Source organism: Protomyctophum bolini (assembly GCF_963924005.1).
Source record: "Protomyctophum bolini genome assembly, chromosome: 12".
Lineage (NCBI taxonomy): Eukaryota > Metazoa > Chordata > Actinopteri > Myctophiformes > Myctophidae > Protomyctophum > Protomyctophum bolini.
Genome location: NC_137873.1, coordinates 25702619 through 25817566, shown reverse-complemented (window position 1 = coordinate 25817566; position 114948 = coordinate 25702619). Strand labels below are relative to the sequence as shown.

General features: G+C 42.2%; 9 protein-coding genes and 1 pseudogene across 13 annotated transcripts; 6 read left to right on the top strand and 4 right to left on the bottom strand.

The window, feature by feature from the left end:
- Positions 1-468: 468 nt before the first annotated feature.
- Positions 469-9724, bottom strand: odr4 (odr-4 GPCR localization factor homolog). Its single transcript, XM_080778614.1, has 14 exons — positions 9643-9724; positions 9303-9409; positions 8732-8857; positions 7930-8022; positions 7638-7744; positions 7127-7163; positions 6868-7011; positions 6543-6638; positions 6085-6132; positions 5166-5294; positions 4825-4924; positions 4306-4500; positions 1602-1658; positions 469-1047 (listed from the first exon to the last, which is right to left on the bottom strand). The coding sequence occupies exons 2-14, from the start codon at positions 9399-9401 to the stop codon at positions 980-982; spliced, it is 1299 nt and encodes a 432-aa protein (XP_080634740.1). The 5' UTR covers positions 9402-9409; positions 9643-9724; the 3' UTR covers positions 469-979.
- Positions 9725-9797: 73 nt separating this feature from the next.
- On the top strand, positions 9798-45604 carry LOC308326180 (nucleoprotein TPR-like; the record flags this gene model as incomplete). Its single annotated transcript, XM_080778989.1, has 56 exons — positions 9798-10080; positions 11358-11462; positions 11946-12010; positions 12220-12307; positions 13048-13151; positions 13668-13832; positions 14557-14649; positions 15107-15187; positions 15286-15373; positions 15756-15893; positions 16084-16178; positions 16445-16642; positions 16852-16959; positions 17191-17441; positions 17568-17731; positions 18738-18862; positions 18950-19098; positions 19461-19623; positions 19974-20108; positions 20279-20419; positions 20880-21084; positions 21556-21746; positions 22131-22271; positions 22407-22523; positions 23300-23503; positions 23640-23830; positions 24094-24241; positions 24496-24633; positions 24927-25058; positions 26606-26736; positions 27023-27233; positions 28261-28410; positions 29026-29139; positions 29222-29326; positions 29621-29641; positions 29890-30102; positions 30608-30646; positions 30787-30963; positions 32248-32359; positions 32621-32808; positions 33003-33067; positions 33402-33619; positions 33829-34026; positions 34556-34668; positions 35155-35229; positions 35688-35885; positions 36609-36843; positions 37218-37402; positions 37655-37723; positions 37861-37952; positions 38276-38388; positions 43321-43419; positions 44068-44203; positions 44383-44477; positions 44769-44864; positions 45567-45604. Exons 1-56 carry the CDS (start codon positions 9930-9932, stop codon positions 45602-45604), a joined length of 7560 nt encoding a protein of 2519 aa, XP_080635115.1. The 5' UTR covers positions 9798-9929.
- LOC308325342 (NEDD4-binding protein 1-like) lies at positions 38906-41547 on the top strand (annotated as a pseudogene). The gene has a single exon. The product of its transcript is annotated as an NEDD4-binding protein 1-like (transcript).
- prg4a (proteoglycan 4a) lies at positions 45405-50710 on the bottom strand. The gene is made up of 14 exons (XM_080779338.1): positions 50605-50710; positions 50201-50291; positions 49950-50063; positions 49697-49741; positions 49456-49614; positions 49211-49297; positions 48700-48939; positions 48350-48535; positions 47762-47848; positions 47353-47492; positions 47055-47214; positions 46696-46782; positions 46423-46551; positions 45405-46221 (listed from the first exon to the last, which is right to left on the bottom strand). The coding sequence occupies exons 2-14, from the start codon at positions 50277-50279 to the stop codon at positions 46052-46054; spliced, it is 1683 nt and encodes a 560-aa protein (XP_080635464.1). The 5' UTR covers positions 50280-50291; positions 50605-50710; the 3' UTR covers positions 45405-46051.
- Positions 50711-53015: 2305 nt separating this feature from the next.
- dusp12 (dual specificity phosphatase 12) lies at positions 53016-65998 on the top strand. The gene is made up of 9 exons (XM_080779337.1): positions 53016-53187; positions 53688-53951; positions 54320-54433; positions 55144-55262; positions 55624-55711; positions 56253-56344; positions 57379-57458; positions 57942-58966; positions 65893-65998. The coding sequence occupies exons 2-8, from the start codon at positions 53689-53691 to the stop codon at positions 58086-58088; spliced, it is 903 nt and encodes a 300-aa protein (XP_080635463.1). The 5' UTR covers positions 53016-53187; position 53688; the 3' UTR covers positions 58089-58966; positions 65893-65998.
- Positions 60505-63711, bottom strand: LOC308326179 (eukaryotic translation initiation factor 5B-like; the record flags this gene model as incomplete). Its single annotated transcript, XM_080778988.1, has 1 exon — positions 60505-63711. One exon carries the CDS (start codon positions 63709-63711, stop codon positions 60505-60507), a length of 3207 nt encoding a protein of 1068 aa, XP_080635114.1.
- A 6795-nt stretch (positions 65999-72793) lies between the features above and the next one.
- On the bottom strand, positions 72794-85847 carry olfml2bb (olfactomedin-like 2Bb). Its single transcript, XM_080778569.1, has 9 exons — positions 84873-85847; positions 81685-81957; positions 80955-81062; positions 80386-80559; positions 79881-80121; positions 78192-78740; positions 77698-77874; positions 76600-76796; positions 72794-76199 (listed from the first exon to the last, which is right to left on the bottom strand). The coding sequence occupies exons 1-9, from the start codon at positions 85287-85289 to the stop codon at positions 75810-75812; spliced, it is 2526 nt and encodes an 841-aa protein (XP_080634695.1). The 5' UTR covers positions 85290-85847; the 3' UTR covers positions 72794-75809.
- On the top strand, positions 76085-96063 carry LOC308325851 (mitochondrial fission factor homolog A-like). Of its 3 annotated transcripts, none has more exons than XM_080778571.1 (7): positions 76085-76204; positions 88234-88461; positions 89060-89238; positions 89661-89752; positions 90390-90563; positions 91353-91428; positions 92676-96063. In XM_080778571.1, exons 2-7 carry the CDS (start codon positions 88239-88241, stop codon positions 92805-92807), a joined length of 876 nt encoding a protein of 291 aa, XP_080634697.1. In that variant the 5' UTR covers positions 76085-76204; positions 88234-88238; the 3' UTR covers positions 92808-96063. The 3 variants fall into 3 exon arrangements, with proteins under 3 accessions (XP_080634697.1, XP_080634698.1, XP_080634696.1); XM_080778572.1 differs by lacking the exon at positions 76085-76204 and adding an exon at positions 80020-80141; XM_080778570.1 differs by lacking the exon at positions 76085-76204 and adding an exon at positions 87461-87610.
- A 311-nt stretch (positions 96064-96374) lies between these two features.
- LOC308324952 (putative flap endonuclease 1 homolog) lies at positions 96375-103013 on the top strand. Its single transcript, XM_080777303.1, has 11 exons — positions 96375-96495; positions 97423-97495; positions 97879-97981; positions 98206-98260; positions 98402-98463; positions 98571-98707; positions 98892-98952; positions 99078-99209; positions 99909-100054; positions 101769-101913; positions 102246-103013. Exons 1-11 carry the CDS (start codon positions 96414-96416, stop codon positions 102300-102302), a joined length of 1053 nt encoding a protein of 350 aa, XP_080633429.1. The 5' UTR covers positions 96375-96413; the 3' UTR covers positions 102303-103013.
- Positions 103014-103682: 669 nt separating this feature from the next.
- Positions 103683-114594, top strand: agfg1b (ArfGAP with FG repeats 1b). 2 transcript variants are annotated; one of them, XM_080778357.1, is made up of 12 exons: positions 103687-104188; positions 108456-108549; positions 108755-108870; positions 109702-109840; positions 110172-110331; positions 110533-110640; positions 111110-111254; positions 112012-112091; positions 112578-112670; positions 112954-113112; positions 114054-114148; positions 114445-114594. In XM_080778357.1, exons 1-12 carry the CDS (start codon positions 104022-104024, stop codon positions 114496-114498), a joined length of 1410 nt encoding a protein of 469 aa, XP_080634483.1. In that variant the 5' UTR covers positions 103687-104021; the 3' UTR covers positions 114499-114594. The 2 variants fall into 2 exon arrangements, with proteins under 2 accessions (XP_080634484.1, XP_080634483.1); XM_080778358.1 differs by lacking the exon at positions 110533-110640 and having other exon boundaries at positions 103683-104188.
- The last annotated feature ends 354 nt before the right edge of the window (positions 114595-114948 follow it).

Genomic DNA, 114948 nt, shown 5'->3' with positions numbered 1-114948 from the left:
AAACGAGTTCAAATTTAAAAAATATATATTTAGATAGTTGTCTTTTTGAGTGATGCAACCACTCCTATAGACAGCTATGTGTGTCCCACCCTGGCTGTGTCCAAGCATGAAAATAGCATTTTGTTGGTTTTCACAACCAATTGAGTGTCACTGTTGCGGGTCTGGATGTACCGGGGACCCCCACACTGTAACTCTCACTTCTCGGCCGGAACCAGGCCAGCATCCTGGCCGCGTTCCTGTAGTTCTGGAACTTCCGGGGACCCCCACACGGAGTTGCACCACTCACTTCACACGGGTGTGATTTTAGAACGATGAATGATGTGTTTTCCTTTCCTTTCTACCTAAGACAGGTAGGTAGCTATATTGCTCACAGAACCAATAATGGATATAATCAAAAAGGCTGATGTATTCAGAGATTTAAATTGAAAGACATGTTGTTTATTACAAGACAAAAGTATAACTGGAAAGCTTCAATAAGGTCATGGGGCACCGAGCGGCAGTGTCTGTTAGAGCGGTTTAATAAAGGTTTCCTGATTAAATCAAGATCACATCAGGCTGATCTGATCACGGCTCTTCCTGGTGTTGTGCGTCCTTGATCAAGACACTCTCCGTCATCCCAGAGAGCAGGTTGGCATCTTGCATGGCTGCATCTGCCTGACGGTGAATATGAGGCGCAGGACTACGTATAAAGTACTTTGAGGTTGATTTGAAGACTAGAAAAAAAGGGGCCTCATAAATGCAGTTCGATTTACCATAATGGACATTTTATTACAAGTCATGGCAGCTCAAATGAGGTTGGCTCATACTGACAAGTGAATAGTTGGAGAGACATACCCGTATATACAGTACACCGACTACAGTATCCATGTGTAACTCAAACAAGAGACATATGTTCATTAACTTCAACTTAAATTGATCAAAGGAAGCATCGGTTGTGTGTGTGTGTGTGTGTGTGTGTGTGTGTGTGTGTGCGCATGCGTTAGTAGTCCAGGTAGAGCAGGGAGGCAGCTGTGGCAAGCAAGGCGACTGCAGAGGCAACTGCTACGCCTAAAAAAACAGAGCAGTCAATTATAAATTGCACCCGTGTAAACTGTATACTTTTATAGTTACTGTGTGTGTGTGTGTGTGTGTGTGTGTGTGTGTGTGCGCGCTTCCTGGAATGCCACCCCACTCAGCAGCAGCTGCAAGGGTCAATAGGTCATACTCTGTAAACAGCAGGGCCAATATGTCCTACTCAAACATGCATAGGGATATACAGACAAAGGGACACACGAAGCTATTCATTGGAGACTGTGTGCACTGCTCAAAAAGGCACACATGCACACACACAGTATAACTGTATATTATTTGGTGTGTATAGGTGAGAGAGGCATGTATTTCTTGTATGCAGCGAAATGCATGGGAGGGTGTTGAAATTTGTGTTTTTGTGTGTTTGTTAGTTAGCAAGACAACTTGAAATCGAATGGGAAGATTTTCCAAAAATAATTTGGGAAGAACAATAAGTAGGCCACCCTGGAGAAAGGGCAAAGGCCAAAAGGTACAATCAAGAAACATAGAAGAAAATATGTTGGTGTAGGAAGGGTGTATTTTGTATAATTTACCAATGTAGTTGATCTTTTTGGGCACCAGGGATTTCTCAACAATGGGCTCTGGATACACTGTTGAGAGACATTGCACACTCATGTCATACAATATGCAAACCTTATACCAGTGATACTCAACCTCAGGCCCGCGGGCCACATCAGGCCCGCGGGACCATTATGACTGGCCCACCAATGAAAATCTAAAAAAAAGAAGAAAAAAAAAAAATCTGGAAAATGAAATAAAAATAAATAAATCTGAATGAAGTTATCTTTAATTACATTATTATAAGTAATACTATTAGAGTTGTACTATTACTCGAACGAAAATAAAAGCTTGGGGGGGGGGGAGATGCAATGCAAATGAAAGACATATACTGTGTATCCCTATTCCCTGACATAATTTTATAGCTAAACGGACAGAATTCTATTTTATTTGAATGATGAAACCCAGCTGCCATTAATAGTTGGAAATGGAAATGGAAATGGAAATTGCGGAAATGGAAATTGCGGAAATTGGAATTGCGGAAATTGCGGAAATTGCGGAAATGGAAATTGCGAAAATTGCGGAAATTGCGGAAATGCGGAAATGGAAATTGCGGAAATGGTGGAAATGGAAATTGCGGAAATGAAAATTGAGGAAATTGCGGAAATTGCGGAAATGGTAATTGCGGAAATTGCTCTTCACTTATAGCTATCTATTTTCAGGTAGATTGTTTTATTTTACTCAGTCAGCCATATCACTACTAATTTTTTTTCATGAAAAAGGTCATAGCTGGGTAATCTATTTTCAGGCAAATTGTGTTTATTGTATTTTATTTTACTCAGCCATAACAATTTATTTTCTGTTAACCAACTTGCTGGCTGGCTGGCAGGCAGGCAGACAGCTACTCATAGACAGGCAGACAGACAGACAGCTACTCATGGAGAATTGGACAGGCAGGCAGTCAGACAGCTACTCATAGACAGGCAGACAGACAGCTACTCATGGAGAATTGGACAGGCAGGCAGACAGCTACTCATGGACAATTGGACAGGCAGGAAGGCAGACAGCTACTCATAGACAGACAGACAGCTACTCATGGACAATTGGACAGGCAGGAAGGCAGACAGCTACTCATAGACAGACAGACAGCTACTCATAGACAATTGGGCAGGCAGTTAGACAGCTACTCATAGACAGACAGACAGCTACTCATGGACAATTGGACAGGCAGGAAGGCAGACAGCTACTCATAGACAGGCAGACAGACAGCTACTCATGGACAATTAGGCAGGCAGACAGCTACTCATAGACAGGCAGACAGATAGCTACTCATGGACAATTAGGCAGGCAGGCAGACAGCTACTCAGACAGGCAGACAGACAGCTACTCATGGACAATTGGACAGGCAGGCAGGCAGACAGACAGCTACTCATAGACAGGCAGGCAGACAGCTACTCATAGACAGGCAGACAGTAAGACAGCTACTCATTGACAGACAGACAAATAACTACTCATGGACAGACAGACAGACAGGCAGGCAGGCAGGCAGGCAGGCAAAGAGCTACTCATGTTATTTTATTATGTTATTATAACAGCTACTCATGTTATGTGCAATAATTTGTGCAGTTATGGAAACAGCTCTTTGTGTTTATGCAAGAAAATGTAACACATTTATTTATTTACATATTGTGTGCATGCACATTGTACTTTGATACATTTTGCGAAAATAAAGCAATTGAAAGAGAGAAGTTATCAAGTATCATTAATGTCGTAATTTTATCTACTGGCCCCTGGCCCCTTGCCATTTTTGTAATGTGGCCCACAGGTAAATCTATTTGAGTATCCCTGCCTTATACTATACAACAGGGGTGGGCAACTGGCGGCCCGGGGGCCACATGCGGCCCCCGCCTTCACTTAATGTGGCCCTCAGGTTAATATCAGAATACTGATATAGTATTGATTTCAGCTGTTTACAATTCCAAACCCGCTTTAATTACTTCAAGACTAGTATTAAAATGTTAGATCTTTTTGTGTCCAATGTAGTTATGTTAACAGTTCATAAAGTTAACATAACTATAACTAAATGCATTTTAAATTAATTAAAATTTTACTTTTCAGGATTCCCATTCAAAAATAGCAAATTATTCAGGTTTTCAATTCAAATATAGCAAAAATTGCTGATGTACAAGCTCAAAACGCGTCGCATTGCGATGCGTTTTGAGCTTGTACATCAGCAATTTTTTGATACGACAGTAATATGCAATGTGGCCCTCTGGAGTGGGTGAGGAAAAATAGTGGCCCTCTCCATAGTCAAAGTTGCCCAGCCCTGCTATACAACTTGTGCAAATGTGCACCCAATGCACATTATTCACCTTTTATTACCATACCTTGGCTAATTTCCCCACAAGGGATCAATGTTAACCTGACTCCGCCAGATGGCAGGAGCAGTGAGTTCCTCCTCCTGCTCCCATCTGGTCTCTCTCGGGCAGAGCACTGCCATAGCGCAAATGTAAACACAACCTAACAAAACTCAAAATTATTATGGAAATATCAGATTTTTGTCCCGCTGCTTCTGGTTCATCGTTTCTGCTTGAGAGAGATCAGATGCAGACAGGAGGGAACTCAATACTGCCGCAATCTGGCGGAGTCAGGTTACAATAACGTGGATCTAATTGAACTGAAATGATGCTAATGATGTTAATATTTACACCAATGCAGAGTCACACAGCCATTCTCCACCTTCTGTCTCTGTGATGTCCCCTGCTGTTTCCAGTGTGACGTCCAAGTCCTGCTCAGCTGCCTCTATGTCCAGGATTTCTTTTAACCGGTCAGTCACCTCAGCAAGGCCCTCGTCACTGAACTGGTAGTCGCACACACACACAGGTCCTGCCCCGCCGACCGGACAGAATACACGGCGAGGAAAAGCAAAGCGGTCTGAGATAGAAAGAGACAAAGGCAGACAGAGTCAGATGACACGAAAGTATTTGCATGAAATGATTTTTGTTTACACTGTATGATCAAACTCTCTTGTGATGGTAATGAGAGTGCAGACAAGTAGAAATGACCAGGATGAGTTGGGTTTTGTTGAAGTATCCAATTACAGGACTGGCACTGGACCAGTATGCCACTATGACCATAATGTAGTCATTCTTGGTTCTGTTTGAATTAGCGTCCAGCATAAGCCTATGTGTGTGCATGTGCGTGTGAGCACGTACAGTATGTGTGTATCTGTGTAGTGTGTACCAATCTGTTGCCCACCTTTGGAGCTGGCCTTGCTGTCCTCCTCCGCTGTCAACAGTTCTTCCAGAAGCATCTGGGCCCTCACAGCGACGGTGGACACCACATCCCGTTTCAACAGCTGTGTTCAGATAAAACTAATTAGAATGCAAGTATGAAAATCACCCATTTTTGGTCACTAAAGTATGTATTTTCTCTGTTTGACAACAGCAAACCTTTTGTACATTCATACATTTGAAAAACATATTTGGTAAATCTCAAAGTCACAAAACCTGAAGGAGAGCATTTTAACACAGGTCAGACCTTGACTACAGCTGGACTTCCATAGAGGATAAGTTGTTCTGAGGCATTCTAATGTTTACCTTCTCAGCTAGTTTAGCTTTTGGTTTGTTGCTGTGTAGGTAGGCTCTGGCGTGTACCGCTCCTGTCACTGACACACTACCTCCACACTGCTGCACCACAGCTGTAGTCCGCTGCTCATACTGACACGACTGACGACAGAGAGTATGGGAGGAGAGAGAGGAAGAATCAGAAAAACAGAGAAGAGGAAGACAAAGACATACATAGACAGAAGAATAGTATGACAACTATTACAGTATATGAAACGTAGAACAAATTATTTTCAGGAGACAATGGTGAAGAGCTGTGCAGAGATCATTTATTTTCATTGAATGATGCGATGCATTGCTTCATGCATTTGTCGGTGCAGATTTGTAACGTCTCTCTCGATACTGCCAACATCTAAGCATTCCTTTTAACTAGGGAAATAAAACTACATCCACTCTTAAATTCCTACATTTTGTTTTTAATTATTTCAAAACATTTAAAAAAAATCATAACCCCCCCCCCCCACAAATTATCCTTAATTAAAAACAAATTAAATAATTCCTCGAAAGAATTGAATGGTGAAAATAGCAGATCTACAAGCTCACAATGTGTAGAGATGCGAAACATTGTGGATCTGCTATTTTCACTAGCTTGGGTCCTGGGGAGAACTCTCTTGGGAACCAGTGCACTAGCGACTCCTGCTGGTTGGTGGCCAGTTCTGCAGGGAGGGGAACTGATATGATAGTACTTTATTATCAGTTCACATTGAAAATTGTCTTGCAAAAACACAAAGTTCTGGGGAAGATAGCATCCTTCATGCCTCCAGTACCTCACTGTACGGTCAAAAAGAAGCATACATTGGGGGAACTGATAATGACTTAAAAGGGGGGTAACACACTGTGTGTGTGTGTGTGTGTGTGTGTGTGTGTGTGTGTGTGTGTGTGTGTGTCTTACCGGTGTGGTGAGAAGTTGAACTTTTAGTATCTGTTTCACATTCTTCTTCTAAAGAGGAAAGATGGAAAGTGGGTACGTTTATTTTTTTCATAAAGACAACAATAAAGAAAAAGTCTAATATCCTCCCACTGTTTATTACAAGTTAAACATTTTGTTCTATTAACAGTGTGTGCATGAATTACTGTTCATAAAATGCTTTGGCTGTGTTTGTTAAGGTCAGGTTTGCTGCTCTTTCTAAACAATATCTTGAATATGTGGGAGTTGCTACTGTAAATGCAGTCTGCCATTGACAGGTGAGCAGCCTCACTGGAGCAAGATGGGTTTAAAAGTCAACACCCAACACTCAAGGTGCCCATGAGCAAGTCCCAATGGTGTGAATGTTACAGTAGGTAAACAATGTTAATATATCTCCTATCATTCCTGCCTTTAAAAGCCAGGTACTGTAGATCTATTATCACCTGTCCTGCTGTAAGCTCTGTGTCATCTGGGAGCCTCTTTCCATTGATGAGACAAACTCCACTCTCAATCTGCTGTGTCCATGTTTTCAATCCCTCCTGAAACAAAGATCGACCAGAGACGGTTTCATTCGCTTTTACATTGATTGCATATGTAAAGAATATTCTTTACCTCATATTCATAATCATCTGTGTGTGTGTGTGTGTGTGTGTGTGTGTGTTTATATTATTTTAATATCCTCAATATTGTTGCTGTTATCTGGTAAGTGTGTATCTATGTTAGTATGCAGTACTACTATGTTTGTGTACAGTGTACCACTGCCCATACCTTTAGACATTTCTCCACATCTTCTAGGCTCGTTCTGTTCTCTGGCATGGGTACCAGAAGCTCCACTCTGAGAGAACATGACACCATTGGCCAGGAGGCAGACACGCCTGATTGGTACTTCCAGTCAGCAGGCTTGGCTGTGCTCTGTAAGAGCCCGATCACAAAACAGTTTAGTTGCGGTACGATCTACAGTTCAGCTAACATGGCTAAGGATGGCAGCTGCAATACCGAATCAAAGGAAAGTAAACGCTGAACAAACCTTGGGGTCTTTCACATCAAAGGTTCTGCACACAGTTCTGACATAGAGGGTTAAAGAACCTTCACAAAATACTATTAGCATTTATTTATGAATTTATTCACTCACTCATTGTTTATTCACTTCCCCACTGATGTACTAATTTCATTCACTTATTTACACTTCTATCCACCTAGCCATCACCCAACCAAGAACTAAACCGTCTCTATCCACCTAGCCATCACCCAACCAAGAACTAAACCGTCTCTATCCACCTAGCCATCACCCAACCAAGAACTAAACTGTCTCTTTCATCCATGATTCTGTCCTTCGCTCTGACCATTCATCCATCTCTCCATCCCTTCCTCAACTTATGCTCCTCCCTCCTCTGCATTCATTGGTTGTGTTGAGGACATAACATTATCAGAACGATATAAGAAATCGGTGTCAGGCCTAGCGGTCCGGGCACCTGTCTCTCTTCATTAATACTATTCAATAAAGGCAGAGAAAGCCAAAGAAATGTGTCAAAGGATACTTTCTTGTTTTTGAGTTGATGTGTAATGTGATGCGGTCTGTGATGTCATCATCTGCAAGGCTCCACAGATGACCTCTGGAGATCAGGTTCTCTATTCCAAATACCAGCTACACACAGACACAATAAACAGAGGACAGAAATATTGTATGTAGTGGTAATGACATACGGATGTGTGCATATCGTATGCACTCAGACATACTTTAAACTTTAGCTTACATTTAGGTAAACTTTTAGTCTATGTGTACCTGTCACATTTCAGCAGTGTTTGTGTTTGTGTGTGTGTGAAGCTGACCTGTCTCAGAGTGTTCAGTGTGTCCTTGGCATCAACATCAGTAATCATGAAGATTCCCAGTACAGACAGGCCTCCAGGCAGCATCCTGGACACCTGGAAACACACAGAAGAAATACTACTGTCATCATAACACACAATAACAACATAACAGCAGCACCTACTGTACAAGTTAATACACTTGGTCTCCCTGCTCTTCTATCGAGTACCTTTCTCTCCTGAGCAGATCAGTGGTACAATCATTAGCTAATAGCTATTGCACACAACCCCCGGGTTCAAATCCAGGGTAGAACAGGAAAGCTACATAGTGCAGCTTCAATTGAAAAAAGTTACACAGTATTTACTTGAACCCATTTAGACCTCTAAATCTATTTGTTTATTCAAAAACGTTTAAAGAAATCATGTAGCAATATACATACAGTAGCAACTAGCAACATCTCTTTCCAGGTTTTTAAAGTTATAATCGGTTAAAATATCCTTTCTGACATCTAGAAAACAGCAGCAGCTCATTGATCCAAATTAACAGCCAGGAGCTCCAAAAATACTTTGGTCGCTCGCAACTGTGTTTCTCATCATCATCATCATAACATTTATTTCAAAGAAAGTTGAGGGGCAGGTCCTGATTTTCAATGTAGCAAAGATACAAATGTAATCCTGTTCTATGACTGTAGAGTAATTGTTACATAACTTGATTGAAATAATATACATTTTATTCTCTTTGATGCAAATTTCCAAGGTAAACACTGTCATATAGTTATTTACATCACAGGTTACCTGTGATGTGACAAGATGATTTGGAGGTTACCTGTCGGGCGTGCTCAGTGGTCCACTCCAGGTCTTGTTTGCTCAATAAGCTCCCAGCCACTGGAGTAGAACCTTCCCTCTGGGGGGTCTGTGTTGCCATGACAACAAAATCTCTCTGTGCAGAACTCTAAAAAGAGGGCAGATCATGCACATTAATCTTACATGGTACAGTGTCCAGAAACCAGCCACTCTGAATCCCCCCCATTCAATGGAAATGAATTACATCCAAAATCCATTCTATGGGGTATCCCCAAACCCCATTTAATTGTATTAAAGACCAGGGTTATACAAATAGACCGGGTGCTGCTGAGAAAGAATCCTGCCAGAGCCTGGGTGTGGTGTGTCCCCATGAGTTTAATCAAGGTAAAGAATGAAGATAAAATATTCTGGATAGTGGACTGGCCATGCATACATTGCATGTGACAGAAAAGTGACACCCAACACAATTGTAGACACACAACACAAGCAAGTGTGTTGTGTTCCAGGTGTCCAATATGTCACTCTGTTATAATTATATGTAAGATATTGTGAATGTGAACAAAGAACAGCAACACGAATCATGACAATCTTACCTGGCCAATGAGCAGACCTACCACCCCCGTTGCTCCTGATGCACAGAGGCCTGACAGATAATTTTCTACTCCATCTTCTACTATATAACCACGACCCATGTTGAATACTAGAGAGAGAGAGAAAGAGAGATTACAGTGTACTGTACGTGCAGGTGACATACCAGTCCAGTGATGGTTAACACAGCATGAATGAATGTATGCTCCATTTTATTACAGTAAGTTAACTTTGTTAACGCCATTTGGGTCATATTTACATCACCCTCTCGTCTATCTACACAACTGACAACACATACAAGCTAAAAAAAGCTACATGCATCATAAATGATCAGTGTTTACATACCTGAATAGTGAGTATAGAGTGAAACCACAGCTCCCACATGAGCCCACTCCGGCTCTCTTGTAATGTTGACAGCTGTCGCGACTACACGTCAGCAGAGCCGGATCACTGCAACTACCACAATGCTTTGCAGAGCAGCAGACTGCAAAAGTGTTTCCGTCGCATACCAATGATGTGATAACGTGGTTCAGGTTCATCTTTACACTGCTAACAGATTCTCATCCAGTGTTACTAAAGATTAAACCCTTTCCATTAGCTTTTTTGGGGGGCGATTTGGAGGTTTTGGAGCCATGTCGGCCGTTCTGCTCCAGGCTCTGGAGCGGGCGGAGTTGAATAAGCTCCCGAAAGGCGTCCAGAACAAGCTGGAGAAGTTTATAACCGAGTTGCAGAGCACGAACGACGCGCTCAAGACGGAACATGAGCGCTTCAAAGCGGACCTTGGTGAGTGATGATAACCCGGCCGGCGGTGAAACTGTCATCCGAGATAACAGAACTCCTGGGTCTCAAACAAGACACTTCATAAACGGTCCACGGACTATAGTATACAGGCGTGACGTGACAGTGTTTGTCCATTGTTAGGGTCTTCAAATCACCCCGGGTATTGTTGCTAACTAGTTAGCGAGCCCGCTTTCCAGTTCATGTTGAAACAATCAACATACAAGATCGATATACAGCCAATGAGTGTGAAGGGATGCTGAATGCACATTATGATTCGTGGCAGCATTCATCATATGATTTTAGCAGGTGACATTTGTTTAGAATTGTGATGAAAGCTAACCTCACCTGTTAACTATCTGTCTTAAAGTTGTGTGTTGCTGTGTTCCCAGTGGCTGGAGAATGGCTTGACACTACAAGTTACCCCCCCACCATAGGCCCTGGCACTATATTCTTATAATGTCCAGGCTACCATAGGATATGCCCATGTGTCTACCATAAGCCTAGAAAGCCATGATCTGGCTCGGGGTATTTCCCCCAGTGTCTAGCATAGGCTGCTAATACTGCTATGCCATGGCACACAATCTTTCTCCAATGGCCTGGCATTATCCCTCCAAATGTCCAGTATGGACGTGCTTCCCCTTCTTTGTATTCATTGACTGGCTGATATATCTTGGCAGATCCAATGTCCACTCCTGTCTACCATAGGTTATGCTCTGACAGTAGTAACATGTCACTTAAAGTAACGTGACACTTAAAGTGGCAGTCATCACACAACTGTGGTCCACACACATTGTCCATGACGTCCTCTGCTACTACCAGTAAGACACCTGAGGGCGAGAAGCGACCTAAGGTCACGTGCACTGCACATCCACCTGGGTGACAGCAGACTGCTGGGCGAGTGGGCGAGTGCTGGTGCTTTGGAAAGGGGGGTCAGATCAACATATTCGCCTGGGTGACAGCAGACTGCTGAGCGAGCTCTGGCCCTTTAGCATGGGGGGTCAGATCAGCATATGGAATGAATTCTGTACTGGCCATATATGGAGCAAGTCTTGAGTGTACAGGGTTTGATGAGGTAAAAACAACATATGGAATGTCAGAACAGGTCAGCTCCTATGGAGATCTATTATTGGTTTGAAAATATGTTATTTACTATAGAATTTGTAAGATATGCCTGAATAATCATGAGACATACTATTTTTTTGATGAGGTGATGTTTGTTTTTCTGAAGGGATGGAGACATAATGTTGACCTGTATCTTTTGATGTTGTTTACCCCTACAGAGCAGCAGTATTTTGATGTGGAGAAAAGACTGACGGAGAGTCAGGAGCAGACCTTGACCATCAGTAGAGACCTACAGAAGGTCAAAGAAGAGAATAAGAGACTTGGTGAGTATACTCTACAGAGAATGTTTCAGTCCCATGGAAACAACAAAGCCACTCTTCATTGTAACCTGTGGTCATTTGTATCCAGTACAGCTGCACAATATTGACAGAATTATATGTGCAAACGTATAATGGTCATTTTGGTCAGTACTCGGTATTGGGTTAAGAAAGTCAAATATTCAGCACAGCATCATAATTCTGCAAAACCCCCTAAAACATTTGTTTTTTATTATTTAATGCAATTAGGATCCTCATGTGAAATGTGTGTTTTATTCAGTATTATATTTCAATATTTCTGTGAGCTATCTTGTAGCCATTTCTGTTTCTGTCTGAAGTCATCTTTAATGACTCAGGCTTCAGTCATTTGGTATTAGACTTCCACAGCGCTCAGTCAAGTAGCTCTGTTCTTGGAGCAAAAATAACTTTGTCCTCTGGTGGATCACTACTAAATAAAGCTTTTGTTCTTATACTACTGTCGCTTTGAAGATGAGGAACTGAGCACTCTGAAGGGAATAGAGGGAGAGAGCTCTGATGACAAACCAGTACAGCAGGTGGGCACGCACGCACACACACACACACACACACACACACACACACACACACACACACACACACACACACACACACACACGCAATCATTTGAACTTGCATTCAACTTTAACATTATTCAATATTCATATACTGTAACACATGTCAAATCTGGACATTATTTAAACCTTTGTGTTTATATTTGTGTGTTTTTTATGTGTTTATGTATCAGACCAAAGCCAAGTATGAAATTGAGGCAGAGAGGAGGGAGCTGGCCAGACTCCTGGAGAAGAGAAACCAGGAAGTGGAAAACTATATTGGTGAGACTTCCACAACTATACTCGCACACAGTACAAACAAGGCCTATGATGGTCAAATTTTTCTGCCGTTTTCTGTTGGAGTATAACTACCACAACATTAGATACTGCTAAAATAAATGGATATTTAAAGGACCATACTGGCACTATTGCATGTTTCTCCCATCAATCTGCATAGTGCATACATACTGAATTGAAAGAAACCAATGGATTCTTGGAATGTCAAGAAAACTGGAAATTCTCAGCCTTAAAGGTAGAGTAAGTGATTTCACTCAAAAAACCTTAGGTTTCGTTTTTGGCTGTGGGACCTAAGCCTTCGTCCAATCAGGATAGAGAGTCAAAAACGAAACCTAAGGTTGTTTGACCCCCAGGGGTTATCTGGGGACAGGGAGGAACTCCTTATATGGTCAGCACACTCTATAGTAGAGAGGATTATCACAACAAAACTAAAAATAAGTGATATTTGAATTAAGTGAAATCACTTACTCTACCTTTAAAGTATACCGCATATAACTTCTAGACAGTTGACTAAACATGTTTAAAAAAATGTTCCTTTAATCTTCCTTCCTTCCTATTGCCTAAAATACTAGAATACCTCTTTTAGAAGTCTGTTTTGCACCCCCTCTCATTTATAGAATTTATTGCAGCCTACAGGGACTACAACACATTGATGAATTGGCATAACAACTAAATTGGTAGGGCAGAAAAAAGTGTCTTCTGAACTGATTTGTTTGTGTTTGCAGAGGATGTGAAGCGTCTGAATGACAAGCTGTCGGAGACCAGCAAAGCCAAGATCGATCTGCAGTTAAAACTGGATGAGATACAATCATCTGAAGTGTCCATACAGGTACACACTGGATATAATTAGACTACCATGCTTACTTGTTTTAAAGATGGCTTTTCCCATACGGCAATTAGACTGGGTTACTGACTGTCAACAGTGATTGATTGTTAAATTATCAGTCTTTTATTAATGAGATGTCCAGCAATTGATAATCCAAAATACCGTAGTACATTATAACGGGTCACAAAGCAAGGGCAAATCAAATGGGTTCAGATCTGAGCCAAGTCTCCTGAGGAGGCACGTCTGACGCCTGTCCTGGACGGGGTATCCGGACGTAAAAACAAATCCATTGAAACGGGTCACAAAGTCACTCTTTTCGCACATAATAAACTAAAGCAAACAAAGTGGATTCTGATAATGTAACATTAGGAAAATCACAGATTTGTTCTTAACCCAATGCCCATTGAGGCTGATTTCTTCTAAATCCACAGTTTTGTGTTAGTTTGTGTGATATAAGTGTGACTTTTAGACCTGTATTACTGTGCAATGTAAGTGAGGAGACTATTTTGTGTATTCTAGCACCGGGAGAAGCGCATGGAGCAGGAGAAGGAGTTACTCAAGAAACAAAATGAGTGGCTTAACGCTGAGCTGAAGACCAAAACAGAGGAACTTCTCAACACCAACAGAGAGAAGGGCAAAGAGCTCCTGGACATTCGCTGCAGTCTGGACAACACAAAGGAACAGGTAATACACACACGTGCTAAAAACTACTTTTTTATTTTGCTTTAAAGGTACAGTAAGTTATTTACTGTACTTGTTGTCTGATTGCTAAATCTGATAGCAATCATTGCTATAGAGCAGTGGTTCTCAAACTTGGAGGACCTCCATAACTAATATTAATCAATATCTGAGTCGTATGCAAATTTGGGCGACTTTGCTCTGAAGTGTGAACTTAGCTTTTCTGAGAGTGCAGTACACTTAACTAAGTAATTTTTTTTTTTAATACTGTTTTTATTAGGCTTTTTTTGTATGACAATTTCAGATTAGACAATGATAATAAGTAATTCAGTTAAATAAAAAATGAAAAAAAACAGGCAATGTAAATGTTCCACATACAGTATAATAAAAAAAGACATAAGTGTGATAAACATGAAAAAACTAAAAACATTTAAACAATGACAAGTGTGAACAGACAAACAAAACAGACAACAGGACAGACACTCTTGCTCTCAAACTTCCAACATGTTGTAAATTAAGTAAGTTACAGACATTCTTTTTTTTTAATAATAAAAAATAAAATAAAGAAAAAACACTCAGTTCCTTTTCCTTCAGTTCCTTTTCTTTCTTTCCAATTTTCTATTGTGCTATCTATTGTGTAGGAGGGGTTAACTAAGTAACTTAACATAATTCATATTGATAACTGTCTTCTGTAGAGCAGGTGACATTTTTCTCTCTTTCTCTCATCCAGGTGACCCGACTGGAGAGCCAGTTGACTTCTCTGAAGGAGACCAGTGACAGCCACCATAAGAGAGCTGAAGATCTAAATAATAAACTAAAACAGGTAACACACACTAGGGTACTATGGTTCATTCGTATTTCTTGAACAGCAGCGACACAAGTACATTTTTTATTTTCACTTCCACTTTTTTTGGGCCACATGGGTCTGCTTCTGGCTCCTGCTGGAATTCTGATCATTAACACCCGCTCCGGCAATGGACAGACACACAGTACGCTGGGCCTGCTGCTGATCAGTATTAATACATAGGTGTTTATTTACCTAAAAAAGATTATTTAAGACTGTAAATGATTCTGTCAATAACTCACAACGACATTTTGTTGCACCGCCTGTTCATGCCTGCAGCAAACCAAAAACCACCCGCTCACGCAAGATTCGCATTGGGATCCGTGGTATCCCAATACCAATGCAGGGTTCTGCCCACATGCAGTATCTAGTTTGTGCACACATCTTGTAACTACCGTAGATGGTCTACATTCATTCTTTCTGTCCCGGTCTCCAGGCTAAAGACCAACAGAGTGCTATGGAGGAGAAATATCGCAATGAACTCAACTCTCACATCAAGTTGTCCTCACTCTACAAAGTAAGGAAGACTGCAAGATGGCTGCATTAAATAAACACCAATTGTATTCCTGCTCCAGTATGTATAATGCAATGATGTGACGTGTGTTGCTCATGTAGGGTTCAGCGTCGGAATCTGAGAAAAGGAACCAGGAACTGAGCAGGGCAGTAGAAGAGCTCACCAAGCTGGTCAAAGACAATGGAGAGAGTAAGGGAGAAAGGGAAAGCCTCATTAATCAAAGATTGAAGAGCATAGTAGAGACACTCATCTGTACTAGAACTAAATTGTATTTCATTTAACCTTTCCATAATATTTATAATACTATATTATAGTATACTAATGTCTGGATAATTTGTCATGGCAGGCAAATTCCTTGTGTGGCTAATAAAAATGTTTTTTTCTTCTACTTAGGAACTGTTCTTTACATTTGTTGTATGTGGCAGAATATGTTAAACAACTACTGGTACTAAATTGGAAGTAAAGTCAAATATTAGATAAATATTAACTGCATAAATTGGACATGATGACATTGTTAGTTGATGATGATATCTATACTGTGGCATATGTGATTGATGTCCCTTGCTTATAGCCACTACGGTTCTGGAGAAGAAGGTGTTGGAAGAGGAGGGGCTTAAGGCTCGGATGGAGGCGGAGCTTAAAGAGAAGTTGAAGAAGTTGGAGAAGGAGGTGGAGAACGCCACACTGAGGGCCACTGCCAAACGCTGCTGTAAGAAATAAGAATACATATGCAGCTATTCCACCTGTCCCAAGTACAGACGAATGCACTGATATAACGACTAAAGCTGAGGAGTTATGTTTTATTGGCATAACTGTTAATATGTGTGCGTGCATTGCACTTGTACTTGCATTATGTGTCTGAAAAGATGCATGTGTGATTGTGTGTGTATGTACTATAGGTGTGCCCTCTCTGAGCGAGGAGCAGTTAGACTCCATGTGTCCCTCTGCAGCTGCCATAGCTGAGATTGTCAAGCCTGGTATGAAGTTCTTTGAGGTGAGCGTGCAGTAGTTTAAGTCCAATTTATACATCACCGTACGACAAATAACAGTGAAGATAATAGGCTCTGTGATAACTGTAGTCCTGGGTTTTCAGAAAGTTGCATCCATTTCCTGTTCTGGTTCATTTTTCCATAGCCTTGTTTATGTCACCTTCTGGAAACTAGGATGTTATGCACATTGCACAGAGACGATTAACTAACTGGTCTTCATGTCCTTCCCCTGTCTCCCTTCGCCATTTCTAATTTCCCAATATGACTCCAGTTGTATAACGCCTACGCAGAGTGTCAAACTCTGCTTCAGCTAGAGAAGCAGGAGACTCGGCGTGTCAGCAGGGTGCTGGATGAGATCGTCCAGGAAGTGGAGTCTAAGGCCCCTGTTCTTAAGAGGCAGAGAGTGGAGTATGAGAGCCTGCAGAAATCCATGGCTTCTCTGTGCCACAAACTGGAGCAGGCACGAATGGTGAGGAGAGGCAGAATGTTGTTTTTTTTTTTTGTGTGTCACACACATATCTATCGTCTTTCGTGCCAAAGTCCTGTTTATGGAGAAAAATAATAATTATTTAAATAAAAAACAAACAGACCATACAATTTGTATACCGGTACTTTGAAATGAGATTAGCATTATTGCTAATGGACACTCAGCATTCCATGTTATTTCTTTGACATTAGGAGATCCACAGTTTGCAGAAGGAGGGAGAGGAGGCCAAACAGCGCTGCTCTGCTCTGGAGCGAGACAAACTCAGGGTAGAGAGACAGCTGGAGGACACATCGACACAGGTACACACAGATCAAAATTATGACAAGATGGGATGAGACTTGTCTTTTGACAAAATAATTAATTCGACGTGGAGGTTAAACCCCTCGAGAAGACTGCTGACTTCAGACTTTATCGCGGCTGAGTGCCGACATTATTCTCTGCACTTTTTCAATAGATTTTGTTTTCAACCCAAACCTCTGATCCTTTGAGTTAATTTGACACCGCCTCATCCCTCCTTCATCTCCATCCAGGTGTGCACTCTCTTGGTGGAGTTGGAGGAGGCGAGGGGCAGACAGGTGACCCGGGAGGATGGTAGTTCTGCTGCCATCAGCAGCTCCTCTGAGGTCACAAGGCTGCAAAACACCCCCGATGCCACCAGCCTACAACAGGTGTCCTTCCGCAGTGTGGAGGAGCTACAGAGACAGAACCAGAGCCTGCTGGGAAGGCTGAGGGAGCTGGAGGAAGAGACGGAGAGGCAGAAGGGACAAGTAATATCAAAACGGTAGGGACTAGAAATGGTGGCACTGTCATTTATACTCTTATGCTACTAATACTTGTTCCGCTATATTGTATTGCATTTAAATGTGTCTCTCTCCTTGCCTGTCTGTTTCTCTATCTGTGTGTCCAGTGTTTCAGAGCTGGAGGGGACGGTGAATAATCTTCAGAAGGAAGTGGAGCAGCTCAAGGAGCAGAGGAACCAGCAGAAACAGCTGGCCGACTCCAACGGCAGACAGAGAGACATGTACAGGATCCTGTTGTCCCAGAGCACTGGCTTCAGCCTGCCTCCTCAAGGTACAATGACAGACCTGCCAACCTCTATGTATGTTGCATAGCAGGTACACATTTTGACATCAAGTACAATGTGTGAACCCTTAATCAAAGTACGCTGAAAACTGGTTATGCTCTAATACTTATACTGTCTGGCAACAAAGTCAAAACAAACAAACTGTCTCTCTCTCTCTCTCTCTCTCTCTCTCTCTCTCTCTCTCTCTCTCGTGCAGTAGGACTGCATGTTATTGATAGGCTACCGGTGAAAATATTGATTATTATTATTGAATTAATCTGTATAAAAAATGAACATAATTTTGTTATTGTTAAAGGTATCAATCACAATATTTCTATTACTCAGAAGTGTATAAGAAAATCATATTAGAGCGAGATTAAAACCTTGACTAATGAACTATAACTTTAAAGACGTAGTGAAATTAAAACTGTTTTTCACACTTTTAGACGATATCCGTGGTCATCATATGGGCATACAATTGATGCCAAAGCAATGGGAACAACGTCGATAAAAATCAAATTTGAATTAATTCCTTTGAATAAAAACGTGATGTGTGATGACCTGTCGAGTTCTGCATGAATAAAAAATTATCTTAATTTCATTCACCTGGTTGTTTCCATTGCTGCGTGTTCGTCCAAACACAGCTACCCCCTTTTTAATCTCATTCAAGATGACATCCAGACAGTGTATTATTCATTTTAATCAGCACGCTTAATCAGCACGCTAAATGTATCTGAAAGATTAGAAATAAGCCCCCCCCCCCCCCCCCTTCTATCGATTACTCACCCCGTGCAGGCTTGAATGTAGGGAGAATTGTTTGTTTTTGTCGCGTTCCTAAGCCAATAAGTTGTTGACCTGAGGGAGACTCAAAGAATCTCCATTGAATTCATGGGGTGGGCAAAAGGTTTTACTTGATTAAAGGTATTATGGGTGGTTGTGGTGTGCTGTCTCTGGTCTTCCTTTCACTGGGTGTTACAGTACATAACATATCTCCTGTCTGTGTCTCCTCTCCAGGTCCAGATCCCTTGTCTCAGACACCTCCATCTAAACCCTCTGTTCCAGCTACTCGCTCTATGCCTCAGAGAGCAGCCGCTGCAGAGTCGGCTCAGACTGCTCAGGCTAAAGCTGCTCTGAAACAGGTAGATGTACACACATTGTTGTCTTGGCGGTCTACATTCTTTTTTTTTAATCCTAAAGTTCACTGTCTTTTTCCGTGTGCGTTCCAGCTGACCGATGCCTTCACTCTGTATAAGAAGGAGAAGGGGGAGAATGACAAAATGATCAATGAAACCAATGACAGACTGCAGAAACAACTGACAGAGCTACGCTCCAACAAGGCCAAGTTATCCTCTCAGCTAGACTTTAACAACAAGAGGTAGGTATGAGGACTAACTGATGGCTTACTTACTGGTGCCTGCAGGTCTTGAAAGAGTCTTATATGTTTTAAATTTGGATATCTTAATTTCCTTAAATTGTCCCAGTGCGACTAGATGTGATCTACCGGTATTTTGTTCCACACCACCATTTCACAACTAACAGGAGTGAGACTCATAGTAGGCTAAATAAAGACGTCAAATATTTGGTGCTACATTTTTTGTCGTTTTTTCTTCTCAAAAGTGTGGTCTCCACTCGAACGTACGATCCCCCCTTCTGTGCCCGTAACATGAGAACAGTTTTGATTTCTCCCCTGTGAATACGGTTCCTGCGGTAAATGTTATCTTTGCATGTTTGTCCCAGGTACGAGATGCTCCAAGAGACCGTCGCAGCATCCCGCAGAGAGATCACTGCACTGCAGGACAGGAACCAAAAGATGGCTGCCACTGCCCAGCGACACGAACACATCATTCACACCATCAGCCAAGACCTGCGACAGGCCAATGAAAAACTGGCAGTAGAAGAGGTACAGTGTGGCAGGACGAAGGCAGAGTTGGATGGAGGGGTTGATAGAATTATATATAGTGTATAGATTGATCAAGTGGCACTTTTTTATAATTTTTATTTTGCTACTAGTAATGTGACATTCTGGTAGCTGTTTACACCTATCAAATATATAATAATACATTTATAAATATCATGGACATGGTTTCCCTTGGTAATGGTTGCAAACCATTACAACGTTTGGAATGTACAGGGCATGACAGTGGTGTTGCCTAACACTGCTCTACCACTTACCGTGAACATGTAATCATACCATCCCCAATTTGAATCTTAAGAGGACCTACATTACTTTCTGTCTTCCTGTTTCTCTAGGTGCGAGTAGAGAACCTGTCTAAAGAGAGAGACATGTTGAGGCAGGCAGAGAGTCGTCTCAGCCGTGAAAAGGAAGCCATGATGGCTGAACAACGGAACCAGAACCTATTGCTCACTAACCTCAAAACAATACAGGTATTGTATGGATAATACAATGGATGGATGGTCATAGTCTTTTGAATGGTGCCGTAAAGCCTGATTAGTCCCGCCCTCCTAATATTTTTTTTGTTTATGAAATTGTCAGTATATTTTGTCATAGTTTTTATTTAGTGTTCGTCAGTGAAAAGGGTCTTCTCTCTGTTAAGCTGACTATGGAGCGTACCGAGACGGAATCACGGCAGAGGCTGAACAGTCAGATAGAGAGAGTGGAGGCAGAGCTGACCACCATGAAGACCAAACTGGACCAGGAAGTAGAGCAGAGACATGCTCTCGGACGCAGCATGGATGTGTGTATATGTGCAATGATAATTTTATTTGAACCCATAATTATTTCATTATCCCTTCAAAAAAGATTACCTCGTATTTTAACAGCAAAAGATCAAACTCTTGATAGTGGAGAGTTTTCACTCTTTGCCTACAGTGCGTGAAAACTCCTAATGATATGGTGTCTCCACTACCACTTTCGTACCAGAACACTGAACCTCATTGCTGTAAATGTGCAGCATTTTAATCAAGGCTGATGGGAGGATGGACTGATCTCATAATCACATGTTTTGCTTAAAATACCTTGTATTTGCAACATAAATGAGCAAAAACAATCTTGTAAGAATACTAAATAGCTGTTATTAAAGGTAAATTAAGAAACTACTGAACTTTTAGTAATTTATCACAGGACGACCAGGGATAACATTTCTTTAATCTCTTGTTTTCTCGTCCTTCTATTCATCCTCCCATCCTTCCCTTCAGGCCCAACTATTAGAAGCTAAAAAACAGTTGGAGACCCAGAATACCTTGCAGCAGAAGACAAGGGAACTGTTACGTTCCTCTGAACAGCAGGTGACGACACTGAGAGCTCAGATGAACTCCTCTCCCTCTGAACCTGCTAACACCACAACGCCAACCCCTGCTGGCCTGGCCACTAGGGCCTCTGCAGGCAGAGCGCCACTCAGAGGTAAGCCGTGGAACTGCATATGATGGATATATCTTTGCCAGGTGCTTGAAAAGCGCCTGGACATACATTTACTAACGACCGCACTGACAACCGTAGTCGTAGTGACGAGTCTGACGACTGTAGTGGACACTGTTTCATGATTGGCTGCCTCTAGGCTGCCTCTAAGCCAATGGGAGACTTACCCATAAAACCAATAGTCTGAAGCGTGAAGCTGTATTGGCTCCTGTTGTGTAACAGGTTTGTATGAGAACGCAAGTGAGAAGTGGAACGCAAGTGGCAACAGAAGCTAATGTTATGAGCTAACTGAGAGCTTGCTGCACCTGGCAGTTACAGTATGACTTACATCTGCACTTCCTGCTTGTTAATTAGATTAATGCTAGTTGTGGTATTCAGACTGTTGTCTACCTGTTATCCACATAATATTTTTCATATACAGCTGTGGGTAATCCTTTTGTGTCTTCTATCCTATAGCCCCAGCTCCTCCCACCTCATTGCAGCACAGTCAACTGGAGCGAGAGCTGGTGGAGGTGAGAGGCCGTCTGCGTGCTACTGAGGAGAAAAGCAGTGAGCTGGCGGAGCAACTAAAGAATGCCACAGCAACCGTAGATCGCTACAAAGCAGTGGTACTGTCACTGGAAGACAGCCTGAAGAAAGAGAAACAGGTGAAACTCTCTCCCCTCTACTCTTCACACACAAATCTTTGTCGACTCTTCTCTGCTACTTTTTTCTACACTCTCATAGACTAGCTTAGATAATATAAAGTGAGCATGAGATTCTAAGAAAAGCCTATATCTACATTAACACATACGATGATCCTACAATATTTAACCACTGATCTGACCTGTTTAATTTGTTTTACGTCAAATAGTGAAATAATAGCCCATCCACAAGCATGTGAGCTTGAATGTAGATCTGTTATCTTTGTCAAATGTTCACCTGTTTTTATATGGTTAAAAAGACACCTATTTTCGCTCGCACGCACGTGCACACACACACACACACACACACACACACTCATTTTGACGGTGTCCTCTTGGGTTCTATAGCTGCGCACCCCTGTGGAGATGAGGTTAAAAGAGTCTGGCGAGATGATAAAGATTCTGGAGAAGAGGCTCCTAGAGGCGGAGAAGGAGAAACAACGACAGCTGGACGATAGGAGGAAGGCTGTGAACGCCGTAGAGAAACAAGTATGTCTGTTAGGAGAAAGCAGGCAGTTGACAGACCTCAACCGTAATGGACCTGTGGAATTCATTCGGAGATACAATTGGTTGCAGTCCAGACACTGAAGTATTTTTTGTTTGAATTGTTTGTCATGTCTTTAGGTCTGCGAGCTGCAGCGCAGTCTGAAGGCCAGCCAGGTGGAACAGCAGGAGGCGCTAGAGAGATCTGTTGCTGCTGTTACACAGGAACAGAATGCCACACAAGACAGCCTGCTGCAGGTTTATACAGAAACTACACACACACAGGAACAAATATTTTTAATTACATAATTTAGTTTATTTAGCTGCAATGTTTTTTTTTATGCTTGCAGTTTTTTATTAGACCCTCTATTAATTATAGTATTTATAGTCTTGTTTTTATTTGTCAGTGTCTCTTATCGGAGCATATTCTAGTTATTACTTCAGCTTTCACGTCTGTCACCATTGTTAATTTAACAACCTGTGAGCGCACAGGATGGAGTTCTCATCAAAACAGATCGCATCGCTCCACAGGATGGGAGCGTCTGTTGCGCAGACACTCACGTTAACTCTTGATCTAAATCATTCCGTCCAATTCTAAGAAATAATTGTGTTAGACGGCCCACCGCGGTCCTATCGCTAGTCGCGTTGGAATAAAGCAAGCCACGAGAGGTCTCAGTTTACCAGGTATTTTACAATGGCTGGGGGCGTAGGCAGACCCAAGTATTGGGACTACCCAAGTATTGGGATTTGGGACTACCCGTTTTAGAATTAATAGCTGATCTACAAGCCCACATGTCACAGCGTGAGCTTGTAGATTTGCTGTTTTCAGAGTGCAAAATAAAATAACTCTCCAGTAGTCCCTCCCTAACATTTTGTCTAGTTTTTATTTGTTGACGAAATTTTGTCGTAGTTTTAGTCATCATAGCTTATTTTGTTATTTCGTTTTCGTTAGTGAAAAAAGGTAGCCGGATTATTTTATTTTTTTTGTGAACAGAATTAACGCCGTCTGTCACCCCCTCCCCCCCCCACCTTAGAAAAGGTTTGCTGCAGAGGCCCAGTCCAAGTACGAGCGTGAGTTGATGCTTCATGCAGCAGATGTGGAGGCCCTGCAGGCGCTGAAGAAACGGAATCAACAAGATTCGTCCGGAAGGAGGGAGCTGGAGGAGGGAATAAAAAAGACCACCTCCCTCCTGCAGGAGAAGACATCCACCTTGAACACACTGGAGAAACAGTCGAAGGTAGGAGGACCACAGGTGAACATGCTAAAGACACAGCTGAAGGTAGAAGGAGAACAGAGGCCAATGCTGGAGAGATAGAATAGAAGAGAGGCAGTTCCAATTGCTGATGACCCTGTCCTAACTACCCCTGTCCTAGGATGAGCTGGCCAATCAGAAGCGTAGCTATGAGGAGTTGGTGAAGCAGAACACCCTGCTGCACCAACAGATGGATGACATGGCATCCAAGAGTAAACAACATCAGCTGCAACAACAGCAACAACAGCAGCAGCTCAACCTGTCTTTCAGTGAGGAGGGAAAGACGACGGAGCAGATCCTTGAAATACTCAGGTAATGTGCTGCTAGATCCTTTTTCTGCTTTCTTTGGACTGTTAATGAAAATGACGGTTGTGAGGAGGGTACCTGTAAAACAGGTCTTTAGTGGCAGTCAAACCCATGGCGTTGGCGTTGAGGTTATGCAGTTAATGTAGTACCTCCAAGGTGCTAATTAGATGGGGTTAAGTAAGTAGTTTGTATTCTTGACATAAGAGATGGATATAAATTTATTTAATCAGAGAATAACACTCTGTGTTCACGTGCGTTTGTTTTTGTAGGTTTGTGCGTCGTGAGAAGGAGATCGCTCTGGCGCGGGGCGAGGTGTTGGAAGGAGAAGCTCTGCGCTACGGACAGAGAGTTGAACACCAGGACAGGGAACTAAAAGAACTACAGGATACACTTAATGCTGAGAGAGAGAAGATGCAGGTAGGAGTGATGGATGAATGGAGGGGAAAGAATGACAAACTGAGAGGAGGGAATGATGGACGGACCAGAGGGAACAATGGACACATTGAAATATTGAACTAATAGCCACACCAACTTTATTAAGAATATTAAAATGCAACAACGCCTGAAGAGTTGCGAGTCAAAAATCCCAGAGGATATAAAAATCAATAATAAGAAGCCACGCACCAGTTCAACCTGCCTCCCTCACTTCTCTCTCTCTTTCTGTCTATAAGGCTACGGCAAAGACCCTGTCCCGTCAGGAAGACCAGCTGAAGAGAATGGAGAACATCGGTGCTCTTCAGCAGAACAACAGAATGCTGAAGATGGATAGAGAGAGGCTGGAACACGAAGTGCACCAATGTCAGGCTAAAGTAAGCCCCAACTTTAACTAGCAGTTAATGCATAAATTAAAATGAAAAACTAAACTAAACAATACATGAATATAGTGTTTTTAAAGTAAATACTTGATGCCACAAATTACCTGTGGGCTCTGTTGGCCAATACATAGTACATAGTACATAGTATTAGTGGTACCCTACATTTGAAGGTAGTGGTTCATATCGGTACTGTATAACGGGTTGGGTCACTTATCTGTCCAACCTGATGTCTCAGATTTCCTGAGTTAGCTCTGTAGCTGACCGAATCTTTGTCTGTGTTTGGCCAGCTGACTAAACTCCAGTCGGACATCAGCCCACTGCAACGCTCTCTGAATGTAATGACGGAGAAGAACGGCTCTCTGCAGGCTGACAACAGACTCCTGGAGGAGGAACTCAAACGATGGAAGACCAGGGCTCAGGTGTGTGTGTGTGTGTGTGTGTGTGTCTGTGTGTCTGTGTCTGTGTTCGCGAGCCCCAGCAGGTCAGTATCTCGAAAGACTGAGTGTGTGTGTGACACAGGCCAGCACTTTGGTCCTCAACTCGCCAGAATGAAATGGTCGAAATAAAATCGTTTTTTTTTTTTTATGTGATTTTCTTTTTTTTCTTCATATTAACACAGTTTGAATGTTGAAGAAGGTTTTTATTCCAACAGATTGTTCATTTGGGCAAATTAAACGTACACATGTCAAAGTAGGCTTGTTTTTTAACAATGTTTTGGGGCCAGGGAAGCGCAGAGATTTGCATGTTGTTTTTGATTGGTCCTGGGATCTCTTTGTCCTGAGGTTTCACGCTCTTGTCACCGCCCATTAGCGTGCTTGTTTGTTTATAAACACAGAATTATTCTACATGGCTATAGTATGGAGGAGCTTTTGGATTATACTTTACAGGAAAATAAACAAAACCACGTAGCTACTCTTCCCAGCCTGGAGAATAGACTTCCACCATCACACAACAACAGGCTAAAAGCTAGCTAGCCTAGTTAGCTAGCTGTCTGTGTGTCGTGTGTTAACAGAGGGACATTGTCTTAACTGCTGAGATCACTCGTCTTTTCTTTAAATCATAACTCGCTCATTTTTTGCTAATTAAAAAAAATTCAAAATACTATATAAACTACGAAATTCAGGCTTTCATTTGGTATATAAATCTTTTTTGTAGGCCGTCTCTACGAAACGGTATCAAGTGAAAAGGAAATGTCGGGAAATCGTTTTGTGTAAAAGATCGTCAAATATATGGCCGTTAGTACTGTTAATTCAACATCCGGTGAGGGGAGGATACGGATCGTGTTATGTATTGTGTATGGAAATCAGCGCATACAGTGCGTGGGCTTTAGACCGGATGTAAGCCTTGCACACTAAATAGAAACCAGGCATGTGAACGGATGTTTATTAAAAATAGCAAATCTACAAGCGCACAACATCATAGCCTGATGCGTCGGTTTTATTTATTTAAAATACTGGGTCAATTGTCTGACTTTGATTGCTTAAAGTAGACCTGCATAAAATGGTGTAGCCTACTGCAGCTATTTACAACCAGGTAGTGTATAAGTGAAATTGAACACTTAAATTAGTATTTAATATTTGAATACTTATACTTAGTATTTAATACTTAGTACCTTCAAAAGGGTTTATTGGGGCACCTTACAAATTGCATTGTTTGTTGTACTGGCTTTGGCTTAAACATGTCAGTGTTTCTATATTGCACTGTTGACAGCTAAAACGTTCTAAGGTGGTCATTGTGGGTGGAGTTAAGTACCTATTGTCACACCCACTTCTATCCAGCTCTAAGGTGTTAAAAATGTTGTGAATATTGAAAGGGACTTTTCTCAGCTTTGGGTGAAAGGCCCCAATCATTTTAAAATGGTTATATCTCCTTCAATTATTGTCCAATTAATAATCTGTAATCTGTAAAAATCGAGTTGAGGCTCTTTTTGCTGGCACCTGTCACACCTGTGTTCATATCCCTGCAGCAACTGGTGAGTCAACAGAAGGACAGTGATGTTGAAGAGAAACAGAAACTCACCAATGAGAAAGAAGCGCAGCAGAGACGCATCACACAGCTAGCTGAAGAATCTGCCAAGCTAAAGACTGAACTGGCCAGGTAATATATTCGGAAATAATATATTTTCCTGCCCACCCAGAGGTTTGAAACCACCTGACTTGGCCGGGCACTCAATCAAAGTGGCCATATTTGAGGTTGGGAAGAGGGTGGGTGATGTATGATATAGCATAAGCGCACATTGGCACAAGTTAACGCTGGTGCTCTGCAGCTGTCAAACTGCACACCTATAGTGACTTTCTGTCCACAGCTACAGATTGCACAGGGAAGGGTGAGAGGCTGTTAATAAAATGACTTCATGATTAATTGGTTCTGGTCTGTTTTTAAGGTCACATGCCAGCAGCAACTCCACTCAGTCTCAGCTGCAGGGTCTCAGGGAGACCCAGGCCAAGCTGACCTCAGAGAGAGACAACATGAAGAAAGAGCAGGAGACTATGACCAACGATGTCCAGGAGAAGAACAAGACCATCGCACAGGTCAAGAAAATCGCACGGCGCTACAAGACCCAGTTTGAGGAGTTGAAAGTTCAGCACGACAAGGTGGGCATGAGTGATGGTGCATGCGTGTGTGTTCATTAAATATAGAGACACTGGAAGGAGAAGCCTAGGATTGACATGGCAAACCAGACAGTTATAGATGGAAAAGCAAAGATGGGTCATAAACGCTCTGTTAGAATTGACACTGGAGCAGCTCAGAGAGTTAAAGCCTTTTTTCTCATTAATACCTGGAACACATCTGTGTCACCTTAGCTTTTAACACATTATTTTATACGTTGGCTATGTAAAAATAGCAGATGGCACAAGCTCAGTGCAGCGCTACGAGCTTGTAGATCTGCTCCATCCATTCATCTTCAACCACTTATCCGTAGTCGGGTTGCGGGGGCAACAGCTCCACCAGAGAGCTCCAGACTTCCCTCTCCAGAGCAACATTAGTAACTTCCTTCTGTGGAATCCCGAGGTGTTCCAAGGCCAGTGTGGCGATGTTTCCTCCCAGGGGGACGTGCATCGAGGACCTCCCTAGGGAGACGCTTAAGAGTTGCCCGAACCACCTAAGCTGGCTCCTTTCCAAGTGAAGAAGCAGCGAGTCGAGTCTCTCTCACATGACTGAACTTCTCACTGGAGATTCCAGCCACCCGTCTTGAGAAAACTCATTTTGGCCCGTTGTATTCACGACCTTATTCTTTCGGTCATGACCCACACTTCATGACCATAGGTGAAAGTAGGAATGAAGATTGCTCTGTAGACGGAGAGCTTTGCCTTCTGGCTCAGCTCTCTTCTCGTCACATCAGTGCAGTACAGCGACTGCAATACCGCCCTTGCTGCTCCGATTCTCCGGCTGATCTCCTTCTCCGTCCTCCATGTGAAAATGAAAGCCATCATTCTCACGATTTTATATATATATATATATATATATTTTTTTTTTATCTTGTTTAAAAAGACCTGCCTAGTGATGATGTCACTGGTGGACGGGTTTCTGAGCTGCCCACAGCCCTCCTGGTGGTATTGCTTATTATTATTAGATTATGGTCCAATTGTGATGAGCTGTGCATGTCTGACTGTGTTGTAGTTGGTCGAGGAAACGGCAGCCAAGTCAGGAAGTGAGGCGGCTCCGAGCCCGGAGGTGCAGCAGGAGTTGATACAGGTCAAGGAGGAGCTCAGCAAAGCCAAAGAGGAGCTCGCCAAGAATAAGGAGGAGGTGCAGAAAAAGCAAGAGGAGGTAACTAGCCATTTCAAAATGTTCTATACAAAAAAAGTATTTTTTTATTATTAGAAGTAGTGTGTTCTTTAACACCCTGTACGCCCGGGGTTATTTAATCCATGAAATCAGAGCGCGCAGAGATTTATAGCAGTGGAGCACATTTAGCGACGGACCGGATGCTATCCCGGATGTAGCTGAAGTAGCTTGCTGTAGTTGTACCCAAAACACACTCGATGCGATCGACAACAACGGGAGGTATGATTTATTCTAACGCGACTAGCGCCGATACCGCGATGGGCCGTCTAACCCATAATCTTTTCCTAGAATTGGGACGGAATGATTTAGATCACGAGTTATTCACGTTTTAAGATTTTCAGTCTCATCTGCTAAAATGGGGGGGGGACATTTTTGATGACGTCCCACCGAAAAATAACATTGAATGTTGCGCAACAGACGCTTCCAGCCTGTGGAGCGATGCGATCGGTTGTGATATCAATAATCTCCGTCCTTTTTATCAACCTCCGTCCTGAGCACTGGGCGTTACTAATTGATTGAAAGGAGAACTCCGTCCTTTGGTGTTTTGATTGCACCCTTAATTCATTCTCTCCTACTGTAACTCCTGCTTCCCTCCAGGCCCAGAAGTCCAAGCAGGAATTGGAGGAGGCGCAGAAGGAGAGCCAGCAGTCAAAGCAGCAGCTCCAGGAGGTCCAAACCCAGCAGGCACAGAACCAGAGCCAGCTGACACAGGTACTCACCTGATTGATTTGGCTGTCCTACTACCTATTACCTAGAGTACCTACTGCTTTAACATGGTGTCTTTACTCTGTAGGTCCAGTCCCAGCTGACTCAAACACAGACTCAACTCCAGCAGAATCAGAACCAACTGACCCAGAGTCAGAAAGAACTTCAGCAGGCCAAGACCCAAACGCTGCAGGTAAAAAAAAAACTGACTGTAAATTCAATATAGCATGCTGTAATCTCGCCACTTACAGAACCGTGTGATATTTTTGAGCCTTGCCTATCCACTCCAATGAACATGTATGTCTGTATGTATGTATGTCCGTATGTAAATGGCTGAGGATCCTCGTTTTCGAGGCTGCCATTATGATGATGTCTGAGTACAGACAGCTGCAATACCGCTGGGGGACCTACCTTCAACTGGCTGTGTTGAGCTTCACACTGAACTTTTATTTTTCATTATTAATATATTATATTCTTTCCTCCTTAGACCCAGAAGTCGAAAATTCCAGTAAGTCAATGACTGTGCTTGAAAGGCACCGCTCACTTCACATTATGGTGTGATTTTTCTCGCACTCTGTGGTCAGAAGGTGTCTGGGTTGTTGGGTCTGTCTGTACCAAAGCTATGGTTTCATCGCTGTAATCCTTGTAATAGTGTTGAGCTGCTCTTGTCTGAGCAAGAATGCATGAAACAATAAAACCTGAGTTGTGTATTTATTACAACCAAGGCTAATCTGTTTTATTCTCTATATGTATCAGTTGCAGAACCAGTTGAAATCGTCCCAGTCTCAAGCCCAGGCCCGTCAGAACCAGATCCAGCAAGTCCAAAGGGAACTCCAGCAGGCTAAGGAAGCCCTTCAGCAGAACCTAGGCAAACAAAAAGATCTACAGCAGAGCCAAGCATCCAGTCAACAGAATCACAACCAGGAAGTCACCACTCTTAAGACCTCACTCAGCCAATCAGAGAGCAAGGTAAGGGCTGTCTCTTCTATTCTTTTTTTGTTTGTTTTTATTTCAGTTTGGACAACTTCACAGAATTATAAACATACATATTTCTTACAATTGCTTTTATTTTTTACACAACCTCAGCTGTTTCACACTTTCATAGAATATATATATATATTATACACTCGTACACACAAACAACTTCACATAAAATACTACAATTATTCACAATAAAACAAGGAAATAAAATACAAGTAGAGACAAAAACAACAGGGCTTCAACAACAATGGGAAGTGAACAATACTGAATACAGATATGACTGGAGACAGAGGCAAGCATATAAATGCACCAGAAGGTCTGGGAAAAAGTGTATTTGGTGAATTGTTACTCAAGATTCAGATACCTACTAGCTCATTAGTAAAGGCTCTGCTCTGTGTTTTTGACAATGCTTTTTGTCCTTTTCCAGTGCACTTCATGTTTTAACATTCTAAATACAAGTATGAAGATAATAACATAATTTCTCTTCTCATAGGTGACTGAGCTGCAGGGAGAACTTGACAAGCTCCAGAAGGTAAGGAAACCCATGCAAATCTAGTGTTTTATTGTCTCATATTGAAGCCTCAATGTTGAAAATCAGCGATGGACAATCTTTCCTCAATGCTCCGCTCTGTAATTAAACATCTCTCTCGTCCTCATCCCTCCCTGTGTTAGACTGTAGGCGACCGTGAAGCAGACATCAGTCGTCTGCAGGAGCAGTTGACCCAAACTAACCAGGCCGTTGAAGGCCAGTCTGCTCAGGGCTCCCAGCCAGTCCCAGCCAATGATGCTAATACTGCTAGTGATGCTAACAAGGCACTACAGGAGGAGCTGGCTAAACTCAAACAGGAGGTATTGTACATCTTTATTTTGGGATATTGTGAAATGATGGGGCATATTACCAGTAGGGGTAATTGTGTGATTAACAGATTATATATATAAAATATATATGGGGCGTTAGGGGGTGCGTCGGCTCGGTCAACGACAAAGTCCTCCACATCCCCAAAAATAATCATTCGTTCCATACTCAGCCTATATTCAAAGTGGTATATATTCGGTGAAATGTTTATTGTCATCCCGTGTATCTATAGTGTTGCGTCCACATGCAGCGTGTTGTGAGCTTACTATTTTGATTATTTTTGGTGCGCACTCACCATGAATCCAAGCAGAGGTCCTCACAAGTATAGGTAAAACACCGCCACCACAGTCCTCAGCGCAATGGCCTGTATCGCAAAAAGTTGAGATCTAACTTGCGGCATACTCAGCCAGTCCTCAACCGATTGTTAAAATTCCAAATGGTCCATACTCCATGAAATTTATATTTTCAATTTTTCATGGGTGTATACGTCATAGAGTCAGAGAAAGGAGAGAGATGGTAGGGTAATCACTAAGCCCTGTTAGCCATGCAGCCTATATTTCATGAGCTGTGGTGGCTTGTTAGGCCTGCACTCTCTCAATTAGGGATTTTCCCAGTGGTTAATTTCACTGATGTGTACAACCTTTATTCAAATAGTTGCAAATGTATTCACAAAAAAACTGAGCACATGTATTTTTGATCTATAAGGCCAAACCTCATTTGAAAGAATATATTAATTAATAATATTAGAATTTTACACAGCTGTGCTACCAGTCTGTCAGACAAAAGACCTGCTATGTATGTTTATCATACCTTTTAATTTTGCACTAAAAACATGCTCGACAGGAACTGTAACCAAATAATGTCCCCGTGCAAAAAAGAATAACGGCCTACTGCAAATAGCAGGCTAGTTCCTTATAAACAACACGGGGTCCAAATCGATTTTGCATATTAACAGCCCGGGCTACCATTTGGAAAAATACAGTATACAAACATCGGCATCGGTGACTATCGGCTAGATTGTTTTTTTTAACATCGTTATCGGCCAAGAATGTCCACATCGGTGCACCCTTAATTACCAGTATCTTAACACACGCCGAAATAAATCTATTTAGGAAGAGTGGTTTTGACTTTAGCCCTATTTGCACATGAATACTCGTCTCAACTCGACTGTTCTCTCACTTTACTTCAGTTTCATTGAGGCAAGTGAGATGTTCATTTAGACTAGAGCTACCACCAGTCAGTGTCCAGAGAGTTCTAACATGGTTGTTGTCACGTAGCTGTCAGAGCGTACCACCAGAGAGGAGCAGCTCAGACAGCAGATGGCTGAGAAAGAAGAAAAGACCAAGAAGATTTTAGTGGTAGCCAAAACTAAAATCGGCAATCTGAACAGTGAGTTTTCTCTTTCTCTCTCTCTCTCTCTCTCTCTCTCTCACTCACTCACTCACTCACTCTCACACACACACGCACATACACACACACACACGTCCAAAATCAACCATATACACTTGACACACACATTACGCACAAAGACCAAAATTCACCATCTGAAGAATTTTACAATAGTTAAAAACCCACAGTGTTAAGGCCAACAAATATTAGTTACTGTTAGTAATCGTATTCCCCTTTAAGAACATTGATGGTTTCTTCCAGGTCTCAAGGAGCAGCAGTCTAAAGAGATCGAGGAGTTGAAACAGACCAGGGAGGAGCAGGATGTGCGATTAAGTGCCCTGAAGTCCCAGTATGAAGGACGATTCCTCCGACAGGACAGAGAGCTTAGGGAACTGAGGGAGACGCAAGCTGAACCGCGAGAGGAAACCCAGGAACAGAGCACATCTAAGGTAGCAGCACTGTGCAGTACGCAGTCCATGTCACTGTGATTCAACCAATAAGAAACCCTGCTTACTAAGTGTACTTCATAATTTCCCATAAATGCTGTAATTTCAGTCAATATGCCATAATATACTCATCATGCCTTCAAAGTGTTTATAAGGGGGTGTGTGTGGTCTGTCTGTGTGTGTCTGTGCGCTCGCAGGATCAATCCAGACCTGGCGACCAGAGACAGATGTCTCTGAAAAGCCCCGCTCAAGACAGAGGAAGGTATAAGATACGGCAAATTCCGTCTTTTAAAGTGAACACGTATGCTGGGAACTGGGGTTTATGCTAACAGCTAGCGGTAGAGATAGAGTTAAACGTGTGACAAAGTTGAGCCTTGAGGATGGTCCACATCTAAAAATAAAACGACAATGATGTGAGCATTCTCTGAACAGTAACGTTCGCCACTGTCATTGTTGTTGCAGTGTCTTGTTAATTCTTCCATCCACTTGTTCTGCCATCTACTTTTTTTACACAATATAAAAAGGATTTAAAAACAATATAATAACTTTAATAAATAATAATAACACTTTAATTGTGGACTTTCTGTCTTGCTTAGCTCCAGTCTGTCAGACCCTCCAACGGCCAACATCCGCCCCACCACTAGCACACCATCTCCCAGCAACAAACCAAACCCCTCTGCTGGCAGCAAGCCAAGCCCTTCCCCTGGCAACAAAGCCACACCCCGTGCCAGCATCCGGCCCATGTGTCCGACTGTGTCCGTGCCGACACCCACTGCTACTGTCATGCCAACCACACAGACTGACAGTCAGGAGGGTAAGAGATGGACGGAGAGAGAGAGGGGGGAGATGAAAAAAACAATATATATATATATATATATTATATATACATATATATATATAAAGCATATGTAAACATCTGTTAGAATGTCTGTCTTTATACAAGACAAGAGCCCAGACTAGAACCTGTGTATTTGTTGTGAATATAATAATATAATATAATGTGAATATAATGTGTGTATGCAGCTTTGATCAGTGCCAGTGGAACCGTGCACTCCACCAGTCCCAGCCTCGGAGCCACACCCACCTCATTGGCTCAGCCAACAAGTTCCCAAGCCACAGCCTTTGTCCAACCCACCCAGCAGCAAGCAACCAATCAGGAAGCAGCAGGGTCCAGTATGGAGGCAGAGCAGCCTTCCACATCCTCTGTTCTGATTGGAACAGGTGAGTTCAGTGGAAGGGGCCCGAGACAACCTATTTAGGCCCGTATGGTACTATACTATATACTAGGTAAATGCCAAGTTTCAGAATATCGAGAAGATATGATATTTAGGCATATAAAAACAATAACAGTATGTTAGGTCAGAAACAAGAAGCACAATGCCTTAATCCAATTTGGGTGACATGTTTTTGATCTATTCTACATGATCACAAGCATGTTCCGAGAATGAGGCCGAATAACACAACTTGTTATCCTAGTTCCTTTGTTGCACATGCCTTCTTAGCACTCAAATTTCTCGGCCACGGCCTGTCTCATCCCTCGACCGTGCATGACGGTGTCTGCTAAATCATGCCTAAAGTTGTTTCAAGGAATGTTGTGAAGTGAACATCCTCTTCCAAGACGCCAAACATTCTATAGATTAGCTGACCAGTTCAATTAGTGATAAGTCTGTGGAGCCTACGTGGAGTCCACTGAAACCTGTGTGAACTCTCCACCTGGCTGAAGCTGAAATGTAAAAGTGTGTGTCAACAGGACCAAAGCGAGGTAGAGAGGATGACGAGGGCGGAGCAGAGAGTTCTCAGACGGTCTTAGACAGGCCTCCTAACACCAAGAAATTACGGCTGCGACAAACAAGAACACTACAGGTACACACACACACACACACACACACACACACACACACACAAAGTAGGTGTGTACAGTATGTAGACTATGTACTGTATATGGAAGCTGTATCTGAGTTGTGAACATGTGCATATATGTCTGTATTTCTGGTTACTGTTATCATTCTTGTATTCTTTATTCAACTGCTATGCATTTGCAGGTATAATGTTCTTTCTTTGTGAATTTATTATTGATTTGGTTTGATAATGTGTGTGAATTCCCTTTTGTGTGAATAATGACTGGAAATTAAATCATCCATTCTTTGACCACCATATTCCCCACCCTCAAGTATGACAGGGGCGTGAAATGACCCCAGTGTGAATATGGTCCGTTAATGCACAACCAGGATAAATGTCCTGCATCACTACACATACACAGACTTCGGACGCACACTTTCACCACGAAAATAGAATAATTTAGAAAAGTTACGGTTGGTGTTTGAATTTGGATGCGTGCATGTGTCCCAGGAAGAGGAGGATGAGGGGATGGAAGGAGACCTGGATGAGGAGAGGGACAGACCGGATTCAGCAGACAATAGCCAGGTGAGTGTATCCCTGTAGGGCAGCGGTTTTCAACCAGGGATCCGGGTACCACCAGTGTGTCCTTGAGGGGGTTCCAGGTGGACCCTTATAGATCTTTATCACTTGAGAGTGTAAAATGAAACCATTTGGTTTAATTTGATGCTCTCAAGACTCAAGAGTTTACTTATTGTTACACAGCTGTAGGTAATTTTTTTAATTTATTTTATTTTTTGTCCCACGATTTTGCAACCCATTTTTTTCACCCAGTGTCAATTATCTAATGTAATCCTGGGCGCTACACTTCCTCTGCCAACCTGGGGGGTGGGGGGTCTGAGAGGCTAAATCTCGTCAAAGGTTGGTCGAATATTGGAGCTTGAAATGAAAAGGGTTGAAAAGCACTCCAGTAGAGGGAATCCCTAAGGCCGTCCTCATGGTCCCACATGCTCCACTTCACCCCCACAATGGTCATTTGTGTCTAGGAGCTGCCGGAGGAGGCTTTCCCAGTGCTGCTTGCTGAGGATGAGGACGACGACGAAGGGGGCGTGTCCCAGTCTGTCCCCACTGATCCAATGACGCCGCAGGAACGTGATGTCATCGTGATTGACACAGACAGCGAGAGCCGAGAGAGCAAAGGGGAAGAGGAGAGAGAGGACGATGGAGAGGAAGATGAGGAAGAGGTTGTTATCTACTCTGTATTGTTATGTTGTACTGTTCCTCTCTTTTCTTCTGTTCTACTATAATGTCTCTTCTGTTGGTTCTACTGTCTTCTTCACTGTATTGTCATTTCTTCTATTATGTATGTACGTCTATTATGTTCTGCTGTCTTCTCCTTTCTTCTGTTCTGCTGTATTGTCTTTTCTTCTATTCTGTTCTACTATTTTCTCTCTCATTCTGTTCGATTATCTTTCCATCTGTCTTTTCTTGGCCTGTCCGGGAAATGTTGGAAATGCATGCCACACCCAGTTTTGCAATACCCTTTGCACCTGCCTGTTTGTCTGTCCTTTTTATGACATAGTTCCGTGTCAGGCATGGAATCCAGGCCAGTCTGACGCTAGTCTGTCATCAAATCGATGGCAATAGAAAACTACATTATGGGGATTTGCTTAATGTTTTATCGTTTGTATCGCTCATCCGTGCTCATCCGGCTGATGTCCCACTTGGTGCACTACACCCTCGGGTCCCATATCGGTCAGATCTGCAGTTCTGGACAATTGCCAGAGATTTTGCTCATTTATAGTAGGATTCTGTACTCTTTTAGAACCAGTCAAAGATGTATTACCACTTAAGCTCACCGCATATACTTTCTGTTCAGTTTATATTAATGTCCCAGTTTTATTTTTCATGCTCTATGTCTCTGTTCACTGGAATTTAATATCCCGGGCCTGTCATCTGTGCCTCAGTACAAAGAAGAGGATGATGAAGACGAGGATGATGATGATAACGAGTGTGGTGACGGCGGGATGGAGGAAGGTGAGGAGAGCAACGAGGGCAGCGACGAGGGAGGAGAGGAGGACCACGAAGATGGCGAGTCGTCGGAACCCGCTAACGACGAGGACAGCCATGGCGGAGCGTCCTCCGACTCCACCCACAGACCATCTGACTCCGTCTACAGACTCCCTGACTCTGCCCACAGTGGTGAGGAGCATGTGTGGTATTATATGTGTCACGGAGGTCTGAGTGTCTTCAGGGTTTTATTTCTGTACCTTTTGTACAAGTGTGATTTTTGAGGGTCTTTCTTTTGAAATGATGACTTTTTAAACTTCTTCTTTTCTTTTAACAAACAGATGGCAGCCAAGTCTATAGACTTTTAATGTTTGTTTATAGCAGTTAAACAAACATTACCATGTGCCCCTCAATTTTTAAGGGGTTCTATGAACAGCTTTTGTCCCCACACGCCGCAAGATTTGCCATTGACAATGAACAGAGAAATTAGGTCAAAATTTTGCTAAATATGCCGTAAATTGGTTTTATTTTAGAAGTTCATTCTGTTCTGTCGGACTTCCTTTCAGGCGAGGGAAGCAGTTGCACTACTTCAGAATCGGACCCCCTGCGAGACCTGCCCCATCTCCCCCCCACTCCCTCCTCCTCCCTCACCCCTCGTCTCCCCCATTCCCCCCGTCGACCGCCCCACCCCCTCCCCCCGAGGCTCTACATCCAGCCCTCTGCTCCGGAGTTGGGACCCCCACACACACAGGTACACACACACACACACACAACCAATTTCAAACAGAGGCTTCAGGCTGGCATTTGTCTACCAACCAATTCATTTTATTGCTAGATCATGTACTGTATTCCTCATAGCCTAGGCTTTAAGAGAGTCACACAAGCGGGTCGATTGACAATCACATTCCAACTGCAAAAAGTTTGGACGTGTCTCACAGTAGTGTCAAATGATGAATTAAAACCACTCACTGACGGGGTTTAAATTGTCTGTCCGTCCATCCAGAGACAGTCAAATCTGCGGCGTCCATCTGTAGGAAGAGGACCACAACTAACTCCTGGAATTGGTAGCATGGTGAGAGTCGGCTACATGTATTCATGTATTTGTAGTCAACATTGTTTTACAAACCTTGTCTATAGCGGTTGTTGGGATTTCACGTTGTGTGTGTGTGTGTGTGTGTGTGTGTGTGTGTGTGTGTGTGTGTGTTACAGCAACATTTCTTTGATGATGATGACCGAATGGTTCCCAGTACTCCCACTCTAGTGGTCCCACACCGAACTGATGGCTTCGCCGAGGCTATACAGTAAGATACAGTATATACAGTATTATACACTTTATAAAATCACACTCATGTGTCTCAGTCTTTTGCTGCCACATGGCGTCATGGAGGGCATGAATAACACAAAAAAGTCCATAGACTTGGCTGCCACAAGACAAGGGGGCAAATACTGGAGTGACCCGATAGAGAGACGGAGACAGACACTCGTGCTTAGACAAAGGCACACAATCAAATGCTGAAGCACCTTTCAAAATCAACCACATGGACAATAATTGTAATCTGTAAAACTTGTCAGCTTTGCTACAATCTTAAAGTCAGACTATCTAATTTGTCTCTCATCTCCTCAGTTCTCCTCAGGTACCAGGTCTGTCTACCAGGTTCCGGTTTGGACCCCCTGAAGACCTGCTGCCTCAGACCCACGCCTCTCACTCTGACCTCGGACAACTGGCCTCACAAGGCGGTACTGTACTGTCTAGACACAATAAAACATACACAACACCTGCAGTAATACACAGTAAACGCATTAAAAGACATACAGTAATAAAGCATAATAAAAATTACACCCGTGTGAAGTGAGGGGCGCTCTTATCATCGTACATCATCATGACATAAAATAGAGACTATGCCTATTTGCTCAGACGCTATGACGTAAAATTGTCCATTCATTGTCAATGAATGGACAAAAATCACACCCGTGTGAAGTGAGGGGCGCTCTTATCATCTTACAACATCAATTACAACATGTTTGTTTAAGCAACGGATGCTAATGTTTGTTTAAGTCCTTACAACAAACATTAGATTTATCTTTGTCTATGGCGTTTTCTTAAACAACCATCGTTGAAAATCAAACATTAAAGCCATATATAGGAGCACCCCTCAAAAATAGACACTAAGCCGATTTGCTCAGACACTATGACATAAATTCTCCATTCATTGTCAATGGGAATTTTGTGTAGGATGGACATCTAATAACTGAATATAAAAAAAAGTGGGGGAGTCCAGGATCTCCTTTTAGGGATGTAAAACCAATGACTAACATCACGTCATCGCTTACGTGATGACGTGATGTTATATACGTTAAAAGTATAGTTTGTGGGTTTATTAAACCAGATCCAAGTCCGATGTACCAGATGGTAAAATGAAGAAAGGAAAAGGTACTGACAACGCCGAATGTTAATCGGTAATAGAACGCTATTGTCAACAGCGAATGGGAAAACAAAATGTCATCGTTGGACTACTTCGAACAGCCGACCAGCAGACTCCCTTCATCCTGCTACAAGCAACAAGAGACCCCTACTGTGGATGAGTTCACGGTGCTGGAAGATAATCAAAATGAGCTCAAATCCGCCAAGGCCGAAGTAGAACAGATTTTCAAGGTAGCTTTAACGATTAATGACAACACGGATTATTGCCAGCAAGATTATTGGACGCACGGAGGCGAGACATCGCGAACGATATGGCTACAGCTTAAAGGAAACAGAGATGATGTTTCAAAGGCAAAGGAGTATGTGATAGGCCTGTGTAAGCCAGAGCTACAGGTGGAGGAACACTACCCGTTGGGCATGCACTGCATCTTTGCTGGTGCTCGTGGCTTCTTCCTGGACAGACTCCTGCGAGACACCGGTGCCAAAGTTCTGGTGCCTGAACCGGGCCGCCTGCAACTCCTGGGCCAGGCTGAACCTGTAGTGATGGCCCGGAGCAGAGTCCAGCAGTTTGTTGCACTCTTTCGTGAGAATAGGTGTCTGCCCAGCGACAGTCAAACGGTAGTGAAGCGAGCATTCAAATCCTTTGTGGAGGAAAGAGATGACAAATACACCATGGAACTCTTACTGCTGCCCAGTGCCCTAAAGGAAGAGTTACTAGCTTTGCCACAGAGCCCCACTACCACACACACGCACACACTGACCCAGACACCATGTTTGCATACCCAGGCCGGATTGCTTCCTGAGCTTGTGAGGACTGACTGGGATTGCTCGCAGAGCAGCACCACCATAATGGGGCTCTCTAACTGGATTCTAGACACCAGCTGTGAGAATGCATCTGGTAGTGCTGCTGGAGCTGGGTGTGGAGCAGGTCACGAGACAGGCATAGGCCACAATACGGTCCTCCTGAACGGGACTTGTCCCTCGCACAAGCGGCACTCATCTAAGAGTGAAACTCGGGACACAAAAAGACAGTACTCCCTGGAGCAGATGGATGACTCACTGGAGAGACTGGAGGAGCAAGAGAGGAAGGAGAGAGAAAGTAGGGGGACCATTAGCAGCTGCAGGTCTAATGCCCCCTGCAGTTCAACATCCCTCTCCTGGTCGAGAGGAAACACAGACGTTGGTGTGATCACACTGGACTCGAGCGAGGGTGCTTCTGATGACAGCGAGGCAAGCCTAGAAACCAACCAATACAATTTCTTAGTTGCAATGGGCTACGAACAGGAGGTGGTGGAGCATGTCATAATGGCATCTGGGCCAACAGAAGACCTCTCCCTCGTACTGGATAGAATCCAAGGAGAAACCAAGCACTGGCAACAAGAAATGGAGACAGAAAGTCCAGAAGCCAACTTGAACGAAAAGGTCATGTTCTTCCAAATGATGGGCTACCGACAGGAAGTGGTAGAGCAAGTCTTAAGGGAAACTGGTCAAACAGAAGACGCCTCCCTCATACTGGATAAAATTGTTCAGAAAATGAAGCGCTGTGATTCCAGTGAGCCCCCGGCACCCCCAATAACGGGTCTAGCCCGTTTCTATCAGTCACTACTCAAGACGCCATACACACTGACCCTACCAAACAAGCCAGGATGTCCAGACCTCAGACACATCATCATAGATGGCAGCAATGTGGCCATGGCTCACGGCCTTCATAAGTTCTTCTCCTGTCGAGGTATTGCTCTGGCAGTGGAGGCATTTTGGAGACGTGGCCACAGAGAGATCACGGTCTTTGTTCCTCAATGGCGGCAAAAAAGAGATCGACTCACTATAGAGAGAAACATTTTGAACCAGTTAGAAAACCTGAGACTGCTCAACTTCACTCCCTCCAGAGAGGTCTGTGGTCAGAGGATATCGTCACACGATGACCGGTACTTGCTCCACCTGGCAGAAAGAACAGGCGGGGTGATTGTAACCAACGACCACTTAAGGGACTTGCTCAACACGTCGGTTGCCTGGCGAAGAATCATCCAAGAGAGACTACTCCCATTTACATTTGTGGAGGACCATTTTATGATCCCTGACGACCCACTGGGTCAACATGGCCCTTCCCTAGAAGTCTACCTACGCAAAGATGGCGGACAAAACTCCACCACCCCTCCCCCTTTGAGGCACAGAGTCTTCCAGCCGTCCTTCCAGCAGCAACATTACCAACAGCATTACCAACAACAACATTACCAACAGCCGGTTAGACCAGCCGATTATTTCCAAACTCCCCACTCGGCCTCACGATCGCTGATAGTCCCACATTGCACCCACCCCGGTTCTCACCCTCACCCGCCCCACCACCCCAGTGTTCGACAGGAGAGACGTCGGAGTTGAAGTACGACATCTTCCCCCATAAATGACACATTGACCGCATCCTGTGCATGGACTGTAGTGTGGTGATGAGAGGAATTGAGCGCGCGCACACACACACACACACAGGAGGAGAGATGAGGGGCTCACTGAACAAACGAAGCATAAGATCCATAGATTTATGGTCATTTACTTTACTTTCTCTACCAGCCTGAAAGCGCATTGGGCTCCCAGAGGATGGCACAGAACATTTTTTTTTAAGTTTAAGACTTCTTCTTTTAAGCTGCTGTTAGCATAAGATATAACATTATTTGTTTGGAAGATTTCACTATTTTTTTTTTTCATTTCTGCCTTTCCCTTTCATTTCTACACATCAGTTTACACTGATGTGTAGTCGAATGACAGACCAGGGCTGATCTTGCTCTTGCGTTGGTTGGTTAGTTACCTGGAATTCAGCCTGATTCGCTACGTTTGTCTTTTTCTCGCCGCCACTGAGTCTGGCCAGGCTCCTATTTGACTCGTATTGCCATTATGTATGCATTAGACGGCACTGGTACTGCCACCACAGACCAATCAGAAGCCGCGGGTCGTTTTCTCCCGTTTGGGAACGGAGATGGTAGGCTTTCCAGACTGAAGCGAAGTGAGTAAAACACGAATGTAGCAAGCAGTCCTTAATCCTTTATTCGTTTATTTGGTCGGGACAGTGTATATTGATGAACATTACATTAAAAATGCAGTGTAAATATACCAGATTTAGAAAAACTTTCTAATTTCCATCTGCAGTCCCCAGACATCAAACATCAAACAATGCATACAGCATACAAATACCTAGTACATTTCAAACGCAATAAGACTAGTAAGAATAAGAAATAAGAAAAGAGCAGCAGGGCCTCAGAATGTCTAACTGTCCATCACAGCAGAAAAGATTAGTAGATTAGATTTTTGTTTAGCACAATATAAAAACAATACAAAATAATACGCCAAATATAAAAATGAAAGTGCCAGGAGGCTTGGCTTATACGAGGCCTCGACCTGTGTATAACATAATAAAAACATTTAGAACTAAACTAGATGCATATCATTTACAAATAACATGATTGCAGTATAATAATTAAAAAAAAGTCTACAACATGATTGAAATACTATCTACGACATGATTATTGGATTGCCTCTGGGCAGAAATGGCACCCTGAGTGAAAGGCTTAATAAGTCTGTGCTAGAGTTGGATCCGAGGGTGACAATGAATGCCCTCGCATGGTGATATTCTGTTCATCACCATACCCATACCCATAGACTTATTTATTCATAAGGAAAATGGGAATATAACATTTGAACAGGGCTTATTGCTTAATTAAATCAACATTAGTACTGTAAACATGATTTTCTTAATTACTGACTAGTGTAATTAGAACTTCAATCCACAAAGTGTCAGTCCTCATCACACCTGTTCTATTCACTGGCTATAGTTGTTGGAGGTTCTATCAAAAGCTGTTGTGAGGCTAAAGAATAACTTTCACAATATCTAACATCTAACTGAATTCCACTGGAGTCCTGTCCCCCCCCCCCCACCCACCCACCCACCACACGTGTTGCATCGCATTACACTGCCTTAACGTCAGTGCTTTCTGATCTGCGTTTTTGCTTTGTGCCTGGATAAAGTCCTGACTTTAGTACTTGTTTGACATAGTGACTTACTGTATGCAGAGGGATCACTTGCTCTACCCCTTATCCCCACCTTGACACTTAAGCAGCAAACATTGGTCAGCTGTAGGGAAAACACGGCTTTAGGTTGAGTGAATGGTCGGCCTCTGAATCGGCTATGGAGAATATACCGCAGCTGACGTGTGTGTGTGTGTGTGTGTGTGTGTATGTGTGTGTGTGTGTGTGTGTCTCAGGTCTAGGTATGTATGAGTCTCCTCTGTTTCTTGCTGCTCATGATGAGGATGGAGGAGGAAGGAGTGTCCCAACCACACCTCTACAGGTTGCTGCACCAGGTACAACACACAATGCATTAACCACATACCCTATCGCTCTACAAAACCTGTGTTGATTGAGTGTTACTAGAGGGGTAAATGTGTAGATAATTTAAATGTGCATAGTGTGTATATCATGATTGTTTAGTATCAGTATGAAATAAGTGCACTTTGGGTGCATTCATTCACACAACTAGATCTCCATCTGTGTGCTCTGTCCACTCCCATTCTGAGTGCTTTCCTGTCGGTGGAAATTCTGAGTATAATAATAATCTTTATTTATAGAGCACCTTTCAGACGCAAGTGCAGTTCAAAGTGCTTTACATACAAATAAAAAGGGTTAAAACAGAGGTTGACTTTTTAACCTACTTAAAACCTTGAAAGTAACGATTAGTTCAAATTGAAAATTACATTTAAAATACAGTTAAGCCAGTCTGAGAGCTGGGACATAATCGTGCAGGCAATCTGACCGATTGGAAGGCACCAGTCCCTTCTTGACAGTATCACAGTCTCAGTCATTTTACGAACGTACCCTTAGTAAATGTTCCAGGATTGCACAAATTACCAATTGGACATGATGTTGTTGCTTTAATCCTGATCGAGATCGATCACAAAAGACCCTTGTGTCAACACGTTTTGCCAGAGTTGCGGTCTTTCTCTCTCTGTCAGTGACGGTCTTCACAGAGTCTCTACCTACAGACAGCAGTGACAACATGGCTTCCCAGTCTGTTCCCATGGTGACTGCCTCCAGCGGGATGGCAGGCTCCACGGACGATGGAGATGAGGTGTTCATGGAGCGGGAGGGGTGAGGTTCCTTTAGAGTCTAAAGTTTACCGACCATTCAGGGTCGTAATGAATGTGACGTGTGAGATTTAGAGTAAATTATTGGCTTTCTGTGCATCTTACGATTTGGATAAGACATCAGTTGGTCTCTTAACATGTTATGTTATGTTAATGTTTTGTGTGTGCGTGCCCGTACTCTAGTCTTGGTGCGGAGGCCTCTCTAGACAGCCAGCCAGACATGGAGTCGACTGGACAGAGTGATGACACTGGACTTCCATCTACCAGTCAGGAACCTGGTAATGTCTATTGTCTAACAATCTACTGTATTGTGCCATAAGCAAACATTTCTTCTAGAAGCATCATATTAACATCTGTAGCTTTACAACTAGATGTCTGTCCGTCCGTCTATCCGTCCCCCATTCTGATCTGGAGTAATATACGATGAGCTTTGCTTCACTGCCCACACATGGAAATGATGGTTTAAGCTTCACAATGACAGGTCTGAAAACGGATAACCGAGCATTCCCTTTCATATTCCTCTCACACCTGCCATATCTTCTCTCTATCTTTGTCTTTTTTGTCTACAGACACCAGTAGCATGGCTCAGCGTCGCCCCATGTCAGCTAGAGGGGGAGGTCCCAGAATGGGAAGAGGGGAGGGCCGGACCACGCTCATCCGCAGAGGTTTGGCTCTTAAATGTCCCTCCTGCAAGAAAACTATTTAGAATTTTAACGCATTAAGACCTTTTAAAAAATGTTCAAAAAAAGCAGATGTACAAACAAGCTTGCATGTCTGCTATTTTTGAATAGCCGCAAGTATCTAAAATGACACGGATGCTTTCCCGGTTATAATGTGTTAAAATGTCATAATGACGTTGTCTTGTTTTCATAGTTTCAAAGTACCTTCACCCAATTCAGATTATAAATGTAGTGTGTGACAAACTAGTGGTGAGCTATTTAAAGGCTAACAAGCTAACTGTTATGTTCACAAGAGGGGACACTGTAATGGGCCAGATCCTAATCCAACTCCCACATTATGTACACTTTTCTTTTGTGTTTTCAAATTGGGAGACGATGTTTATGGCCCCGTCCCTATATTGATATCCCAGTGTGGCACGATTTTAAAGCTTTGGCTTTGCCTTCAAGAACAACATCCTTGTATATCATCCTTGGACACACGTTTATGTTAAACCATCCGCTACTTATAGAACAGGCTGGAGGCAGTTGTATTGTGATAATAATGTTTATTAGCTTAAAGCAGAAAGCAGCAGGTAAAACAACAAAACGGTACACATTACATCAATATTGGGATAATATTTGAATTATTTTCACAAAATGTAATTGTGAGATGGAAATCATAATTAAACTTTCTCTCTCTTCTCGCAGGAAGAGGAGGAACCATGGGCAGAGGAGGCCACTCTTAGTCATGATTTCATCAGCACCAGCAGTGCTTTGACAATGTCTCGTTTGTAATCTTGCTTCCAAGATATTTAGCTTATTGATTTTTTTTTTCTTTCTTTTGTAATAGGTATATGGAGCTTTCAGTTGTTCTGTCATTTTTAATGTTTATTGATTGTAGTCCTCGTAGTTTTGAAATATCAAGCAAATGTTAATTTTGGTCTGTGTTATGCTATGCTAAGAATTTTGATTAGATAATAAAGTTGAAATAACAAGAAGCGTTGGTGATTTATTGTGTTGCTCACACACAGGCAGTGCAGGTGCCAAAAAAAAATCCACACAGAATGGATAGAAGGGTCATTTCCATCTGTCAATCAAAAAAAAGATCTTGATCAGCCAGTGTGATGGTGGCCTCTATGATGCATCAAGAAGTGTCCTTTCAATCCATTCCAGTTCTACTGGATGTGGATGTTTTAGAGGCACTGAAGCCAGGCTTGGATGGAGTTTTTTGGATAGGGTTTCTTGGGTTCAATCTGGCCTGGTTTCTTGGATTGGGACTGAGGGCCGCTGCCCTGGACCGCAAAGCTTTCAGGTTTCACCAGAGCTGGTAGGTCACCAGAAATCTTGATGCTGAAGAACAGATCTGGAGAAAGATAATGAAAAGTTTAGAATATTTTAAATCTTTGTATGAAATGGATAAAATTCCTTCTAAAATCATATTTTTAAACTCCTACTTTTGTTTTTGTTTTTGTTCTTGTGTATTGTTAATTAACTGCAGTCTTCCGAAAGCTTCATGCTTTACATTTTCTTATTGTGTTGTGAGAATGTCATGAGAGGCCCTTACTCCCTGAGAAGACGTAGGGGTCATACGAGCCACTCTTCTGAGGGTTGGGGAAGGAGAGAGCAGCGGTGATCGGCAGAGGGAATCCTTTCACAGAGATATGAAGGTTGATGTCTCCACTTAGATGCGCTCCTGGAGGTCAACCAATAATGAACACTTAAGTATAAATGAATAAGCTGGACATGGTATTTTGATTATTTCTATATTTAGCCACACAAGTCTGAAATGTGGGTCAGTAAATTACAGTAGATGGCTTCATCTGCTGATGTTACTCACCGGCCTTCTTGGAAGGTGATTTGGGGGATTTATTACTGCATGAAGGAGTGCTCTCCGAGGGGAAAACAAACGTCTGCATGTTGTCTCCTATACGAAAGAGAGGGAGGAGATGAGAACATTCAAACCTTTATTTATTCTCGAAAGACATTGAGGTCACCATTTGCAGTGTCGTTGAGATACACATAATAAAATGAACTGATTCATGCAAGATATATTTATTTCTCGTAGGGAGAGTGAATTCCATGTCATTTACTTTCTGCATTGCATTGACAATTTCTACAGTTTATATTTTGATTGATTTATTGCTTGGTTATTATCTACATCCAAACCCTGGCTGCCAGTTTGCTAATCTTTCTTACCTTTCTTGAAGAAGTAGATGGTCTCAGGTTTTCTTTTTGTTTCTGGTTGACTCAATGCTGCACTTATGGGTCCTTTCAGTCCAGAGAATCCAGAAGACAGAGACTTGGGGAAACCCGGCTCCACCTTCATGTTACTGTCCAGACGCCAGTACTGATCTCCCTGGAGTGGTGGGGTGTGCAGGTAAGGAGTGAAAAGACAAGGAACGTGAAACGTTTGTGTGTCATCAGGATGTTACAGTGTAGGTGCCAGAGGGGGGGTGAGGTGTAGATCAGCAGCAGGTGGTAGCAAGCATTGTACCTTGAAAATGTAGGTCTTTCCCTGGCAGTCACAGCGTGTGAAGAGGGCATCAATCGGAGACGGGATGCCCAGAGTTTCTGTTATGTTTTGGGGTGGTCCAACTGAGCGGCTCTGTGGGTCAACTGACCAGAACGACTTACCTGGAATGGACACAGGAACAGCAACATACGCCATGAACTCTCATCTAATGTAATGGTAGTTTGACTTTTATTGGATGTTTTGAGGGGCGCTAGCCCCTCCTATATACAGGTTTAATGTTTGTTTTTAGTTCAATGTTTGTTTTAAAAATGCCATTGACAATGAAGGGAAAATTAACGTCATCTTGTCCCCAACACAAACATGAGTTAGACTTTAATATATTAGCGCCCCTCACTTCACACAGGTGTGATTTTTTTGAATTTCAAATTACCTTTGAATACCAGGATAGTCCCGTTGCTGAGAGCTGTTAGTCCATCAATGGGAGAATCACTGCATAGGTCGCTACTAAGGGGCAACCCTAGAAACGTGCACACACGCAAGCAAGCACACACACACACACACACACGCATACACACAAACTGAGCTATGCACAGACTTCAGAGTTATGCCTTTACTCAAAAGAGCACATTCTGTGTGTTTCATTTGAAACTCTATTTTCTAAATTAAACTTAAAGTAAGTGGTGGTTTTGATTGAAGCCCATAACTTGAGTTGATTAAACCTGTTTAGATAGTCCCCATAAAGGGATTAAACATGTTTAGATAGTCCCATAAAGGGATGTGGGACTGAAGGCAAATTTATACTTTATACGACTGGTACGACATAAGTTATGCATTTTTATTACATATAGATACTGTATGTCATCTTTGCCATGCTACTAAGTAGGCTCACACCCAGACCCCGTTTAACTGTCAAGAATATATCCATTTACCTTATCTGGAATTGGATGAATTGAAAGATAAGATACATAGTACAGTACATGCATGCACATTAACAGATACACAGATTGTTCTTTCCAACCTGCTGCTGGTCCCTGTGGACTGCCTGCTGGTCCCTGTGGACTGCCTGCTGGTCCCTGTGGACTGCCTGCTGGTCCCTGTGGACTGCCTGCTGGTCCCTGTGGCCTGCCTGCCCCCAATAAGGCTTCCAATGCCTGGGCTACGTCCTGCAGAGTACTAGGTATGGAGCCTGAAGGTGCATTAAAGCCTGGAAGCAAGAAAACAAAATGTAAAGCATGTGATTAAAGAACTGTATTTATTAAAATAAAGACATTGAAAATAAATACTGTATATACAAATGTTGAAAGTGAAACTTTACAAACTCAAATATATTGAACTGAAAAATGAAGACGAATGGAATGTCTCTCTCACCTGTTATTCTCACATAAAGACCTGGCGCTTCTCCTTGTGACCAGATCTGTTGGACTCCAGCATCTACCGGACCAGAGAGGCCGACAGGACCACTGCTGCCCAGGGATGGAGCAGCACGTTTAGGGACAGAGGAACTCAGGCCTGTGGAGCCCGAATCCATTCTAGAAGAGGGTGGTAGAATCAATGGCAACAAGCTGGACTCTAAAAGCTCTGCTATTTTAGAGGTGATGCCATTGATGACTGCATGGAGAAGGCAGGAGCAAAGAGGAGAGGGAGAAAGAAAGTCACCGGTTAGTGCATCGTTCCATTTCAGGCAACAAAATGATCTATTCAATTTAAAGTCATACTGTGTAACATTCATTTTAATAGTTTTTTTGGTGACGCCTCTGGTAGCTCGTCTGGGTCAGACACTCGGGAATAAAAAATAGTGTTTAAAGTTGTCAAACACATTCACGTGTAATTGTTATTGTGAAAAATATGACTTTATTAAATGAATAAAATAAAACCTAACCATCTGAAGCGGCAGCATTGGTTGATGACCCCTGACCTCTGGGATCAGCAGGGAATTGTGGGCAGGATCCTCGTGCAAGTTTGGCCTCTGACAAAGTCAAAGACGCAATGATACATGTTACCACAGCAAGACTATACGTACATTCAACAATAATTGGCAACATATTGACCAACTGATCTATTCATTGTTTGTTCATCGATTGTGATTATTTAACCATAGCCTCTGCTCAGTTAACTCTTTCCAACCTGGTGCTGGTCCCTGTTGGCTGCCTGCTGGTTCCTGTGGGCTGTCTGCTGGTCCCTGTGGGCTGTCTGCTGGTCCCTGTGGGCTGTCTGCTGGTCCCTGTGGGCTGTCTGCTGGTCCCTCACCGGTCACCTGGTCGTAGGACGGACCAGAGTTTCTATCTGAGGACATCAAATTACATGCAGTCAAACACATTTCGAGATTTGGTATGCAAAACCAAAAAGGTTCTATATGGAATTTTACCTGCAACCCATTCCTCACTGGCACTGTCTGACTTCTTCCTCTGAGCTGTGTGAGGGGCATGGTTGTATGGAATAGATGAAGAAAGTCATAGATGAGAGAGAAGAAGAAAAAGGTTCTGCTATTCATTGTGATGTCGGCAGCCAATGCTTCTGGCTGATAAAAACAAACAGGCAGACTCCCTCGTATGTGTAAGACTAAATATATTTTAAATACACTACAAATAGTGTTATATTGTTGTTAGAAAGGTCTGTACCACAGTGTATCTGGTAGTCTTTGCAGCAGGTTTTGTAGCGGGTACAGCTCGGGTCACACTCACAAAGTCGACCACGCCTGAATGACTCTTTGCAGCGCCCCATGCAGGACTGACCTGGAGATTATACCCACCCAGACACAGTGTTATAGTCAGTTAGTTTTTGAGTACCTTGCAACTTTAAGAAAAGGTTAGAATACAAACGGTTACAAATATATGCATAATAATAATAAGTGTATCTGCATTCTGTTAACCTGGTGCAGTGGCTGCAGCAAAGGTCACAGCCAGGCCGACCAACAGGAACAAGGACCACATCTTCATCTCCAGCATCATCTTAATCAAATACTTCAGATGACAATGCAAGAGATTTGAAGAGAGGAAACAAAATTGAGTCGATATACACACAGAAAAATGTCACAGAAGAGAGAGGGAACCAGAGAGACATGAGATGCAGGATGGGAAGCAGAGGAATGGAAGTATAATGAGACTATTGATCATTATATGTACACCGATCTAGCCTATGATGGTGCCTTACTCTTCCCAAATATAATGTTTACAAATATATTTAAATTAAATTAAAAAGAGATGCAGGTTGCTAAAAGAGAATCGGTGAGATACAGTAGCCAGAACATGTACATTGTACAACCATAGTTATTACCTTCTCTGTAAGTTGTTGCTGCTTCTTCGTCTCTTGTCTGTCAGCCTGTTGAGCTTTTATACCCTTCAACTGGACACTACACACACGCACGCACGCACACACTTCACATCACCAGACCAATTACATTTTGAATTGCTACACAGACTGGAAACAAACTCCTACACACTGGAAATGTCTTCAAACCAGAGGTGACACACGACTGCCTTTAACTGCCTTAATTACCATACTTTATTTGCCACAAAAAAGAAAAAAACATTCCTTTACGTGAGGCCTCGTTAAGCCTCACCTAAATTAAAAGAGTGTGAACTGTGTTTGTAGTCAAGCTATTAAGTTGCATACATGCATATCTGTACAGCATCACTGGTCCAACCTGAGATGAGATGTCAATGTTTTATTATATTGGTCTGTGTCCACTGGGCTTTATATTTCTATGAATTTTAATAGAAAGGGTCATCTTTCACAAGGACAGGTGCATAGGAAAAACATGACATGAAAGGAGGGAGAATACCTCATGGATTGGTCACCACTTGGATTCCAGATGCACCGAAAATAGCAGATCTATATGCTCGCAACACATCACGCTGAGACGTGTTGTGAGCTGTAAATCTGCTATTTTCAGTCAAGCATATTCAAGTAGTCAAACTAGCAATAGAATAGGCCTACATGTTCAGAATCATCTTCCCTGAAACATGAATAGGTACTCTGCACATAGCCTATCTATCCTGCTGTGTGAGTATCTCAACCACCACCACCTGTTGGCACAGACAGGCTGTTGGACTCTGATGTGATCCGGTGATGATAGTCAGACACTATGAGACAATGTCTGTTAGCTCTCAGCCTGTTAACACTCCTACAGGCCAGCTGCTGCTGCTTAATCCTTGACCCAACATCAGGACTGCACAGTCTGTTCAAACCAACCAAACACCACAACACTATACACTCCCACTGTGTTCACATAACGTTACCCCAGTTGCAAACTGATACTGCTCTGACACATGCCACACCAACACAGTCTGGTCTGGCCTGTGCGTGTGTGCGTGTGTGTGTGAGTGCGATGTTAATTAAAAGTGTCCTGTCTGAGAAAGGGAGATGAAATTAAAAACAATGAATTGTGAGTCATACAGAAAAACAGGCTAACATGTTTGTTCAGCCACTAGCTGATCTACATGCAGTTCTTAATGAGCTCAGGAGGAGGAGTGTGGTCACTCACTGTCTGGTAATTGTATCTGACGTCATAAAACCGGTTGTAAATCTTTATTAGCGCCACACAGTGTCACAATGTAGTTCCCTGTGTACAGACTGTGGGATGAACGTTCTCGGCAGGCATTTCACCACACTGCACAGCGCCGCACACCGCCACATGCACGCGCACGCACTGCACACACACACACACACACACACACACACACACACACACACACACACACACACACACACACACACACACACACACACACACACACACACACACACACACACACACACTCACACACACACACAATTCAATTCAATTCAAAAGGGCTTTATTGGCATGAGAAAACATACGTTTACATTGCCAAAGCAGAAAGAACAATACAACGATACAGCAATACAATCAGAACAAAAATGATGTACTTTGAAGGTCAGAATCTTCAATAGATCAACTTCTGTGTACCAAGATCACTTGATGCAGGTATAGTGCAGGAATATACGCAGTGATCTAGTCTTTAGGGTGGTTGTGTTCCACACACACACACACACACACACACACACACACACACACACACACACACACACACACAATTCAAAGCAAGGGCTTTAATTGGCATGAGAAAATATACGTTTACATTGCCAAAGCAAAAGTCACAATACAGAAACACACACACACACACACACACACACACACGAACACCAGCTTGAATTCATTCAAAGAATTGTCTTGCTTTGTGTCTGCATTTTTTATATTTGTGTGTTTTTAGTCTAGTTATATATTAGCTCTGGTCCATATATAGCTCTAATCTAATCCCGTTGCATTTAGTGCATCTAAATAATTTAGACGCACTAAATGCAGCAACGGTATTAGAGCTATGGATCAGAGCTACACTGTTTTTAGAACGTTCAGTTCAACACTGGCAGACTGACAGATGATAAAGTCGTTTGTTGGCCTCTGGCGGCGATTACGAGAATTACAATTCGAATCTGATAATTCACAAACATTATCACTCATAAACCAATTATAATATACACTTTATATGAAGGAGTGCGTATCTAAATGTATTGTTATGTCATAGTCAACTAGCTTATTCGAGCATATTGTCTTTTTGTTACATTTAATTTTTATTACAATGTGTTTGCCTTCCCGGAACAAAGAATTTCAGAATGTGTTGTTAACGGACGAATATGACTCGCGAACCAAACAGCTTTTGGATTCACACATGACACTTTTCTATTCTATTTGTAGCCCATTACTATTCTGCTGTATTGCGGTGTTGTTTAATTACACTATCTACGTTTAATGAATCAAAATTGATCTAAATAAATATACGTGGGAAAGTACAAGCTGGACGTGTTAGCAGAAGTTCAGAACTAAAACTAAACTAAAAGGTATGTAATTAGCCGCATTAGCTGCATTGTACCTGTGAGTCTAGATCTGATCCATATCCTTCTACTGCTTCGCATTAGAGCTATGGACCAGAGCTACTGTGAGTCTAATTTTATAATTTTACTTAGTAGCATGTTGTGTAGCTAAGATAGCTTTTAGTCTAGAGCTCAGTCACTTTATGAAGAGTGTGTGTGTGTGTGTGTGTGTTTGCGCCCGCGTGTGTGTGTAATTATTACTGTATATTCGGACACAATGGGTAAAAACGAATTATATGAATTGTATTTGTTAGTTTCTACTGTCAAATAAGTAGTTGTAGGTGAAATATATTTTTTGCAGTTGTCACTGTCAAGTTATTTTCAAAATCAGGAGGGGGGCAGTGATGGTTTTATAGGCTTGTCCTTGACATTACTTTCTATTTGTACTCTTCCTCTTTTCACTTATGTATTACTCTCTCTATTTTTCCCTGTAATGTAAAATGTATTTTATTTGTCTCTCTCTCTAGCATGCTGCTGGTAGACCCTGGACTTTTCATCGGCACTGCGGCAGACCTCAATGACAAACCGGGATTGGAAGATGCGGCTGTCACTCACATCCTCTCGGTAGACTCTGAAGATCCCACCTGCCTGCTTCCTGCCGATGGGGGTTTTCGCAGGAAGTGGATCAACGTTTTGGACGAAGCGACTTCCGACCTGTTGAGCTACATGGATGACAGCTTCCTGTTCATCCATGAAGCCGTGGAAGGAGGAGGGGCTGCACTTGTTCACTGGTAGGGGTCACGGGTCAAACGTAGACCTTCACAGTTTGAGCTGATTTAGTCTTGTTAAAACTAAGGTACATTGTTGGCGTGGAATTGTCAATCATTGGGTGGAAATTGTTTTCTCACAATGTGTCTGTTCAGGAGTATAATAGAGACATCACAGAGAGGAAACACTGCGCGAAAGACATGGTGGCCGAAAGTATGTGGTATTACACTATGGGCCATGGCACTATGCATGGCACTATGGGCCTGAACGCTATGCTCTATACGTGAACGCACGCAATGCTATGAATGGCCCAGCACAGTCACGGTTTGTGTGTGTGTGTGTGTGTGTGTGTGTGTGTGTGTCTGTGTCTGTGTCTGTGTCTGTGTCTCAGTCAGGCAGGTCGTAGTCGTAGTGCCACCATAGTAACAGCGTACCTGATGAAGAAACATCAACTGAGTTTCGCTGAAGCTTACCAAAGACTACAGAATACCAAGCAAGATGTACAGTAAGAACCCTTGTCGCCTGTCTCACTGTTTCTATGTACAGTACATAAATGCATGCTCTCTATAGATTCCAGTAATCTAATTATGTATGTCACTCTGTCTATGTCCACGTTTTTGACCAAATATAGATGACTGATGTCATTGTTGACTGACATCATAGACTGGCCTCCTATATTCTGATAAATGTTGTCCTACACAAACATTAAATGTCTTTGACAATGAATGGCCAATTTTGAGTGTTCGTGTAAACACAAACATTGTGTAACACAAACATTGAAGATGAAGGTAAGGACGCAAATTCTGATTTGCCGGAATGAGATGATGTATGATGATGAACGATTATAAGAGCGCCCTTCACTTCACACAGGTGTGATTTTATTTAATTTTATTTATCTGATATGTTTTTGTATTGTGTAATCCTACACTATGTGTATGTGATGGGCTTGTGGAATTCTCATGTATGTGTATTGTGCAGTTTGGTCAATGGGTATGTTGGGATTTGAGAAACAGTTCAGACAGTGTCTCTGTGTTAATCTTTTCAGTGAGATTGACTGAAGCTTCATTTACTTGTGTGCTGGTGTCGTGCACGAAAAATAGCATAATGTGTTGCTGCACATTGTTAGGTTGTAGACCGGCACTTTGTGGTTTGTGGCACCAGCATGGAAGATGCAACTAAGCATGACTCAGGCTAGACTGATTTGATGTGTTCCAGGGTGAATCGAGGGTTCGAGGAGCAGCTTTGTCTGTATGAGGCCATGCAGTGTCAAGTAGATGCTTCCAGTCCTTTATACAAACAATACAGACTTACCAAGATCACAGAAAAATACCCTGGTAATGAACACATTCTCACACATTGAGGGCAACAATGAATGGCAGGCGAAATGTATCACATACCCATATGAAAGAGTGTGTGTGTGTGTGTGTGTGTGTGTGTGTGTGTGTGTGTGTGTGTGTGTGTGTGTGTGTGTGTGTGTGTGTGTGTGTGTGTGTGTGTGTGTGTGTGTGTGTGTGTGTGTGTGTGTGTGTGTGTGTGTGTGTGTGTGTGTGTGTGTGTGTGTGTGTGTGTGTGTGTGTGTGTGTGTGTGTGTGTGTGTGTGTGTGTGTGTGTGTGTGTGTGTGTGTGTGTGTGTGTGTGTGTGTGTGTGTGTGTGTGTGTGTGTGTGTGTGTGTGTGTGTGCGTGCGTGCGCGCAGAACTCCAGCAGGTCCCCAGGGAGGTGTTTGCTGCTGACCCTGCCCTCTCCAGCTCTTCTGAAGTTTCCTATAGGTGCAGAAAGTGCAGGTGAGAGATAGAAACGATGAATTTGGAGAAATATCCTGGCATGACACTCAGTCACACTGTGCTGTGTCAGCTGATGGCTATCCTATCACTCTCTTACACACTGAGCTTTCTATGCTGACGTGTATGCTACTGTTGCTGCTACAGCTGTCTGGAAAACCTCCTCCACCCCACTTGCCTTGGTTCTGCTCCCAGAATGGTGTAATGCTACAGGGAGCACGTCCAAGCCTAGAACTGTACCAAAGTGAAACTGTATTGCAGATCTACAAGCTTTATCGGCTTACCTTTTGCTACTTTTGTGTGACACTGAAAAGTGGGGCATTAGTTTAGGAAACTACATAAAAGTTTAAATATGGAGGTTTCTGCCCATTAGCAACAACATGCAATAATGATTAACTTTTGAGTTATTCATGACAAAAATCGTAGTAAAGGACAAGACGAAAGGACAGATAATTCATAGATGCACAAAGAAACTAGGATCTAAATTTAATATCACTAACCTGTTACGAGTATGCATGTGTTTTATGTGTTCCCTGATCTGCAGAAGAACTCTGTTTCGTGATTCCAGTGTTCTCAGTCATCCAGTGGGGAGTGGAGCCTTAGCCTTTAGTCACAGGAAGGCCAGTAACCTCACCGGTAAGAAAGCCTGACAATTCTATTACCTATTGATGATCTGCAAAACAGTCAGGGTATCTTTAGATATTAGATAAATACACATTATCTGTTTGTGTAGACATTATAGGAGGACATGGAAGATGTTAAGATATGTGTAATAGTATGTTGTTATTACTCATATAGGAAGTATGAACGTTGAGACACCATATTAATAATAATATATTTAATTTAACGCATTTACATTATTTACATTTTTGAGAATAGCTGGGAGGGAATTCGGCCCAAATCATCAAGATTGGGCAGATTGGGTTTTAGATTTTTGGCATGGTGTTAGGTACCTTATATCAGACAGAAATGCCTTATGTCCATACCATGTCCATAATATAGACCATGCCACAAATCAATGCCCATACCCGAGGCGGGGTTGGCGAAAGGGCCTTTCGGTGTGGAGTTTGCATGTTCTCCCTGATGTGTCCCCTAGGGTAGGTACCATCACAAAAAACATAATCCGCTGCCCCTTAGTTTGGCAGAGGAAGCGTAGCGCCCAGGATTACATTAGATAATTGATACTGGGTGAAGAAATGGGTTGCAAATTGTGGGATAAAAAATAAAATAAAAAACACGATTTCCACGAATTCCCTCCCAGGTAAAATCACAAAGTGATCACAGAGGTCCACAAAATCCCAGTCATATGAATACATATATTTTATCTATTTACCTTCCATGCACGGTTTGCTGGGCATAAATGCCCTTCTTCACTAACATGGCACACGGTTTCACCTGGAAGCTGCCCAATACAGCCATGCAGTCTTTGAATGGTTCTACTGCAGAAATGATGCCTTCTGTGACCTCATCTTTTTTTTACACACAGACACACACACGAGAGAGACACACACACGGACACACACTTGCACACTATGTTTGTGTAAACAATTGTGTGTGTGTGTGTGTGTGTGTGTGTGTGTGTGTGTGTGTGTGTGTGTGTGTCATAAGCAAGCTTTTCGTTAGTATCCGTGAGAATATTCTGTAAAGTGAAATCCTGTATCATTGTTTAGGCGACATACAATGTACGTCATACTTCATAGAACCAGTCCAGTGGATGGAGCAGGCCTTACTGGGGGTGATGGAAGGGCAGGTAAGATACAGACATACTAATATTAATAATACAGTTTATTAGTATACCGGTAATTCTAAAGTAGAGATATTTTCACTCATTGGGATCAGAGAATATAAAAGTAAAGTTCCCTAAAGCATTTTTTTAATGAATGTTTTTCCAACTTTTGATAAGAGAAAATACTTATCCATCAACTGTTTTCATGTGAATATTTTGGAGTGCCAGCAAGCTCAAACGGTTATGAAGAGTTTATATTAATGGTGTATATGTATTATATTATGCAGATATAATTTGCTGTTGGAAGAGAGGTAATATTGGAGGCACAATAAATACAGTAGCACCTCGTGTACAGTACAACAACCTGAGCACATAATCATTTATTTAACTTTTGTTTTTGGTATTGCCATTTTTTGCCATCAAATTCACATTAGCCTAAAAAGTGGTGGATCTCTTTGTCTTAAATCTGCCTGTCTCTGTTCTATTGTGTGTCTGTGTGCCGTGTAGCTGCTGTGTCCGAAGTGTAGCTCTAAACTGGGTTCATTCAACTGGTGTGGAGACCGGTGTTCCTGTGGCCGATGGGTCACCCCGGCCTTCCAGCTGCACCGGAACAGAGTCGATGAGATACGTCAACTCGGCATACACAAAAACTAACACACACAGGCATACACATACTTAACAGCAGTAGAAATAACACACACACACACACACACACACACACACACACACACACATCCAACAGGTACGCATAACGTATATCTACTAATAACATGTTTGGGAATTTATCAATTTCAATTCAATTCAAACTTTATTCAAGAGACTCACAGGGGGGTCCATAGGGCAGAACACATAAAACATAAAAACACAAAAGTAAACAAACTATAAATAAAGTATAAACAAACAAACAGGGGGGACTTATCTCTGTACATACAGGCTAGAACGCCAGTGGCTCCACAGCTTAGATGATAGTCTGACAGAGCTCTTAGCCGGGTTAGAGAGTGATGCAATGATGCTGTTCTCAGAGTCTGTTAACCTGCACATAAATCTATACATCAGGTTTCGTAGCACAGCAGGGCAAGTGGGTACATTTATTTCTACAAACATCGTTTGCCTGCCTATATATTTGCTACAGATAATGTACCATTCAATTATTTTATCAACTTTCACACAATGAGCTCTTATATCAATATACCCATTTTAAAATAAAATTATAAAAGATACCTCTGTCATTGTGTAGATTTCTTCTATTGTCTTTAAGGTAAATTCATTTTGACATTCTTGGATTGTGAAAGTATTTCTGTGAACTTTTTAGAGCAGTCTCCCCCGTGGAGAGGTGGGTTTGTCGCCTGCATTTAACTACAGAGGATTCAGACATCATACTGTTTTGTTTACATAGATATATTGTTTTTCTTGATGCCCAGTGTTTGTGTGTACCCCATAGCGATGATTTGATTGGCTGAGCAGTGAGCACCCCATAGTGATGATTTGATTGGCTGAGCACCCCATAGCGATGATTTGATTGGCTGAGCAATGTACGTATTGAGGATAAAAAGTGAGGACAGAAAATTGTGATTGGCCGGAATATGATAATAAGATCACCTTTCACTTCACAGGTGTGTGAGTTTGGATATACAGTATGTAGACAGGAAATGGGGAGAGACAGTGAGTGACACCGGCAAAGGTCGTCGGGATCGGAAGTCGATCACGTGGCACTCTGTCAAGCTGCATTGCAGCCTATATATAACTAATTGTTTTAAAAAAAACTCAAATTGATGGCACTCACCACAACTATATTGGCATTGTTTGGCTCACTTTCAGAGCGATTTTATGAACGATAGAAGCATTGACTTTGAGCATTGAGTCATTCAAAACGAATTCGACACTGAAAAGGAATACGGTTCAGATTAGAAAATATTCTTGATATTTCAAAATCATACAATATATGGAATTAATATACAAGCAGGTCGGATATTGCATAATTATGTTACTGATGTGACTAGAATAAGATGTATATGCGCTCACACACAGGGCTGTATTTTGCATGCCTTAAGTACCAGTTCTTATTCCCTAACTTGAGTAAACTAAAGACCTGGATCAATGCTCTTTGGCCACTCAGAATAGCCAAATGGCATTGATCACACCTCCAGGTCTTTAGTTTACTCAAGTTAGGGAATAAGACCTGGTACACACAAAATACAGCCCACAGAGTGCAAGGTTAGAAGAAATAGCAATGGTATGAGGCAGTTAAAAATAGCATAGTGACAAATGGCAGGTAATATACATGATGCAATAGGTGTGTGTGTGTGTGTGTGTGTGTGTGTGTGTGTGTGGGTGTGTGTGTGTGTGCACAGGCGTTTCCAGGCGTTTTGTGTTGAGTGAGTGAGGAAGAGGGATGTTGTTTTCTGTTTTGCTGTTTATTTATTTATTTGTATATGCCTACTGAAGTGACGGACAAGTAGTGAATAAATATAATTAGTTGTGGACGGTTGGACATCAGTCTTCTTTACTCACATGTGTAAACTTGATCCACGGCGTCGGGCAACCAGTAGCCCAAAGTATAGAGACTTTGACGCTACTAAACCAATCACTGTTTACAACAATGAGAAAAAAATCACTTGTGTGAAGTGAGGGCGGCCTGAGACGTGCCTTTTTATCATGATGTATTGGCCCACATGACATCATAGGGGCCTAAAAACATAGTTTAAAAAAAAACTAAAAGTTTCAACGGAATGATCCAGGTATAAATAATGTCAGCATTGACTTCGATGCCACATGACATCACACAAAGCCACACGTTGGAGTTCAGAAATGTGTTCCTTTGGTGACAGAAAAAACAGTATTTTACATTCTTGTTGTTGTTATGCCCTCTGAGGGAGAGGGAGGACTGTCTTCATAAGGCCTATTCATACTCTAGTTTTAGGTGATGATGTGACCACCAAAAGGTTTAGGTGATGCGGAGAGGTGACCACTTTTTCCCCCATTTTTCCTCATTACCTAAAACTGGATTATGAACAGGCCTACACAGGGGTGTGTGTGGTCTCGTGACTCTTGTCCAGCAGGGGTCAGTGTCTCAGATGATCTCAAAGGTCCCTTTGAGTTCCTTGATGAGCTGCCAATCAGATTTCCCCATGTCACCACGGAACCAGTTCTTCAAAGCATCGATGGATTCTCGACTGATCTTGCTGACGATGCAATCAGTCTCTTCAAAGTGCCGTCCGACCATCTTGGGAGACTCTCCAGGCATGGGGTCAATTTTCACACAAATCTCCTGACCCTTCTTGGCGGAGTCCATCGGCTTATGATTCGCCTCGATACCGGTTACTATACCGATGTTCACTAAGCCCTTGGCAGGGACACACAGTGGGGTGCCCAGTCGGAGGATGCCATCCTCCACGGTCACACCGATTAATATGGGATCTCTGGAATTAAAGACTGAATGAGGATTGAGAATAATCTTCAGCTTCACTGGAAACACTGCTATATGTTTGAACTCTTCTTGTTTAGCCTTCGTGTACTTCGCTCTGTACTCGGTGAAGGCATCAAACAGGTGGTATATGATGTCTGCGGAGAACACCCTCACTCCATGACTGTCTGCCATCTCCTGAATGTCTTTCTCCACTTTAACATCAAATGCCAGGATCACTGCATACAGTGGGTCGTGTTCCAGCATGGTGGAAGCGTTCATGATGTCATTCTTGTGTACAGGACCAATGTTGATCCCAGCATACGGTACATTAGAAGAGTGTAGGAACTCCAGTAAGGCCTCAAGTGATCCCATTGTGGAGGCCTGGACATAAACTCCCTTCTTCTCCTTTTTGAAGGCAATGGCATTAATTGTCTCCATAACCAGCTTGTCAAGCTCTTTCTTTAGCACCGGGATCTCATCTTCTTCATGTGCTACGAACAAGGGAAGTCCTGCCAGAGTCTTCTCCAAGTTTTTGCCAATAATCCTCACTCCCTGAGACGTACATACCTCCTTATGCTGCACATACTGGTTTGTGACTCTGAGCTCCTTCATAGGAGGAGGCAGGAGAAGTCCTCTTATCTGTGTGACGATAGGTCCATCCACTCCTGGAACAATGATGGTATCTCCTTCTCTTAGGGAACCATTAATCAGAATCACATCTATAGTGGTTCCTATTCCAGGTAATGCTTTGACCTCCATGACTTGGGCGCTGAGCTCATCACTGTGAGCCAATGTCTTAGCTAACCTGGTCTGTGCGAGATTCACCAGCAGAGCAATCAGGTTGCCTATTCCGTCTCCGGTGTGAGCCGAGGTGGGGACCAGCGACACAAACTTTCTTTGATCTTTGTTTTCATGGAACAATGCAGCATTCAGACCCTCCTTGGCGAACTGTACAATGATGTCCTTGGCTCGCTCATCAAACTCATCTTTAGTGGTTCTTTTTTGTTTCTTCAAGGTAGCAACTACATCTGTCTCCGGACTCTTCTCCCACCCATACAGACGGTCAATCTTGTTGAGAGCGACTATAAGGGGACACTTCTTCTCTTTCAACAGATTGATGGACTCCAGCGTCTGTTTTTCCAGTCCATGCATGATGTCAACAACCAGTATGGCGATGTCACACAGAGAACTGCCTCTATTACGTAGATTACGGAATGACTCGTGTCCAGGTGTGTCTATAATCAGCATTCCTGGAATCTTAATGTTGTCTTTGTCAAAACTTGGAATGATCTTAGCCTGTTCTATAATGGCTTCCAGAGGAACATTGGTGGCTCCAATCTGCTGGGTTATTCCTCCTGCCTCACCAACCTGCACTTGAGTGTGACGCAACTTGTCCAGGATCTTTGTCTTTCCTGTGTCTACATGTCCTAGAACACACACAACAGGAGCTCTCAGCTTGTCCAGCTTGATGTTGCAAATGTTCTCTGCATGTTTCTCTATCGATCTCTCACTACTGCTGCTGTCCTGTTCGATCTTCTTTCCTATTTTGCCCTGCTGCTCTCTTCTACCCTTCTCCACCGCTCTCTTCTCATTGCCCTCATCACCTTCCGCCTCATTGGTGTTTCTGGTAGCAATGGACTGTTTTGCCTGAGCAGGAGCAGATGTTTCCTTCACCTCAACGTGTCCCTTCCTTAACTCTTTCTCCTCATCGCTGCTGGCTAGGGCCTCCCAGTTATCATCATCGCTGCTGGTTATGGCCTCCGAATCATCCACCTCTGTATCTGTTTTGTCCACTGGAGTGGTTACCGTCTCTGTCTCAATGGAAAAAGGTGCAGGGACCGGTGATGTCACCTCAGAAGTTTCTTCAGGTGTGTTTGTAACGATGATTATCTGCTTCTTCCTCTTATCTCCGTACACTGGCTTCTTCTTTGACACAGAGTCCTTGGATGGCACTTTAACACCTTGAGCCTGTAGTATTTTGAGCGTAGCCTCTGCTCTGGCTCTATCCTCTCTCTGAGCCTTGTTGAGCAATTTTCCTTCCTTCTTCAGTCTCTCCTTCCTCTCCTTCAACTTTTGTTTCCTCTTCTCTTTCCTCTCTTGTTCAAGACGCTCCTGCTCCAGTCTCTGTTGTTCCTGCTCTTCTAATCTCTTATGTTCCTCCTCTTCCTCTCTCTTCGCTCGCTCCTCCTCCTCTTTAAACTTGGCCAGTGCTTCCTTAATGTGTTTCACTGAGGCTTTACTTTGTCCTTTCTTCTTGTTCTTGTCCGTCTTCTTTTCTCCTGTGGTCTTTTGGTGAGAATGAGACCCAGAGTCAGAGGAAATAGAGACAGGAGGAGGAGCCTTCTCGTCTTTCTGAGCTTTGATTTTCTCCATGTCACCCTGACCCTCCTTTTTATTACTCTCTTCATACTGGTTTCCCTTCTTCCCTTTATTCCTGGTCTTCTCTGGTTTGGGAGGCACCACACTCTCCGCTTCTGTGGTGTGTTTGTTGACGTTCCCTCCCTGTGTTTCCTGAGATAACTCCTCTAACTCCTTTATGATATCATCCTCATCAAAAAGATCGTTCTTCTTTGCACCCTTCTTTTTTCCATTGACTTTCTTGGCTGCTCCTGCACCCTCGATCTCTACAGCTAAAGCTTCAATGTCCACACTCTCCGCTTCTGTGGTGTGTTTGTTTCCCCCCTCTGTTTCCAGAGATAACTCCTGTATGATATCATCCTCATCAAAAAGATTGTTTTTCTTTGCACCCTTCTTTTTTCCTTTGGCCTTCTTGGCTGCTCCTGCACCCTCGATCTCTGCAGCTAAAGCTTCAGTGTCCACACAATCGTCTTTGGCACTATTCTCACCTGCCTTTTTTCCTTTCTTGCCCATTTCAATAGAAATACAAAATTGTATTTATCAGCAGCTCTTTATCACTATCTCACATTCAAAGAACAAGTCAAGAAAAAGACCCAGTGTACAACATATTATATTGTTTGGCCAAGTTCTTGTCTGACGTCACCAATGTGACGTCACCATTTCACTGCCACCTGCTGGACACAAATCCAACTTCTGACTGCCACTGTCTGTGGGGGCGATTTAGAGGTTGCGCATGCAGCACAGAAACTGATGTTGTGGGCGTCCATCTTGTGCTAAATAAATAGCGTCAATGCTAGCGAGCTAAAATATAGCCATCCTTGCTCTAGAAAGCACCAATGTTTCCATCTAGACCACCGGATAATCAGCAAAGACCTCGAAAATCACGCTAATTGACCAAACCATGGAGAGCTCCGTAGATTAGGAGTTATTCAGCTTTTAGTCTGCCTGTATAATGGGAGGTGGACGGCAGCGATCCGGTCTAGGATCGCTAAAGAAGGAAAGGCAGAGCCAAAATAATATTGAAAAAATAGTTCTCAGCGATGCGGATTGATATCATAATAAAGCTAATCTGACGGAGCATTCCGACACGAGCGGAAGGTTATTACAGTCCTTATGGCGGAGCATTCCGCCAAAAGTACGGATTGTGTTAATTGATTGGCCACAGCAAATTGTGCAAAATACTGTTTTCATTTATGGCACCAGCTGCATGACTGCCTGCTGCCGCCATGTGACTAGGATCATTACCTAAACAAACAGGGTTGCCAGATTTCACATAAACAACATACTTTGAAAAAGTTAAAAAAAGAAAAGAAAAAGAAAATAAATGTATTACAAGATGTATTTATCCAGTCCATAGACTTACATCACAATTTACCCTAAGCAAACATTAAAGTTCATAGAATTGGCCGGTGAACGGAGAATTTATAATTAGGCTCTACAAATGAAATTAAAAGTCTCGCCTATAACATAATTTCGGAAAGCCATGCATTGGAGGGGGTAGCCTGTGGAGTTATTAGTGCACACTCTACCCTGGAAAGATGCTCAACAGTATGTGGGTCTACTTCCAGCCAGCAGGTGGCATCAGTGTCTTTCAGAAGGCAGCATGTGGTCATACTTATGAAACCTCAAGTAAGTGATTGTTTGAATTTTGTTGTTCATCCAAGGTGATGATAAGTTGTTTATATATGAATATTGTATTGTTTCCAGTGTTTTCCAATGTTTTCCAGTGTTAGTGTTTGAAGTTCTAATCTGTTCCGTTGTAGGAACAGTGGTGTAAAGTGAGTTGTAAATTGATTTGACAATTAGATTATTGAAATCAATTCGATTGTGAAATAGGTATTCTGTCACTTTACATTAAGTGTAGTTACATTTAATACCGGTATGTATTTTCATCTTCGAAATGGGACCAGAAACAAGGCCATACACGACACTGAGTTTGAACATAAGAATCCCCAAACAGGTTGTCTAATCAGCCCTACCAACTTGGCACATGTACATGTATACCTCTCATCAATCAGCTGAAGTATGTGCTGTCCATGGTGCTGAAGTCTCTCCTTGGGCCTTAGCTCTGGAGCTTGTATGGTCGTTCGACTCCATATACCCCCACATTGGGAATGTCACATCCACAGTGATCAAAACGATGGAGCTTGTCCAAAAACTAATTCCACCCATTTATACCTGTATAAAGTTAAACCTGTAAACATGTGATGCAATAATAAAGATGGTTCTGATTCACAGTGATGGCAATTATTAGCACTTGCATGGAACAACCGTCAAAACAGAGTCCAATATTTGAGTGGTGCAACCACTCCTACAACCAGCAATGTCCGTCCGTCCTGTACCTCTCTGTATGTTTAGGGTACCAACAGGGGGCGCTGTTGCAACACTCAATTCAGACAGGTCTGATTTTTGAGTGGTGCAACCACTCCTACAACCAGCAATGTCCATGTACCTGTGTACCTGTGTGTGTACCTGTGTGTGTGTGTGTCTATGAGCACGAGTATGTTACGTATTTATACCAGTAGGGGGCGCCAGAAACAGAGAGAGGGGTAGTGCTGTGTGTCTAATGAGAGAGAGAGAGGGGGGGGGGGGGGGGATTGCACCACTCAGTTCACACGGGTGTGATTTTTTTCTTCTACTCACAGGAATATCTGCCATCCCATGCATGAAAATAAACTTTGCATATATACACAGTAGGTCAAGAGAGGAGAGGAGGTGGTGAATGGCGAGGAAGAGAAGAAGAGGCGCTTCAGAGATGGAGTGCTGAAGTTCACACTGCACTTCCTGTGGAGTATAAAACAGGATGAGCTGGCTGACACTGGAGAGCCGTAAGAAAGTATTAATTCACTTCTTTAACATTAACATAATGGAAAGGACATTGTTGTTCACTGTTTTAAATCTACATTCAGATCTGAGACTGTCTCCAAGTGCTGTGTAGAGAGGGTCTGACACTGTTACTCGGAGGTAGAGTATAGTGGACGGGTTCACATATCAGTGACATACAGAGGAATCAGCAGCGGCAGGGCTATAGTGTGTCCTGGTGTCTGGAACATCATGGTCACCATGGTAACAATTACACTGTGTGGCAAAATATGAATAGAACTGACCTCCAACTCCCAGTCTGTCCCACTAATGGAATAGGAGTGTTTCTGGACTGTGCTGCTGGCACTCTATCCTTCTACAGAGTCACCGCTGACACACTGACACACCTGTAAACCTTCCAGTCCTCATTCACTGAATCCATATAGCCTATCCTGGTTTTGGTTTAAACTATGTCTGACTCCTCAGCACTTCTCTGTCAGATGAGTACCGTAGCATCCTGTGTACTGGAGGAGAGGGTGGGTGCACATATATATGCGTGCGCGCGCGCGCGCGCACACACACACACACACACACACACACACACACACACACACACACACCTTCACAAAGACAGCTGCTTAAGTGATACTGAGTGAATAAATACATTTTGCAGAATCACACACACACTGACATACAACAGGCCCGTTTTTATTAGCGACCTAGCCTGAACACCATCATACGATGGTGACCTCCGGTGAAAACAGCCGATCTACAAGCTCGCATTGCGATGACTCGGATGAGACACACATTATGTACTTGTAGATGGTTTATTTTCACCACACAACACCGGTGCACAACTAAGTATAAATGGGCTTTGCATCAAATGAACACTGACTCACCTGACTTGATCTCTACAACAAACCATACGGGTGGCAGTAGGCCAGTAGCACATGTGAAATGTTAAAGGGAATGCCATTAGTGTGGTTGCTCTACCACTGCTGGGTTGTAACTCATCAGCTCTGTCCAACAAACGACTGGAAAACTGGACGGGAGAGAGAGAAAAAGAGAGACAGATGGTGGGGAATAGAGAGAATGGGAAAGAAGTGGTGACATAAGGTGAGGAGAGAAAGAGGAGAAATGGAAAGGAGAAGTGTGAAACTGGAGTGTTTGTGTTTTCCATGCTCTCACAATTCCACAGAATTAGGAGTGTACAGCACTATCCCAGGTTTTAGTCCAACCCCTGAAACAGTTAAATGACAACTTTAGTTTTTTTAACCAAGATTAATGTTTTAGGTTGTTATTAGAGAAAGTAAAAGATGAATGTTAATTTATTTTAATTTGCTGCTTTCTTTCTTTATAGTGATATTTGACAGGGGGGCGGGGTCATTCGAACAAGTGGCTAAATATGCATTTTTATCTTTATTATTATTTACTATAGTCTAGTCTAGAGACCCCAGGAAAAGATCACAGGATCTATTGAATGGAATGTGAAGGAGGAGGTGACAAACTGACATTGAGCCTACGACACACAGTATGGCAGCCCCGTAGTATGGCGCTTCACATTCATCAGATCCCGTGCTCTTTTGTGGACAGAGGTAATTTCCTGTGGTCTAGTAGGACTATAGTAAATAATAATAAAGAAATCACTGTAAAATATTGTGTAAATAAAATGCATATTTAGCCACTTGTTCGAATGTCCCCGCCCCCCTGTAAAGAATTGCTAAAATCGCTAAAATGAAAGAAAGCAGCAAATGAAAAAACTAACACTGATCTTTTACTTTCTCTAATAACAACCTAAAACATGAACCTTGAAAAAAAACGAAGTTGTCCTTTAAACACTGGAAACCAACTTCTCTACCAATTTGTCTGTCTGTCTGTCAGTGGCAACAGAAGGCTCCATTCTTCCACCAGATATTGCCATGATGCCATCACCCGAAACAATCCGTTTAGGCCTATTTATTATTATGAGTTATCTTAAAATTATTGGCCGTATTTATTAGGATTATCATGTATTGGCCCCCGGGGAGCAACTAGGCTCTGGTCCTGGGATAGTTGCCATTAAGTCAGACTACAGTACAGCAGCATGCTGCAGTCAGCTGAACCCCAGACCATTTATGTACTGTTTGTTTCACATTCACACACATTGAAAGTTAACATGTTGCATTGAGTACTGACCATTATGGCTCTATAAAAACATGCAGAATGACCTGTGGAATTATAATAATTCATAATCCCTCCCTGTAATAGCAAGTGTTGCACAAAAGGTGAATATATTCTGAGAAAATGAGAACTCCCTGAAGTGCATTGCAATGATGCAGAATCCAGATGTTGTCTGAACTAGAGGAAATCTGCAGTGAGGTCATGTCCCTCACACTGTTAATGTATGTCTGTAACAGTAATTTTAATTCCCAAGAGCAGCGACTCATGCTTACTGTAAGTCTATTTGAAATCTTGCTCCGCTGTCTTTAACCACTTAAGCCCTATATGCTTATTCAAAGAATAGCAACATTCCCAGATCTACAAGCTGACAAATATGAAAAATACATTAAATTGAATACTGAAAATGTTTATTTGTCCAAAATAGCGACACACGGGTTGATGTGGTTTAAGGAAGCCTAGTGGTGGATTTCCCCTACAAGACATGTTAACACCAAGCAAATCTTAAAATCCCCCCTGAAAATCCCCCCTCAAGACTATTCATTTCAAGAACCTTTCCAGCAGCAAATCTCTCTTTCATCCTTGGTGGACTGGGACTGGACTGGCGATGGCTGGAAGTGTGTTTTTGTGGTCAGTGTGCAGGCTAATCTTTACTGTAGACACCAGCTGCTTAAGTCTGGACCTCCCGACACTGGTCTGGCTAATTTCAGAATCATCATGCAACTGCTGTGCAGGCAAAAAACGTTCCTGCTGAACAGATTTGCACTGGAAATTTCAACTTGAGTGCATTTTTATGATTGCTGGAGTTTGACAAGTGTTTATATAATGTTTCATTTTAGAGCAGTGCTCGTTCAGATGAATTTACATCCAACGAACTGTGTGTAAATTTAGCCTCTGTAAGCTGCTACAGTGGGTTAGTACTATTCAATGTGAAATAGTGGTAGTGGCCTTGTGACAAATCACATCTTTGTTAAAGCAGCTTGCACAAAAGCCTGAAATGTTTGGGAGCACAGAAAAGGTTTTCTACGTGGGAGACAGAGTGATAAAGCAGATGTTTCGTCTGGTCTTCTGGACAGTAAGAAGAGCAATAGATCAACAGCAATGGCACATATAGCACTGACTCTGGAGCTGGTGATTTCACACTACAGGATTTAGATCGGGTTTTTACTGTGGCTTAAAGACTGTGTGTGTGTGTGTGTGTGTGTGTGTGTGTGTGTGTGTGTGTGTGTGTGTGTGTGTGTCGTGGTGTTTTAGTGACACTAGCGTACAGATTAGGCATATCTACTTGTTCTCCAATTAGTCCAATAGCTTTTCAAGCTTTCCTTGTGAAATTGTTTTGAAACTTTAAAGTTTTCTAGTAATCTGATGAGAATCTGTAATCTGATGAGAATCTGATTTCTCAAAGTCTTGGGTCCTTTTCGAAAGCCCAGGTTGGCTTACTCGTATCAACACTTTGGCTCTGTTTGTTGTTCATTCTTGACCTCTCTGTGAACTCTGACCCCTAACTTTTTAACCTTCACACAGGTCAATCTTCTTTGGAAAGGCATTCCTCTCTTATTTCTTCTACACTCGTCTTGGGTTCCATCCATCTCTCTTCCTTATGTTTTCTTTTCCTACATTTGTGTCTTGAGTTCAGGCAATCTCTCTCTCTGCTTGTTTTCCATCGTCTTCCTCCTCACTCTTGCTCGTTAAACCTGATATATTTTTTATTGCGTGCCGGTGTCATGATCATACTTTTAACCTCCAGTTTCTGTCTTCCTGTGGCTTTCTCCTTTCTCCTTTATCTCCATCTCTCTTTCACATTTACTGTGATGTTAGGTCTCAGTGAGAGAGAGGAATGTGTTCCAATGTGTAGATACTGCTGTTTCTAAGGCAACCAAATGTTGTTTGGCAATCAAACCAATATGTGCCTGTGTCTGTGCACGTTTGTGTACTGTATGTGAGTGTTTGTGTGTTTAAAGCAGACCTTGTGCTTCCTGCACATTGTGAGATAGCATCCTTAAGCACCATCTGTGTTTGTTCTGTTCTCTCTACACTAGGGGTGTGTGTGTGTGTGTGTGTGTGTGTGTGTGTGTGTGTGTGTGTGTGTGTGTGTGTGTGTGTGTGCGCACGCACGCACACTGGAGCTACAGCGCATTTACTGTAGCTCCACAGAATGTAAAGCGTCAACAATAATATAGCATACTGTAAGTAGTACATATTGTCACAAAGTACATAATGATTGATGATCTTTAAAGTACAGTTTTGGACACAGGTTTATCGTCCGACAACAACGTTATAAAAAGGCGTGCTGCAGCACTCAATCCTCTCTGTAAAGCAACAAAAAGCAAACGCAGATAAATTCAAGGGAAAGGGCAAGAAATATTTAGGACAGAAAGTGTGTGTGTGTGTGTGTGTGTGTGTGTGTGTGTGTGTGTGTGTGTGTGTGTGTGTGTGTGTGTGTGTGTGTAAGTGAGTGAATGGGGCTCTTTCTCCTGCATCCAGCTTGGTGGTCAGTTACCACACACATCCACATGGACAGACACGCATTCAGAGCACCCAGACACCACACACACACACACACACACACACACACACACACACAGGTTACATAATTTTCTCATGTCCACGATCCAATCAGTGCTAGAATTGGAACATTCCTATCCCTGCTTTTGGGTATACCTGATGACATCAGCGTGTGTGTGTGTGTGTGTGTGTGTGTGTGTGTGTGTGTGTGTGTGTGTGTGTGTGTGTGTGTGTGTGTGTGTGTGTGTGTGTGTGTGTGTGTGTGTGTTTATATGCCAATTGTGGTGACACAGGTCTCTCCTTTCCAAATTTCTCCATTCATTTGGGGTCCTTCGATCATTCCTCCAGTCTCTTACTTACTTTTTTCATCTAAATATCATGCAGTCACTGTAAACCCTTCTACAGTACCTCATTTCATACTGTCATGTATCAGTAGCTTATAGTTTCCCACCAGAGGTCAATAATAAAGCGATGTGAAATTTAAACATCTAACCTCCCCACTTACCTCCCAGGCTGTTTAAATTGCCTTTTTTATTGGAAGTCAAATTCAAAAAAGTGCTCACTGTCCCTTGTTTGTCTACAACATTTTAGAATGATAACTAGATCTGCTATTTATTTTTAGATGTTAACATTTGTACAAAACATTTTTATCTCAAATCTTTGCTTCTCGGGGCAGAACCGAATAGTTCTGATGATCCTCATGGGGGCTACCCGCAGCCCCGCCTCCCCGCAGCCCCCCCCCCCCCCCACAGCGGTGGGTTAAAATAAGTTGATGTTTTCACTGGTACTTTGGGTAGGCTACAGAATTGCGTTGGGGGGGACTATCGCCGCCGCGGATTTATTTATTTCCCAAATGGTCTAAAATTGAGTTATTTAGCATACTTTTACCAATGAATTAGCCTATACACAGACAACGACTGATTAGCCTATTTTGGACGATATGGGTCTTTTCTCGAGTCAGTGTGTAGTCTCACTATAGTCTGTGTAGATTACCCGGCGGTGTTGCTGCCCCTCGCGAGCCGGCTCATGGCTCTTCACAGACGGCACAGAGACAGCAGTCACTCCGCTGAATGTGTCAGTGACAGTGTTGCTGCCTTACACACCCGCCGCCTATGGGCACTGTACTGTAGGCATATAATACCTGGCTAGGTGAAAACAAAAGAAACCCGATTAGCATTTGAGTACTTTTAACACCTCTGAACAGCCGGCGGAATTCCAGAGCATGTGTAAATACGCTAGTATGCAGTCTGTGACAGAGTCACAGAGTGTCAATAATTCCCAGAAAATCTGTAATGTTAATATAAAATGTCCACGAAAATCCTCATGGGGGCTAAAAGGGGCTATTTAATTCTTCATGGGGGCTATAGCCCCATAGCCCCCACAGACTCGACGTCGTTGTCTCGGGGCCCCTGGAACAAACACATTTTGAGTTGGGCGTCTATGGCCAAATATATATTATTTTGGGGGTCCTTGACATGGAAAAGTTTGAACACAGCTGATATAGCAACATTTAGAAGACATTTGTAGATTCGGCCTCCGTCTTAATGACAATAAGATTTTAAACCCGGCACCCCTGAAACAAATAAACAAACAAACAAAAACTATTTCAAAATGTTCTAAATTGCCAAAATAACACATACTGTAAATAAGCTTGTGAAGTTGTGAGAATGAAGATATGCTACTTTAGCTATTTGTCATGTAGTACATATTTAGACCTGTTTTGGGGTGCCTGCTCAGTTAAGCAGCCCCAAGGAGGGGTTTTACCAGCATCTGGCTGCTGGCAGGGGATCATTTTCCACCCTACATAGTTGATGCTCTGGGATTCTTCCATTGGCCTCTTTGCTTCCAGGAAAACTAAATCAACCCAACAGCCCTACAGACACAGCAGGCCTTCTACAGACAGAGAGAGAGACTCACACAAATAGACAAGACAGACAGAGTAATGAAATAGAATTGGCAGTAAGAGAACTATATTGACAGAGAGAGGAGCAAAGGAGAAATGGGGGCACAAGAAAGATATAGCTAAGCAACAGCAAGAAATTAGGGATTGATAGATACGGGGAAGATTTAGATCTTGTTTGACAAAATGTGTGTTTGTGTGTACGGTATTTACCAATCATCTGGCTGTTTTATGAAAAACTTTATTATAAATTACAGTTAATACAAAAGAAATACATTTGAACTCCTAGCAGAGCAGTTGAAACAACCTTGTCTTGCTGATTCTCTTTTAACCACGTACAAGCAGGCACACTGCAAAGACCTCCTGTTAATTTAACTGTTGTGCAAGAGATTATTATTCGTGATAAAAAATATTCCGAGGTTATCCCGTCTCTCCAGCTCTTTAGTAAACAGAAAATAGATTTTCATTTTGGGATACAAACTTTATCCAATCAGGAGATATGACTCATACAGGATAAACAGGTACATTTGGTAAAACTGAAGCTGATTTATTAGTCTTCTCTCCTGTTTGGACCTAAAAGATTATTCTCTATTTTCCAAAGAGTTGGAGAGATGGACAGACCCCTCTGTTACTAAACAAACACCCTATAGCTATTGAAATTATCTTTTTAACAAAAAAAGATGTACCTTGCAGAATAAAGAGAGAATAAGAAAGTGTAGCTTACACTCTTTGAGTTAAATTAACACTCAGGGTTTTGCAGTGCAGTGTTACGGAAATTATTTGATTGGAGCTTTTTCGATGGCTGTTTTTATAGGCCAGGTGTTCCCGTGTTGCTCAATACTGTAGGTTGAAAAAGATGTTAACACTACAAGGACTCAAAGGGTTCTATTTCCCAATGAGACACAATGGGTAGACAGCATGGCAGGTAAACAGTGAACCAGCGCTGTGTATAGTATATCAATGAGGTGTGAGAATAAAGCTGTCATAATTATGGTGAATAATATACATTATACTTTGTTGCATGATCCTTACAAAACAATGTAAAGGAAGTAAATTTGACTTCTGGGTTCCATTTCCCTGTGAAGCTCAATAGCAATTAGAGGGTTTAAACTCAAACTGGATCCAAACGATGATACGAAAGATTCATGCACTCATGGTACAGTTCTACAGTACGAAGTATTTATGTACATATGAACATGCAATGAGCTAAGCAGACATATACACAGTATAGAAACATACAGTACAGTCTCTGTTTATAAAGGATAACAGACTGCTACTCTACCACACACAGGAATAAAGAGGCAGTTTTTACTCTTTAAAAGTTGCCACGCATGAAAATATTTGACACGTTCAGTGTTTACCTCCAGGTACGTCATGTTGCAACTTGCAAAGCAATAGTAGCCATAATTCTAGCCAAAGACTGTTTACTGACTAGAAATGCATTTGTTACTTGGCAAAATTAGCCTGCTAAACATTCTGTCAGGACATAGAGGTGATTGCAGATTTTGGTTGCCTTGCCTGGTCATATACTGTAGATAAACATTTGTTTCATCAACCTAATGCATCGGTCAACACATGGTCGAGTAAAGATACAGAACAATACTTTATAAAAAGCCAAAAGACTCTCTAGTGTTTAGTATCACTAAATCGGTGCTGTGAAACTTGCCGAAACATGATGTTTCAGGGGTGAATGGCAGATACATACTAGCGTAATACTATATGTATGAAAATATGGAAAATACAAGCATCTACAGTACGTGGCTGCATCCAATCCTTGGTTTGTTTGCCTAGAGGCTACATGTGTGAATTAGTACAGACCTTAAAACCATTTAAGACCATTTAAAAAAAAAATGTTACATACAAATTGAGGAAACTGTTAATGCAGTTGCATGCCCTCTCTCAGTCATCACAGGGATATCCTGAAGTATGGAACTGTTACATAAATCTATAGATTCTTGCTCATACTCTTGGCTGTGGGAGCAGAGATATAGCAGGGAAGCACTTAAAATCTGCACCAGAACGAGAAGCAAATTAGATAATTTGTGTATGTCTTCTTAAAACATTGTGTTGCTAGGGTGATCTTAACTATGAAGTCATGGCAGAATATTATCATGGAAACTGAGAACTGGTGGACAGCTGTTTGATAATCAAATGTAACAAGTTGGAACCATACGGCTTCACTTCCAGTCTTCTCAGAAGGTTCATTGCAGTACTTCAAAGAAAAGGAAAGAGATATATGGAAAGTGATTGTGGCCAAGAAGATTGTGCCATGATTTAACTAAACACAACCATGAGTGCTTTAGTCTTGCCCAGAGTAATAATTATAGTAAGAGAGTGGAGACACTAGCGTTGACTCCCACTGTAACAATGGAATGCGGAAGTGCTCATTTTATCTCAATGGGATAGTTCCAGCCATAGGAGCAATGTTTGGAACTATAGAGCCCATAGGCCCCTGCTTTGAGGCGAGATCAAAGCGTGTCACTACTCTCCTACTCTACACTCTGGCCAATAGAAAACCTTGAGCGCAGTCCTTCATTTTTGGACAGTGCCATGATTTGTTTTCAAAGCAATGGCCGATATAGGTTTGTCAGGTTTGTTCTCATCGCTGTTTTAGATTTCCCCACAAAAATGAAAGCTTCCCCGACAAAAATGAACTTTTCGACCAAAGATGGAAATCTTTGGTCGTCTGGTTAATTGAGAATAGTAGTGCTCATGAACTGGGGGAAAAAAACATTGACAAAACAAAACAAAAGATAAAAAGCCTACTTGTAATAAAAGTGGCTCATTAGGTATTCTGTGTGTGGCAGAGCGTCATCTGAGGTTTATACAAGAAGTGCAACATGGTATCATGCCACAGATGTTCGTTAAAACCACAAATACATTCATATTTTTTGTCAAACCATAATTTTAACAAATACAGCCCATGTTGGATGAAATTTGACTTTAAAGAAATTATTGACATTTATGGTTTTACGGACATTGATTTCCGGTGTCTTGACGTTAGGACAGGATTCAAACCCATTTTGCATGATTGGACTGATCAACAGTCACTGTGACACAAAGTCCTAAAATATCTCTTCATTCTTCCATCTGTCTCTCTCCTCTCCACTTTATGGCAGCCCTCTGTTTCGTGCCACCTTACCATCCTAGCATACATACATCTCTTTGTGCCTCTGACCATACGTTCATCCGTTTGTTCATCCATCCATCCATCCTGTCTTTCCACCCAAGGGGTGTGTCTGTTGTGCTAATATGCGAAGATGACACCATAGGTCATCTGGTGTCCATTGTCCCATGCGTACAATTTCTTGTCCAATGGAGAGTAACTGAGCTGAGAGGTGTGTGCATGCATGTTTGTGAAGGCAAGACTGGGCACGGTGTGCGTGAGCGTGTGTGTGTCGAATGCGTAAGTCACATTGGCGTAAATGCGTTCTGTGTTGTCCACAGCGTACAGCACGCCACACACCAGGAACGAGTCGCCATAACGGCCACGCCGCAGTCCCGTGCGGAAGCTCCGGATGGGTTGAAGGTCCCTGGGGCGGAGATGGGTGAGGAGCAATACCTCCTGGTGGAAGCCCTCTGTGTCCAGAGCCGGGTACAACAGCCACAGGCCTGACTCGTCAACAGCAAACTCCACCTGAGGTACAGAATCAGCTTTATTGTCACATCACTGTTTTTTAAGTAAAAAAGTGGGTGAAATTTGTTTCTGTGCATGTTAGTTCCCATCATGTCCTTTTTCCAAGAAAAAAAAGAAAGGGAAGAAAGGGGGGGGGGGGGGGGGGGGGAGCAAAGCTTTTACCACAAATTGTACACACACAGACACACACACACACACACACACACGGACCCATGTTGGACTATGGACTGTTAATTGTTTAATGTTAGCCTTGTGACTGCATCACATGCTAAATATTGTACTCTCCCTCACATGCACACACACGCACGTGCACGTGCACACGCACACACACACACACACACACACACACACACACACACACACACACACACACACACACACACACACTCTCTCTCTCTACCTCTGTCTGTGTCCTGTGAACATGTTCCTCTAGTATAGCATCGTCCAGTGTGGTCCAGGCAGCTACATATCTGTGTCTCAGGTCATATCTGATAACATCCCTGCTGAAGGCACGGTTGTAGTAAAAGGCTCCATTGAACACAACGTGGCCGGTGCCAGTGAAACTGTAGGGCAGCTTGTAGGAGTTACTGGCCTGGCCTGAGAAAAAGAAACGTACAAAAACGCAATACCCTTAGAACTCTACAGGCTGATTAGCACATGCATTATGTGACTTGTGCTCCATAGCAAAAATAAAACCGTGCTTATTGTGAGTGAAATCAATATTGTGATGTTTATATAATATTCATAAGAATAAGGTTTTAAATAAAGTTTCCACTTCCATAGTTATTGAAAACAGCAGCCTGCTGTCAGGAAATAAAAGACCAATCAGTATCGAGCTTTCAGCAGAAATAAGTCTCCAAGCTAATTCGGGTCCATTTGGTTCCATTTGTACACTCTCAGAGTTAAGGGGGTTCTTGGAAATAAAACATTTGAGAGCCACTAGAGTTAGTAGAGTACTGGTTGGAATCCTAATGTGCCACAGTGTCGTAGTAAATCAGTGTAATACATATTCCGAAAAAAGAAAACCTGGAGACTTGACATGTCTTATGATCAAAATAAGAACATTAATAATAATTGTGTGTTAAAAACTAAATCAAACATTTGCCACGGACAAGACCAAGTCTTTGCCACGGACAAATTGATGACCCCTGATTGGTAGCCATGACGGATGTTTTGGAATGGCTTTGTGTTCTGATTGGGAAAGTAGCAACGTTTTTATTTTCATTGTGATATTGGTTCTCGGGATATAGACCTATGACACGTTTACAATACCCTGCTCAATTATTACTGTTCCTCAGTGAGCATTCAGTGATGAGACATTTTGTCTGTAGTGGTATAGGGTACTGAACAGTTAAAGAGTTAAGTCCTAAAAAGGGTACTGAACAGTAAATTTAAAATTTCCACAATGACCACAAACCTATATTATCTAACCAATCTTCTATTCTTACTACTACTATATCCATAAAATACACATGCATGCGCACACACATTCCTGTACCTGATTTGAAGGTTTCCATATCTCTGAATTCCTGGAGGTTATTACCATAGTGACCATTAGTAGTGTAGATCACGCTGCCATGTCCACGAGCATCTTTCATCCAGGCTCCATCACTACTGCCAAACGAGTTGTGTTGGACTGGTTCTGAGATGCTGGCTACAGTGTCCTTACACACTCCTACACGCACACGTATGCGCGCGCACACACACAAACACACAAACACTTGTTGGGTCCACAGGAAACGACTTCCACCAGTTGCATTTAACACAACAACCATGTTGAGTGTGTGTGTGTGTGTGTGTGTGTGTGTGTGTGTGTGCACGTGCGCAAGTAAGCAAGCGTGCATGTTTGTGTGTGGGTTAGCCTGTCTTTCTATCTTTCTAAATGCATTTACCGGTATATATCTTCCACTTTGATATATGACTGTATAATACAATGTGTATGCTTATGTATACTGTATATAATACAATGTTTGTGTACATGTGTCTATATACCAGGTTTTTTGGTAGTTGCTGGTTTGTCTGCAGGGCTCTCTGTCCAGCTAAGTCGGCTTTTAGTTCCCCCGAGGGATTCCGTTGCAGTGGACAACGCATCAAGGGGTGGGGCAACACCAGCTGCAAAGGGCGGAGCATTGGCTTGTGTGACAGGAGGAGGGGTAGCTGAACTGTTTGGGGGCTGTGTAGTAGTTGTCGTAGTACTTTGTTTAGTAGTAGTAGTTGTCGTCGTAGTAGTTGTTGTCACTGCTTTTGTGGTACTAGGTTTAGTGGTAGTGGCTTTTTTTGTCGTAGTGGCAGGTTTGGTCGTGGTCGTAGGAGTCTTTGTCGTTTTTGGTGTAGTAGTCAATTTGGTAGTTGGTTTGATGGTGGTAGTTAAGGTTGTAGATCGGGTTGGAGTTGGGGGCAGATCTGGTCTCCCTGCAGAGCCGTGGGTGGATGGCTTTCGGGTAATGATAGTGGATGGCCTGGGTTTCTGGGTAGATGGAGGCAGCTGGTCCGAGACCAGCAAGTCCACTGAAGCATCTCTACTTATGGTCTTTTTACTGGCTGGATAGGAGATGGAGGAGGGAGAGGGAAGGTTTCCAATGTTAAACCATTCCTTCAAGCCGTTTTCATAATGTTAACCATTATTTTATTTTACAGTAGTTATACTGTAATATTCAGATGTATGTTACTTGTTCACATAATAGATAGATTAGATAGATTAGATATTGTTTGCTTGACCACAAATGCTAAGAATGATAATTAGATGGCATGTTGTTTTTAGACAGATTGGACTAGGTTTGTTGTTGATCCCTACGTAGTTACTTTGTACATTGTTTTCTTTACACTCTAATTACCTAAACATGTATTTAACCTGTTGTTTGTTGACTATGGGGTTCATGCCATTTACTATGATCTTGCACTTTAAATGTTGCCGTGGATAAGAACATCTAAATTGAAATAAAAATCAGACTCGTCTGAAGTGAGTGGTGCTGTACTGTACTTGTGCTGTACATACTGTACTGTACTGTACTGTACTGTACTGTACTGTACAAGCCCTCCTCCCTGGCATGTGTGTGTCTGTGTGTTAGGCTGTGCAACAGTGACACTTGGTGGTGAACAACCGCTATAACGCTATTTTCGTGCTAGGACAGACAGACCCAGGGACCCATGGACAGACCCAGGGACACATAGCTGTCTAAAGGACTGGTTGCACCACTCAAGAATTCAAATTATACAAGCCTGTTTGGAAAACCTGATGGGCACCTAAATGTATCGGTCAGTATGCAGGCTGCAAAGCCTTCTGTAAGCAATTGGAGTAGAAGAAATTGTAAAAAACACTTAAAAAAGGTTTAGGTATGGCCTGGGCCGGCCGAACGGTCCAGGCACATAGGCTGGTAATCCTGACAGTGTGCCGTGGGTCTATCAATAAAGGCAAAAAGCCCCAACAAATATCTTACCCCTTAGGTATAAGGGGTAAGGTGGTGGCATGCAAGATAGGGCCCTATGCACAGCCATCTTTATTGTAATACGGACATTGTTGAAATGACCTCTCTCCATTAGGAGAGGTAGACAATTGCATAAAAGTTACAGATTGTAGCTTTAAAGTACTCACATCTACAATATATTACAGTAAGTCTACCTTAACTTTTATATTTGTGTTTCTCTCTGTTTGTTGCTCTGATTGAGAGAGTATCAACTTACTGTTCTCTGCTCTTCCTCTCTTCTCCTCCTCCCCTTGTTGGCTCTCTCCCTCTGCCTTATAGAAAGTCACGCCCCTGATCACCATGCTATTCTTGTCTCTGATTGGCTGCTGTGATTCTGTCTTGTTTTTGCTAGGCTGCTGAGTTCCCGTTTTGTTTCTCATTGGCTGCTGAGGCTCCAGGCCGTCCTGTGATTGGCTCTTCTTCGGCTGGCCTCCCACAAAGCGCTCCTCATAATTCTTCTGCAACAGGACGAGATGAGGTGAGGTGAGGTGAGAGGTTAGGTTAGTTTAGGTTCAATGCCAGCTTAATGGAAGGGCTTTAGGTGCTGCAGCACAGGGCACCAAACTTGGGGGTCAAATGAGATAAGAGAAGCAGGTAAACAGTTTAACAAACAGACAGATGGGTAGTAAACAGATGAACAGATGTTAAGATACAGGGACATACAGTATATGTACCTGTGTGTTGGTATAGACATAAGATACAGGGACATACAGTATATGTACCTGTGTGTTGGTATAGACAGCAGCGCTTTCTTTCTGTCCGGAACGATCCGAATCGCTCAGTTTCTTCTTCTTCTTCTGCTGTATTCGCTTCTCCTTCTCTTTTTCCTTCTCCTTCGTTTTCTCCTTCACTCGTTCTTTCTCCCTCATTCTCTCTGTGAAGTTGCCAGAGAAAGCCTGGAGAGAGCAGAATGACACAGGCATTAAAGTCAAGTCAACACGTCATGATGATGTACGATTATAAGAGCGCCCCTCACTTCACAGTTCACACGGGTGTGATTTTTACTTTGTGAACTGACGTGACATGTAGGCGGGTGATGGTACTCCACGAGATTATGTGCCTATAGAAGACGGATAAAAGACGTGCGGACACCGGACAGCCGGTGTTTGAAGGTTGGAAACATGGAGGTATGACAGAAAGCTAGGTTCGTTCAAAATCCGCCCCAACTTAAATACCCCAAAAACATTACATTTCATCTTTAAAATCATTAAAATAGACGACCAGTGTGTGTGTGTGTGTGTGTGTGTGTGTGCGCGTGCATGCGTGCCTGCCTGCATGTGTGCGCATGTACCTTCTCCATGTTGTCTACTCTGGTCAGTAGTTTGGTGGTGACAGAGTGAAGCTTCAGCAAGTCCATTCCATACAGAGAGCCTTCCAGCAAGTCAAGTATGGCAGCGAGCTATAAACACACACACACACACACACACACACACACACACACACACACACACACACACACACCCTGTTTTACTTGGATATGACAGCACATAAACTGAGTTAGAGAATGTGGAAGACATGCAAGTTTTCACCCCCTATCTGGTCATCTGCCGACATGCCTCACATTAATCATATTGCATGTGCAAGTTGTTACATAGGACAGCTGTTACCTAGCAAGCCTATCTCTAAACCAGTTCAATGTGACCTGTTGTTTGCCAGGCCAGAGCGGCTGAGTTTCCCGGCAACAGTCTGTGATTAACTGGACATCAGCTGGTTGACTGTCTGGCTGACTCAGTGTTCAGTTTGTCTCTCACTGGATTAATTGGCTATTTTTGCAGCCTTTGGGCATGTATGTATGTACCTGTAAGTAGTAAGTAAGTAGGCTGCTGTACCTTTTTCTTTGCCCTGTAATCTGTTTTTCACTGCTGTATTGTCTTTGGTGCCATCTGTGTGTGCACCCCAAATTGCCCCAGCGGGACCAATAAAGGACTTATCTTATTTTAGGCTACACTAAAGTATGAATGCATGCGTGTGTGAGAGAGAGTTTGTATGTAGCCTACAGTATCTGTGTTCCTAGTTCCTACCTTAATATCATCTTTGCCAGCTTCCTGTAGTTTTTTAAACCTGTAGTCTCCTTCACAGGGGTTCACAGCTGACGGTGGGGCCAAACACACACACTTTTTGCAGTCTGTTCCCTTGGTGACCGTCTCCACAGTGTAGAAATCCCTGGGAGGCGTGGTAGGGTCATCGTCATGGATGCGGTCGCAGGCAGCGCGTTTGATCGGTCGGACGATACAGCGACACACACAGTCAGACCCTGAAGAAATGGTCTTAACCTTGTCATAGTCACCTAGCAACTGGGGGAAGACAAGAGGGCATTTATTCACAGCATCTTTCTGCCTCATCTTATGACATGCTCAAACATAAGTAATCTACTTCTGGTCTCAATTTACCACTCCAAAGCTAATTCTGTTGAGTACAAATGTGACTCTTGTCTTGTCAAATAAAATAAATATTTGACTTTGTGTCAACTTTGAAGTGAAAGTAATTCAAAAGTAACAGTAATGATCGAGCTAATGATTCAGATTCCAATCCATTCATGAATACAATTCTGAAGAAGAAATAAAATACATTTTAGAGGTTACATTTCCAGAGAATTACAGTACATTTCAACCACAACTCAATACAAAACTGTAACTGTGGACGACACCATAAAGTATTACAGTTGTTTACAATAGGGCCCACAATGTTTAATTCATCATAACAATTAGAGACGTACAAATATACTCTTCTATATAGCTAAAATCAGGAAATCATCATAGAGGAGGTAAAAGGGAAAAAAACAAACATATACAGTGAGGGGGAAAAAGGGGTGGGTGGGGGATTCAGGTTTTACGGGGGCCAGTTTCAAATTGCAGCCGTCCGTAGGTGCCCTTTAAGAGCAGTTTTGAAGGAGTCAAGGGATTGTCAACTGTCTTAATGACTGTTGGTAATGCGTTCCACATTTTGGTGGCATAGGATTGAAAATAAATTAGTCCCTTGTTTGTGCCTAATCTGGGTTGCACATGGTTTGTTGAGCTCCCTCTGGTGTTGTGGGTGTGGACTTCGTTGACATTAAGGAAGTATTTAAACAGGTACATGGGTATCTTGGTGCTATATCGAATCTTGTGGACCCGTTGCAAGATGCTGTACTCTGTCGTCAACTCTAAGCCATTCCAGTCTGTCAAAATGGGCAGGGGTGAGGTGGGTTCGAGGAGTGAGGCCAAGTAGTAACCTGACCAGTTTGTTTTGGGTCTGGAGCCTTGTTTTAAGTGCCTTTGAGGTGCTGTGGTACCAAGAGGTGGATGCATAGTCATAGAAACCTTGTAGTAGGGCTCCCGTTAGGGTCTTCAAGGTGTTTTTGTTGACCAGTGAGGAGATCCTGTATAGGAATCTTGTTCTTTGGTTGACTTTTTTGATTACGTTGGTGGCCATTTTATCACCGGAAAGATTTGCCTCCAGGATGGAACCTAGGTAGGTATTGTCACCCACTCTAATCAAGAAGTCATCAGCAGCTGAGATTACTATTTGAACCAAAGAGAATGGATTCAGTTTTTCCCAGGTGTAAAGATTTGTTTGTTTGTTATCAGCGAGTGCAGATTCTACCGAGCTCAGAGCTGAGGGCCTTTTCAACCTGCAGCTTGTTCCTGTTCGAGACCAGCAGTGCTGAGTCACAAGCTGATGTCATGTTGTTAACATAATAACATCCTAATAGGATAACAGTAAAGGCCCTAGTAGGCCTATAAGTAACATAAGTTTCATACACATGGCAGGGCAGTCTACTGTGCGTTACATTTCACATAATTTCCTGTTAGACTTTGTTTGAGTAGCCTACTACTACTACTACTACTACAGTAGGCTGACCATAAGCTCTCCCAGCCCCAGAGTGGACCAGTGTAGTGTAGCCATGAAGAAGAGACAACACATTTAACTCTATCAGGAAATGAGTGACCTAGTGTACACACTCCAGTTAGGGTGGCCACCTGCAAGACCTCAGAAAGGAGGACACTTTTTGCGGGGCTCGCACCCCCCCCCCCCCAGATATTAATATTATTACTACTACTATTGCACCTGATTTTCACCACCATCCTCTCCAGCATTATGTCCACAGAGAACATATATTTGCTAATTAAATTAACATTTTTAAATTAGGCTATAGGGTACCACAAAGGCCATTCATTTTATAATCAATTTATTTCATTTCATGTTTAGATACCGGTATGTTTTATGTTTAATCTCTTTCTTGTGGGGTTTTTTATACAGTCTTATGGTCATCGGTGTATAGGACATAGAAATAGAATGAAGCCAGTAGCCTATATGTATGTTCACAGTGCTTTAGCCTCCCTTTCTTTATGATGTCGAGCTCCATATTGCTCATTAAATGTAGTTTTTCATTTCGGCATATTTGGTTTATTTATCTCTGCATTAACTATACTAAATTGATTGTGAGAGCTCAAACCGACCATCCCACTGGCAGTGTTGCCAGGTTTTGGAAGAGAACCAAGCAACCATGTCTATGAAAACAAGCCCAAAAGAAGCCTGACTAGGCTTAGTAGCCTATTATATAAAACAAGCCCAAAGTCGCTTATAATTAAGCGGACATGGCAACACTCCGAACGTCTCCACTCGCTTCGGAGCTGAGCAGCGCTGCAGAGATTTTAATACCCAGGCAGACGACGTAAATGACAGTTATGGCACAAGCACTGTATATCACAAAAAACCGGACAATTATGTGTCCGGCCAGAGGTTGAGGTGGGAGGAGGACAGGTGGGTCTAAAACCGGACTGTCCGGCGTGAAACCGGACGTCTGGCCACCCTAACTCCAGTAGATTCACATGTCTACAAGTAATAATAATCAAAGGAACTAATTTTCTCAGCAGTGTGATTATATCATTGTTAGGCATACGCAATTACGCATATGGCTGGGCGTACGCAGAGCCTCACTCTACAGTATGGCTCTGGGCGTACGCAGCTTGGAGATTGCCAATCATCACGCTGATAGGTGGAGAATGGAGAATGACCTCAGAGAATTACGCGCCCATTTCTTTGTGCGTAAATTCTGTGCGTAAAAGGCACACACAGCCGCTCAACTAGCTAGCGTACTGTATGTCAGAGGACAGAACAGCCGTAAGAAATGTAGTGCAACTGTGCAAAGCCAGCGTCTGTATGGGTTAACATCGGTAGAGCGTGCCTACGTGTGGTTTGATTCATGGTTTGTTTATAAGCTACTCACCTGGGTCATAATGTTCTCTTGGTTGTCCACCTCATCCTCCAGGGTATCTGTAGTTGGCTGCTGCTCTCCCATCCCCGCTTGAGAGACTGCTATTCCCTCTGTATTAACCCCGACCTGAGAATCCGTCCTTCGATTCTGAAGTTCTCCATGTTGGGTATCTTTCCCTGTAGCCTCGATATTCGTATCCTTCCCAACGGCCCTTCCCTCATTTGCCACGACTTCAGCCACCGTCGGCGGTATTTGGTGTTTTTTAAACCCATCACGTTCTGTTGCCGGGCTGTGCTGTTCTATTGCAGTTTTCTCCTGGGTAAACTGAGCTGCTCCCTTCACTTCCACACCACCGACTGCACCGAGCACAGAACGCACTCCACTGTCCGAAGCGCAACATAAAACCAACAACCAAAATTTACGCCACATCCTACAGGGGCATCCAATGGACAACAGTGAATGGAACTCAATCTTCGAAATCAGTTTTGATTGATCAACTGACAGTTCAGCAGTCAGGTTTTCGCAGAAGCCGCTTCAGAATGAATGAACTCCAGTTCAAAACAAAATCAACGTATGCACTCCACAAGCACATCGAAAATATTCCCACAATTAAAGAGGCCTGTTAATGAACACAAGAAATGTTTAAAAATAATCCAACTTGAGTTTTAATTCCAGCTCTCTGAACGACTGACGACGATGAATGAACCCCGGCGGCATGAGGTTTGGGGTTTAACTTCTACTATGTAATTTTCGACTTCTGTGATCTGTCATTCTCCCTTGCTCCACGAACAGACATTACTTCAGTCTATTTTAACTAATACAATCCACGTGTGCTGACTGAGCTCTGTAATATTTTTCATTACATAATTCCCTTATGATAAATGCCAACGTTGTAAATTGAGCTAGTGGAAGGATAGTTCTCTATGCCTACTACTCGAAACAGCTAAAGATGAGATTGGGGTGACAAGGAGGGAGCAAAGAAATGTGCGAGGGGGGAGGAGGAGGTAGGTAGGTAGACATGGAGAGACAGAAAGAGATGGAGAAGCACAGAGAAAGCCTGCAGAGGAAGATCCCGTTGGGAAAAGGGGGAGGGGTAGAACGAGAAAACATGAACAATGGCTAGTTTGTTGCTTCCATATCATGCCAGTAAAGCTGCAAACCATATTGGATTTAAACAAATGTATGGGTATACCTATTGAATTTAGAAAGAGAGTGATGGAGTGATTAAGAGATGGAAAAGAGTATGGAAAGAAGGGGTGTGGTTTTGTATGGTCATAACCACCTCTGGGTAGAAATATTCAACAAGGCCACACATTATATAACTGGGCCATTCATCAAAATTATTAGGCTAAAGAGCACATGCTTGCCGTGGACTGCCTGTTATGCTTTTCCTGGAAGGAAGCTTCAAGCTGGTTTGGCAACTTTGGCTCATGTGCATGGGGATATACTCTTGAAGGTTAGGTTAACATATACTCCTACTTTACGTACCCTATGCAGAGGCAAAACTTTACAAGCTACAGTTACAGTATCATTGTAGAGATGGTAGAAGACCATAGTTTATAAAGCTTTATTTATAGTTTTGCCAAATTAATCAAATCAGTGGCCGAAACCAACACTGTTCTGATTTCCCCTCTGATTTAAATGATCTATCATTAATTAATTTAATTGAGGCCTATATCATCAGTTTCATCCATCCTTCTGGACTTTCCTATATAACTACCATAAATATAGGACTCTAATCTCACAGTATATGACAAATGCAACCAAAAACACCATGGCTCTGCTTTCACTCTTTGTGTGCCACTGGTCCATAACTACTGCTGCTTTGGTGCTGTACCAGAATTTGCTAATTTGTTTGCTTAAATACATACAATACACAGATATTGAGTTATAAATTTGAGGTAGGCCTTTTTGTAGGCCTACTTTACTTGAGTATTTCCAATATAGGCCTACTTTTACTTCTACTCCACTTATCTTGGATCCAAATATTTTAGGCCTACATTTACTACATTTAAAAACGTTGTTAGTTACTTTGTAGATTTTGATTATTTTAATATTACAAAACATACATTAACCATTTCAGCCCTCTAGGCAGAGGCCGATTCAGCCATTTGAAAAGCCAATCTACAAGCTCACAATGTGTTACAACGTGTCAAACCATTGACTGGCCAAACTCATAGAACCCGCAGGAGCTGACCTAACCCAATAGTGACATCTCCTGGTAGATTATTGGATCAAACGTGGAATTGCTGTCAAAAGTATAGATATGGAATATTTTTTCTGTGATGTGCTGCTATAATTATTGTAGCCTTAAGGCTATAATGCAGACACATCCTTCTGCCTTTTAAATATGATGACTGTTTTAATATACAACGTCAGATTGGCAATGTTGTTGATACTATTACTAAGTAACTAATATGTCAATCTTCAGTTTTCTGAAGGAGGGTGGAAAAATAGGGTGCGCTTGTTTTATAACCCAAGTCACGCCAGGCGCCAGCTATGTCGACTGGACGAAAATGAACTCCACCCAAGCGAACAATCCTTGTAAGACAAATCGTACACAGACTACGCACAGCCGACGGTGTGTGCGACTGCGCCACAGTGCTTGAGTGTGTTTGCATTTTGGACGAAATTGGACGGTGTACGGTCGATGCATCCACATAACATTCATTCAGCTGTAGCAGGGCGTCTTGTGTAGCTGTGTTTTTATCAAATTACATTTTGACATCCAACAAGATAATAACGTCACGGTAAGTAACGTTAGCGAACATAAATAATACGATAGCCTTTTAGCTACCATAGATATAGCCCACAATGTCATCATGCACAACGCTCATGGGATATGGGTTTGCAACATTAACGTACAGTACCATACACCATAGCTATGTTATATAATATATCAAGCCATTTATGCATCATCGTGCACCGATATCGTGTAATAAATTAGCTGAAACTCAGCTAAACGTCAAATCAATTTGAACTGCATGGCCGCTATATCTCCACAACACATCAAGCTATATTTGGTTCATTTAATTAAGGCTAGTTTAGATTCAATTAAAAATGAATGAATACCTTAAATTGATTCAAAGTGCTTCTGTGGTTATAAATATTTGTGGTTTTAACTTTGGGATGCTGCTGTAACTAAATTTCAAGTGGCAAGTTAAGATTGTATTGCAGTCTGCAGACCCTTTTTACTCTCAATTAACAGGCAGATTGATGTAAAGATCGAGTGATTCAAATGACAGTGCAAGTGCTTTTTTACATTATTATTTATTACGTTTATTGGGTTTGTACAGCAGAAAAGCATACAGCGAGCCATACCATTAACCATTTTGATGTGGGGACCCGCACTCCCGATCTTGTCTTGCCACAGGCTGGATGAGTGCCACAACCTTTCCTACCCCGCCTGCTGCGGAGGTGGCGGAGATGAACCGCATCCACTATGAGCTGGAGTACACGGAGGGTATCAGCCAGCGCATGAGGATCCCGGAGACCCTCAAGGTGGCCCCAGAAATGGAACCAGGAGGTCTGCCACTACAGCAGCATCTGGCCCCACACCACACCGCGTTCATGCACGTGCCTGAGAGGATATGCATAGCAGGTCAGCAAAGCAGATGGCATGTCAGGAGACCAGTGGTTCTCAAATTTTCATTTAGGACCCCTGGGGGTGCCCCCTGGACCCCACTTTGAGAACAACCTCTGTTATTTCAGTGGTCACCTCACCACCGAAAGTCCAGACTATATGAATGAGCCTTAAGTCCATTGACTACATCACACCGTATACCTGACATTATTGTCAACCATTTTCCAAAGTATAAAGTTAGATTTTTGAGGAGGCCACACTGGAATACATTCATTTGCAGGGACATAGAAATGTCTTTATAAATCCAACACAGTGAACTTTTTTGTGCCCATACACTCGCACAATCATGCACCCATTTTTCTGCCTACTTGATCCTCACACACTCAAATTCTCCATTCTCCATCCCTCCAAAACCCATCCTCCCGATGCCCTTAATTTATAAATGTAAATGTCTTTGATGGATGTACAGTATCACTTGACCGGTTTCTTTCCTACAGTATGCCCTCTTCAACTTTCTCCCCCTTTCATGAAAACTACGAATCATGTAGAATTGCACACAAACATAATTGCACCCACTACACCTGTAAACCTGTGATGCCCTCACTTCCACATTCAGGGGATGATGAGGACCTTCGATATTCTCATCCCAGAGATTTAGACCTGATCAAGTCCGCCCCTCCTCTGGACTTGCTGAACATGAAGGCTCCACCCCGCATCCTGACCCTCCAGGAGCAGCCTCTAGACTCCCTGGAGACTGAGCAGACCACCCCATCACACAGCCATGTTAGCCAGGGAGTGAGTGTCGACCTTGGGCGTTCTCTGTTCCATTTATCTCTTGCTGGCTGTGTTTGAAACATATACTTTATTATATATGTATCAAATAGGGCTGCCACAATTTTCTTAGTCATTATTCAATCAATTATTTTATATTTTGTTGCACAATGGTGTTGTGCAGATCATCTTGAAATGGGCTATTTTCCCAATTAGCTCTTTTTTTAACGTTTTAAAAGTTTCTAATGACAAAATAGTGATTAATAATAAATTATCAATCGCATTTTATTTAATTTATTATCGATTAAATTGATTAAGTCTGATACGTGTATTAACCTGCATTTAAATCCTATTACCTCTCTATCAGGAGTGTTCAAAGTATGGAATGCAGCTTTAACTCAGCAAGAAAATTTGACATTGTGTCCAATTTGACATGTCATTTACAGGCCCAGTCTCATCCGCGATCCCGTAGAGAGCGAAGTGCTAGTGAGAACATGACTGGACGTTACAATGGCCAGATCATCAGAGCTGATGCAAGGTAACGGGCCCTATAACGTAAAAGAATGCAAGCGCGACTCGAGTCTTAAAGATTAGTCTCTTACCAGGTGCATGACTCAGAAGAGTTCATATAAGCAAAAAGATCACCAGCACTCACAAAATGTACTTTACTGTAGGTACTTATTTTGATAGGCATGGGCAACGTTTGGCGATTGCTGGTGACATTTTTGCAAAAAATTCCCTTCCACAGCTTTCTCTGCAGAATTCATCACCGTAGTTGATTAATGTATCGTGTAACATATTGATAATTCAATTCCTCACTCTCGGTTTCCGTGTGAAACGGCTTTCAAACTAAAGGTGTCTCCAATATAAAATGACTGGCTGGTGGTTCTGGAGTACACAATTTAGACACCAGATGGGTGTGTTGGCGGTAAATTAGTTAAACATCATTTTCATTGTGTACTCCCGACACTCTCACTGGAAATGTATTTACTTATTAATTTACATTTACTGACAACCTGTTGTTGCTTTCCAAAATATCCTCGGGCGGTAGAATGCTGCAGCATTCATTTTTCCAGACATTAAACACTGTAATAACAACGGAGCTACAAGGGACAGACTACTAAAAGGAATGTTACACAGTGTGACTTTAATAATGATTCTCTTCCCTTTCCCAGCGTAACGCCATCATCATCAACTGCTCCCCCAATCCGTGTGTGTCCCCCACTCTGTTCTCCAGAGGATGCCAATGCACACCTGTTCACAGCAGGAGGTTTTCTATCGTACGTACAGTCAACAACACACCGTGCCTACCAGCAGGTCCTCGAGGTTCTGGATAACAGCCCCCGCAGGTGACGTCCCTCCTTTAATCCTCAATGTGTTAGTCAGTGATGCTCAACCGTTTATATTATGCATTATTGGGCCACGGAACCCCATTTGATACATTTTCTTATCTCTGACTCCAATTGACACTGTAAAATTGTGTTAATTTAACTCACATATGTTATGGTAAGAATCCATTTGAGATATATCCGAAAAACAATTAATTCACTTGGTGATGCCTCATTCATGCAGGTTCGTTCATTCATGAAAAATCGACCCCATTCCTTGAACCAGTTATCTTTATAATAAGACCCATGCACGTTCTTCCCCATTCTTTGATTAATGTTAAGTGACTCCTCAGTGCTTACCCACTCTGGCACTTTTGCTCATGGACAGTATAAAGCAATGAGAGGGTCTGCTTGCTTAGGCCTGCCCAGGCTAACTGGTGTTAATGTTTTAACAATGATGGGGTTTAGTTCTCACTCCATTCAAAGTGCAATTTTTTCTGGTGATAGATTGCAATGCAAATGTTTCATAATCTATGCTAACCCAGTCAGTCAGAGTACGGAGCTTAGTCTTTCTTTAACCACCAGCCGAAGCATGGTCTGATGTTGAGTCACTGGCTTCTATATGGTTATGCTTTTTAAATTATCGATAGCCTTGAGAGTAGATGAAGTTCGCACAACGGTCTTGAGCTCCAAACTTTTTATTAAATGTTTAAAGATAAAACATTTCGAGTTTCGACCACTTTGGGTCTTCGCCAGGAATGACGAAGACCACGCTCCACAGTCCGTAATGAGAGATGTTTTTGTCTCCAGGACTCACCTGGAGCTGGCCCTGGACATGACCACAGATGATTCAGGTTTAGTGGACGCCTCCTCGCTTCGACGGCAGGTAATCCCCTCAAACTAATAAAAATATAAAATGTGATGTGTCGTGCCCACTCATCTGCTTGACTCCTGTCACTGGTAGTTTGAGTTGAATTCTTTAATAAAGGGAAATAAAGTCCCAAACGTCTTTTATGAGGTTGTGTACATGCAGTGTGAATCTCAGGTCACATTCATACCAGAGAGCTTTGCTGCGATTAAAACGAATCCTGCTGCGCATTTTCAGAAAGTGCACTTCGTTTGGCAGGTGTGAAGGCTCATTCGAATCGTAATGCGTATCAAAGAACCGCATTATACTCCGAGCAAAAACGGGGGTTTCGCTTCGCTTCCAATCGCACTTGATTATGATTCGGTGCAGGTGTGAATGCAATCCGCAGTAAATAAAGGAAATGAAGCAAACAATGTGGTGGGTGAGGAGCTGAACACAGTTGGAGACGGAGAAGGCATATTTACGCAGCGCAAAGATGTCCCGTTACCGTGGATAGACGTGGTCGAATGAGGAGACTGAAGCCCTGATCGAAATGAGGACGAGTAAATTAATCAATTGCTTACGAAAACACATAAACACTGCAGTGCAGTGTAATTGTATTATAGCCTACAGAATATTCTGTCTGTCTATGCGTGCCGTAAACATGGAGTGCTGTCACTGTGTGGGGACTAGTGGGGAGTAGGAACTTTCATCTCAATAAACGTGTAAACATTTTGCGCTGCTGTCTGTTATATCAGTGCGCTCGCTCAGCGCCTCACTGATTGATTTATTGATGTATTAGGCCGGTATCTTCAAATCTAGATTCTTTCTAACATTTTCAAAAAATACCCGGTCTGCAATCTCACTGCATGTCGCATCGGAACACTTGAGCTTGTAGATCTATTTTCTTTGTAAGATATTTTTGGGGCTTTTTTGCCTTTGATACTGTATACAGTATAGGTTGACGGGAAACAGGGAGAGAGATGGGGTGGGGGGGTTGACACGCAGCAAAGGTCATCAGGATCAGGACTAACCGGCGACCAGCCTAGGTGCCTCCCGGCCAGATCTGCTATTTTTGAATCGCCAAAGTATAAAATGGGCTTATAGTGGTTAAACTGATTGGATGCCACCTGGTGGCCCTTCAAGGAGCCTTGGGGGTCCCCAGACCCCACTTTGAGAACCACATGAATGATCATGATGTACTCGCATCAGAACAATGGGATATATTGGTTTCAAAATCCTTTTAAGAAATGACTGATTTCCATCTTGGTGACTGGTTCATTCAGATTGTGAAGCTGAACCGTCGTCTGCAGCTGCTGGAGGAAGAAAACAAAGAGCGCTCCAAGCGAGAGGTGATGCTGTACTCTGCTACGGTGGCCTTCTGGCTCGTCAACACCTGGATCTGGTTCCGTCGCTAACGTGGACCCAGGCTGAGTTTCCCCAAACCATTGATACTCTCATGTATACGTTCAGCTTGAAATGTTCACAAGGCTGAAAAGAGCTGAACTCAATGATGTGCTGCTTGTCATCAGTTGTCTTGGTGAATAGAAACCGGATTTGCAACCGAATAATCAATTTGTAGTTCCAAGAGAGTTAGGAAAAACATTTTACACATTACAGGGGAATGAGGAATTGTCTAACCACTTTCAACCTTCTAAAATGGTCAAAACATTTCAAAAATAGCTGATCTGCATACTCACAAAATGTTGGGAGGAGTCCCGTTGTGAGCTTGTGGATCCGCACTTTTCATTGTACGATGAAGTACATCATCGTAAGTGGTTAAGCAACAAATGCATTGAGGTATCCAACCCAGATGTCCAATCACAGGCCCTCTTTATACTCGGCATTAAAGTGACATTCCAACGATTTTCAACCTCTTAATTGTCTGAGTTATGTAAAGAACATCGTTAATAGTCAAAACAGCTATTTGCGTCCTGAAATTGTTAATAAATTACTTGCAAGTTTGAATGTGTTTGAATGTGAAAACTACAACCGTTGATTTCCTTTTCTGTCCCTGCCTCACTCTATTAATGTATTACACCTCCAAACTACTGACAACTAGGAAAAAACTTTCGCACACCTAGAAATCAGGCGTATGTATGAACAGGTGTGTAGGTCAGTGGACATCAATGAAAGGAATAGAATACACCCGCACACTGTGTATTTGCTAGGTACATGATTCTTTTCTTTTTAATAATGCAACGTTTCGGTCCCTCCGGACCTTCTTCATGCATGTTATAAGCTCCACAATGCCATTGAGGCTGTCTAGGCATATTTGAAGTCCTCGACGCCCTTTTAGCACTGTCTCGCAGGCAGGCATCAGACCTCTGGGGACCACGGCACCTCCAAGGTTTCTTTCCCAGTCCTCAATCCCTCCTACTCCTAGTATGTAGATCTTTACGTCGGCCACAGCTGGCAGCCAGGCTGTACACTGGAAGTGTCGCTTTTTCATGGGGGCACACATGCTCCACAGGTTATTCCCCCATTAATACTATTGCTGTAAGTAAGCCTTTTGTTAGAGCAAATAGTGAATAGTACTGAATGACTGCTGTAAATGGAAGATGCAGCTTCCTTCAGCTTTACTGAAGGAATGAGATCTTTATTTTAGACCGAATACAGTGATAAGGAGCTACACTGAAGACAGCAGTGAGATTATCACGGAAGCCAAACTACCCGGAAGTTTGGCAGAATGCTGTTCAGATCATCAGATAAAATTATATACTGTGCACTCTGTGCACATCGAAAAGTAAGAAGTTAGAAAACAACCTGTGTTCTTTTATATTCCTGAACCGATTATATGACAAAGGTCTTGATTGTAAACCTAACCTTAACCTCAAGAAAACTATACCTTAACCTCAGTAAACTTAACTTGCCCGGGGGCGTGGTTATAAACGACCTGTGTAGGAAGTAGTATGTAGCCCCATTAAAGTGTCCATGAAAGTGAAGACGTGCCCAGTCACATGACCACTTTTCTTCCTTCTCAAAGCTTCCTTGGAGCTTAGAAGGCTACCTGCCTGCTAGTCAGAGGCTTGGTGCTCGTGGGTAATGCAGGAAAACACTCATCCCTTTGTGATTAAGTCAATGTTTACTTTCAAAGATTGTGGGCACACGGGCATACCATCAGAAAAGCATTTGTGCACAGTTTGCACACAAATATTATATATAATTATAATATAATAATATTTTAGATTCCACAATCAAGAAGAACACAGTACACAAAAGGAAATTCTTCCACTATTTTATATATGCATTCCAGTTCACATCTCTACTGACTACTGTACCTGGTTTTAATACTTGGTATGAGGACATACTAAGGTACCTCATCAACCATACACTAATTATACAATTTAAAGAGGACTAGCAAATGTATCATCATGGTCTGTCTTACTTGCATCTTCCTGCTGTGCATGCCAACACATACAACATGAGTGTCAAGACTCATGCCTTTGATTTGACTGAATGACTTCTCAAGATCAAATAGTTTCAAAAGCAGTGAGAATGGATCATGTCTGGACTGGATAATTCAAGGCCTGTTCCATAACATAGAGGAGCAATCTTATTGGGTGTGTAGTTGTGTGTGGGTGTGTGGAGTATTGTCAGATTAGGAATAAAATGTAAATAAAATACCTTCCAAAAACCAAATTAATAACTTTTTTTTAATAGAAGATAAAGAAAGAAATATAGGATTATTTAGTAATAAAGACCTTACAATACTGTGGACACCCTGTGTTGAAAACGGTAGTTTCAACATCCCAAATTGGAGTCTGGTTGGAGACCTGTGTTGCATGTCATCCCCCCTCTCTGCTCATAGTTTATCGTCTTGAAAATACATTTAAAGCTTACCAACTAAAACTAAACAATGTCAATGTTGTGCGAAAGTGATGTGTGTTGTGTGGCTAATAGAGATCTGATTTGTGTTTGTACACTAGGGCTGAGTTGATGCATATTACTGCCAGTTGTAAAGGTACTGTACGTGATCCACACTGCCAGGTGTAAAGGGGGCCCTATAGTAACAGAACCAAGACTCAGATCTCTCTTGACTAGTTTTTGAGCATGGTTCTGTAGTTTTATCAAAAATAAGCATTTATTCTGAAAAGTGTCAAAGTCCATAATGTTACAAGTCGAGAGAGTTGCCATAGCATTTGTCCTGAATGTTATTTTAAAGTGGCAGTCACATCTCTACTGGGTTGGAACATGTTTACACCTATTGTCAATTTGACAAGAAAAAAAGAAAATAGTGAGGACAGAAAGAGGGTATCTATCCACTTCATAGTTTAATCAATGTTTTGTGTTTTTCATGATATATTTGGTAACAAACACCCCATATGAGTCAGTGCATGAACTGTGTTTTTGTTATGCTGTGACAGAAATCGTAGCACTACTAATATTTATATGATGTGTCATTTTGATCTCTGTGTATATGAAACAAATCATAATTTTGTATTAATGCAATAACAGAATATCATGGAGATTTATTTATTAGTGGTGATGAGGGTGAATTCAACAAAGAAATGTTATAATGATGTGGTGTACTTTATTTATTAAGCACTATCCTAAAGCACTTATCTATAAAGCTGGACTAAGTTATTTTTTGTAATATATGAATACATTCTTGTTTGTAAATACTTTTGATGTATTTAAATAAATTATGGATGTTGATCTCTGTGGATGTTTGCTTTTCTTGTCCAGTGATTCCCTCTATTGGCCTGATAATGTAAAAACAACAACACAACTTTCCGTGTACATAGTGTTATGCCGAAATCGATGACCCGTTGAATTCTGTAACCATGGTAAAATATTTAAATGTAAATGGATCATCCTAATCCTATCATCCCTAATGGTTGGCCATTGCATCATAATTACGCTGGTGGAATGTTCTCAATTTCAATTCAACTGGCAATAAACTAACTGCGTCGAAACATGTCATGTCTCTAGCAACCTTACTTAATTCGGTAGGTCGCCGATTTCGGTATAACCGCAGCATCATTTAAAAGGCTCCAACGGTGTCTTGCTAACTCGTTACAATGGGGATAACAAAATTGGCCGATTTGATTCGCATGGACGCCCCTGGGGCAATACTGCATAAAGATATTAGTGACTACACAGGTAACGCTCCTCACATCCAACGTTTGATTCATTGGATCCGATATATAACGACAACCATGTGATTGCTAGTCGTATAGCATATGCTATCAGCCAGGATTCCTCATTCCAGGAAGTGCATTGCATGCATGCGATTCTATTGCACTGGGCAAACTTAGCTCTGCAACGGCATTAGAGCTATGGAACAGCGCTAAATGCAATCCAAAATAATGCAAATAATCTATATTACCATGTAATTGAAATGTTAAGATTTAGATTTAAGATTTAGATTTGCACTACAAATGCAAGTCAATATTTATGCATTTTTTTTTCAATTACCGTTTCATTGTCATATGAAAATATTTCCAATATCAACTGATGATGAACGTTTTACCCAGGCACATAATTGGCACAGAAAATCGACCCTGCCAGATTTGATCCACCCGAATCCTAAGGGGGGGGGGGGGGGGGGGGGGGGGGGGGGGTAGCATACTTTGAAAGTGAGATGGTCACAATTGTATTTCACAAAGCATGATTAGAAAATTACACTGACAGTGGGTCCAAAAGTATTTGCACAAAACCAAGTCAAACAAAAATCTTATTATTTATTTGATTTTGTAGTGCGAAACCTCCTTATTTTATGACAATACTTTATACTCCTATGCCCAGCTTTGTGCGTCTGTGTGTAGTGTACCCGATTTGATTGGCTGAGCATGGAATGTGATGTATGATGATAAGACCGCAGAAACTATATATACGCACATCACTTTGTGGAGGTGCTGGGTTCAAAAAGTGACATAGGAAAAGAGCAGGGAACCTGCACACTCATGCTCCAAAAGGTATATTTATTTACGACGTTTCGAGCCAAGGCTCTTCATCTCTGATGATGATAAGAGCTCCCCTCACTTCACACAAGTGTGATATTCTTTTTGTTTCTATTGGATCCAACAGGAAAAGTAATTGCACTGGATACAGCTATTGTTATGAATCAGTGCCGTTCTGCAGCGCCTTCACTCAATTTCAGGTGAGATAATAGTGTCCTTTGATATAGGCCTAATCATAACTAGGCCTATTTAACATTTGTTTGGTGGTGGTGAGATGGGTAGAATATTTAATTTACCATAGTTTAGACTGGCCTTGATGCCCAGTTGTAAGTATATTCCAACATGTGAGCTTTTTCATGAGCTTTTTCAGTTCAAAATGTTGAAATAATTTTACTTTGACCAATTCAACTATTTCAACAAGTGTATTTTATTGTATGCACTGTATCAATGTGAGTTAAGTTAACCCCCCCCCCCTTCCAACAATAGTGAAAAAATCAGATCTATTTTTCCTATTCATCACAAGGGTTTAAGTGGTTGAGATAAGAGAACCTGCTACTATTTATAATTATTTCCTTCTATCTAGTCTGCTGACAGGCCTATTTTTTCGCACACTGACATTCCTGGAACATGACATAAAGCCAGTGTTTGTGTTTGATGGGAAGCCTCCTGGGGAGAAGAGAGCTGTTGTAAGTGCCTTGATTGTCTTTCATCAATTTGATCCTATTCATGATCCCAGACAATATTTTGTCTTTTATGATATTGATATAATTATTGTCCTGATTCATGTTGGTAACTGAAATGCGGTTGAAACAAAGTAATTAGTTGTTGTAACATGCAGCATGGCTACAAGGCCGTGCTGCAACAAAGCAGAAATTGTGAAGTCTTCTTTTGTGTTGTGTTTGTGCTGCAGTTGGAAAAAAGAGCTGAAGTACTGGGATGGAGCTCCCCCAAACGCACAGGCGAAGGTAAGATGGCTGAGTTCAAAACATTTTATCACCTTTTCACCTTGGAGAATTCCAAGACAGATTTGATCACATCAGTGGTTGATGGTTACATGGAAGTCACCATCCAAGAGAGATTCTTGACAATGTCCTGTCTCCCTGCAGCATCCCCTCAGACAAAAGACTGCCTACACCTTCTGAAACTCCTAGGGGTTCCAATCGTTCAGGTCTGTCTACCCTACCTACTGCTGTCTCTTTGTATGTATAGTATATCTTCTACTACAATATGTCTTTCTCTCTGTGTGTTTTTCTGTTGGTTCTTCTTTCACTCCAGGCTCCAGGGGAGGGCGAGGCAATGTGTGCCCAGCTGGTAAAAGGGGGAACAGTTGATGCAGTGGCATCCGAGGACATGGACACCTTGCCGTTCGGAGGGAACATACTCGTCCGTCAATTAAATGCCAAGAGAGACAGGTATAAACCAGTGTTGTTGATAGATTGCTTAAACATGTATTTTAGTGTGCTAGTGTTCAACTCAAATGCATGGCTTGGATTGAGTATTTGTTATTACAGTGCTGTGTTTAGAGTTTAGTAAAGTTAGAAATGAATGAAGCAATGGTCTCCGTCAAAAGCTGAGACACATCTGTCTTTTTGACAGTGATGTCGTTGAATATTCCCTACCCAAGATGTTAGACATTCTGAAAATTACTCACGAGGAGGTAAGACATTAACACAGAATTTCAGTTCAGATTAAACTGTTATTGAAATTTGAAAACGTTAACCTTGGGGAGATGACACCACCACTCAGGCTTACTTGATGTCTTTCCTATAACCTCTCCGCCAGTTTGTGGACCTGTGTATTTTGCTGGGTTGTGATTACTGTGACAAGATCGCTGGTTTGGGTCCCAGGAGAGCTCTGGCCCTCATCCAGCAGCACCACACCATAGAGAATGTCATCTTACACATCAACAGAAAGGTACCACGTTTTCTGAGCTCTTCATGTCTGAGTTTTTGCAACTTCATAAATGTTCTTGTATTAGAATTCAGAAAGTCTTTTCCAACAATTGTGAAATTTAGTAAGTACTCGCCTGTACAAAGTAGTGTAAACACTTTTTATGCCCCGGAATCTTTCAAAATAAAGGCGCTAGAGTGCCCAGCAGATGAGGGAGATTTTACTCTGAAAAGCCACGCCTTCCATTTCCCCCCAAAACCGGGAGGTAATACTACCTCGCACTAATAAATCTGATCTCTCTTTAGAAGCGTTAATATTTCAAACGAGATGCTTGGTTAAGTCAGACATTAGGACAGAACATCGGCGTTCTGATCAAAACCATGGACAGTGACGTCGATAATAGCAAGATTTGTCTGCCGTAAACAAGGAAGTGAATGGCTGCGTGTGCAAGCAAAACGTGCACTGAGCAAGGCGTTGCCTAGTAACGGCGGCTGTCATGAATTGATTCTAGCATCGCATTTAATACCATTAAAAAGGACCTAAAGACATGTCCACACATCTTTGGCCTCCTACGGGTGTAATTATGAAGACGTGTGGTCATGTCCTGGGCACAATAAGTGTTCATTTAACTCAGACTGTAAAGGTCCATTAGGTTCAATTTGTATCTGAGTAAAATATACACTAAGTGTTGTACAGTGTAAATATATCTTAATTGCCTTTCAGACGCATCCTGTGCCGCATTTCTGGCAGTATCAAGAAGCAAGGAAGTTATTCCTGGATGCGCCACAAGCTGTGGCCCCTATTCTGGTGTGGACTGAACCAGACGAAGAGGCCTTGGTCCAGTTCCTCTGCCACACAAAACATGTTAAGTAGGTACTACTGTTGTGTACAATACATGAGTGTATTCTCTGAGGTAGAGGGCAGAGTCCTCCCCACACACACACACACACGCACACAAACACACACACACACACACACACACACACACACACACACACACACACACACACACACACACACACACACACACACACACACTCAGCTGGGTGAAGCTGAAAACTGATTTCCCCCGTGCCACGTGGGATGAAATAGGTCTAATTATTATTACAGCTTTGGCGCCAGGAGGGACAATAATTTGATTAGTATGTTCCTTCAATTCAACTGAACTAAAATTATCTTGTATGAAAGCACCATTACAGTAGGTAACAAAATGAGTCAGATGGCCAGCAGGCAACAGAGCTCTGCAGTCAGTAATGATAGTCGGCTAATAGAAGGATTTAATCATGTCAAGGATATGCATGCACAAGTCATCACCAAGGTGATAAACAAATTAAATGCATGACCATGTACTTGACCAAGGTTAGTATATGTAAATCATATGCTCCGATCCATATACTGTGTATGCACATGGTACGTCTGTGGAATAGAATACTGGGTTTGAATTCCAATCAAATTGTAAGAAAGTGTGGAATCTTAGGAGTGGGACATCTTGATCAAGGGTGCATGGGCTACAGACATGTATGACATTCTTTTGAGATCTGGTTATGAAGACTATTATTATAATAAAGAAAAAGTAGAGACTATGGTAAAAATGTTTTTAGAATGAAAAGTAAAGGACAGATGGGCACTGGTCTGGATATATGGTGAAGAGTGTAAACCAAAGCTCTGCATGTGAGATAAAGCATGTCTATGTGACGCATACCCTGTCAAAAAATAAATTATCCTTATGTGTCCAAATCAGGGCTGGCATACATTCTTATATATTGAGACGGGTACATATATATGTAGGCACTGTTGAGGAGAATAGATTATGTAGTTTGTATGATCTTAAGGAAATTGAAAATGAAATGCATTTTGTTTTTGTACTGCCCATTCTACAACTCTATTAGGCAGAGACTTTTTAATAAGGTAGATATAGAAAAAAAATAGTAGTTGGATGACTTGGAGAAACAAACGTCTCTTTCAACATGACAATTTTTAATTTGCTTAATTTCTTGAAAAGTCCTGGTCAATGAGGAGGAGGGCCATTTACAAGTAAAATGGCATTGTCTTATTTGCACTTATTATTTTCCTATATCTTATGCATGTTTATTTAAGTGGTATCTTATAAGACAGGACGTACCAGGAAGAATTGTTAGTGAGATATTTTCGTTTCGTATAGTGTCATAATCCCATATGGGATGGGCGTGACACGAAAATAAAAATGTCATTTGTTCATTCTTTCATAACCATATAAAAACAGTGCTACATGTTACAAAGTGGTGACTTGAAGGCTATGAGTCAAGTATCTTGAGAATGTTGCTGACGAGGAAATACATTTGATTAGATAAAGATTTTATTTAATGAGGAGTCGGGTAGAGAGCAGTACAAGGGAAAGTATAGTAACACTCAGGAGCTACGTATTTAGATAAAATGTCATATGCTGACAGGGCAGAGTGACTGAACATTCCGTAGTAAATCATAAAAGATAGTAATTTTCACTGCTACAAGTTAAACCTCCACTTTGTGGTTGTGTGTGCCTTTCAAAGACCATTCGGATGTCACTATATGAATTTATGCATCTGTTGTGGTTTTTATTTTTAGGGAACACAGAGTTCGTGGACGAATGGAGAAGTTCCGTCAGACACGGGTAAAGAAACGGGCAGACAGAGAAGAGGAGCTGGCATCAGGACGTTCCAGACAGACTCGCATGGAAGACTTCTTCCGTGTTACAAGGAAGAGGCAACAGGTAACATAACCTTGAAGTTGTTCTTTTCTCCTTTAAGGCATTCAATGAATGTGTTCCATTTGTAAAAAAGGAATAAGATATGCACAATTGCACATCCCTGCAGTTTTTAAATATGGTGCTAGACCCAAAAAACTCAAATGAAGAAAAATGTAATGTCTGCACATGTTTGGAACTAAACAAACAACGTTTCGCCCCTCCGGGCTTTCGGAACTTGAGAAAGCCTGGAGATGAGAAATGTTATTTGCCATTTACAGAGCAGGAAATAATTGTGCAGGAGAGTTGCATTGAAATGTGGCCTGTTTTCACATCTAAAATGGTCTCTTCTCTTTTAGGTGCCTGATACTCTGGATCCAGTGAGCAGCAAAGGAAAGAAGGCAAAGCGAAAATAATGCAACCTAATTACAGTATTACTTTTTTAATGTGGTTTACTTCAATAGCAGACATCACATTTGACGGGTACACACAGCATTCATTGTGGGTATGTTTCATTGTGTTGCTACTGTGTGCCAGCATGAACAGTTCCTGTACAGTTAACTTCAATGCTGGTACACATCCCAAAATGTAAAAAAAACACCCACAGTTATAATGTTATTATTATCTTGCACATTTATACACAAAATGTCTACTGTGAAAAAGGTCCAATCCGCACTGGAGTGCTCCTATTCTGAAAATAATGGTCTGATCCTGCTTTTTATTGTACTTCCCACTTCTTTGGAACTTACTGTGTAATTATTACATCCATGTCATTGAAAATTGTCAAGCTGATCTCATCCTCCTGCGGATGCAGTAAGCAGAAATGAAAGGGAACAGTGTGATCTCTGTGTGAGAGGCCTTTCGCTTTTCCCCTCTGCCAGGATGGCATACAAGGGATGTCTCATTACAACATATTCATTAGACACCTGTTGTGTTAATGGTGCCAAATGTAGGGCCAAAGACTTGAATTTAAATACATAATGGTATTATGTATGTATGTATACCGGTATATTATATACACAAAGTAACATATTTAAACTTTGATTGTTTTTGTATACATTTTTGTATGCCAATTACTAAGTTAGTAAAAAAAATAAACATTGTCAAACTATGATGAATACACTAATACAAATAAATGTATTCATGTTCAATTCATGTTTGTTTATTTGGCTTGTACAGTGCAAAATGGTACGGGCATAGTTGAGCACTACACAAATACATGTGCACTGTCCACATAATTTCCCCCATAACACCCAAATCACTTTACACAAATAGGCGGCGGCCTATGATATCGCTGTAACAAAAGTAAAGAAGGCATATTTTGTGTACAGTCAGAGGTATGCGGCTATCATTCCAATTCGATAGATGGCGACGATGGTGCTGATATTTCCTATTTTCTGCATAAAAGAAGTGATTTGTCACTGCCAGTGGTTGCGTCAAATAGCTCACAGCTGGCCACAACACGGCCGGAAGTGAAGTGATTATTTTCTCCCTCCGTCGAAATGAAAGTATAGTTGGATTTTTCTTTTGATTTGTAAACGGTGTAGCGGTAGCCTGAGCTGCCTGACACTCAGCTTTTTGAGCCAGAATATGAGAACATATATTTTTAATGGGCGCGCGTGGCTACAAAAGATCAAGCTCTTACACAATCTCTGAAGTTACCCAGGGGGGGGACCATACGATTGGATTTACATTTCCAAAACATGGTTTTATTTTGATTATTACTAAAGTTACTAAAATGATAGTCTCGCGTAGCCAGACAACTATTCCACATTTGGAAATTGCGAGAGGCAACAGTCTATCAACGCAAGACTAGTAAAATGACTATACCGGGTCCGTAAATCAATGTATACGTCTAGTCCATACAGTTAAACGCTCCTGACCAGTCTCGTAACTTTATTTTGAAGTCATCAACAGGAAGTGTTGATTGACTGGCTGGGCGGGTGACATGACAGCGGTCCCGCAAGGTGTCTATCTGTAGTATTCACTATTCTGGGCCACCGCCGCCGTCGAGGCAAGTCTGTGTCCACCCCGAAAGACGTCGTCCTCCCCTCCCGAACAAGTTCCACAGAATTGGAAAAGACCCCGTTAAAACCCCCTTCGTCTCCCCGTTCGACGGCAGTTGGATTTCGGCCATGGCGACGAGTGCTAAGCGAAAGCAGGAGGAGACCCATCTGAAGATGCTCCGGGAAATGACCAGCTTACCGCCGAATAGGAAATGCTTCGACTGCGACCAGCGCGGCCCGACCTACGCCAACATGACAGTGGGCTCGTTCGTCTGCACCACCTGCTCCGGCATCCTGTGAGTAACGCGGCTCTGTGGCCACATCAGTCCGGCGTCGGTGCTCTTTTCTCGGCTGTTGTTAACGCGGCCAGCCGCCCGCGGTGCCCGCCTTCGGGCGGTGGGTCGGGCATGTTGTTGATTTGAGAGGGAGAGAGAGCGGAGGTACATACCGTTTAGGACGAATATGACAAGGATACGACGGTGATATCACGAACAAGCGAAAATATGTAGCCTGCATTTTTTCTTTTTTTTTAAGAACATACATTTTTTTTAGCAACTCATAATTCAAATATACTGAGAGGGATATATGAAATATAGAAAAGGCAGACATTCAAAATTCTGAGGGATAGTTACATTCATGTATAATAAAATAATAATAATAAATAATTATATAAATATATTTGCATTTCTTTATACAAATAATATAATTTTTAATTAACATATTACAGGCCCCCATGAGTCTGAAGTGCTTAGCTTCATGGTTCTTATTTGTGACGTCACTGTCGAATCCTTTGTGTCATTGTTCTAGGGTACCGTTAGCTTGTCAGCTAATTCAGGACAGGTATCTGTGCTTTTTAAGCCCCCAGGGCAGGCCGTTTGTCCCGGGATGGGCAGGGCTCAATTCTCTCAAGCTTTTGTTTACAAGGTCTAGCTCACTTTCTGAACCCTGGGCAAATATGGCATCATCGTAGCTGTGTTTAAAGTAAGTTGGTTGAGAAATGTTGTTTCCGTTGCCTTGGTTCTTCTGACTCAGTGAGTCAAGGTTACAGCAGTACTGCATGCGTTCCAGATAGCAAGAAAGTCAAATATTTGAGCAGTGTGTTTCAAAACATCACGTCACAACAAGCAGGCCAACCTCCTCACGTTGAACTTTACAATACATGGACATCCCTCCAGCTGCTGCAAGTCATGTTGATCACATCCCCAGCCACACACAACACAGTTATACACACACACACACACACACACGCACGCACACAATCCTTATCTCAGGACTATATACACAAGATAAGTAAATATCTTATCTTAGGGAGTGTCTCACAAATTGGGAAACACTTTTCACAAAATGGGGAAGAAGGTCTTTTTGTGCTGCTGATATGTCGTGTCATGTGTAAGCCTATGAGGCAAAAACTTTCAATGTGAATTGTACTTATAGCCAACTGTCTAACTACTATCAGTACAACAATTTAGAGTTGATTTTCTTGGGGGGCTTGCAAATAAATTTGCAAACATATTGCTTGCGAGGAGTTTATTTGACAGTCCCTAGTAATGGCAAATGTGTATTGTCAAATTGCTTCCCCAGGCCTCAGCCCTGGTCAGCATTTGTAAAACAGAATGCTGAGTGTGATCAATAGATAAGTACCACTTGGTGTTGTGAGTAATGAAATATTGGGCCTACATTTGAAGAGAAGCTTATATATATTAAGAAGAATGTGTTGTCATTAGTTGTCATTACATACTACATCCATGCCTTGGTTGTGCCACACGAGCTGCCACATTCTCGTAAATCATGTTTTGGTTCAGCACAACTGCCAATCAAAGTGAATGTACTGGCCAGGCCAATCACATCGCATCCGGGACTTGGCAAAACACATAACGGCATAAACATCTGTTTAGCAGACTGAGGCAGCTTGTGTGGCACAACCAAGGCATTTTGACCGCAACAAATTGCTTAAAGAACCACTTCACCACTTTTCATTTTTCAACCTATCTTCATATAATTGTTCCTCACTAATGTTCATGATAAAATACCACAATTTTGGGGGCTGTGGGCAGTTCAGAAACCCGTCCACCAGTGACATGGTTAGGCAGATTTTCTTTAAACAAGATAAAGAGAGAAAACCCATGTTTCTATGTCAGTGGTTCTCAAACTATTTCATGTCAAGGACCCCCAAAAATATATGTAATTGCCCGCCAACCCCCATCTGAAAATATGTTGTTCCAGGGACCCCCCAGAAGCAAAGATTTGAGTGAATGGGTTAAGTAGCAATTATGCTTATGGGCTCCGAGTAGGCTATGCTGTTGGCTGCTGGGGAAACTAGACGACAGGGGCAATTCTGCATTTAGACCCCATGGCAAGTAATTTTGGATCAATAGAACTAGGAAAGGAGGTTATATGTTGTTTAGTCCAGAGTCAGACTTGTCCTTTAAGCATATTAATCAATCAGTCACTCTTCCTTTAAAATAAAAATTAAAACACACCATTAGTAATATATCACTTGACATCTGAAGTCAGCTTCCAGTATTACATGTGCTGCAAGTACAAAATATCACTTACAGCACTACACTACAGCATATTTAGGTTGCGAATGGTAGCACATAACACATCTCAGATCTGAGCATTCATGTATAATGTTATTTTAACCCATTTTGGGGCGGGAACCCCTTTTGGTGTTTTAAACATTATGTTATTATTTAGTCATTGAAAAATAGCAGATCTACAAGCTCATAGCGTGCCACTCGGTGGCGCGCTATGAGCTTGTAGGTCTGCTATTTTTTTCAATCGTGATTTTTTTTTCAGAAAACTGGAGGATTTAGAAGATTTCTTTTTTTAATTTCGAGGTCAAGCCTAAATGGGTTAAGCTGTAACCTGGAACATATTTTGATGTTTTAATCTGTTATATAGTAGAGTATGTAAATACAATATAACCTGTATGTCTGCACTGCAGTGGTTAGACTCTGGTCTCCCTAGTCTTCCATTGAAACATTTAGACCCTTGGAGGAGTAGGAAACCTACTGCTTGACAAGTAGTACTGCCAGAAGCTCATAATCACCATCTCTCCCCTGGCCAGGGAGGGGGTTCAGGGTACAGGCTTTAGTTTAGACATACTTGGTTTGACTGCCATTAGACCAACAACCTACCTCAAACCCTAACCTAACCGCAAGCACGGACTGCCACGGAGCAGCACATGTCCGACCGTTGTTTCCGCATGTCGGTCCGTTGGTGTGTCTAATCTTTGTGTGTATCCTGGGGGTTCAAGGTTGTGCTTTATTGGTACATAATACATATTGTTTTAAAACTTATTTTAGTTCACTTCCTTCAGACAATGCAGCAGCATAGGTAATAATAATAATAATAAATATTATTATTATTATTACTCTTTTTTAAAATAATAATTATTATTAAAAAAGAGTGCAAAAAAAGAGAACATCAGCGTATGTCTATGTACACGTGCATATGAATTTGGTATTATACACCAACTGTCCTGTCCAACTGCATATTTTCAGTTGCTGCCACATTACGTTGCCTGAGGCATTGCCTAAGGGGTTGCCTCTTGCCTGAGTGGTAGTAGCCCCACAAGCAGAACCCAAATGTACTGAAGTTTCTGACACTTTTTAGACTCAGTACATTGGGTCCTATTCCGGCGTCAGCCTGCCACCGGTTACGCACACATAAATAAACGTAAACAGCTTGCATTAAGTCGATCGTCAAGTCTTTTTTTTCATGTGAAGGTTTCTGAATGTGTGAACTATAAGTACCTATAAATACCGCTGCGAATTCTCCTGTGCCGCGGAAGCCGTTAAGTATTTTTAATCTATGTTTGATTAAAAATGTCGCTTCTTCCTACCTTGTTTATTGACACCTCATTGTACCGCCTATCTGGCTAGCTAGTGGCGCTATAGCTATGTCGGAGCAGATCAGAGGCAGGGACGTAGCCCGCAAAGCCAACCGCACATCGGGAGGCGGTACAATAAACGGTAAATAAACAAGAAGAAATTAAAGCGACATTTTTAATCAAACATGGATTAAAAATACTTAACGGCTTCCGCGACACAGGAGATTTTCTCCGAGGTATGTAAGGTACTTATAGTTCGCACATTCGGAAGCCAACACAGGAAAAAACGTTGTAATACTGCGCCGATAAACTAAACGAGGAGTTTGTTTATATCCGTGTTCCAACAATCGCATTAGAAAATTTAGTAATGTTGAGGAACCCTACATAAAGCGATCATCCAAATTTAAAAAGCTTTATGGAGGGTTCCGAGAGGGGCTAGAGTGGTAGATGACTGGTCTCTCACGCCAGAGACCCAGTTTTGAATCCTGGGTAGGACATAGATGTTGCTTAAATGAAATAAAAATCAAATAAAGATCCTCAGGATGAAGTTCTCTTAATTATTTTAACCCCTAAATTAATGTTCAATAGTGGTTCCACAATCCACACTCCTGCAGTGGAAGGTGAATGGAGATCTGTTGGAGATTATTTTGGGCAGATGAACTGTGTGAAGAATGTCTCCTGCTTCTGTCTTTGTTGCCTCTCCTAACGTTCTTCTCCTCCACACACAGACGAGGTCTGAATCCCCCACATAGAGTGAAGTCCATCTCCATGACCACGTTCACACAACAGGAGATCGATTTTCTACAGAAACACAATAATGAGGTAGGTCGGTCTGCACGTCCTAGTGAAAGGACTGAGAAGCAGCATTCATATTAGATGTCTGCCGCTAGCTACAGTCTACTTTATTGCCATTCCCTGTCTTACGAAGGTGTTGTGTGCCGAAAATAGCAGTATTTTTGGCGTGCAACACCGTCTCGTCTTATGGCGGACTATAAATCGGGCTCTAATTTCTGTCCCTACTTCTTAGGTCTGTAAACACATCTGGTTGGGTCTCTATGATGACAGGACATTGGTTGTGCCAGACTTCCGTGAACCACAGAAAGTAAAAGAATTCCTTCAGGAAAAATATGAGAAGAAAAGATGGTGAGTTTTATTTAAAATGATAGCAGAGCCAAAGAGCTTAACTCGGTTAGTTGTCTTTAAAAGTAATCTGACTAGATGACAATTAATTGTTAGCTATGTATTTTGTTAAAGGGTGCCCTTGTTTATTTACAAATGTTAAAAAAAATTAAAGCTTTATTAAGCAACAGGGGTCTCCTAATCTCTACAGCTACTAATGTTATCCAATCAAGAGATTGAAAGTAATTTTGTTATTGACAGCAGATAGATATATTTTAGGCAGAGAATTCCAGAGTGATATATTGACCTGTATAAATAGCCATTCACACCAAGCACTATAAGAATAATTATGTGAGCGACGAGCGTCCACACTGATGAACGATACTTTGTGTAAACAGTGGCACCAAACATGTCAGAGCCAGCCCACACATGGAGGGAGTCTCATGAGATCTCCGCCTCCGTGACAATGGTGCTGAAAGATGCATGCAGATGCTATCTGGATAATCTTACTCTTAATTTATTATAAGAAGGCAAGATAGTTGTATCTCTGTTAATAATAATAATAATTACAAAACTATCACTGATTCCGTGGGTGAGACCGATTGCATTGCATCCCGTCCTGATGGATTTTGATTGACTGTGTTTCTATCGCTCTGAAAGTGATCCATCTGTCATTGTCGTTATTGTTGTGGTCTGGACTCTGCCATCCACTTAAGTCGAAACAATTTTGAAAACAACATCTTTTAGTTATGGTTGTACTGTAGTCAGTGTTCTTGGTGTGAACATCTGTTAAGTGGAAAAAAGGGTTGCATGCGTGTATGTGGACCTACGTACTTTGCATTCTTGCATGTGTAGGTATGTTCCTCCAGACCAGGCAAAGGCAGTAGCCACTGTCCAGGCCTCAGTGTCTGGTTCCTCAGCCAGCAGCACAGGCAGCACCCCCGAGGTCCAGCCACTCAAAACACTGCACCTCAACAAGACCCCGCCTCGCCAGGTAACATAATGTCTGCTTTCCCATTAGAAATGCATCTTTACAGTCCAGTTTTGTCCTATCAGCCCTATTATACCTCTGGTTTTCTGTTAGGATCCCTACAGCTGATTCTTGTCTGTTTTTTTACAAGTTCATTATTCTTCTTCTTTTTCAAATGGAAACTTTGAACAAATCTACGTTTTTCAAATTGATTACAAAATGTTCTCCAAAGTCAGGCTAGCATGTTGTCGGCCTCTGTAAGTAGAGAAGGATAGAATACCAAGTCTAGGCTGTCTAGCAGCGGTCCTGGAGGTAAACCACAGGTCTAACCCCTCATCACCTCTCCCTACCACAGTCTCCAGGGTTGATTCGCTCACAGCCTCACAGCATCAACCACCAGGAGAAGAAGTTTGACTTGCTGTCTGATCTGGGCGGAGACATCTTTGCTGCCCCGCCTTCTCAGGCCGCCAGCTCTACCAACTTTGCCAACTTTGCACAATTTCCCAGCCAATCAGGTAGCCACTTCTTGGTTGAGATTATTATATCCCCTCCACTAAGCAACTGGCATGGTCACTCTTTCATTCTTTTCTTTTTTGTTGGGTTTTTTGTTGGTTTCATCCAGGTCATTTCATTATCACTGTCACCATCCTGTGGCATTCTTTGAGTTCTGCATTCCTCTCATTTCGGTGTTTTTGTTTCCTTGTTTGTTGCCACAGCAACTCAGGGTAATTCAAATGCCAACTTTGCCAACTTTGAAGCGTTTGGCAACTCTGCAATCCCATCCCATCTGGGCACGTCACCCCCCTCCAAGTCCTTGTCATCAGGTACCCCCTCTCTCCACCACGTCCATAACCCCACCTATCCACGCCTTCTCATTCCTGTCTCCATTCACATGCAGGTTTTTACACATTGTCCAATTTTATGTTGTCCTGATGCAGCTAAACATTTTGTTTACCTGTGTGTTTACATGTGTGAATGTGTTGGTTAGCGGTTAAACGTAGCATGATGTCATCTTTATACAAACTGTATTGCATCACACGACTGTTACACCGTCATACTGTATACAGCTTAATTGACTACTTGAGCAAGCCTACAAGGCGAAGAGCGTCCACATACAGTCACCTGTCTGTATGGAAATGTTTTAAAATGCCTTGTGGTTTCTTAGATGTCTCTTACCGCCAGCTACGTGTACACAGTTTACTGTTTAATTTTCCATCCCTATTGGCCACTCAGCCCTCTTTTAGTTATTATCACGCCTGGGCAAGACTATTATCTACTCTGTTCTCTCTTCAGGGGGAGGCGTGCCAATCCCGTCCATGTCCAGTGCAGTCCCCGCTCAGTCCCAATTTGGGACCTCTGCAGAAGACCGCTATGCAGCTCTGGCTGACCTAGACAATGAGCTCAGCTCCTCTGCCCCGACGGGCAGCAACGCGCAAGGGTGAGACAAGTGTTGTTGCGAACGCAGTGAGCACTTACTATGAGACCTAGCAGATCATGTCTGTCTGTCTGTGTGTCCCACCTTTGTGCCCATATATGGAGCTGAGTGATTTGTTTGTGATTAATGCAACACACTCCATATTTGGACGTATAGCTGCTTTGGGGACTCCTTATATGGTTATGGCTTAAAAATAACTTAACTTAAATATGTACGAGCTGCGTTCGCTTCCCGCGTTTGCGCGTCTTACTGGTGGTATTGCTGACCAATGATCTAACAATGAAAGATTGTGTGCCAGAGGTGTTTTTCAGATCTTTGGTTATAACTGTTGTGATTGTGACCTGCATATATCTCAAGTTTTGTTATTAAAAAACTGTTAAAATGATTAAGGATTACTGTGATTATGGTAAGCTCACATTTCATATCACACACACCATAATAATACACTAGCCCCCTGAAATAAATATTTTTTGAGGAGAAAAACAAAATGCAAATAAAATTATACCAAATGTATGTATGTACCAAATAATTTCGTTTCCCCATAGTCAAGTGTCGCGACCCCAACTTTGGGAACCCATGCCTTAGACAAAGGAAAAACTTAATACCCAAATCATGGCACTGTGTCTTTGTGTTGAATCGCCTGCACATACAAACCTTAACATGCAAGCTTTAAACAACATGTTAAGACAGCTGCAGCTTGATATGCGTTGTATATTGTTTTAATGGATGTAAGTCTAATTAATAGATTTTGTTTTTGCAGGAATATGTTTGGAGCTGTGCTGGGATCCTCACCTGCCCAGACTCATTCTGTTCTACACAGTATGCAACCAGGTTTTGGAGGTGTTTTTTGTAATAAATGTTTGTAGTGTAGGCCTGCAACTATTGATTACTTTTTATATTTGAATAATCAAGAATCAGGTTTAATTTTATATATCAATGAATCGATTAACCAGTGAAGCCATATTTGATAATTCATTGGTTTGAAAATAGACGTGTCTTGACGTGACGTGAAAATAGACGCGTCTTGAAAATAGACATCAAGATGCAATCATTTTGGGGGGAAATGAAAATAAGAATAATAAAGGCAAAAAAGAAGTAATTGTAAAACCACGGTCTCCTCACACGGTCTGTTTACAAATTGATATCAAATATCTAAATGCTGAATCAAGCAACTTGTCAAACAAATATTCCTTTAAACTATTTAATAATCTAAATCAATTGTTTTTATATACTGTTGCACCCCTAATGTATTATATTCAATATGATTGAATGTATGAATGCAAATACTGTGTTAACGTTTCTTACTTGCCCATGTATTCACTCCAGCTGTCCCGTCCACAAATCCCTTCGTTGCTGCAGCCGCTGCCCCTGAAATGGCCACCAATCCTTTCCAGACCAATGGCAGAGCCCCAGCCGCAGGTATGTTCGTGTGCATTGGCTCACTTTATTTATTGTCCATTTCTAAACAGCCAGTTGTATTAGCCACTAGCCAGTAAGTAAGCTAGTTTTTTTTATTGATAAGGTAAGTTGTGTCTGTTTAAAATTCACGTCCCTGAATCCGTTACCTGTGTGTGCGTGTGCATAATGTGGTGTGTGTGTGTATGTATGTGTGTGTGTGTGTGTGTGTGTGTGTGTGTGTGTGTGTGTATGTATGTGTGTGCATACATCGTGCGCACTCGTTGCTGTATGTTGTGTGTCGTAGCATCGTTCGGTACTGGCTCTATGAGCATGCCCGCCGGCTTTGGGAATGCGTCCTCCTACAGCCTGCCGACCAGTTTCAGCGGAACCTTCCAGCAGCCCTTCCCCGGCCAGGCCCCAGTCCCCTACCCCCAGCCTGGGGCCTATCACCCTCAGCCGAATGGTTAGTGGCCCCCTCGCTACACCCCAACTCGTTAGCCCCTTCTACCCATACAGTACCTGCCAATGAAAGACCTCTTACTTGTATTGGTTGAAACGACTGTTTCATGGAAACACATTTTGAGGAATCAGATTTGAACCCTGTTTCTAGGTGGTTCAAATCTGATATGTAAAGATGTGTCTCAGTTTTGAGAATCATATTTGAATTATGTTGCTAGGTGGTTCAAATTTGATTTGTAAAGATGTCTCAGTCTGGTCACTGAAACCTGATTTCTACGTTTTTTGTATCACTGCGAAAATAGCCAATCTACACACTTTTCAGCTTGCGACACCATCATACAAATTACGAGTACAGTAATAAAGCATTACTCGTGCCGTTAAGTCGTTACCACAGCAACTAGTGCAGATGGGTTGACAATTTCTCCATACACAAATCAGACCTGATGACTTGCAAATTACAATTTGGACAGTCGGTCCTAAAGATACTTTTTGAGAAATAAAAAGGAATTGCCTGCAGTCTGAACAAAGACTGAAAGAATCCTCAGATTTGGACATTTTTGTCCACATGGTGGCATTCTATACTGGGAGTTATGCTTCATACATAGCAAAACGGACTTTTCAATGGCAGATACTGGAGTATGATATGGGCTGTGTTTGGACCACAAAACATACTGAACAGGAACTGAAATCATTGACTGCGCATCGTTCACGTCTGAATGCACCCTGAAACATCACCTTGTAATGTTTCATTTCACAGTCTTAAGTCACATATTAGTTTTGTCAAGAATGACTTGACAAAACATGACTGTTCATGTTTGACTTTACAGTTGCAAGGGTTTCTAACTTGCACAAACAAACCATAAAGTAATGCAAACTACTGTTGAAGACTGCAAGGCCCGGGGCCAACATTTGACATGAAGCCCAGTCTCTCTTGCATTTCCTTAGGCCCTGCATATCCAGTGTACGGTCAGAACAAGGTCTCCATGACACCATTTGGCCAGGCTATGGCTGGCCCAGGCCTGTCCAGTAACCCATTTATGGTGAGCATGTATCCTCTTTGTTTTCTCACATATTTAAAAGAAGGCTTTTGTGCTGAATATGTGAATGGAATAATTGCAATTATTCAATATTATGTTTATTATTATTATTATTATTATTATACGTTAAATAACCCAACAAAATTTGAAAAATACTTTCATACATTTACTCAGGTAAATGTTTTCTTAATATTGTAGATGTAAGCACAAGTGATGAGACTTGCTGGGCATTTCTTTCATACATTTACTCAGGTAAATGTTTTCTTAATATCGTGGTATGTCCCTGTGTGCTGCTTCAGGCAGGAGCCCCAGCAGGATCCTTCCCAGGAGGTTCCACCAACCCCTTTCTGTAACACACCCCCAGTCCTCACCAGTGGAGGGCAGCATGCAGCACATATTCAATGCACCCCGTTCTGTCATGCAAACCAGTGACTTCTATTCCCCCCCCCCCCCCCCCCCCCCCCCCCAAAAAAAACAAACAAGACTCTTCCACAAAGATTTTTTTCTTTCTTTTTTTTGTTGCTTTTTCGTAAGGAAAAAAAAAGTTTACAGCACTACAAAGGAGGACAAAAGGACTATATTGAAGACTGATGGACAGTTCTTGAAAAAAAAAGAAACAATTATAAAATGTTGGACTATATACAGTACATTATATACATTCTATTTTTTGTTTATGTTAATGACTGTAAGCTCTTTGTGCATATCATCGTTTGTAATCACAGTACATGTATAAGGACTGAGTTAATATAGGTGAGTATATACGCACACCTTGTGGAAAAGCCACTACAATGTATCTGCATAAG

What these genes read in the sequence shown, in the direction of transcription:
- olfml2bb (XM_080778569.1), bottom strand. Translation starts at nt 85,289, where the DNA reads ATGTGGCGTAAATTTTGGTTGTTGGTTTTATGTTGCGCTTCGGACAGT. An exon ending in AAGAGAACATTATGACCCAG is followed by an intron (nt 81,958 to 84,872) that starts GTGAGTAGCTTA and finishes GTCTTCCCCCAG; the next exon opens with TTGCTAGGTGACTATGACAA. An exon ending in TTCACAGGACACAGACAGAG is followed by an intron (nt 76,200 to 76,599) that starts GTAGAGAGAGAG and finishes TCTGTACCTCAG; the next exon opens with GTGGAGTTTGCTGTTGACGA.
- LOC308324952 (XM_080777303.1), top strand. Translation starts at nt 96,414, where the DNA reads ATGGGGATAACAAAATTGGCCGATTTGATTCGCATGGACGCCCCTGGG. An exon ending in CTGGGGAGAAGAGAGCTGTT is followed by an intron (nt 97,982 to 98,205) that starts GTAAGTGCCTTG and finishes TTTGTGCTGCAG; the next exon opens with TTGGAAAAAAGAGCTGAAGT. An exon ending in TTAAATGCCAAGAGAGACAG is followed by an intron (nt 98,708 to 98,891) that starts GTATAAACCAGT and finishes TCTTTTTGACAG; the next exon opens with TGATGTCGTTGAATATTCCC.
- agfg1b (XM_080778357.1), top strand. Translation starts at nt 104,022, where the DNA reads ATGGCGACGAGTGCTAAGCGAAAGCAGGAGGAGACCCATCTGAAGATG. An exon ending in TGGCAGAGCCCCAGCCGCAG is followed by an intron (nt 112,671 to 112,953) that starts GTATGTTCGTGT and finishes TGTGTGTCGTAG; the next exon opens with CATCGTTCGGTACTGGCTCT. An exon ending in CTATCACCCTCAGCCGAATG is followed by an intron (nt 113,113 to 114,053) that starts GTTAGTGGCCCC and finishes GCATTTCCTTAG; the next exon opens with GCCCTGCATATCCAGTGTAC.
- dusp12 (XM_080779337.1), top strand. Translation starts at nt 53,689, where the DNA reads ATGCTGCTGGTAGACCCTGGACTTTTCATCGGCACTGCGGCAGACCTC. An exon ending in GGGGCTGCACTTGTTCACTG is followed by an intron (nt 53,952 to 54,319) that starts GTAGGGGTCACG and finishes TCTGTGTCTCAG; the next exon opens with TCAGGCAGGTCGTAGTCGTA. An exon ending in TGGGGGTGATGGAAGGGCAG is followed by an intron (nt 57,459 to 57,941) that starts GTAAGATACAGA and finishes TGTGCCGTGTAG; the next exon opens with CTGCTGTGTCCGAAGTGTAG.
- prg4a (XM_080779338.1), bottom strand. Translation starts at nt 50,279, where the DNA reads ATGATGCTGGAGATGAAGATGTGGTCCTTGTTCCTGTTGGTCGGCCTG. An exon ending in TCCACAGGGACCAGCAGCAG is followed by an intron (nt 47,849 to 48,349) that starts GTTGGAAAGAAC and finishes GCACGTTTCTAG; the next exon opens with GGTTGCCCCTTAGTAGCGAC. An exon ending in GAAAGACCTACATTTTCAAG is followed by an intron (nt 47,215 to 47,352) that starts GTACAATGCTTG and finishes CCACCACTCCAG; the next exon opens with GGAGATCAGTACTGGCGTCT.
- odr4 (XM_080778614.1), bottom strand. Translation starts at nt 9,401, where the DNA reads ATGGGTCGTGGTTATATAGTAGAAGATGGAGTAGAAAATTATCTGTCA. An exon ending in CACTGAACACTCTGAGACAG is followed by an intron (nt 7,745 to 7,929) that starts GTCAGCTTCACA and finishes GTCTGTGTGTAG; the next exon opens with CTGGTATTTGGAATAGAGAA. An exon ending in GGACATCACAGAGACAGAAG is followed by an intron (nt 1,659 to 4,305) that starts GTGGAGAATGGC and finishes GTCTCTCAACAG; the next exon opens with TGTATCCAGAGCCCATTGTT.
- LOC308325851 (XM_080778571.1), top strand. Translation starts at nt 88,239, where the DNA reads ATGAGTGCCACAACCTTTCCTACCCCGCCTGCTGCGGAGGTGGCGGAG. An exon ending in ACAGCCATGTTAGCCAGGGA is followed by an intron (nt 89,239 to 89,660) that starts GTGAGTGTCGAC and finishes TGTCATTTACAG; the next exon opens with GCCCAGTCTCATCCGCGATC. An exon ending in CCTCCTCGCTTCGACGGCAG is followed by an intron (nt 91,429 to 92,675) that starts GTAATCCCCTCA and finishes TGGTTCATTCAG; the next exon opens with ATTGTGAAGCTGAACCGTCG.